We start from the raw sequence: 144179 nt of genomic DNA on the forward strand, positions 1-144179 counted from the left end.
TTCATTTGCAGAGATGGAAAGAAAAAATAAACATGAGTTACTTGTAACTTGATCTAAAGGACCAGGAACACTGAGCCCCACCAAGCCATCTTTGTAGTTTTCCCCTCTGGAGTAGAACTGGATTTTGGAAGCTAATCTATCCCTGCTCCCTTTTTCTCATCAGAAACCATAATCCTTCATTTATGATTTCAGTCGCTACTATAGTAACCAATTGTGGAGACTCTGAGAATTATAACTTCAGGTATAAGGGAAAGAAAATGGGCTTATTCAAAACACTCTGATCCTGTTTGTATTAGGGATGAATGAACAAGTGCAGATAAAATAAATATCCTTCTCAAACCTCAAGCCAGATCCCATCATCTTCAGACGTGCATTGTCTACTGAAGATCATTGTAGCAGCCAGAGTGACCATGGCATGACTACCAGACATTGGGTAGTGAATTTCCCAGATATAGCTCATTCCTGCAAATTCACAAGTCTCTGGGATGAGCCCATAAGTGGCACCAGGTACAGTAAGGGCATCCACCCCTTCACAACTCAGCATGTTTCAATATGGTTTACTGGTGTATTTTTATCCATCCTAACAACATGACCAAAGAGCAAGCAATAGCACTATTTATTGCAATGAACGACTGAAGGAAGGCCAGATCTCTGTGAGATTGTGACATTTTGCACAAAGTCAAACCACCTTTTGCACACAGTATGACAGAGACACAGCATATGGAATACCTCTAGCCACTAAAAGGGTCCAGGTTTCTAACCCCTATAACAGGGGTAGGGAACCTTTTTTGGGTTGGGGGCCACTGGGCCACAAAAAAATCAGTTGGGGCCCGCATACCACACACATGGGAAGAAAAAAACACCTCACTGATGTGGCCCCCGACTGAGAAGGAGAAAAACACTTTCCTCCCACACCAGAGCTTAGGGGAGTGGACCAGGCTCGTAGATTTTGTGTGCTTCAGCACCATGGAACACTAGCACAGACGCCCCACCCCTCCCTTATAACAATGCAGATAGTACATAGGTTTTCTAGCTCCTGGACTTTGCCTCAGGGCAAAGACATTTTTAATTCCATAAGCAAGACATAGGCTTCATGCAGGAAGCAGTCACACTTATTCATCAAAGAATGTCTAGTTTACTGCAAACGTCTTGCAGCCTAGGCAGTTGAACTCATTGTATAGTGGTGAAAGCATCAATTCTACCTACACCAAGGGTTCAGGTGGCCCAAATCAGAGGTTTTGGACCTTGGGCTTGTGGTAGGAGAAGAATTTTATCAGAAAAGTATGAATGATAATTGGGAATCACTTAGTAGACACCCAAAAAGTGACAATACCACAACTGAAGAATAATGCTGTGTTGGGTAAATAAAGCTACCTGGGGAAGGAAGAAAAGGGGAGTAAAAGAGAAGTTGAAAGTAATGAATATAAAACAGACATAGTATAAAATTGATAAGGGAAGCAAAGGGACACAAAGAAAATCTATACCCATTGTAGATATGGATTTAAAAGGGAGTTTTTAAAATACAAGAGGAATAAAAATAATCCTGACAATTGGTACATTACTAGATTGCAATGGTAGAGTTATCAATAATAATGCAGAAAGGCAAAAGTAGTCAATAATACTTCTGTATTTGGTAAAAAAAGAGGATATACTGTGTATACATTTACAATAAGCCATATTAAAACACATATTGTTTGCTTGTGTCCAGTTTACCAAGCAACCCAAATTAAACTTGATTGAAGTAGTACTATTGTCTCTTTGCAAGTTGTGGTAAATTGTTTGTGAACTGTTTAATGGATACATTATTCTTTGCTAATTGCCATGATGGTTGGGAGACAGAAGGTTACTAAAAAGCTTGATGTTCTCCAAGGCTAAGAGGATGCTGGAAATTAAATATGAAGGCCCTTTGCACATGATCCTTTTTCATCTCATATCTGTTTGGATGCTTATGAGGAAAGCTGCAAGCCTGAAAGAATGAGATCCCAGAATACACTGATGTCACTATAATCAACATTGACTTAATAACTTTGGACTGATGCTGAAAGATCCAGCTGCAGATATAAAGCTCACAGCTCTATGAATTTGATTGCAAAATGTTATTTATGTCCGTATGTATTTGATTCTTACAGCCAATTTCAACTCACACCTTTCCTTTTTTTAAAATAAATAAACCTTTATATTTTAAATACGAAAGTATTGGCAACAGTATGATTTTGGGGTAAGATCTGAAATATATATTGGTCTTGGGATCAGAAAAATACATTATTTTGATGAGACTGGTTGCAGGGATCTCTCATCTCTGAAACCAATGTTTTGGATGGTGTTATAAGACTGGAATGCCTCACCGTCTGCTTTTAATGACTTCTTGTTGGCCAGTGTGTTAAGACAGAAGTTAATTCATGGCTGGTTTTGTGGATGGGTATTTACCACCAGCATTCTGGGATAGATTTGCCCTGTTTCTCAGCAGTGTGACCTGAATTTGGCCTTCTCAGTTATGATCCACAAAGGCATGTGTACAGTATGTACCAAGAATAATTTGGTTGAAGCTCTATTACGCAAGAGGTCAGACTAAATTATTGCAACAGCCTTGGAATCTAGAGACATTCAGACCCATCAGGCAGGCAGTACTATCATAGTCTTGGTAGGTGAACACTTCTTGACTGTCCTAGATTCTGACACATAGTGGCAGAACCTAGTATCCAGTTGATAACTTCACAGATGAGGGTTGGGGTGAGAATGCACACCAGAGATTGTGTGGAAATGCAGCAAAAGCCAAGAACCAACATTCACTGTTGCACCAGTACCGGTGTGTAGAACACACACTAGATTTAGCAGAATGTCTGGAATGGCATCTCCTTTCAGTGCAAGCCGAAGCGCTGACCTGTTGACTGAATCAAAAACCTCTTTGATGTTGATACGACACCACATGGAGTGATCATTCTTGGTGCAGCTCAGCCAGAAGCAAGGGGGCATGGGGCAGTTTCCATTGCTGGCTGCCCAAAAAGTGAAACCTGATGGATAATGTCTGTTAAGGAATGGCTGCGCCCTACCAAACGGGATGTGAGCAATAGCATGTAGTAGCAGCACAAGCGGCTCAGGTTCAGGGTGCAGCTGTCCCTGCCCACACAAGCCTCAGGTTCAACTGGTCCCAATCAGTAGCGGCTACAGAGGCCTGTGGGGCCCTGGACCAGAACAAATGGGGGCCTCTCCACAGCCCTTTCACCTGCAGTCTTCCCCTCACTCCCTGGCATTCCTGCCAGGGAGTGGGGTTAGGGCACATGGGGGCTTCCCCTGCTCCCAGCAGGAACTCTGGGCTAGTGGAGGAGTGGGTTGGGGCACAGGGATACCCATTTTTCCAGGGGCCCTGGGCACAGGCATCATTGGTCCAATGGCTAATCGGCCACTGAGTGGCTGATAAGGGCCCCGGTTCAGAGAAACAAACATGTATGGCACTTATACAACCTCTAGCACAGACAGAGAATCAAGTCTTATTCCTAGGGAAATTTGCATGAAAATTAATAAGAAATAACAGGGGAGAGGAATATAGACAGTACATCTCATATGGGCCTGATCCAAAGCCCACTGAGGTCAATGGAAAGACTCCCATTCATTTGAATAGGCTTTGGATCAGGCAAACCAGGATTCTAAATTAACTATACCTGCTCAGGAAAGGAGCCAGGGCTCCACTGGACACAGCTCAGCAATCATTTCTGCTCAACCTGCAGCAGCGGTCAAAAAACAAACAAGAGGTGAGTCTGAATAAAAAGCAGGATGGAGAAAATATTGTAATGCCATTATATAAAGCAACAGAATGGCCTCACCCAGAATACCATGTGCAGTATTAACCATCCCCATTGACCATCCCCATCCCAGAGGGATATTTCAGTTAGCTAGATGGGATATTTCAGTTAGCTAGGTGATGGGAATCATTAAGGGCATAAAAAACTCTCATATGAAAAGACTGACTGGTTAGGTGAGAAAGGAAGTGAATAAGAGGGAACATGAGAAAAGTATAAAATATAATGAATGGCAGAGAGAAGGCAGATTATGAGATTCTGTTCACCCTTTCTCACAAGAACAAACGGAATAGTCAATGAAATTGAAAGGTGGCAGATTCAAACCAAATAGAAGGAAATACTTTTTCACACAATATGTACGTAGCCTACAGAATGTTTTGTCTCATGATGACATAGAGGTCCAAAATTTTGCAAGATTCAAAGAGGGATTAGACATTTAAATGTCTATCCAAAATATCCGTAATTGTTATTGTTAATGCAGACAAAAAGAGCATTTGAAAAGAGATAAAAATCTTATTGTTTCTTGGTTTAAGCAAATCTCCAATTATTAGGGATTAGAATGAGATTTTCATGCATGGCAGATTACAGCTGTTTTTTTCTTGGATTCTCACATCTGTCTCTGAACATCCAAGACTGGTCGCTGTCAGAGACAGGATATTGGATTAGAATAACTATGGATCTGATCCAGTATGACTTCCTATGTTCCAAAAATATCTCTTAATAAAATGAATGCTTTATAATTTCCCATGAAATGTCAGTGTCTTTTAAATGGAGCCAATATTTGAGCAAATCAGTATATTATTTTAAAAACATGTTTGGATATGTTGGGTTGTTTGTGGTTAGGTTACTTATTTAACTCCTGATTTAACAGGGTTTAGCGTTATTCCCATATGCATTTCTATGTGACATACAGAAAACAATTCTATTCTTTTAACAGATTATTAATGCTAGTAATCGTCTTCGTCATCACAGGCGGTGTTCCACTTGAGAAAAGAGTGCTGTGTTATTAGTAGGATTTTTATCCTCCAAATGAAAGGCACTGTGTAAATGCAAGAAACCTTTATATGGCTGTTCTCTAAATGATAATAATATGCTTTTCATTCCAATTATAACATGCTTAATGTTTGGTGTTTAAACCCAACTTTGTTTTTAAAGGGAACAGGTTTTATCAGGCTCACCTTTTCCGGAACCAGCATATTTCATCAAGGAGAAAGCTCCTGACTAGCAAATACTTTTCAAAAATGGACAAAGATAATAAGACCTTACTCAAAGAGGACTCTAATTGAATGGGGTTTGTTTTTCTTAAGGCAACTATTAAGTTGGTTGCCTCATCTCAAAAAAGATATATTGGCATTGGAAAAGGTTCAGAAAAGGGCAACAAAAATGATTGGGGTTTGGAATGGGTGCCGTATGAAAAGAGATTAAAAAGACTAGGACTTTTCAGCTCAGAAAAGAGGAGACTAAGGGGGGATGTGATAGAGGTCTAATAAAATCATGACTAGTATAGAAAAAGTGAATAAGGAAAAGTTATTTACTTATTCCCACACTATAAGAACTAGGAGTCACCAAATGAAATTAATAGGGAACAAGTTTTAAACAAACCAAATAAAGTTTTTCTTCATTCAGTGCACAGTCAACCTGTGGAACTCCTAGTCAGAGGATGCAATAAAGGCTAGAACTTTAATAGGGTTCAAAAAAGAGCTAGATAGATTCTTGGAGGTTAGGTCCATCCATGACTATTAGCCAGGATAGGTAAGAATGGTATCCCTAGCCTCTGTTTCTCTGGAAGTGGCTAACAGGAGAGGGAGCACGTGAAGATTACCTGTAGTGAGCCCTCCCGCTAGGCCATCTGGTATTGGCCATAGTCAGCGAACAGGACACTGGGCTATATAGACCTTTGGTCTGACCCAGTATGGCCATTCTTACATTCTTATTCCCCTTTCTTGGGACTCATTCTTTAGAGGGAGCCTTCTTATTGGAAAATAGCCCTGCTTACATCCATGCAGATCAAGTAGGAGGTGATATTTGTCTTTCCTTCCTGTCCCAACCCATTGAGCAGGACTACTAGGGATGGCTTTAACTCTTACTACAATTCTGCAATGAGCAAAGAGATTCCTGAATATGTCTGAATCCATACACTTGCTTCTTTTGTGCAATCTGCACTACTTCATAAGCCCCCTCCTGTTAGAGGAGGTCACATGTGCACTGCCATAAGAGGGGGAGAGAAGAGAGGCACTCTGGGTAGAGCCCTGCAAATCCACAGATTTCCGCTTTATATCTGTGAGCATCTGCATCCATGGGTGTGGATATCTGTGACTCATTTTTGCAGATACAGATGCGGATACAAATTTTGCATCCATGTAGGGCTCTAACTATGGGCAACAAGCCAGCCATGCCTCAGTCTACTCTGAGTTGAGTTTGGCTGACCACAGCCTGCAAGTGGTATCTCCTAATATGCCAGGGCACTGTAACCCTGCCCCCTTTTCTCTGGGAGCACCAGTGAACAGGAAGGGAGAGGGGAGAAGGGCTTACTGGCACTCAGGGATTCCCCCACCCTGGGGAAGTCTCAGTTGGCCAGATCAGCCAATTTCCTGCTGCTTTGCATTGCGGGAGCAGTATAAAGTAGGTGGAAGGAGGCCAAGGATCTATCCCTGTGTCTACATAAGGCTAGCAGCATTATTTATTTTGTATGTTTGCCACCGCTAGCAATGTTAAACTGGCTGGACCTAGCCCGCTGTTTGCTCATTAGTTATCACTGGCAGCTTTAGGAGTGCCTAGCCTTTGAAATCCATTTAAAATGAATTAGACTATAACTTTCCTAAGACATTCTAGCAGAAAATATAATCTAGCCTGGTTTGTAGAGCTAATATTTGTAATACACATCAGCTATAAGTCACTTCTCTCATCTGCTAGTTGTCACAGGAAAGTCCTCTTTGCTTCCTCACTTGTAGATTGTGTTAATAACAGACTTGAGCTTGTTTTTTGCTAGAAAAGTATCCAAATTCTACTCTGTTAGTGAACTTAGTGCTCAGGAATGCAAGAGTGGGTGAAGCTAGATATTGTGTAGATCTTTGTATATGGTGTGGCGGGATGGAACAATGCCTGTCTCCGTGAAATGTACTAGGTTTCATTTTGCTAACTGATTTTACATTGAAGGCATACAGATACGATGGTGACAGGCAGCAGCATAAAAAACCTAGATGAATCACCCTATTGGCAGTAAAAAGCCACAACCTCAGCCTCTGTCTTAATGATAGGAGAGAGATGTGGCTATTCGCCTTATAGTTCACAATCTTATGTTAAAACTTCTGGGCTAGGTACTCAGCTGGTATAAATCAAAGTAGGAGTCTTGACCGCATTGGCGGTGCGGTGCAACTATGGCAGTGCTTTAAACTGAAAGTTGGGTCACAGCACAAGCACTGGGAGACAGCTCTCTCCACGAGTGTGTGTAAACTACCTCCATGAGGGGAGTAGCTAACAATGCTCAGAGCTATGCTCCCAGCGCTGCAGCCTGGTTCACACTGGCTCTTTACAGGCTGTAACTTGCTGCATTTGGCCGAGGAGAGGGAGGAAGTGGAAATAGAGAGATATTTTCACACCCGAGCCAGAAAATTACAGCACTGCAAAGTGCCAGTGCAGACTTAGCTTCACTCTCTTCATTGTGGTTGCCAGTGTTGTGCCTCTGTCTGTGAGTTTGTAATGTTGTTCTGTAGTAGAAAGCTTATTGCAGTAAATTATAATCCTGGAGAAGAGCTAAAGAAAAGGCAAGCCAAGAACTCTAGGGACAGATTGTGTCGGTGACCTTGAAAAGTTGATAAGGAAGCTAATACCATTTGCATTTTAGTAAATATCTCAGTGGAGCCTAATGGGAACTTGGTGAGTTTAATCTTTCAGGGGCTTCAAAGAACAAAAGAGGAGAGCTCAAAACTCTAATTCAGTAGTCTGCACTACTCAGAGAGCATAGACCATTCTTCATTACAGATTGAATCAGATCTGTTTGGACTGTAACAAAAATGATACAAGAGAATTAATTTTGCTCAAGACATAAATTCTGTTTCCCCACATTGTACTCCTACATGTTTGCTGAGGACTTTGGTATTGTATCTTTGTTTAAAGTGGTCATTCTTTTGTCAAAAGTTTTTCATTTAAAAATTCTAACACACAATACCCTCATCAGCAAGGTTCCCTCTAAACTGCACAGCCCCACAGCTGTGAGTCCTGGGGCCCAACCAACCAGGACCACCCATGGAGCTGCCTGGCTAGAGCACTTCTCCCTCAGCAACAACAGCAACTCCCTGCTGAGCACAGGGCAATGAGTCTCTCCCAGCCAGTAGGAGGAACATGTCCCTTCCCTACACAGTTGAAATAGCCCCTCCTCAGTGGCCAGAAGGTGTGGACCTACTGCCTTCTCCTGCCCTGACTACGTCCCTGAAGCCTTAGTAACTCTCAGACCCCTGTATCAGGCCTGCAGCCAGGGCATTAGGTCAAGCTCAAGCTGTGCCTGCTTTTCTGTAGCACTGCTCTGTCTCAGGGACTCTTTGTAGCTTCCCAAACAGCCAGGTCCCTCCTGCTCCACAGCTGGAACAAGAGTGAAGTCCTATCAGCCCTTGCAGCTTTTTATATGGGCCAGCCTAGCCCTGATTGGCTGACTTCTCCCCACCCTAATTGGCTAGGATTACACAAGCCTTCTATGGCTTATCTGTGACCCCCAAAACAAACCATTTCAAATCTTGATTTATCTTCAGGAGGGTTTTTTCTCCTCCCTTCCACAAAGCTTCGTTTTTGGTGGCCAGGGAAGGGGGGAGAGGAAGCTATTCAGGGGCAGAAGAAAAAAGTGTGAGAATGCAAACCAAACAAGCCTTTAAAAAAAACCCTTTGGAAAAGTTCATATAGGATCATTTCTTTTGAAAATCTCCTGGAAAATATTTTGCAGTTTTCTTTCTTTATTTAGTGAAAAATAATCATGACATTCTGACCAGCTCTAATGTTTGTGCATGCAGCCCTAAATTATAACCATTAGGCTACGTCTACACTGGCGTGTTCTCACGCAAAAACTCTTTTGCAGAAGAATTCTACAAAAACTCTTCCAGAAGAGAGTGTCTACACTGGCATGTGCTTTTGCACAAGAGCATCCATGCCAGTGTAGACGCTCTCTTGCGCAAGGAAGTTCTGATGGCCATTTTAATCATAGCCATAGGGCTTTCTTGTGCAAGAAATTCATGTGTCCTGTCTACACTGGCCTCTTCTGGAAGAGCTCTTGCGCAAAAGGGCTTCTTCCTGAGCGGGAGCATCAGAGTTCTCGTGCAAGAAGCCCTGATTTTATACATTAGAATGTCAGTTTACTTGTGCAAGAACACGCAGCTAGTGTAGACAGGCAGCAAGTTTTTGCGCAAGAGCGGCCACTTTTGCGTGAGATCGTGCCGGTGTAGACACAGCCTTAGGGTTGCCAGGTGTATTGGCGGAGGCGGGGGAGAGAAGGGGAAGGGAGAGAGGAGCGTGGAGCACTGGGATTTAAAGGCACAGTGACCCTTTTCTTGTGGGGTGGTTGTTATTTTTTCTCAACCAATTTTTTCCCGCCATGTTCAGTATTTTTTGGGAATGTATCTGGCAACCCTATATGGCTGCTATGGAGGTCCCCAGCTGTCACATGCAGGAGGCCACACTTCAAAGCTAGGGGACTGATACAACTAATTAAAATAGGCAAGAAAGTCTGTCCTACAGTTCACCCGTTTCTCTGGGCTTCTGAGGGGAAAGTTGGTGGGTAAGCATCTGGGTGTGCTAGGGCAGCTACAGATGATTAGGACTTTAAAGAGAGGCTAAAGCCTCTCCTAAAATAACAGCTAGGAGTTGACATCATTTGATAGAAACAAGAGAACTTTGTGGTTCATTTAAAATAATGATTGAAGATTTCTTAATTAAGCCAGTAACTAATGTTCTTCACAAGAGCGTCATCCTAAATTAATATATACAGTGCCATTAATGTAATCAAGAACATGTCATTATGCCTGTTCAGTCAATCATGCCAGACCCAGCTCATTATAATCTCATCACCACTTCCAGCCAAATCGCCTGAAGTCTCTGCAAATGCAGCCTTCAAACCTTGGGGCTGCAGCTTAAAAAATCATTAGCAGATGCAAAAAAAATCCCTTTCTCTTTTTGGTTTTTAACTTTACATACTGCTATTTGACTGGTAAGATTCAAGATAAACTACTACTAAGTCTCAGAATTCTCCAAAGTTAAGGTATTTCTGATAATGTGAACTCAGCTACTTCATTCAGCTACCGAATTCTCAGGTGCCCTTTTTATTTATAAAATGAAAACTTCAGCACATGAGGGATATGCCCAGAGTAAAGACTCCCTAAAGTACACATGAATTACATTTACACCTGTGCCAGAATGTTGTAAAGGGACTATTCTGTGAATAAGAATCAGGATCATATGTTATAACTATAACATAAAATGCACCAGATGTGGAATACAGCCAAAATTATGTTTCCAGAATAATTTTAATTTTTTAAATTTCCGGTCTCCTTAGTGGCTAATTTGCAAACTGAATTTTTCATTAATGCTATTTTTTGTTTAATATATTAGTGTTCTAACAGGTGGGAGGGAGGGAAAAGAAAGATAATTTTAAAAGGAAAATTTCACAGAGAGTTTAAATTCCTCAGCCGGCTCTTAGGCAGTTAACACATTCAGCTGCATTTTACCTACTACCCAGCTCCACACTAGTTCATTATTACTATGAGTTTTTATTTAGTATTTTCATGTCTGCATTGTAATAAATATCCACGCTCAAGTGGTTTATTCAACTGAACAGACTATTGGATGGAAATATATTCTTGAAGCTAAGGGCCTAATACAGCCACTACTGAAGTCCATGGGAATCCACCAGTAGATCTCAGTGGGACTTGATCAGGTGCTCAGGAGAGGAATATATGATATGATAAACACAGAGAAAGGTGATGGAAAGGTAGTTCACAAGCGTACAGCAAGGAGAAACTAAGGGTATGACTACACAGCAGCATTATTTCAGAATAACTGGTGTTATTCCAATGAGGAATAAGGAAAGTTGAAGGAAGAGTGTTCTTCCCTCGACTTCCTACTGTGTAGACAGCACCAATAGGTGAATTAAGCTATTTTGACTTCAGCTACGCAATTGACATAGCTGAAGTTGCATAGCTTAATTCGACTTTAGCCCTGCTCTGTAGACGTGCCCTAACACGCTTCTGCAGTTCAACTTTAATGTTCCATACAAAGATTAACTAACAAGTTAAGCAAAATAATCTTTAGAATGAATATTAGAGGTGAAAATCTTAACAGTGAGGTATATAAGACTATGAAATGCACCCACACACCCACACACACACACACACCCACACACACCAAGTAAAGCAGCAGAAGCTTGAGTCATTTGAACAATGGACTGCAAAAAGTATTGGAAAATAGACTGGAGAGAATTAGTATTAGCAGAGGAATGGCCCAGATGGCCTAATAGGCAATTTTCATCCATAATTTCTATTGTATGACTTTTAGCCAGCAGAATGTTGTAGGAAATTTAGGGTGTGTCCACTTCTATGTTGTGTATAATACATTGGAGTTTTGTGGGCTCATAGTGACATATGGTGTAAGTCAGGCATGTGCACTACATCTTTTTGATAACTTTCATTCTAAAATTGTTTACAGTATTTGAACACAGTGGGGACACTCTGGCTGCCTTCCCCAGACTGGAGGAATCATAGAGTCATAGAACTGGAAGAGACCTCAGGAGGTCATCAAGTCCTGCCCAAGACAGGACCAATCCCCAAAATCATCCCAGCTAGGGCTTTGTCAAGCCGAGACTTAAAAACCTCTAGGGATGGTGATTCCACCACATCCCTAGGTAACCCATTCCAGTGCTTCACCACCCTCCTAGTGAAATAATTTTTCCTAATATCCACCTCATGAATTTTGGAAGTGGTCATGGGCCATCCCTGGAGGGGCGGGGCCTTGGGTGGAAGAGTTGGGGCCTCGGGCAAAATGAGACTGTTCCCTCAAGATGCAGTCCGCCCCTAGTGGGGGGAAGAGACTTCAAGTGCTCCCCTACCCCCAGGTCCTGGGTTACATAGCACCAGAAGGAACCTCCAGCTGTTCAAAACAGCTAGTGGTTTCTTCTAGGTGCCGCATGCCCCGAGAAGGAGGAGGAGACTTTGCTTGTACCCCCCACTCCCAGGCCTCAATTGGCCGGGGGTGAGGGAGAGGCAGGGCAGCCGTGGGCCGGATCAAATGGCTTGGTGGGCTGGATCTAGCCTGTGGCGCCTATCTTGCCCACCCCTGGTGTAAGTGAATGATAAGTCTTATTTTGGAGCATATAAGTGCCCACTGTGCCTCCCATAGCTCATAGATTTTGGCTTTGAGTTATACACACACCTCACATCCCCCACACATCCTCACTGTATTTAGAGGGTGAGGGAGCAGGGCTGGAATATTTGAGCTTTTGTTGGTTAGTTTTAAAGTTCTATTCAGAGCCAGGGCACCAGTTTTGGAGCTTCTCTGTTTTGATTGTCTGTCCGAATAAGTGGCTTCATCTGGACTCCAGCTGATGTTGTGACTGAGGTACAGTGCCTGCAAGGTGGTTGTGATTAAGCAGAGGAATTAGAAATGATGTAACTTAAACCCGTAGAAACTACATAATCTAAATCTCTCTCTCCACCAGCTGCCAATACTCATGGAAGCCAAAAAGCTGTGATAGTCTTCAAAAAACAACCAAGCAAAACTACCAATGAACCATATACCTTCCACTGAGCCTTCATAACCAGACAGTCGCATGAACTGCAGCGCTTTTAGAACCAGCACTACATCTTTTCGATAACTTTCATTCTAAAATTGTTTACAGTATTTGAACACAGTGGGGACACTCTGGCTGCCTTCCCCAGACTGGAGGAATCATAGAGTCATAGAACTGGAAGAGACCTCAGGAGGTCATCAAGTCCTGCCCAAGACAGGACCAATCCCCAAAATCATCCCAGCTAGGGCTTTGTCAAGCTGAGACTTAAAAACCTCTAGGGATGGTGATTCCACCACCTCCCTAGGTAACCACCCTCCTAGTGAAATAATTTTTCCTAATATCCAATTTAGACCTCCCCCACTGTAACTTGGGACCATTGCTCCTTGTTCTGCCATCTGTTTCTACTGTGAACAGCCTCTCTCCATTCTCTTTGGAACCTCCCTTCAGGAAGTTGAAGGCTGCTATCAAATCCCCCCTCACTCTTCTCTTCTGCACACTAAACTAATCCAGATCCCTCAGCCGCTCCTCATAGGTCATGTGCTCCAGTCCCTAATCATTTTGGTTACCCTCCGCTGGACTCTCTCCAATACGTCCACATCGGACTAATGCGCTAAGTGACGCAAGATGGGATGAAGATGGACAGCCCTTGGTGGGAAAGAACAGGTTAGGAACTATTTAGAAAAGCTAAACATACACAAATCCATGGGTCCGGACTTAATGCATCCGGGGGTACTGAGGGAGTTGGCAAATTATCTTTGAAAAATCGTGGAGATTGGGAAAGATCCTGGATGACTGGAAAAAGGAAAATGTAGTGCCCATCTTCAAAAAAGGGAAGAAGGACATTCCAGGGAACTATAGGCCGGTCAGTCTTACCTCGGTTCCTGGAAAAATCATGGAAGAGATCCTTAAAGAATCTATTTTGAGTCACTTGGAAGAGAGGAAAGTGATTAGGAATAGTCAGCATGGATCCACATTCCCTTAACTTGATGGCAAGAATATTGTGGCAGACCGTATCAAAAGCCTTGCTAAAGTCAAGGTATATCACATCCACTGACTTTCCCATACCCACAGAGCAAGTTATCTCATCACAGAAGGCAATCAGGTTGGTCAGGCATGATTTGCCCTTTGTAAATCCATGTTGACTATTTCTGATCACTTTCCCCTCTTCCAAGTGCTTCAAAATTGATTCCTTGAGGATCCCATCCATTACTTTTCTGGGGACTGAGGTAAGGCTGACTGGTCTGTGGTTCCCTGGATTTTCCTTCTTCCCCTTTTTAAAGATGGGCACTACATTTGCCTTTTTCCTATCTTCTAGGATGAGTTCACTGTAGCTCAAAAGCTTGTTTTTCCTCACTCGCTAAAGTTGGTCTTGTAAAAAAGTACTACCTCGTTTCTCCCTACTTTTAAAAGGAAGCTAAGCCCATGCACTTCTTCCCTGCAGAATGGAACTGATTTCCATTGAAACTCTCAGTGGCGGGTGACCTAACCCAAATGACGCAGCTCCTCCCTATGAGCGATGCCAGCAAGAGGCAGCGGTTGTTGATGTCCAAAATAATTAACATGGTTTGTGACTAGAAATTGGATGTTTCCCCTCACCTTTCGTCCTTTTAAAATAATCTCACACACACACATCGTTTCCAATCTCTCAGGTGAAAAAAAAAAATCCATCAACTAAAACCCATTGCATTGAAGGGATGTTGAATCAGAGCAGAAAATCAAGGCTGCTGGGTCTCTGTTCTTTTGGTATCACAAAGGGAGCTACCAGTCTTCCAAGAGGGCAATTGTAAGTTTGGAAATATTAATTTTAATTAAAAAGTTGTGGACATTCTTTCACATACAATGAACCTGATTGCTGCAATATGTATGTCAATGCTGGCCTACTGGAAGTAGGATTGGTCCCACAGCAGTCCTGGTCAGGTATGCTAACAGTTGCTCTCCTGAGAAAAATAAGTATCTTCCTCTTAAAGATAAACTGCAAAGCTGAAATCAAAGCAGAGTTAAAGTCCTGAAATGCTAGCCGCGTTGCAGAAATCCCCTTCCGTGTCTAAATAACTTTAATTTACTTTATAAAAAATACTCTCCTCCATTGTAAAATCCGATGGAATGTCCTGGGTACTAAAGAAACCCCAGAAAGCATCCATCATTGACGTCATTCAGAGCAGGAATCTCATACATGATAATAGAGAAGACTGCAAATGATTAATTCATTCTTAGAAATCGTGGTCCTAGTACCTGTCTCCTGCACCAAACGTCACAAAAAGTGAAACTAGGCATCTCCCTCTATTCTTTATTTTCAGCTCTTCAGTCTTGAATTCTGACCCACTTCTCTTTCTTCTTTTAGACCAGGGCTGGGGATCCTTTTTTGGGTCGAGGGCCACTGACCCACAGAAAAATCAGTCGGGGGCTGCACACAAGTGAGAAGCAAAAAAGAAAAAACAAATGCTCACTGACATTGCCCCAACTGAGAAGCAGAAAGATGCTCTCCACATTCCCTTTGCACACTAGAGCCTGGGGGTCCCAGGCTAGTAGATTTTGTATGCTCCAGCCCTGTGGTGCGGGGGGGGGGGAGGTTGGAGCACCAGTGTGGGTTCCTCATTACTGTGGGGGAGCTCTGAGCCTCAGGGGCTAGAACCAAGCAAGCCAGGGACTGCATCTGGCCCCCAGGCCTTAGGTTCCCCAGCCCTGCTTTAGAGAAACAAGAGAACTAGTGCTTCCCCTCCCACCATCTTCATGTCAGACACACTTGACATACCACACTTTTAATAGATGCCAGTTTTCATGAGTAAATCCAAGGGCTTAAGAAGACATCAGCTAATCCCATCAAGGAGGTTGTTTCTCAACTTCTGCTCTCACATGAGAGTTTCTCATTTGTCCACATATCTTAGATGAACCATAAACTTCAAGAATGTAGCTATATCCAGACCATTTACAATAAAGATTGGGTAATTAAGAGCTACAGATATATACCACACCTCCTTGTATCAAGCCATTATGAAGATGTTGCCGAAACCCTATAAAACCACTTGAGCATCAAGCCCAAACATGTCAGATGGCAACTTTTTCTTCTCTGGGGCAGAAATATCCATCTTTTCACTTCCAAACTTAACAGTTAATTCTGTTTAGTTCCCATTAAAACCATTTTCCAAACTAAAGAAAGAATTGTAGGAAAGCTCCCTACAGTCACAGACAGTTTCACAAAAGGTTGAGTCAAACTTTAAGTAATTTAATTGAGACATGTTCTTGAGGTTGTTCACTTTCCATGAACATTTAAGGCCAAAATGTTAATGGAAAATGAATTTTTTAAAGCCATATGTAGAAGTATTGCTGCAAATCAAATTATAAAGGGACAGCAGAAGTACTTGCACAGTCATTGAATGAAAGAACGGGAAAAATACCATGAGATTTATCTGATCAGTCAAACCTAGGCAGTATGGCCCAAATTTGGATTATCACCGAATCAAAAGTAAAAAGTTCAAAAAGATCAAATAATTCCAATAAATGCAAGTATAATACTGTTTGCAGGTATTCCACAGGCTGGAAAAGGAAGATAAGATCAAATTGTTTGTTCCAATTTATTAAGCGCTACACATGTGCTTAATATTCTAGTTTTTGCAAGATGTTGAATATAAGTTGGGATTTTTTGCAAATATTGCAGGGCTTTTTGTGCTGTACATCGAAGCTCCCTCCCACCCCTGGAATAAATAAATGATCTTACACAATCAGATAAGTTATGTTTATGTTATTGTAACCCAAAGGCACAGAGATCACCAACAACAAGGTAAAGGAAAGTCTGCTGCACAGCCTTAGCAGAGACTCAGATGGCTTTTTGCTCGTGGGGTAAATCGCAGGTTTAATTCCTCCTGCTCTACACGATTATAAAAGGGAAATTAAAGAAGTCATGAGTGGGATAAACTATAAGCACTAGGTTGGAATTTGTGAAAACCCTGCCAGTTCCTCACTGGGAAAACATTCTCCTGGACACAACAAACACAGAAGTGGCAAAATGGCAGCATAGGACTTAAGATCAATAATAAAAAGTAAAGAGCCCTATGCATAATAGAAAAGATCCAGTGGACAAAATATCAAAATTGATTGCTTCAATAGTTGACGATGCAGAAGATTAAACATTACACCTTTGGGAATCATTTCAAAGCAGGGCCTCAAAGCACTGTAATACTGAACATAAATTGCCAGATCCCTATCCGTCATAAAGCTGTGTCATTCCACTTATTATAAATTCTCAGGACCAGTTCAACTGATGAAATAGGCTTTCCCACTTCACTACCATTGGACAGGTATCAACCTTAAGGCCACTGGATCAGCTCTTCAGTTGGAGTACATTGGTGTTAATACACCAAATCAGCACCAGATTGATGGCAATAAGTAGTAGTGAATTTCTCTTTGCCCTAAGTAGATACAGCACAGAGACCTGCATAAGCTAAGCTCTGCCCTTCACTGCCAATGTACGAGCAGCCACATTTTAGATAGACCCCTCTACCGGGATGAAACTTTGCTGCAGCTGATATGCACCTTCCAAACAACTTAGTGGTCCTGTACAAGCTACATGGCTCTTCCTCCTCAGTTCTCAGGGCAAAAGGAGTAATTTTCTGCCAATCCAAGGTAGAGTTTGCAGGACACAAACAAGAGTCAGTGCTGAGAGCTCACATTCCAAAAAAATCGCAAAACAAAATTCAAGAGACTCGATGGACAGAACACTTTGCTATGTAGCACAATTCAAGCAGTAATACTGGCTGTCTAGTTTCCCTTCCTAACATCATGGTCTTGTCTATCCAAAGCCCCACATTCCCTTGCTCTCCCTACTTCTCTGCCCTCTAAAATTCCTGTCCTCATCTCCTTGCCATTCACATTTCTGCTTCATCTGTTCCTGCACACACACACACACACCCATTCTCCTGCATCTAGTCTCTCTACTCCTTAACACTTCCTGTGCCTCCTGCCTGCATCACACATGGCAAGTAGAGAAAGCCGTCTTCATTAGATTCCATCCCATTAGAAACTATGGTGGATGGTACTGCTATTTAGTAGGGGCAGTCTCCTCTCCACCTGTGAATGCAGTCACGAGATGGCAGTTGTGTCAGCTGAGAGGAGACTGGCTTCAAGTTCACTACAAAATGACAGTTACGTAATGGTGTTCTTCATGATGCATGACTCATGTCCATTCAATGTAGGTGTGTGCACTCGCCCCATGCACCAATACCAGAAGATTTTCCCTTCTCCAGCACCACTTGGCTACGTCTACACTGGCACCCTTTTCCGGAAATGCTTAAAACGGAACAGTTTTCCGTTATAAGTATTTCTGGAAAAAGCGCGTCTACATTGTCAGGGTGCTTTTCCGGAAAAGCCAATCCGTGGCCAATCTAGACGCACTTTTCCGCAAAAAAGCCCCGATCGTCATTTTCGCAATCAGCGCTTTTTTGCGGAAAACACTACTATGCTGTCTACACTGGCCCTTTTCCGGAACAGTTTTGCAGAAAAAGGACTTTTGCCCAAACGGGAGCAGCATAGTATTTCTGGAAAAGCGGCTGATTTCTTACAGTAGATCGTCAGTGCTTTTCCGGAAATTCAAGGGGCCAATGTAGACAGCTGGCAAGTTATTCCAGAAAAGCGGCTGATTTTCCGGAATAAGTGGCCAGTGTAGACACAGCCCTTGAGTTTGAGTCTGAGGTTATGGAGCACCAGGCAAGAAGGCTAGGGTACATGCAGAAGAAAAAAAGGGGGTGGACGGATGTGGGGAACAAAGGTATGTGTTGTCCTTGAGCGCACTCAAAAGAGCATTTGGTTGTGGGCTTAGATCAAGTAGCACCTGCCTGAAAAGGAGACTGGGGCTACTTACTCGATCTCTGCTGAATTTTCCCATGATTGAGTCCTGATGGGAATGGGAAACCTAGGACTGGGACAGCTATTGTTTAATTTTTTTATTTGTGCAGGCCCAGAAACACATAAACCCAAAGTTTATATGCAACTTGGTGTCCATTTGTTGGGCAAACAGGTGTTCATGTGAAAGGGGAGGTCCTGGATTGCCTGCTGACCCTTTGTGGAGTGACCCAAGAGGAGCAACTAAAACACCCTCTGCATGGCGTCTGCCATCGCCATAGTATGGGTGACTGAATCCATTGCATTAGAAGCAATCTGCAGCACTAACCCAGTTGCTATGGCCCTTTCCTCTGCTAGAGCCCAGAACTCTTTCCTGCAGGGAGAGGGACACATTTTCCCATAACCTGCCTGTCTATAGTCCCTGGGGTGGGGGTGGCAGCCAGGGTGCTCTAGCTACATTCCCAAAGAACCCCCTGCCGCTCTGTGCTGCTGCCTCTCTATCAGAGGCAGCAGTGCAGGGTTGTAGCAATCCCTGTCCAGGGTGCAGTCTGAGCTCCCAGACCTGGCACAAGCCAGAACTGAGCCATGCTGCTTGCCCGCCCGGCTCCTAATACACGTTAAATGCAGAACAGCAGCAGGGGTAGGTCCCAAACCCGGTAAAAGCTGGGACTGAGCCACACTTCTGGCCAGCCTGCTAAAAAATTTTACTGACAGGGGGAAAGGAGGGGGGGGGGGAAAATGCATATAGTGTATAGCATTAACCTATAAGCTTTTGCTGATTGGTTAATCAGTTAATTGACTATACTATTAAATCCCTAGCCAAGACTGAACATTGGTTGCGTGCCAGAGCCAAGGCGGACTCCATCAAGAGAGCCCTCAAATGAATGTCCATCTCCTTTAGTGCGTGGTTGAAAGGACTTGCAAGGGGGGCACTTATTCACATGTGCCTGTCTTTTGCTCCCTAAATAGTCATTGTGCCAGTCACAAACTGCCATAGGCCTGTGGCAGCTAAGACAACTTAAAGCTGTGAAATTAGAATTATATTGTAAGAGAAAGATGAATAATACTGGAATAATTGAATACTGTTTGTCTCTGAACAGGAAAGAGATGATTATGTTTGTAGGTATGCAGCTCAGAATGAAGCCAGGTGTGCCTGGGATAACAGGAAAAGGAACATTAGGTGTTAGGCAGAAAGTAATTCAGGTAACCAGAGAGATATGGACAGGAGATTGATGTATGCTTGATGTGGAAAGGAAGATACTTGACTAGTCTCATACTAATCATGTGAAGTTTTGCCACCTTTTAATCTTAAATTAGATTTATACAGTCAAAAGAAAGCCAAGGGGTTTGAGCCTTGTATGGTACTCACATTTTCTGGGTGTATTAGCAGAGCCGTCTGACAAATCTGTGAGTCCTGTGTGTCTGACTTTGACAAAGCTTAGGGACCAGGGCATGTCCCAGCCCGAGGCAACATCCCTAAGGGACCTACACTAATCTAATAACACAGCTAACTAGAGGGAACAATTTACAGGGGGGGAAAAAAACTCCTCTGATCAACTAGGAAGACATATGTGCGCCACTCCAGGGGGTGCCGGAGTTGGTCCCCTACAGATAATGCTGAGGGATAATTTTCCAGCATTGGTGCATGTGGCGAGCACACACATGTACGTTGAATGGACATGAGCAAACACTCAAAAGAACTAAAGATGATAGATGCCTTTCCTAAGAAATGACCAGTTACAAGCAAGTCCCAGGTTTTCCTGAACATCTTTAAATAACCCTCAACTGGTCTTATTTATGACTTATTGTATTTAAAACACTGACTGAAAATTCAGAGGCAGACGTTAAATTCTCTGACAACTGTTAGTGCTCTAGTGAAGCACCAGTCTTTTTAAAGAATGATATACATTCCTAAATTAACTTCTCAAATTAAAATTTAAAGTTTAATATTGAAAGAGGAAAAGAAAGGGGGAAAAAAATGGAACTTCTACAATGCCAGACTCCTCTGTGCCCACTGTACCACCTTACTCTGCCAGACAGAATGCTTGTCTACTGCTAACAGAATCAAGCTTAACCATTTGCATTGCATAGGCCACTGCTGTCAGATACCATCACTTGATTACCAGAGACGTGGGCTGTATTCTGACATTACCTATGGCTAAAAGACTCAATTACCAGCCCTCTAAAACAACTTCCTCTTATATAGTAAGATACTAAAAATGCCAATAGTGTCCTATGGAAAATGCCAGTAATGTCCTATAGACTTAAGTTTTAAAGGAAGTCTAAACTCTACAAATCAAAATAAGTTGATACGTCAGAGCTTCTCAGACGAGCCCTGCAGGATCAAGTTATAATGCACAACACAAACGTATTTTAAAACATTTTTATTTAAATATTAAATAACACATCAATCATTTTGGTGTACATTTCTCATTTTAACATAAGAAATAAAATGATCTGTTGAGTCATGGTAAAAAATAAACTATACATCTTAATTAAACCAATCACATATAGTGTCTTTAAATAGCCTATTGCATTGCAGTCTGCAGAACAGCACTGTCAAGATATCTACAAAAACCAAAAAACATTAAAAGTGACCTCTTTCTGCTCCAGGAATAATTCCGAAGAGATTCTACAGCAACTGGAAAAAGGAAAAAAACAAACAAAAAACCCTATGAAAGTAAAGTGCTTGTCATTGCTTAGAATAGGAAACCAAAAAAGACTCTCTCTGTGGCCTTTGATCTATGGCATTAAAACAAATATTGAAAAGAAATAATGCTGTGTATTAAGTATGTGTGCTATCTCGTGGCAATGAAGGCAAAGTTGCTGCTTTATGATGAGCTGACTTCTTCTCTCCAGCCTCCCTCTGCCCCCCCCTTAAAAAAAAAGAACATTGCAAATGAGCACAAGACTTTGGTGTTTTCTCTGCTGCAAGGAACCAGTCAAAGATTCAATCAAAATAATTTTCCGGCACCTTGAAGCTTCCAGATCACATAGCAGCAGCAGCAGCAAGCTCGAGATATATCAATACAGACATGCAGATACGGTACACAGATAAACAGGTAATTCATGAAAAGCCACAGACATTGAGCCACATAACACCTTTACCCCTTTTTCTCAAACCAATTAACCTGGTTGATCTTTGGCTTTATAAAAGAAGTAGATTTGTTTTTAAAATGTGTAATACTGCAGGTTGCAAGAAGCCACGGTGACTCGAAGGCACCCTGTGTCACACTAGCTGGGTCCTTTAAGCATTTAGATAGTTTCGGTCTATTTTTCTGACAGTTGGATGCTAACTTTTGGCTAAGCTGGCTCACCTGCTACCAAAGCTGAACCACCCCCCACCCCACTAATTCATGTAGGAGACTGATCTATGCTCCCTTTTATGCCCATGAACTTCCACTGACATCAACATAAGTTACACTCTGTCAGAGAAACACAATAAAAGTATATTACAAAGTATAAAAATAAGTAGTGTATATACTGTTTTCTGCTTCCTATTATACACATTATACAGTAATAAAAACCATACATAAAAACACCTAATCAAAAAACCTCATTGATAATATGCCAAAAAAAGCCAAACCAAAAAAAAAAAAAAAACCCAAAACAAAACACCCAAAGATTGTGCTGTTTCACTCAGTTTTAATTGTTTTGTTCAGAAATAGCTGTACTCCTTTAGAGTAGAACTCTGTTTTAGCCTACTCCTTTTGTCTGTACAATTATAACCTTGATATTGCACGCTTCCCCAAGAATCAGTTCTTGCTGGACCCTGATAATGAAATGTGTAAAAACGTAATTAGCAGCAGAAATAAAATGTGCAGCACTAAGAAATATCCCTCAGGCAACATTAAAGGCAACATCTGGGAGGGAAGGGATTCTTTGAAACAAACAGTTCCACACCACAGCCTAATATTCCTATTTTCAATCCCAGTGCCTCTCCAGGAATACAGGGAAAACAATTTAACGTTCATTAAAAGATTCCTAGAGATGTACAACAAAAACAAAACAAAACAAGACATGACAATTTGGATCATGATATCAGGAGACAGAATTCCAAGAGGGATTAAAATTGCTTCTGTGCTAACAAGTAGAACCTTGTTTTTAACCTGTTCTAGATGATATATCAAGCAAGAAGTTCACAGTTTTCATTTAAAGCATAAGTGTTTTTAGGGAGGAGGTGTTGGTTCAACTAAACAAAAACAAATGGCAATGCTTCCATTTTTTTTTCCTTTCACCAATACATAATGTTACATGCCACTGGTTTTTTAAAGAGGTAATCAGCTTCACAAGCTCAAATGACTATTGTGAAAAAGGGAGGCTCTGGTCCCTTCTTTGAAAAGCCTCTCCCTGTTGTGTCACCACTACTGACAGCTGTTAGTCTTGCATAATAGCAGAGCTGTATTGGTCTGACTTTGAGTACAGTACCAAAGTGTTCTACCAGCCTTTCCTCGTCCCATCCCTACTCACCCCTCATTCACCCCTTCATTATTTTTCTTCAAAAAACATTTCAGTTTCTATTCATATTTGTTCAGTGCAAGAATAATAGAAGCCAAAAGACACATATTGCTTTGTTTCAGTCCTACAAGGTTAGCTTTCTGAACCAGGCAGCCTCTTCACATACTTCAAAATTTATTGCTTCTAAGAGTCACTCATCTACACACCACCAGCCATCCATATAACTAATGCTGTGGTACGATGGTGGAAGTCCTTTACAAAAATAAAAGAGGTGTATGAGCTACAACAGCAGGAGCTCTCATTTCACCAGAACAAATTTCCCCAGCTGGCTGGATGTGAGGTCCTCCATTTCACAATCCCCATTCTGCAAATTGGCAGCATCATAGCTTGGAGACTGCACAGAGAAATCCTGTTGCTGAGAGAAGCTGGTGGGTGTGATCGGAGAGATGTTGCTGCTGATGTACAGATGGGTATCTAGAAGATGAGCAGCTGAAGACACTGGTGAGACGCTGACTCCAAAGAGGTGAGGCTGGAGCAGCTGGGTGTTGCCACTAAATGCCAGCTCAAATGAGTTCTCCCTTTGTAGCTCTGACAGCAGAAGAGAGTTAGATGTTTTGTAAGTACCTGTACTGTCACGAGAGAGGATGCAGTGTGTTGCTGGCACCTGAGGGGGCTGGTGACACGTTGGCTGGATCAACTGGTGATGCTGTAACTGGAGCATTCTGAATAAGATTCAAGAGTGAAGGAAATTAATACTTCTTGATCACATTGTCCTAGATTCTTCCCTGTAGCACTTCCCCAATCACTGCTGATATTTCTGGTGCATTTAAAGCATTTTGAGCAACGGTTTAGTAAAATTAGATACAAATGATGATGTTCTTTGGAAGTTACAATAGCAGAATTAGGTCACAATTTGGCCTACTATGAATATACACATTTAAGTGACTAAGGACTGTGCTACATTTGTGAACTGTAACTCTACCAAACTACAAGCCCCTATCTCTATGCCACAGGAAAGTTGCAGTTGCAGGAAGGGGAAAGAATCTTTTCCCCAAATAAAACAAAAAGCTCTGACAGGCAGAAGTAGGATGTTTTGCCCTTCCCATATGTGTGGTTTTTTATGTGACGATCTTAAAGCCTCAGGCTGCGTCTAGATTGGCATGATTTTCCGGAAATGCTTTTAACGGAAAAGTTTTCTGTTAAAATCATTTTCGGAAAAGAGCGTCTAGATTGGCACGGACACTTTTCCGCAAAAGCACTTTTTGCGGAAAAGCATCCGTGCCAATCTAGACGCGCTTTTCCACAAAAAAGCCCTGATTGCCATTTTCACGATCGGGACTTTTTTGAGGAAAACAAATCTGAGCTGTCTACACTGGCCCTTTTGCACAAAAGATCTGCGCAAAAGGAACTTTTGCCTGAATGGGAGCAGAATAGTATTTCCGCAAGAAGCACTGATTTCTTACAGTAGGAAGTCAGTGCTTTTGCAGAAATTCAAGCAGCCAGTGTAGACAGCTGGCAAGTTTTTCCAGAAAAACTGGCCTGATTTTCCGGAAAAACTGGCCTGATTTTCCGGAAAAACTGGCCAGTCTAGACACAGCCTCAGTGTTCCTGTGAAATATGTAGGTCGCTATTGTACTCATTTCACAAATGCATAAGCAGAGTTACAGAGAAGTAAAGTAGCTTGTCTGCTCTCACAGGGCACGAGTCAAGAAGTCCAAACCCTCAACCTCTTTCTCAAACCAAAAATGAGGTACTACAAACAGAGACTCTCTCTCTGAAGAGTGTAATGGGTCGGAGTGGCTGCCCACTGACCCGGAGGGGGGAGGAGCCCCTCCCTGAACGTTGGTGGGCAGCACCTGGCCCTAGCAACCCGGAAGCCTCTGCTGCACTCCCAAGAGAGGAGCTGAACCTGGAGAAGCTGAGGACTGGCCTGAGCTGCTGGGCCCATTACTAGAGGACTGCCCAGAAAGTTTGTTTACCTGGCTGGAGGACTCCAAACCATGGTACCCAGATGACCTGCTCTGGACACAAGTACAGCCCAAGGGAAGTAATGGAAGCAGCCCGGGAATACCTGGCCCGTTTACCAGAAAGTCAGTGCGTTGCAGTACGGATCCCCGCTGACCCAGCAGCCGACTGCTCTGCTGCTGCTAGGGCCCTGGGTTGGGACACAGTGGAGTGAGAGGGCCTGCGTTCCCCCGCCACCCCACTTGTGGGTGGCAGTCTCCCCTCTTGGCTGTTCTCGTGCAGCGGCCTGAGCCCCACTTGAGCAAGGGGACCCAGCTGGGGTTGCTGCAAACGGGCCTTGAACTACTGATGTCTGTTTGCCTGCTGCCCCGCCCTGAACCAGGACTCGGACTTATAAACTGCCTCTTTGCAGTCCGTCCGTCCCCTCCTCCCCAACCAGGGCCCAGGTTTATAAACTGCCTCTCTGCAGCCCTGCCCTGATCCAGGGCTTGGGCATACAAACTGTTTTTCCTGCCACCCACATGGTACTAGGGCCTTGTACAAACTGTTTAGTTGCTGGCTGCCCCTCCCTGAAGTAGGGTTGGGCCTGAAAACAGACCTTGGGGTATATTGTCGCCCTGCCCAGAACAAGGGCTGGCCTGTAAGGACTTTTTATTATAGACGGTGTGTCAGGGGAGTGGGTTGGAGTGGCCACCCACTGACCCCGAGGGGGAGGAGCACCTCCCTGAGCCCCACTGGGCTACACAGAGGAGGCTCCCTGCAGATTATAACATCCTTACTAACAGAGAGCATGTTACTGCCTGATTCTCGTCTCTATGCTGAGCATGTTCTCTCACCTCTGCTGTTGCAGCACCTCCTCTAGCAGGCTGCGGCCCTCTCTGCTGCCTCCTCCATTGCTGTACATGCACGTGTTCTGCTGAGAATGCTGGAAAGGGCTCATACCACTGCGTGCTGCTCTAGCGGATGATGACTGGCACACCTGGCGAGCAAAGCCCTTGATTTTGTTCAGGCCAAGGAAACCTTTGGCTCTAGCATTCTTTCGTAACTGTTGTCTAAATGCCTTCAAGCCTGGAAGTGAGAAAAATATATATATTTTTATTGACCATTAGCATTTTGCCTGGATGCCCATCTGGCTCCTTTCCTTCGTCAGAGATCAGCAATTCCTGAACTCTCTGGGTAACCATACTAGTTTGAGACTCCAGGTGAAACAGACACTTCATATACAACTGCACACCCTGTTGTCAGAAATAAAGCTTATGCACTTGCAAGACTGTAGACTGGGGCACATACAACTAAACTGGAGGTGAGTAATAGCAGTATAAAGCATTTGGGAATGGCTAGTCTAGCTGACTTATATGAAGTCACGTTCTAAGGTGGTATCATGATGGACACTAAAGAAAGACCTCAGATCAATAAGACAGAGTAAGCTTCCCAAAATATTACCCTGTGACACTAATTCAACAAGTGTACAAATGACTGTACAGCAAGAAAGGAAATACCTTGAGTTAATGAGGTATCAGATGCACGTCTTCCTTCCTGGAAGCTGACAGGCAGCAGAGAAGCACCTCCCATGCAGCCCTGGGCTTGCAGCCCTGGAGTGTCAGATTGGGAAATCAGAAATGGTGATGTCATCCTGGCTGTGGCTGGGTTACCAGTCATTACTTGATCTGTCAAACAGCTGGTTAGAGCCACTGAGTTGTTGTTTGAAGATGAAGTGAGACAGCTGTCTGAACTAGTTCCTTCTGTGGGGCTTGTTGAAGAGGAAATGACTATGCCTACAGATGAAGGGGAGAAGGGGAAGAGAGAACATTTCCAAAATGAGTACAGGAAGAAACAAAGTTGCCATCAGATCAGTCTGACCACCTACAATGCAATCATACAGAACCTGCGATCGTCAGAAGTCTCAGACAACAAAAGAACAGCAACTCATGTTGTACTAAGACATGATTCCATCAAGGGTTGCTGAGGTCATAAATAACCTGAGTTCAGTGCTCATTTGCTGTCTAGGGTGTACCCTCAATGTAGAATTCGGTTCCTTGAAATCTGCCCTTATATTATGTGCTATTTGGCTCTAGAGCCCTAACATGGATTTCTGATTTTTTAATTGCACAACAAGGCTCTCTCCTGGTCCAGCTAAGTCAATGGCAACATTTCTATTGCTTTCAATAGAGGAAGGATCCTACTTGCTTTATTAGGTTGTACTGAGGTGGAGGGGTGTTTTTTTCTTTAGATCATATCCTCCATTTCTCTTTAAATATGTAACCAATTTTAAAAAAAAAACTAGTAATAGCTGGGGTCACTCCCAAGTAATACAACTGGGCAATAAAATGTAATTTCTAGGCTAGTTTTCAGAATCCATGTTATTTAAATAAAAAAAATACCCAATGAGTGAACATTGCAGACCATTTGCTACTGATGTTCTCTACCCTAAGTCAGAATGGTGGTGAAAATTGCAATAACTGATATTGCTGTATGCCATCTTCTATGGGAGCAATCATCCTACTCCACCCCTCACAGCCCATATCTCAGAGATTTTCCTCTCTTCAGGACTTACATGGAGGAGTACACTGATAGAAATGAGTAGTGACTTCAGCCAGCGTGTGCCTTCTGCTGGTGTTGCCAGGAAGGTGAAGAGGGTTGTAGGCCTTGATTTCCTCCTCCAAGTCTCTCTCTTGCCGCACTTCCTCATTAATGGTGGTTTCTAGTAAACTGTTGGGAGAGATGGAGCGATTCCTGAAGAGACCACTGAAGTTGGGATCCACAGGAAAGAATACTGGCTACAAAAACATAAGAATACAGGAAATAAGTGAAAAGCAACGTATTTGTTTTTGCAAAAAAAATCTCATTTTTAAGGGCTTTGAAAAGCCTCTCACAGTGCCTTTATTAAGCATATTGTGATAAAAGGGCCTTAACATTGTATTTCTTAAATATTTAAATATGGAGGGGCAGAAGCAATAAATATACTTTTAGCCTTTGACACTTCAAATTGATAGAAGAAAAGCAAGTGGGTGATATTTAGCTGAGAGCACCAACCTGTAATGGATTGTTCATGTCACATTCCATGTCCGCCTGCAAGGATGACTGAATCAGGTTCTGAGGTTGATGGTAAAGCAGAGACGATCTCAGGGATTCACTCGCAAGGCTGTCTTGAGGCATCTGAAGGCAAAAAGATTTAGAGAAGGCATCTTATGAACTGCAATTCATAACCTCAAACTTTGTTTGCATATGGAGTTTCTAAAGCATCTTCCTCCCAAGCTACTCAAAGCACTTGACAAATATTAAATTTACCCTCACATCACACATGTACACAGGAACCCATGAAATTCCCCTTCACAGGAAAAGGAAAAAATGAAATAGAGAGATTAAGAAAACTGCCTGACGTGACATAAGTCTGTAGCAAGCACAGAATAGAACCCAGATCTTCTGTCGTCAGTTCTGAATCTTAATCACCTCACAGTAGATTCCCCCTTTTTTTGGGTAAAAAAAAAAAAAAGGGAAGAAAAAATAAAATCTGAAGGAAGTGGCAGTGGCAAGGAATCGGAGGCAGTTTAATTGCTGTACTTCTAAAAAGAGTGTATTTCAGTGAGAAGCCTGATCACTTGGCAAACTATTAAGAGTGGAAACAAACTGTTCTTTGGAACATAAACTAGTGCCAATTATTAGGAAATGGGCCATTAGTATTCAATCAAGCACCAAAGGCCTCCTCCTGAAAAATGGAATATTGTACCCTCTAGCCTGAGGACAAAGATTAAGTTTGACTCAGAGGACCCCTATCGCTTTCCCATAACATTATGAGCAGCAGAGTCTGCTAAATAAAGTAAACGGTACAGCAAGGCACAGAAGAATAAAAGCAGATATGACTTGATATTAGATAATTCACCTTCTTACCTCAGCATTACTGAGCTCAGAGCTCCTTGGTCTTTGCTGACGGCTGGTCACTGGACGATTGGACAATTGGTTGTTACGGTACTCCTTGAGGCGCTCCAGGAGAAGGTAATAAATTGCAGCAAAATGGTTGTAGCTGCTGTTCTGTAGAGACTGGAGGATATTAAAGGATTCTTGAGATACAGATAAATCAACTTAAAGAACTCAAAAAACCAACATGAAATCAGAACTTAATGGCATTTGTGTCCAGTAATTTATAAATCAGTAAAAATGTATTCATGGAGTTATACTGAATCCAAGTTAATCTTTGATCAGGTATGCATTTTATATTTATTATACAAAATCTTTTAAAACTAGAAAAAAAAGCAGCTAACGTCTTCCTAAGAAATTGATTTTCATGCAAAGTGTTATCTAATCATTGGTACTTGATTAGTCACTGAGCAAGTGTCTAAGAGATAAGCACCTCTCACACTAGCAGGACAAAGCAGGGCTCACCTCAATTGTTCTCCGCCTATCGATCCCAAGAGTCTGCATGATCCCGAGAACTTGCTCATTGTAATCACCCAGGTTAGAGTTGTAGTTATGCATGGAAAAGGACAAAGACTGCTGCTTCTGGAGAGAAGGGTCTGCTTGCATCCATTTGTGCTGCTTTATCTGGGCAATCGTTATTCGTTTAGTTGGATCCACAACTAGCATCCGTCGGATTAGTATTTCACAGTCTGGACCAAACAGAAAATGCCTTTAACAAGTGATAAAAATATAAGCCAGCCACACCTAAGAGGCTATTAATTATTTTACTGCTGCACTCAAGCACTAAAATGTCTCTTCAGCAGCATTATGTCAGACCAGTTTTGAGTGCAATTCTATGGATGTTGCATCTACTTACAGTAAGTTTGAATGTGGAGCATAGTCTGTCACCTAAACACCATAGTGTTTCGATATTAGCCCTTACTTGTATGTAATCAGCTTTGATCATTTTGTTAGAATTGGATCAGGTAAAGGATGCTTTTAAGGCCTAGTCCTTAACACTAGGGAGGAAAAAAAAAAAATACAAAAATCTAGTTGACCTATTTTTAAATCCAAATGATCACAGTACTACCAATACCCTTTAATTTCTCTTTTCACAAGATGGTTCAAGAAACAGCTTATTGTTTTACTGTCCTTGATCACATATTCTGAATTTTAAAATATACCACTTGTGTATAATTAAAATATTTTGAGAACTACACTGACCTAGGATTACAGCCCAATATCATAATGTTATTTAAAAAACAAAAACAAAAACCCTCATTTTCCCAAGAAGGGTGTGAATTAACCATTTTTTTAAAATCTATACTGATAATCTAAGAAATAAAAAGTGTTGAATCCTTTAGATATATTCAAATGTGTAAGGGTACTGGACTTGATGACCTCTCGAGGTTCCTTCCAGTTCTTGTGTTCTATGATTCTACACAGCAGGGCTAAAGTCGAATTAAGCTACACAACTTCAGCTATGTCAATTGCGTAGCTTAAGTCAAAACTGCTTAATTCAGCTTTTGGCTCTGTCTACATAGCAGGAAGTCGAAGGAAGAACACTTTTCCTTCAACTTCCCTTAATCCTCGTCAAATGAGGATTACCAGGAGTAGAAGTCCTCCAACTCGACATTACTTTGAAATAAAGGCTTGTACTGTAGATGTGCACTATGTTATTTTGGAATAACATCAGTTATTCTGAAATAATGCTGCTGTGTAGACATACCCTAACAGATCCCAGGAAAGAAAGTGCTACCGTATGCTGCGAGTACACCACTAATGAAACGCTGCTGAGAGCCTAAGAAAGTGAAAGTGCAATGAGTGGTCGCAAAATATTCCCATCTGTATCTTTTCAGGGGATTGACAAAGGCAGAATCTAACAGATGGAGAAGAAGAAAACTGATTCCTTCACAAAAAACCCAAATTACCAATCAGCCCCTGTCTGTAGCCCCTTTTCTGTAGTTAAGGTTCCAGGAAATGCACCTTGGGACATGAAGTAGGGGATGCGGAATCGTCCCTCCAGCACTCTTTGTCTCAGAGTTGGTAAATTGGGTCCATCAAAAGGGAGAGAGCCACAAACGAGGACATAAAGCACCACGCCAAGGCTCTGTCAACAGAAGACAGCACAGATGAAAGAAACTGGAGTAGAGTGAGCAATCATGAAAGCCCAGAGACTTTAATGATCAATAAAATGTGAACACTGTAGACACAAAACTTACCCATATATCAAGATGAGGTCCTTCATATTCCTTGCCTTCAAAAACCTCAGGGGCTGCATAAGGGGGGCTTCCACACCAAGTGGAGAGGGGTTCTCCTGATTTGTAGAAATTTCCAAATCCAAAGTCTGAAGTAAAGATAGAGTCTGAGTGAGACTTAATTAAATTCCAGGTTAACATTTCAAAACCAGAGAAGAGGAAGGAAAGCAGAATTAGTTGTCTACATGATAGAGTAATGCACAGTATAGTTCCCTAGTGCATTTAGGGGAATTTTATCATGCACCAGCAGGGTTTACATGAACCAATTAGTGTGCCACATGTTAGTGCACTTAAATCATATCCCTGTAGCGTGCTTTATCCCACCATGTACACAAGCCCTTGACTCATGAAAGTTCAACTTAACCTAGGTTTTTGCAATAAGAGGATATATTCAGAAGAAAGTATCATCAGTATATGCTTCTATACAGCAGTTTCTAAAAGTTATTTTATCACACATTTACAGAAGCATCTTGTTTTAAGATTACAGCAATTGGATTTTATTTCCTGCTTTATATTTTAGCAAGGGTAACAACATAAATGTTCTCACCAGCTAATTTGATATTCATGCTAGCGTCTAACAAAAGATTCTCAGTTTTGAGATCCCTGTGCACTATGTGATGGCTGTGACAATATTCCACTGCAGAAAGGATCTGCCAAAACTTCTTTCGAGCCTCACTCTCACTCAAGTGTCCGCTGGAAGTCAAATGATCTGTAATACACAAACACACACCAAAAAAAATATATGAACAAGAAGTAACACTGGAAGAAGCTGCATTTACTACTTGATATTCTGACACATAACTCTAGACTTCTGGGAAACCTTTAATGCTATGTCAAAAACATATCTTATTACCCAATTTGAGTGCCAAGTAGGGTTTTCTAAATCTAAGTAAGCATTAATTATTTCAGTGAGAACTTACCAAACATTTCTCCATTTTTTGCAAACTCAGTAACAATGTACAGCATATCCTTTGTCTCCATCACCTGTCAAGACAAAAGTTGAGATGATACAATTTCAGAGATCTACTTTTATTTTTTTCATAAAAAAGCATATGTCCTAAATCTAGAACCTCTCGGTGCAATTATTTACAGCAACTGTAGATAAAGGCCTTTATGCCTGCTTTGCGGTATTCCTTTTGCATACAGAGCTATTCAGAAAGATAATGAATTAATGCTTGCATATCTAACACACACAATCATTTGCTTCCTACATACTTTTTTCTCCCTCAAACGTCTATGAAATGATTTATGAAATATTTCACAAGCTTTAATTAACAAGTTATTGTAATTTAAGCAAAACAGAATTATTCGGTAATCAATTTTGATCACTCAAGGAGATTTTATATTAAAAAACAGATTGCCAGAATTCAAGGACTTTCTGTTAAAAAGGCTAGCAGGTACTAAGATCATTAGAACAGATATTTACAGTAAGAAAACAGTGAACGTGTTATATCAAATACCTCAATCCCACTTGGTATCAGAAACAAATTAGCTTGCAGTGTGACAGCTCTGCAAAGCAAAGCTTGCTGTTTGAGAAAACTGTGTTGCTTGATGCCCATTAACAGCAAGCGCCAGTCCTAGCTAAAAGTTCATTTACTGAGCTAGTACTGATTTACTTTTAAATATTTGTTACTGGCTTTTATAAAATAGATTATAAACTAGCCAAAATGATTATTTTTTGGAAGAACACAAGCATACAACCCCCATAAAGTATTCAACACATTTGTTTTTAAGTCACTGGGACATTTTTCCTTTGTGTTTCAAATTTTAACATGACCTATTTACCAAGAATGGTTCTTCAATGAGAACTGTATTTTCAGCTGTTTTTTGAAAAGGATATATGTCAAAGAGAGGGAAGGGAGCTCTCATCTCCCCCTGCCTCTCTCTGACACATCATGCACAAATGAAAACAAAAAGGGAGCAAAGGAAGAGAGGTTTACAATTTTCAAAAACTGAAGGGAAGAAGTTTAAGTGTTCTGGGAAAGGTGCCATGTGGATGAAAGTTAGATGTTGGCATTGAAACACACAAAAACCCCAATATCAAACACTAGTATGTCATCTAATTCCACCCCTACTTCTAAAATACTGACAAATAGGTACAATATAAGTTACAACAACGAAGAGGAAAAAAAATCAGTTGGGAAGTTAAACTTTGTGTCATTTGTCCAGTTAAATAATTTGATTCAACAAGGTGGAATTTAAGCTATTTTTTAGAGCTTTGAAATAGAGGTGAAAATTGTATCATTTAACTCGAGAAAAATCAACAAAGATTATTGTTAACAGTTATGTATCTTAAATAATCCTACAAACAAAGAGTGATGTCAGACATGAATACCAATTAATTTTGTAATGGTTACTCATATAAATATTGAATATTCCATGGATGTTAAGGTAATTAAAAAACAATGGTTTTCACTTGAGCATTTACCTTACTGGCCCTTCTACTTTAGGTATTAAATGACCTCTACAATAACAAAAACTAGGTAAAGATCCAAAGTGATAATAGTGTTTTCACATTGCCATTTTAGATCTGCTGCTGTATTTCTTAATCCATCTTTTACCTTATCTCCCTGACCTGAAATTGTGATACTACATCTTCTTAAATCCACATGGTACCATTTAAGACGATTAGGAGGAACTTACACCCAAATGCCAATTAGATCAAACATTTAGCATCAGCAGTGATCCCATTTTCTGTACAGCACACTCGTCTGTTCTTACACTTAATATTTATTGGAACAAGAACTCAAGTAAAACTTAGACAATTACACAAAATAAAGTGTAGAAGATGGTGGAAGTTCTGTTTTATCTTACAAGAGCTTAACTGTATAAGTTAACTATAAGTTTGCAAGTAAGAGTATTTCTATGGCTTCTAAAAACTGAAAACGCATTGGAATCACAGAGAAAAATCAGTTCCTTAGAAATACAAAACAGTCAGTTCCATCAATTTCAAGATCAATTCCATTCAAGCCAAAACTAACAGTCAATTATGACTCTTTCCACTACAATTACTTAAAATTAAAAAAACAAAACCACAACCCAATACACTACTCAGTCTAATCATACAATAAACCAAAGAGAACAAAGAAAAAGACCTTAAATACAATGCTTATTGTATTTGTTTAAATACTTCAAAAAGTACAATGTGAATTCTCTCCTTGCACTTGTGATTTAGAACCATGTGCAAGATAAGATCATTAGCAACCAAAGCCCTGGTATGTAAGTACAGTTAACATGAATGCAGACATCAGAACTGATCTCTTACCTGATACAGCTTGATAATGTGGGGATGGTTCAAAAGCTTCATTATCTGAACCTCTCTATAAATTTTCTCCAGGTTACTTGGATCTAATCTTGTTTTGTCTATAATCTTTATTGCAACCTATAAATTAAAACAAATCCAGACATTTATAAAATATGTACTGATGCTGCTGACTTTAAAAAGAATAAACTTAAACATCACATAGTCTGGTAGCACTTTAAAGACTAACAAAACTCTCCATGTTTTGTTAGTCTTTAAAGTGCTACCAGACTATTTGTTTTTTAAGTTTATCCTATACAGACTAACTCGGCTACCCCTCTGAAGCTTTCAAAAGAATGTGACTTCTGCCATACTCAATATATTTTAATTTATCTAGTTCACAAAAAAAGGTTACAAATAAAGTAATGAATCGAACTATAGTTCTGATTTCTGCAAAGTATCTATTAAGTCACCTAGTCGATACCCATTAGTGCAGGATCACCCCCCTCCCCAGAATTTTATCACATATTACAAGTTTAGTTTGTAAACCAATCAATAAGAAAACTCTTACTCATATCGATTTAAAAAGGCAAAATTCTTAGTATTTTTAAAAATAAAGATTGTATGCTTTCTTCCTACACAAACTGCTTTAAATTTGCCTAACTGTAGCTTCTCTAAAAAAATCCACATAAGGGTTATATAATTACATTGAAGTGTTAATACAGTTTGCCAATATTTTTTTCATAAATTGACTTGTTTTTATTTTACATCAACTGTATTATTACACCACCAAGGAACAAAAAAACCTCTCACCTATAGTTCTAGCAATTATCGCTATTACACTTAGATCAACAAGCTTGATTATAGCTTGTATAGTAGACAACTAGACCACTGTCTTACTGTATGTCAGTTTATTTCACCACATTTGTGAAGACAAAAAGAAAAAACCTTACTCAGAAAGTTTCATGCCCTTTAAAATTTGGTTTCCTATATGAAACTACAGAGTAGATTCCACACCCACCTGCGTTTTGGTTACTCTGTGCCTGGCCAGCTTTACTACTGCAAAATTGCCTTTTCCCAAGGTCCTCTCAATATCATAAAATCCAACCCGGAGAGGCCTTCGCTGGGTTTGATTTGGAGTGGGGACAGAGGTATAATCTGACATGATCACCATGGCTTAGATTTTGGTAGGCAACAATCAGTATTTAGAAGGTATGCATAAGCGCTCTTCTTTCAGCCTTGCACCTGTGTGAAGACAGGATAGACACTGATCAATCAAAGGGACCTTTTGCTTTTCCTTTCAAGAGGAAAGAAAGACAATAACCCTGATCAGATCTTAAAGGTTTCAGGGCAACAAAGGATCTTTAAATGATGCAGGGTGGAAAGCGCCGAAAGAGCCAGGCAGACGGCATGCAACCCAACTTCTTGAAGACATTCACCAACTTTCCCCAGCGCCTCGCTCAGAAGCGGAGGTAGGTTAAGAAATGTCCCGAGAGACTTTTCCCTAGCAAATGCCGGGTATTAGCGACTCAGGGCAAAGAGCAATTCATAAAGCAATGCACAGCCACGCGCTTTCCCGGCCCCTGGGACCCCAGCCCTCCTCCACCCGCTTTGACTCGGCGGGGCGCCCCAGTCCTTGCAAGCAGGGCAGGGGCCCGCCAGGTGTCCTGGCTTACCGGGAACGCTCCCAGCACGCGGAGCGGGGCCCGCCCCTGCTTTTCCCGCACTTGCTCTCCGCTCCCCGAGCCGCCGCCAGCCGAGCCCCCGGCCGCGCAGAGCAGCAGCAGCGACCCCCCAGCAGCGGGGAACGGAGGCTGCGGAGAGGAGCGCGCGGCGCCAGGCTCTGCCCGCCGCAGCCTCGCGCGGCTCTGCCCGGGCGCCCCTTCTCGCGCCGCGCCGGCTACCTGCGCGCGGGACTTCCCCACTCCCCGGCTCGCGCCGTGCTCCTGCTCCAGCGGCTCTCTGCGCGCGCTCTGGGCTTGCTGCTGGGGGCAGAGGAGCACGCGGCATCCTCCCTCCCCTTCTCCCGCCTACTTCCCTCCCTCCTCCTCCCCCCCCCCCGCCCCTCCCGAAAACCGAGACAGACCCATTGACGTCACTTTGACGCCAGAGAGACGCGCGCCCAAGCGCGAGGCTGAATGAGAGCGAGACATCGGGCCGTTGCCAAGAGACGAGCTGTTCTGACGCGCGGGCCGATGGAGCCGTCGCCCCGGAGACCGAGGGGCGGTGACGTCAGGGCAAAAGAAGGGAGGGGGGGAGCGAAAGCCAACCGGGCACCTGTCCCGGGCGTCACGTGAGCCGGGTGTTATCGTGGCGGGGTCGCCCCCTGCCGGAGCCGCCGCGGCCCGGATTAACCCGTCGCGCGCCGCAGCCGCAATGAACTAAGGGAGCCGCCGCAGCCCAAACTAGTCCCTGAATGCGGGGACCACCCAGGAGTCTTTAACCCCTGCGGCGCCGGGGCCCCAGCCACTAGCCCCCTGGGCAGCCCGGCTGCTGCAGGGGAGGGGCACGGCGCGAGGGACCCTGCCTGCCGGGGCTGTGAGCGCGCGCGAGGAGGAGGAGGGGGCTGCCACGCTCCCCGTGCGCCGCGGGGCGAATTAACCCTTGCGGTGCCGGGGGGCGCAGGCGGAATTAACCCCTGCAAGGCGGGAGCGGAGCCGGGTCCCACTGCTAGGCTGCGTGCGGTGCCGCGGCTGGTGTTTTCCTTGCAGCCCAGGCTCCTCCTCGGGCCATTGTACCACAGGAGACGCGCCACTTGCATGTGCAAGCGGAGCAAGCGCCTCGCTTCCCTGGGCGCAGAGGGGAACCAGCCTCAACATGGACCCGCAGCTCAAAAGCTCAGCACACACATAAGAACCGAAATAGCATTTTTGGAAGTCCTGGGCTTTAAGCACCACGGTGCGCTGGCGTCCGACTCATTGGTTTTGAAGAGTTGGAGATGGTGAGGCGACGCTGTAGCCCTGCGCATGCCAGAGGTAACGCACAAGAACCCCCTACACATTGGGGGGAAAGGCGTGTCGTTTGGGGTAAGCCCCAGCATGTGGAAAATATTCACAAGATTGTTCGTAGGGCATATTTTCAGAGAGACATTGAAAGATGCACTGGGGCACGTATATATATTCAGCTTTAACACAGTATGTGCACCAATAATCCCATCTAGTATGGAAATCTGAAAATCTGATTTAACCTTGAAAGTTTGTCTGGGTCACCCTGCCATGCCATGTCTGCTATTTAAATTGATCTGCTGCTGCCAGGATCATGCACAGACTTTGCTCAGATGAATAGCTGACACTTTGGCCACATGCCAGGAACCCAAAGGCTTAACCCAATTTGCATAAAATGGAACAATGCAGCAACCCTCATCTTTAATACAGAGCTTATTAGAAGACAGGTCCTAGCATGCAATGTTCAGCCTGACTGTTTGGATTAAGATGATCCCTTGGATGCAAGAGTTGTACCCTTTGAGGTTTACTCTGTATAACTCAGTCTGTTACATGGTTCATGAGCTGCATGCCATCTACATAATTCTATGCCATATCTACCTCTTTGTTCCATTGGGATGTTCAATAAATTGAATGGGATTTTTCTTATGTCTGGCTATAGTGAAGCATTCTTTTAATTATAAAATACATTACTGGTATCAGAGGTGAGACATATATAATACAGAAGAACTTTCAAGACATATGTCTTTTCTTCTGTTTAAATAACTTTGACACTGTTCCATTAAAAGAACACTTACATTTCAGATTGGTTTTGCTCATTAATAGCAGGTCATGATTTTCCCAGTATGATCACTGAGAGCTGGCCTACACACAATTTTTATATGACCATAACATTTTACAGGCTAATCTTATAGATTTACAGAAAGTCAGTATTCATCCCTTCAGACCTAAAATGGGATCGTTTTAGGGACCTCAAGCATCGTTTTGCTTTATCAATGCATGTGGTTCAGGCATGCATATCACACTGGCCATTCCATTCAGATAGTGTGAGCAGGCATGGTACAGATAGATATATGAGGATGAAATGTAGGTGAAAGACCATAAATAATCTTGAAGAGATGGGGATTGGGAGTCTGGAGTTAGATTCAATACCAAGGGTCTAACACTCACTTGCTTGTATGACCCTGACCTCTGTACCATTCTGTAGGATGGGGATAATAATGTTCACAGTTGTGTGTAAGAATCAATTACTCGTTGCAAAGTGCTCTGAGAGCCTCACATGACAAACATTCTATTTTTATTATTATTATTTCTTATTAAGCTAATTCTCTAGTCTCAGTGGAGCTCATGAAAACGAGATGAAGCATGAATAAAAGGAGCTGTATGGGAACAGTGCCCCAGGTGTTATAAAGAAAACATTACCTTAATAGTTCCTTTGTTATACTGGATCTTTCCCTTCTTTAGCTATGTATTTATTATAATTGCTGTTTTCTTTCAGTATTGTTTCCAAACAGCAGACATAACTGATATTTCCATGGAACACTTTAGATTGACAAGCCCAAATTTTAACATACCACAAAAATAACTTTTTAAAAAAATACTTGTGATGTATGGCTTCCAAACAGGAGCAGAGAGCTGGACTTTACAAGAATTTGGTGCAAGGGTCTGATTATCTTTTCCCTTTACATCTTATGCAAGTGAGTGTAAAATGCTGCACAGAGTGCAAGGCAAGGCAGAGTCAGGACCTACGTGTCAGGAAACTGCGTAGGCTGGAAGAGGCAAGGAGAAAGAGAGTGGGGGAGCAGAGCACAAATGCATCTGCAATCCCTAGTATAGCCAAGTAGGCATGCCAAGTTCTGGCCATGAAGGGTTGGGGTTTGTAAGGGTCAGAGTGTTATTTTTCATTGTATGGTAGGTTAAAATAAATGGTTCCATACTGTGCCTGTCAATTGCAGTGTCCCTTTGAAAATTCTGTTTTCTTTGCCAACTGGTGGGGTTATGATTGCTCTCATGGCCACTTAGAGCTGGCTTACATGCAGTGTTTGTACCACCATTACATTTTATCCCCTGAGTGACGAGGAAACACACGAAGGCCTGCCAACATGGGAGGAAAAAGGGGGTAACTGCCTGGGAGCCTGGAGTCAAAGCCCCAGGTCCTTTAAATGAATGTAAGAACCCCACACAGCACGCTTCAGATGGCTCTGAGAGCACGGGGTGGGGGAGAGGCAGTGCAGAGCACTTTGGGCAGCAGTGAGGGCTGGCTGCCCCCACTCCTGCTCCTTCAACTCTGTTGGCTCCCCTGTACCACACTTTCCTCCTTGGATTGAGGGATTTGGGAAATGTAAATTGAGTAGTCTTCCTCCCAAGGCTCACCCTGTGGGTATTTCCACTGGAATGGAAAATCCAGTCCCTAATCTTTATTTCCAAGACCATTTCAATGAGTCTAACCATTCCCACACAGAAAAAGGGAAAACTGAAATCTATTTCCTTATTGTCATTTTGCCCTCTCTGTTTGGAGGCAGCCTAGTTTGTTATTGTAGGATTACTCAGTCACAGTTGGTATTCATAACTGCATTCCTTAAAAAAAAAACACACACACACAAGATGCATCAGTGTGTTTGTTTTGGAAATAAATAAGTTTGTTGGACCACTTTCAGAGGCGGTGCAGGCGGGTGCAATCTTGTTTAAGTCAACAAAGTTGTGCTTGCTAACATCAAGTCTGAAACTGGCTTGGCAGTGTATAAATGATAGGGATTTTTTCCCTACATACATAGAAGACTTAGTCAAGTTTAAAGTAAAGTACAAGTTAAAATATCAGTTTTAATGACAAAGATCTATGTTTGATTAGATCGCTGAATAAGTATTAGTAATACAACTCAAAGATATTGTTAACGTAACAGTGTAAAAATTGGAGTTACTACCCCAATTTTTACAAAAGATTCCTGATATCAAAAGGGGATCATCTGCATACTGGTGCACCATACAGGTGTACTGACAAATATGTCAGACTAGTGGAATATCATTCAGTCACAATGTTGCATCAAGGCTGCATAATTGTCATCACAACAAAGATCTTTTGTTCTTTTTGCCTACTGAGGTTTCATCAAGAGGTGATGTCATTTGATTGAGAGGTGATGGTACAATGAAATTAATTGTCCTGCAGTATAAACTGTTAAAATAGGCAATCCTGCAGTGGGATCCTCTTCAGCATTATAAAATAGATTCTTTTTAAATTGACACTACATGGTAGGTTACAGTTCAAATTCCGGTTGCCCACAACTCAACTGTGTGACACAGTATTTTGCAAACCTAACTATGTAGCACTACGCTAGAGCATGAAAATCTGACTATAAACAAATTAGATTACTATTTTAAAAAGAGGAACTAACTAGCGTGTTTTCATTGCCCAAACTAAGTGAAAGGCGGAAAGTAAATTGTCAGCACAAACAGTGATTATTAAATGACTTTTAAAATTCTCTTTTCATAGTGGAAGGTGGCATTAGTGACACAAGTTAATATAGATAATACAGATGTAAAAGGTTAACTGGGTACCCAATAAGCATGAGATTTACTGGCATGCTTGCCTGGTAACTGGTTAACTGGAGGGCCAGGCCCAGCGGAAGCAGCCCCACTTCTGTGGTGCAGCGGGCCTGGCTGGCTGGAGCAGCCCCCCAGCCATGGAGAAGTAGATGAGCCAGGCACAACAAGCCACCCAGAGCAGCCCCACCCTCAGAGGATTGGGCTGGAGGAGCCCCCTGCCTGTGGAACCCCAGCCGCTCTGCACCAGCCCTCTGAGACTAACATTATTTTGTTTAACCAATTAACTTTTAAAATAGGTATTTACATTCTTAATGCATACTTAGATATATGATCTGACAGCATCCTTTTAAATCAAACTTCAAACCTGTTTTAACACATACAACGCCTGATTTTCAAAGAATTTAAAAAACAACGAATAGTCTTGTACCAAGTAGCCTCAATTCTATCTGAAGGTGATGGAAGTTGCACCACCTCGATGCTTCAAAAAATCAGGCCTTTAAGTATCCTGAAAGGAAAAGGGCCTACAGTATTCTCCTAAGGTACGTCTACACAGCAACACTATTTCAAAATAACGAGCTCTACTTTGAAATAACTTAGTCCGTGTCTACACAACAGGCAGTTATTTCGAAATACAGGCAGTCCCCGAGTTACGCGGATCCGACTTATGTCGGATCCGCACTTACGAACGGGGCTTTTCTCGCCCTGGAACTCGCGGGCGGCGGGACAACCCAGACACGCAGTGGTCCCGCCACCGCGTCCTCTGGGGCGAGAAAAGCTGCTCCGGGTGTCCCTGGTCTGCTCGGGGTGTCCCTGGTCTGCTGGGAGGGGTCCCCAGCAGACCAGGGACACCCCGAGCAAAACCTTGGAGGCGCGGGACCCCGCTGCCTCTGCGGCTTTGCTCCAGGTGTCCCTGGTCTGCTGGGGACCCCCCCCAGCGGACCAGGGACACCCAGAGCAAAGCCGCAGAGGCGCTGGACCCCGCTGCCTCCGCGGCTTTGCTCCGGGTCTCCCTGGTCTGCTGGGGGGGGGGAGGCGCAGCTAGTGCGCCCTCTCCCCCCCGAGCAGACCAGGCTTTTGTTGTGGACACCTGGGGTAGAGCAGCTGGGGTGCTGCCGGGTTGGTCCTGGGGAGACCTACCGGGCAGCGCCCCAGCTGTTCTGTCCCAGGCTCCAGATTCAGCCGCTGTTGAAACTGATCAGTGGCTGATTCCAGGAAGCTGGGGGCAGAGCAACTCTGCCTCGGGCTTCCTGTAGTCAGCCACTGGTCAGTTTCAGCAGCAGTGGCTGAATCTGGAGCCAGTTCCGACTTACGTACAAATTCAACTTAAGAACAAACCTACAGTCCCTATCTTGTACCTAACCCGGGGACTGCCTGTAGTGTCAAAATACTGTCAAGCTGGAGGACTTCTTACTCTGACTCCTGTAACCCTCCTTGTATGAGGAGTAAGGGAAGTCAGAGGAAGAGTGCTCTATTTCAAAATAAGTGCTGTGTAGATGCTCCCTATTTCAAAATAGGCTATACAATTGACGTAGCTCAGTTTGCATAGCTTTTTTCGAGTTAAACCCTGCTGTGTAGATGCACCCCTAGGGTATGTCTACACTACCCTCCTAGTTCGAACTAGGAGGGTAATGTAGGTATACCGCACTTGCAAATGAAGCCCGGGATTTGAATTTCCCAGGCTTCATTTGCATAAGCGGGGAGCCGCCATTTTTAAAACCCCGCTGGTTCGAACCCCGTACAGCGCGGCTACACGGGGCACGAACTAGGTAGTTCGAAGTAGGCTTCCTAGTTCGAACTACCTAGTTCGTGCCCCGTGTAGCTGCGCTGCACGGGGTTCGAACCAGCGGGGTTTTAAAAATGGCGGCTCCCCGCTTATGCAAATGAAGCCCGGGAAATTCAAATCCCGGGCTTCATTTGCAAGTGCGGTATGCCTACATTACCTCGCTAGTTCAAACTAGCGGGGTAGTTTAGACATACCCCCAGAGAGTTTGCTAGAATAAGGATTCAGGACACTCTTGGGCTGAGTGCCTACGGATGTGGTGTTTATAAGTATTATCTGCATTGTCCCAACTGAGATTAAGGCCTCAGTGTGCTAAGTGATGCATAAACACATTGTAGGAAACAGCCATTGCCCCCAAAGAACTGAAGATCTAAATAGACAAGGCAGACAAAGAATGGATAGAACCCAGTATTGCTATCCCCATTGTAAAGTATTGAGAACTGAGGCACAAAGGGATTAAGTGACCTGCCCAAGATCACCCAGGAAGTTTGTGATAGAGCTGGTCAATGAACCCAGATATGCGCCTTAGCCCCAAGTAAACTCTCCAAACTTGTGTTTATTATAATTTGTATGTAGTAAAACACTAATAAATATGTTTGAATCTTATGAGAGGAAGCTGTTTTATACAATTTTCATTATCAGTCAGTAGAATAGTAAGATTGTTGCTCATGCCAGGGTGTGAAGTTAGTCTTCCAACTAGAACAGGGAGAAAGAGGCAGCTCATACTTTATCAGCCACCCTTTTTTGACTCTCCAAAACATTTAGAATAGTGGTAGAAATGTAGCCGTGTTAGTCTGGTGCAGCTGAAACAAAAAACAGGACTGTGTAGCACTTTAAAGACTAGCAAGATGGTTTATTAGGTGATGAGCTTTCGTGGGCCAGACCCACTTCCTCAGATCAAATAGTGGAAGAAAATTGTCACAACCATATATACCATATATATCAATGAACACATATGAAAAGGACAAATCAAATTTCAGAACAGAAGGGGGATAGAAGGGAGGGAAAGGGGGGAGAGGTAAATGTCTGTGAGCTAATGATATTAGAGGTTATAATTGGGGAAGCTATCTTTGTAATGGGTAAGATAATTAGCGTCTTTAAACATAATCTAAAAACATTTAGATTTGTTTGATGGGAGTTTCCCATACACGTTCAGGTTTTGTCTTATTTTCTCTGAAAGAAGCTCACCCGTTCCTATCATCAGTGGCAACCAACCTGAGTTTTCTTTTATGCTGTGTACAACAGAAAAGTTTAAGAGTACTTAGGGCCTTAAAATCTAATGAAAAAATTAGAAGTGAACTAGAATTTGTAGCCAGTTAAAGAACACCTGGGGTCACCCTTGCAAACCCATTTGATTGAGGGCTTCCCTCCTGTGAAATAATCCCCTCCGCTCCACACACCCTTCCTGCCTACTATTCAAACTCACTGTTCTATGTCTGAGTTACAGCTGAGAAATTCTATCAGTTCTCCCATTATTCCCAAGGGTAGAAGTGTTCAACACTAGGCAGGCTTGGTGGAGGGAGGCTGAAATGAGATAGGAAGATTTCAGTTCTGGGGAGGTGAAGGGAATACAGGGCCCAGAAATAGAAGCCAGCATAAGGAAGTAGGGAAATAGTGGTGGTGGAGGAAGCCTCCTCTTCCCGCCCCCCACAGCCTGAAATTGCTAGGGAAGGAAATCCTTTGATTTCTGAGTGGGGGCAGGGGTTGAGGATGGTTCTGCTTGGTAGCATTTGCAGTTCCTAGGAAGGTGGGAGCAGAGGTGGCAGCCACAATAGAGAGAGAGAGGAAAGCCCTGCTGAGAGCAGATATTGGGAAAGGGGAGTCAGGCGTGAATCAGGACAGGGGACACTGTCTTCCTACCCCCCTCTCAGATGGGGAGACTCTCCAAACACTAGGCACAAACCTTGTGTGAGGGCCCCGGTCTGTGTATTCAGGTGTACTGAACTGCTATGCAAGCCCTGCCCCTCAGTACCATCTTGTGCTGGCCCTCTTCTATGTGTGATAGAATCATAGGGTTGGAAGAGACCTCAAGAGGTCATCGAGTCCAATCCCCTGCTAAAAGCAGGACCAACCCTACCTAAATCAACCCAACCAGGGCTTTGTCAAGCCAGGACTTAAAAATTTCTGCAGCTGGTGAGAACAAACCCTGTGAGGAAGGTTAGGAATCCAGTCAACATTCAACACATTTCAGCAGCAATATTCAACACATCAGGAGAAAATCAGTTGGGAAACCTCCATGGGGCAGGTCAGAGGATGGAAGAAAATCTGAGTTGCCCACTGCAATATTTTGTTTAGTAATGCTTACCGTTCTTATCTGATTTTCATGCCCATGAGAGGCTCTATTCTGGCCATCCTGGAGACTGCAGTCCTCCATTTTATCCCCAGCTGGGACAGTACCAGAACCCATTTTCCCCACTCCCAGCCATATATGCCTCAATCCTGAGATGGAGGGACAATCTCTGGGCATGGGAGAATAATTGTGCTATGTGCTCATTCAGACATTAGCCTTCTGCTGGAACTACCACTTACAACATGACATGAGCCTGAAAAGCCACCAATTGATTTCAGCAGGAGTTGGATTAAGCACTATGTGCCATTGTGATGGAGTTCTTAGCGATGTGGTGCATGGATGGCAAATGAAAGCTAACTAGTTAATGGCTCATATTTACAGTCTTTACATGGTAACAACTTGGGGTCTCTTATGGCCTGTATCTGAATTAGTGATCTTCTGGTAACAGGTTTTGTGTCCCGCTATCTGAGCCATCTCCCTTTCTACAATTATTGTAGGTCATTTTTCATCTCTCCCTAGCAAAAATGAACGTGAACCCTTCCTTTTATAATGTGTTTGGTTTTGAGATTTCTTTTGCCTTCCTATTGCTTGAAATTCAATGGTTATTATTTTCTTGGTGTCCCAACTAATCACTTAATCTTCTTGTGCCTGTCTGTACCTCTGCCTGGCAGGTTGCTATGTACAGCTTGTTTTGAACAGGGTATTAACAGCACTATTGTATACCGTACACTTGCTAGTGTGGAAAAAAACAAAACAAAATAGAAGTCACAAGTGCAGCTAGATGCCTGTAGCACTGGTAACCCATGGGGGAAAAAAAGATATATCCACTTATTGTGTGAGGCGCTAATAAGAGAATTTAGCGAGTGAACAAACAACAAAACAGGTATCCTTCCTTAGAGATGAATAGGCTATTTGCATCTGATATTTCCTGTGGCATAGCACAAATTGTTTTGCTGATGGACAAGTGAAAAATATGGCATTTTTACAGAAAGGGGAAGTACTATTACAGCATGCCTTATTGTCCTTCTCTGGCAGAACATATTAAATTCATTTTCCATCGATGCCTGTAAATAATTTTCCTATAACTGCTACTATTTCAGATACACTGTAATCTCTCTCCTCCTACGTCAACTGCATTGTTGTAATCCCCCTCCTCTTATGTCAGGAAAACTATAATCCTCCTCTTACGTTAGATATGAGCTGCATCTCTGACATTTTCAATTGCATTCACCCCAAGTCAAAGAGAGACAAAGACAGATACAGAGAGTGAACACTAATTTTAAGACCGGGATTGTAGGGAATTAGTTGAAGGGTTGTTTGTTTCATTTTGTATTTTGAAGGTAACTAATGAAGAAAGGTCAGATGTACTTTACCCTCACAGCAGTCAGCTCTCTTCATTCACGGATTGGTTGAGGATATGCCACATCTGCAGAACATGAGGAGCTCAGCATAATTTCCTCATGGCATTGAATCATGCATCATGCATTATTACACACATTTTCAGCACATAGCCTGCAATCTCAGGAGGAGAAAATAACTTTTTAAAAAATAAGTCTCTACAGTCTCGCTCACCCGGGACCCAATCCTGCAATCCTATTTGTGTTAATGGCACTACTCATATAAGTAAGGCAGTGCAAGATCAGGCCCATCATTTGTGACTGCAGGACTTTAAAAATAAGTATTGATTTTTTAATATGTATATGTGTAGTAGGGCATTACAATCCAAAGGCTTGATCGTGCCCACAGTTGCACAGTTGAGTAAAAATATTAGCATGATCAAGCCCCAGCTTTCAGAAGAAGCAAAGCATGGAGTCATTGTGGTATTTTAATGGGGTATGTACGTATGTATGGTGTGTATGAGGTCACATTGTGTGGAGGAGGCTGTTTTGTAGAGTGAAATGGTGTCTTCTATGCATCATGACCTTTCACATGCCATCTAGGCAGAGTCACTCTGGGCAAAGCAAAATGGCATCCTCTCCACACCACAGATGGCTGCAACCCCATGTGCTGATGGCATGGATTTGTGATCCATTGTTTGGGAACTCCTGCATGAGGCACATCTATTGACTGCAGACTTGAGCCACAAGGCACTCCCAACCCAGAGACTTGAGTGCAATGGGTTATAGTGAGGTAATGCGCTGACCATTAGGCAACCCTCCTTCCCCAGCACAAGCAACTAAATAAAGTAATACATGAATGTCCGATCCAAGAAATATAAAGCTTCTTGCTCTGGTGATTTAGTAACATATCTGAGATTGCTGTACTGCTACACATTGAAAAGGATATTTTAAAACAGGCAATGTTGGTTTTTTAAACAGGTGTTACTCTGGGTGAGGTGGAGGAAGTATGTACTGTTGTAGCTGTATTGTAGCAGAATATTAGAGAGAAAAGATAGTTGAGATAATAGCTTGTATTGAGCCAGCTTCTAAGTCTCAGAGGGGTAGCCCTTTTAGTCTGTAACTGAAAAAGCTTAAAAAACAACAAATGGTCTGTTAGAGAAAAAACTGCCCCCCACAGTAAAAAGTTTGGCCAGGCCGCTTTTGCTATAGTGGGCTGCAGTACTCATCGGGAGAAATGGGCTGCACCCTTCCTACATACCATTGCCTTTAGAAAAAGGGAAGGTGTGAAAAGGGGAAAATAGCCTCAGACTCTCCCACCCATCACCTTGGCGTGAGAACTGCGGGGCTTACCTGGTCGCAAGAAACCTGCACAGTTTCAGCCCAACCCCTGGGACACAGACACCCCCGCCCCACTTGGTGATTGTTGGGCCATATATGGTAATATGCAAGCGCAGGAAAGCGATGTGCAGATTTGGGGATAAATACCCATCGCACAGTCCGCTCGAGGAGGTCTTCACAACACACGTACCACCGTGCGTGTGCCTTCTTGTATACTTCAAAGTGCTGCCGGCCTGATCAACCGACCAGCCAACTCCCCCGACTCTCGGGCGTAACCAAGGCCTTCGCAACCAAACCGATATCTTTGAAATGTTTCGTGTGCTGTGTAAGTTGGTATGTATGATTTGATTTTCTTAGTTGTATAAGCTTAGTGTTGTAGTTGTTTTGGGTAGTACATAGAGTTTGTAGTTATCACTGTTATTTAATTAGTGTAGCTGGATATTTTTAGAATAGAGACTATTCCCCTTGCCATTCCCATCCTTATATCTCTGAGACGTTTAACTAGAAATCATAGAATAAATATAATAAATACTGTACATTCATTATTAACACAGTCTATTAAAATCTTAGAATAAATACTATAAATTCATCACTGTTATAAATAAATATTTTTTATTTGCTAAAATGGTCCACCTGGTTCTGTTCTTTACCCCTTGGGTATGCATCATCGGACCTGTGATTCTCGCGACATGGTCCTGAAGCACCTTAGGGTATGTCTACATTACCACCCTAGTTTGAACTAGGGTGGTAATGTAGGCATACCGCACTTGCAAATGAAGCCCGGGATTTGAATTTCCCGGGCTTCATTTGCATAAGCCGGCCGGCGCCATTTTTAAATGCCGGCTTGTTCGAACCCCGTGCCGCGCGGCTACACGCGGCACGGGCTAGATAGTTCAAACTAGCAAGCCATTCCGAACTATCTGTACGCCTCGTGGAACAAGGTGTACAGATAGTTCGGAATGGCTTGCTAGTTCGAACTATCTAGCCCGTGCCGCGTGTAGCCGCGCGGCACGGGGTTCGAACAAGCCGGCATTTAAAAATGGCGCCGGCCGGCTTATGCAAATGAAGCCCGGGAAATTCAAATCCCGGGCTTCATTTGCAAGTGCGGTATGCCTACATTACCCCGCTAGTTCGAACTAGCGGGGTAGTGTAGACATACCCTTAGAGACTAACAAAAAATGTGGATGGTATCATGAAAATTTCATCTGAAGAAGTGGGTTGTGCCCACGAAAGCTCATGATACCATCTACATTTTCTGTTAGTCTCTAAGGTGCTGCAGGACCATTCATTGTTTCTGAACCAGCTTCTGTTGGTGACAAGAGACAAGCTTATGAGATCACACAGAGCCTAAGTGAAAGAAAATAAAAGCATTTTACTACTGAAGTGAGACCAGTTTTTTGTACTCCATTTAGCAATGCCCATCCAGTCCCATTGTTTCACAATGGACATTTCCATACATCATACAGCCTTAGGCAAACATTGGACAGGCCTTGTTTCTTTCATGGGGTCTTCATTTTTTAGGGCATTACAAGTCAGAAGTTGGTATAATTTTCTTTGTTATTGTTGGTAGTCACGGCCTTTTAGATTATTAAAATTATGTTTTTATTTCCCTACTATTTTTGTCCTTTTCTGTTGGACAAACACGGCAACAACCCTTGTAGTCCTTACTTGGGCCCATAAAATTAATAATGGCCTAAATTTTCAAAAGAGATTAGGGATTTTAGATGGCCAATTGTGAGACAACTTTCAGCGGGCAGGTGCCAATGCTTCTGAAAAGCAGACCCCTTTAACAAGTCTCAAATTGAGCCCCTCCAAAATCACTAGTCACTTTTGAAAATGTAAGCTCAGGGCACCAGGATCTGAGCCACAGATTCTTTCCCTGCCTCTCCAATGGTTGAAATGGAATTGAAATTATGAAGCATAGGTTTTATCTAACAAACCCCACTTCCATACTGTCTGGTATCTTATTCTGAGACATCTCAGTTTGTGAGCCCGCCAGTCCAGCATCATTCCCTGAAAAACTGTGTTGGCTGATCTTCAGTACTGCAAATGTGAGCAGGAAGGGGGAGCCCAGATTGTTTGTTGTGGTCCCCACAAAAATAGTGGTGGACCTTGCTTTGTTTTTCAATTCAGCAGCAACAGAGTGAAACATTTAAATAAAAAACTCTCATACACACACAGCAATTTTGTATGTTGAGGGATTTTCCCTCTCAAATTAAGACAATTAAAAAGTTGATCTTTTGTGGTTTGGTTTGTTTGTTTTTTAATGGCCTAAATAGCCTGGTCAGTATCCTTTAAAAGGCTTACATTTCATTCTGAAATATCCTTAGGTTTGTTGCAAAGCAGGTGACCATGGAAGTTATCTACTGCAGTAGCATTTTCACTCTTGGTGTCCTTGATGTTATGAATTTAACCAGGTCAATCCTTTAGCAGGTATTCATTTTAAGGGATTTCTCTGATGCAATATGCACCTTGGGGCAGATTTTCAAAAGAGTCCAGGACACAGCAGCTCTTATTGAGAACAAAGAAGGGAACATTAGGCATTGTTGGCTGCTGAGCTTTTTTTGAAACTCTGGCTCCTTTTTCAGATACCTGCATGGGAGATGAACTCAGGAAAATCCAGCTCGTAGTTTTTTAACAGATGTAATCTCTCTTGTTTAGGGTATTCTAAAATAGATGCTTTAGTTCAAACAGGAATTAATGCAGAGAAGTCCTCTGGCCTGTGTTGTACTGGAGGTAAGACTAGAAAATCACAGAGGTGCTTTCTGGCCTTTAGACTCTGAATCTATTCATTTCAGTGGGCCTCTGAAAGACTTTGTGTTCTGCCTTTCAGAAGGAGAGACGCATAAGAGGAAAAAAGATACTGATTCACTCAGGTCTCCAGCACAGAACCACGTCTAGTGACACTGTGTATGGGCACAGGCATACATTAGCCAGTAACCGCAGATGGCACTCTTAAGTCCCATTGATGGTAATGAACCGAGATTGAAAGAGTTGGTTGTAATACACTATGCAATCTGGAAGGCTTGGCTATATCGTAAATTCCTCCTGCTTCAGTGTTTGCTGATAAAGGACAGCCTGACGGCAAAACGCTCCTATAATCTTATTTTGTTAATGTCTGTGAGATTCCAGATAAGAAAATCAATATGTGTTATGTTGAATTCTTTTACAGCACTAACATTTATGGTTGTTTGTAATGCAAAGTTAAACTTCACCTGGGAATCATGGCATTCTCACTTGAGCAATATTAGTAAATAATTTCTTCAGCCAACCAAGCAATTAATTACCTAAGATAGCAAGCTGACGCCATGAGATATGTGTGCTACATTTCTTTATGCTAATCGATGCTTTCCCTCGTGGGCTCTTTCGCAGGTGTTGGAACATGATGTCATGCAGTGCAGGCTGAGAAATGTGCAACTGAAGACGTATTTGGTAATGTAAATAAGGGTAGGCTCATAAGAGCAGGCTGTATGATAAGATGGTCAACCTGCTATCACTGCAGGTTTTCATACTGTGGAGACCAGACTATAGAATATGTGATAGGCAGCAGAAAATCATCTGAGGGGCCAGTTCACACCTCAGACCTGTCATAGGAAGGGCACTAAAGGGAGAATATTCTTTCAAAGATTCTTTGTTAGGGCAGATTCTACAAACCTGTGTCAGATATTAAATGCTTGACACCAAGTTTGTTTAGCAAATTAAGTGTTCGTTATTTCATCTCATATGCACATTGACACAGATATAGCAATCTCCTGCAATATCTTTGAAAAATCTTATTGAATTTATTGAAGTAGCTTTGGAGTCTATTGCATTAACAATGCAAAGTTTATGGATTAGTGTGGGCCTAGATGTTCAAAGGGCTATTTTAAATTATGCACCAGATAAAATGAACTGATCACTTACTAGAATCTGTGGGCATTTATAATTTCAGAGGACAATGCCAACTATAGACACAGGCCTGTCTGACATGCTGGGGAACTCAGAGTGTGGGTAGGGAACTCTGGAACCTGGAAAAATCCCAGACAGGAGAGAAAGAGACATGAATATCCACCCAAGAGAGGCAATGGCTAAGGAGCCAGGAGCTGAGAGTGGGTATGTCACAGTATCTCTGCTGGATTATGAGAGGGAAATACAGGTGCACTTGCCCTGACCCGTGACGCACACGTGCTACAATGGAGTCCACTGGATAGCTATGTTTTTATTGGCAAGCAGTACCTGGGAACTGAGACAGATGGCAGGAGAGCTTGGGTGATGCTTCTAGCTCATACTTTGAAGAAAGGTCTCCAAAAGTAAAAATAAAAAATGTATGCTGCTTTATTAAACAGGGAGACAAAAAACTGGTGAAATATTCAGTGTAGTCCCAGGTTCAAAAGAAACAAATATTTTGTTTTCCCCTTGCCTTTCTAGTTCTAGCAGCTTCTGGTGTCACCCATTCACTGAAAAATTCTTCAGCTTCTGCTGCTGGAGGTGATTAAGTACTGCTCTTGTCTCTCCCGCAAGGAGTAAAGCCCTGGTGATATCCTTGGTATGTAGAGTGAAAAATCAGTACTGACAAGTTCAGAAGGGCCACCAGCCCCTCCAACATCTCGCACCCCCCTTCCACACACACACACACACACACACACACACACACACACACACACACACACAGAAATTCCTGCATATGGGCCTATGATGTCATTTCTCTTTATCTTGGTTTCCCTGTTTATGCACATTTTACAATCATTCTGACCTTTTTCACGGGGCTATTTGTTTAGCACTGCAAGACCTTGGAACACATGCAAGGCATTCATTCCATAGGGCAGCGCATTCCTCCGCTGTGTAAATGGGCAGGAAGGTACAGTCAGTGGCTGTTCAGATGTGTCAGATGGCAGAAACACTGGCAATTGTGAAAATTGTGTTTTACCATTAGCCTGTAAACCAGCTCTGCTGCTTGACAAGGACAGAAACATGCAGCAGCACAGGCTTCTGCTTTATAGGGACTCGCTTCTGGAAACTTTGACTGAACTCTTTACTGACTGGAATCTCAACATAGCTCCAGCCAAGGGCATGCTCAGTAAGGTCTGCTATTGACAATGCCAGATCTTTCCCCAAGGCAAATCCTGTCTCTTCTTCCTCTGCTGAGAAATCCCTGACAGCTGTGGAATTGGTTGCATGACGTGACTCAGAGACAGAATGCACACTCTGTGCGGATGAAGCTAGCTGTGCCGCAGATCATTCTCTGCTTTGTGGGGAGGTGGGAGGTGGAAGGTAGAAGGGGGTCTGGGAGAAAGACAGGGCAGTTATTGTAGATTCAGAATGACATGGCTCAGTCAGCAATTCTTGCCTCTCTATGAGAGAGAAGCACCACCAAAAGCACAAGCTACATCAGCAGCAGTGGCCAGGCCACAGAGCAGCCTGAGGGACAGGAGTCCCCCACCCCTACCCTTTGTGGTTTCCTTCCTGATCCAGCACATTCTCCTTGAAAGCTCTCACAGCTCGAGGGGTTCAGAAGCTTTGGAGCCAGGATAACTGGTGCACATCAGCTTCAGAAGTAGTTTTGACTAACTTCATTCGATCTGTCTAAGAGTTACCCTGCAGTTTCTAATGGATATACTATTCTTTCTGGCCCAAACAGCTGCCTTGTGGTTATGCACGTCATACAATAGCTGTGTTGCAGTGGTTTCTGTAGCTTGTAATGTGGTTTGGAGGCCTTTGGGATGAAAGGACGTACTGTCAAACCTTGACTAGTCAAAAACGCCCCCACTATGTACTAAATGTGCTGAAAATTCCCTAGTGATCCAGAGTCAATGTGCATCATTACATTTGGATAATCAAGATCTGACTTCAGGGAAGACAGGTTTGCATTTCTTACGTGACTGAGATGCTCATTCTAGCTGTTCCTGCAATCTCCATTTTTAGGGTGTCTGAACACACGTCAAAGACAAAAGAACTACAGCAGAATTACTTGGGAAACAGGGGCGACTGAGGTTCCGTACTCCTAATACTTTAATCTTCATGAGCTTTTGGCTCCTGTGTGTCATGCAGAGAGTTCACCAGAGGTAACTGCAGAAGTTATAAGAAACTGCCTATAGTACTGTATCATAAAGTGTGTTGTTTTGAGCTTCAGCTTCAAAGGCTGTTCTGTATTTCTGCTTAAGCAACAGCACATAGTCAGTGGGGTCAATGCAGCTGCATTACTGATCCTGAAATAAATATGAAGTGTCTGTAAAATTTGGCAGAGCTTTGCTCAGAGGATCTGGATGAGACCTGGTAGATTTCCTTAGCAATGGATGTAGTGAAGCCGGCAGACTTGAGTGCCCACCCACTACGTTAGATTTTTTTGCTCGGTGATCAGCATGAAGATCTAACTTCATTAATTTCATGCAGAAGTGTATTTGCATCATGGAGATCGTCTCTTAACACTGTCATCCCATAGAGCAGCTGCCTTTCCACTCTCCCAACCTCTGCTGAAAGACCTCTTAAATCAACTAAGCATAAGCCTACAAAACATCTATCTACCAGTTCAGTAAACAACAACGAGCTTAAAAGCTGAAAACATGCTGACTTTCATATTCTTTTAAAATAGAGAATTCAGACAAACAGGTAAAAGAAAAAAAATACAACCTTTCAATCCAGCTCCTACTGTCCCCTCCAATAGTCTGGACCCAGCCAGGGTCAAGACAGAAACACTAATCTTTAAGGAAAGGAAAACCCATTCTGCTCCTATGAATCTGAGAATATGCAATCCAAGCTTTTTCTGAAACACAGTCTTTGAAGTGCGAACAAGTCTCTAAACTTTGCACTCAGCTGGATGAGAATTCTGCAAAGAGCACACTGGTTCTCAGAGTACATGTGGATCACTGATAATCACTTAGGACCTGATCCAAAACCTACTGGAGTAAATGGAAAGATTCCTCTGAATTTCAATGGGGCTTTAGATAAGATCCATAATATATAAAAGAAAAGAAACCATGAAACCAGTTGTTGTAATCATGACATCATCAGGAATGGAAAAGGAAGTGGTTTGTGCACTAGCTGAGCTACCAGATTACCTGAAGCTGACCCCAGTTTCAGAGCTATGCTCAAATTTGAATTTTAATGTCCTTTGCTTCCCTTCAAAGTTTTCCTGCATGCCCCACATCATTCTGATTTTATTACCCGCATTCCTAGAGGTGATGGTACTGTTGGATGCACTGCTTGCTCCATTAGTCACAGATTTAGTTCCTTCCAGCTTCTATTTTACTCAGTAGTAAAAGCGCAGTATTCTGCTTTCATGAAGCATCCTCCAGAGATTGTTTCCTTTCTATTACATAGTAGCTGTAACGTTCATTTCTGATAATTCAGTAAAAAAAAATCCAGTTCATTGAATGCACCTAGAGATGCTGGACACATTCAGACAGATATGTGTTCGGTAACCTTCAAATGCTAGTGGGCAAAACAAAATACAGCCAGATGGGATGTGACAGGTTCAGACACAGAGATCCCCTTGAGATGTCACTGAATGGGCTGATCATACAACTGAGCCCATATACCTGCCTTCTGTGGCACTCCGCCATCCTGTCCTGCTGTGCCAGAACTTCTGGTCTCCCCCAGAGAAGGCACAGAGCTGGGGTCACAGTCCACAGTACAGAAACACAGAATCTGAGAGTAGCTCAACTCTGGGAAGGCTCAGTCACAGGGACTTGACATAGCACTTACATGCACAGCCCTAGTGGGACCAGACCCCCAGAGAAATCCATCTCATTCTGCATACATTTTATACAGTAAGCTCATAAGTTGTTCGCCCCCTTCATCAGTGAAAGAGAGAGAGGCACAGCTGCTGTACACACTCCCCGGTAAAAATTATTTAACCTAGGTTTGATAATAAACAAACGTGGTTTTATTTGGTAGAAAAAGTAGGATATAAGTGGCTGCAAGTAAAAACAGACAGATCAAAGTAAGTTGCTAAGCAAAATAAAATACACCAGCTAAGTTTTGTACTCTAAAAAACTTGTTACATGCAATGTCTTACTCTAACAGTAGTTCTAATCAATCACCTTTTCTCACACGCGAGGCTTCACCCAGCTTGGGCTCAGTCCTTTCCCCTGTTCAGTCTTAGATGATTCCAACAGTCATCTGGGTTGTAGGTAAGGAGTGTCTTGGTGTTTGGCAACTGCCTCTATTGTTTGGTTCCTTGCCTTTAAATATATTTTGCCCAAGGTGGGAATTCTTTGTGTTCAGTTTCAACACTTTCACACACACACCCACCTCACCCCGTGAAAAAGTATCACATCCAAAATGGCTTCTAGCATCAGGCTTATAGGAAGAAGAAGACTATTCACAGATCATTGTCATGAATACTGGAACATTAAGTTCCCTGAATACTGCTAATGACCTTCACTAGCACATTTAGATATATACATGGGTTTACACTTCATATTTCTAACTTTATATAGAGGAATGATATATGCACACAAATAGAATATACACGTTCATGGGATAACAAGCTTTTCAATGATAGATTGCATGCCCCATTTTGTGTTAGGCATATTCATGTTCAAAAGCATATTTCCATAAAGACTATGGGGCTCTAATGTCACCCAGGGCATAATGCAACAACCCAGAAAACCTGTAAGAAAGGCTATCTGGAAGAGAGAAGCAGTAGATAAGGTATACCTAGACTTCAGTAAAACATTTGATATGGTCCCGCATGACCTTCTTATCAATAAACTAGGGAAACACAGCCTAGATGGGGCTACTGTAAGATGGGTGCATAACTGGCTGGACAACCATTCTCAGAGAGTATTTATCAGTTCACAGTCATGCTGGAAGGGCATAACACAGGAGGTTCCACAGGGGTCTGTTTTGGGACCAGTTCTGTTCAATATCTTCATCAACGATTTAGCTATTGGCATAGAGAGTACGCTTATCAAGTTTGCAGATGATACCAAGCTGGGAGGGAGTGCAAGTGCTTTAGAGGATAGGGTCATAATTCAAAATAGTTTCTCACTTACAGAATGGGAAGCGAATGTCTAGGAAGGAGTACGACAGAAAAGGATCTAGGGGTTATAGTGGACCACAAGCTAAATATGAGTCAACAGTGTGACACTGTTGCAAAAAAAGAAAACATGATTCTGGGATGCATTAACAGGTATGTTGTGAGCAAGACACGAGAAGTCATTCTCCTGCTCTATTCTCCACTGATTAGACCTCAGCTGGAGTATTGTGTCCAGTTCTGGGCACCATATTTCAAGAAAGATGTGGAGAAACTGGAGAAGGTCCAGAGAACAGCAACAAAAATCATTAAAGGTCTAGAAACTTGACCTTTGAGGGAAGACTGAAAAATCTGGCCTTGTTTAGTTTGGAAAAGAGAAGACTGAGAGGGGACATAATAGCAGTTTTCAAGTACCGTAAAATCTCAAGTATAATGTGCACCAATGCATAATGAGCACCCTGACTTTTGAATCTTAGCATAATGAAAAAAACTGAACTCCTATATATAATGCGCACCCTGTTGTACATCAAGCTTACCTCAGACATTTTTCTTTAAAAAGGCCAGGAGCTGACCCGCCAGAACCAAGCCCAGCCTTGCCCACTTCCCGGAGGCGGCCCCGGGCTGCAGGAAAGCGGGAGGGAGGGATGCGCTGCTCCCACCTGCAGGCTTGCCCGGGAAATGTGTGCACAGCTCAGGGAGCCAGCGGCAGAGTTTGAAACCTGCCCCCCGCTCCCTAGACAGCTGCCCACGTGCTGCACCAAGCGCATGCCTGCCGCGGGAAGCCGCAGGTGCAGCCTGAAGGAGCATCGGGCAGGCAGCAAGCCAGGGCGCTGCAGCCTGGCGGCACCACTGGCTCCTCGCCTTGTCCGGGAGCCTGGTGGGGCAGTGGCCCCCGCTCTGCGCTGCAGCAGGAAAGTTTCTGTGTGGAGGGGAGGGGGGAGTTCCCTGGCCCAGGGCTACTTACAGGTTTGTCAGCTTCTGCCAAAATAAAACTTTAAAATATAGCTCCTATGTATAATGCGCACCCCAACTTTGACGCTAAATAACCCGAAAAAAAAGTGTGCATTATACTCGAGATTTTACGGTATGTAAAAGGGTGTTAAAAGGAGGAGGGGGGGAAATTGTTCTTCTTGGCCTCTGAGAACAGGACAAGAAGCAATGGGCTTAAATTGCAGCAAGGGAGGTTTAGGTTGGCCATTACGAAAAACTTTCTAACTGTCAGGGTGGTTAAGCATTGGAATAAATTGCCTAGGGAGGTTGTGGAATCTCCATCACTGGAGGGCTGTGTCTAGACTGGCAAATTTTTCCACAAAAGCAGCTGCTTTTGCGGAAAAACTTGCCAGCTGTCTACACTGGCCACTTGAATTTCCGCAAGAACACTGACTTCCTACTGTCTGAAATCAGTGCTTCTTGTGGAAATACTACGCTGCTCCCGTTCAGGCAAAAGTCCCTTTTGCGCAAAGCTTTTGCACAAAAGGGCCAGTGTAGACAGCTGAGATTTGTTTTGCGCAAAAAAGCCCCGATCGCAAAAATGGCGATTGGGGCTTTTTTGGCGGAAAAGTGCGTCTAGATTGGCATGGACGCTTTTCCGCAAAAAGTGCTTTTGCAGAAAAGCGTCCGTGCCAATCTAGATGCTCTTTTCTCCAAATGCTTTTAACGGAAAACTTTTCCGTTAAAAGCATTTGCAGAAAATCATGCCAGTCTGGACGTAGCTGAGATGTTTAAGAGCAGGTTAGAGAGCCATCTATCAGGATTGATCTATTTCTAGATGGTACTGGGTCCTGCTGTGAGGGCAGGGGACTGGACTCGAGGACCTCTCACTTTTAGTATTCTATGATTCTGTGATTAACCTGATAGGCTGGTAGTCAAGATTGCACATGCTTTCAGGAATGACTAGTCGTAGGTCCCCCTCAGTACTTTCCATCTCATACTGGCATACCAGGGACTGAATGTGCCATGTTTTTTGGTGTTAGAGCACAATTTCTGTGGCAGGTGCCATGTCTTTTAGGTACAAAGCCAAGCATATTGTTGGTGCATAATAAAGAATGCCATTTAGCCAATTGGCAAGTTTAATGTCCAAAGCACCAAAGGCTTGAGTGAGAAAGTGAAATGCACCAGATGTGAGGAAGAAGTGATGTCAGATGTGGAATTATAGTAGGAATAAACCCCAGAAGTGGAAGAAGTAGCTCTAAGACTCAATGAAAGGCTTTCCCTGACTGCTGACTTGCCATATCTCCACCAGCCCTTTGTTGTTGATTACTGAGAGAATCCAGAACCCCAAAAAGTAGATTATGCTCTTATTCCCTTTAATTCAAGCATTTAATCAAAGTAGATGGTTCCAGCTGGGAGAAGATATTTAATATTGTGTCTGGTATTTTTGATGCAATTTTCTTTATTTTCAAAATAAAGTATATTAAGCTCCATTTCCCCAACCACAGAAGAACCAACCAGCAGACAGTGTCCTTGCTCACAGCACTGAAACTCATTCAGCCAGCATGCTCCAAAAGTTATCTTCCCACGTACCCTTTTCCAGTGGTTCTCAAAGTGTGGTCTGAGAACCACTAGTGGTCTGTGACCATCTTGAAGGTGGGTCACAAGCTTGGGACTCACCCTGCCTCTCCCTGCAGTGGGGAGCAGCCCCCCCCCCCCAATGTTAGTGTGCCAGGACTGTCTCCCAGATGCAGGAAGGGAGGGAACCCTGAGCCTTGTGGGCCAGATCCAGCTTGCAGGGGGAGGAAGTAACTCAGCACACTGCTGCTCCCCCTCACCCCTGCTGAGGGAACAGCAGTGCAGGAGACAGCTCACCTGGAGCAGCAGGTGACAGTGCCTGGGGACTCAGAGCCAGGGAACCGCCCCTAATCACACTCATGCCCAGACTCTGTACCCCATCACCTTCACTCACACCCTCTCCTACCGAGACCCCACACCCCCATCCTGCTCCTGCACTCTCCCTCCCATCCAGACCTTGCACCTTCACCCTCTCCTGCAAACATTTTGTTAGCATGAGTGGTTGGCCGGTGGTGTATAAAAAGATTTCCATTGAGTAACTAGTGCCCTTGTCCAAAGTCAATAACTGTGAGGCCCTATGCCTACACGGTCAACATTTCTAGGTGAGCTCATATACCCTCTTTATCTCAGGGTGGGCTACTTAGACGTTTCTTACAGTTATCTCTTAAATGAGGGGTTGGAGGTCACAACAATTTAGATGTGGTTTGCCCAACACACATTCGGAGATTGGCCTGCTTTGGTTGATGGCAAAGAGTCGCTCCAACTGAAAGGGGGTGTCAGAGCTCTTTAGGCACACAGGACACCCATTGCTCTAGCTAGGTGAAAGTTCTCAGCCAAAGCTTGGCTTTTCTGGGGGAGGGGGTTTTCCTTTGGTTTTCTGGGCCAAAAAAATGCACATTTGGATTCAACAAACATTTTGTGATCTGAAACTCCTGAACTAGGTAGATCTTTTAGACTAGATCACAAGGAGATTCAAACAGAAAATGGAGGTTGCACCCTCCTCCCCTATGCCCAGTGGTTAGCATACTGATATAGGGTGTGGGGAACATCTTCACATCCCCACTCTAGAACCAGGGCTTGAAGTCAGGTTACGCCTTTTGTCCCTCACAGTGTTACCTATCATATCTGTTTGCTTGCTGAACCAGGGCATAGAATCCAGCCTGTCTGACTCATGAAAGACCTTCCCCACCCCCAGTCTCTTTTGAACCAAAGCCAATCAATAGGAAGACTTACAAAAAGCAATGAAAAGACAGGGGAAGGCTCACCTAAACCCCTCCAGACAAGGGCAACGGGGTTAAGGGAAAAGGTGAGAGCTCTCTCTCTTTCTCGGTATAGCCTCGTGACCTGCCTTATTCAAATGAGTTATGATTTGTTAGCCTTAATGCTTATAATCAGATTTAAATTAGATTTAATATTGTAACTGTTTTCTTTGTTTGGCTCCTCTTGTGTGGTTACTACCTAGAAATAAATAACTTTCACCGTTAAGCTGGCTGCTTCTCTGTTTCTCTCGCTCTCCCTCCCCTCACTCCCCGAGGCTGTTGTTTTTGGCTTCCCTATTCGCTCTGCAACTGTGCTCCTTAAACCTAAGTTAAAGATCCCTGTAGCACCCAAAAATCCTGTAGGGGCCCATCAAGCAGATTCCTAGCAGAACTGTTGTGGTATGAAAGTGGGGATAAGGACATACTGAACCTGGGAGTGTATGAGGGAGGCAACTTTAAAGTGCTGTTTAACCCAGCCACTGAGTCCAAGGACACATGAAGGTCACAGCATGTGCAACCCAGCCTGCTGAGTCCAGGGACGTATAAGGGGGAAGCTTGTGGGTGCTAATTAACCAATCCTCTCAGACATCCTCTGTTAGTGGGTGTGTCTATATGTTCCTCTGATTCTAGGATGAGAAGAACCCAGCCTTGGGAGTCCTAAATCCTACAGGAAGCTCCATTGAGAGAGAATTGGCAGAAGGGGGAAGCAGAGAATGGTGAGTGCACAAGTAACACAAGCAGCACACTGATAGAATTATCAACCTCCCCTCTCCCCAAAGAGTAATAGGAGAGACACTTTAACAAAATGTATGACTGATTCCTGAGGTTTGACACTTACTGTGTACAAGTGGGTACTTTTACATGAATGAATTGTAACATTATAGCAATCTCTATTATTAACGTGAGAGTGGGTGGGGGGGAAAGGACAATCAAGAGTACCTTGAAGGGAATTTAAAGAGAAGAAAAAAAGGAAAGGAAAAGTAATATGTGAACCAAGCACAAGAATTTTCACACGAATCAGCATTTGGCTATTTTCTGTTTTCCTTTGGGGAAACTTTTGCCCAGCAAATAAACAGACTCATTAGGACTACTCACAAGGAAGTCTGATCATTAGTTTTGTCAGGCAGGGGGTTATTTTTGTCTTGTTTGGGCAAGAGAGGGGAACAGATAGCACTGGAGTAGAGGTCACTGATGAAAAACAAGTTGAACAAAAGTGAGTTTCAAGGAGACATTGGGAAAACGCTAGGGTTGTTTGGTATACAGAAGCAAAAGCTCTTCTAGTCATAGGGAGCAGCATGAAATAAGTGTCCTGGAGGCATGAGTGGGAGAATGTGATGGAGAGAACGTAAGGAGAGAGGAACGTGCAGAGGATTGAATGAGAGAGGATGAGTAGGAGGAAAGTCAGAGATGAGATGTACACAGGAGCATGAAAAGTTTGACCAGCTGTGGAAGGAAACATAGTAGGGTGCCAGTGGGGGATGGGATTGACTGGAGCAGCAAGAGGAAAACATGACTTCAGCTGGAGCAGTTTTGATAACCTGAAGATCATAGGCCAGAAAGGATACAGTTACAAGTCTAGATGATGACTCACAATTTTAGCAGATAGGACAGAAATAGTGGCATGACTTATGGAAAAGTTATGGAAGCAATATGATTTGGCAAGAGTCTGGCTGTAGAAGGGAGACAGATAGAAGAATCAAAGATGATCCCACAATTATAAGCCTAAGTGATCGGGTAGAGGAAGCAGTTTTCACTGCGGGGGTGGGGCGGGTTAGTTTTTGACATGTGTAGCTTGAGAAACCTCTAGGACATCCAAGAAGAGAGATTGGAGGGGCAGCAGAACTATGAATGTTTGGGCACAGCTCAGGAGTAGATTAGTGGACTTCTGAATCACCAGCATACTATGCACTGGTAGCAGAACCTGTGGTTATGGATGAGGTTACTGAGGATACGTCTACACTGCAGCACTATTTCAGCACACCCTGAAATAGCTATCCTGCCGCTTCACAGCAAGCCCATTATTTCAGACTCGCTATTCTGACGTCCCTGTAAACCTCATTCTATGAGGAGTGACCATTTTGGAATAGCACTTTATTTTGAAATATGGTGCTGTGTAGCTCATATTGCATGTGTAGATGCACCCCTACGGATTATGCACAGAGGAAGAAAGAACAACACTGAAGAGCAATAAGCAAGAGTGGGAGGAATGCGAGAAGTCAAAGAAACACAGGGAGAAGACCACGAGGGAGGTAGTAGTGTTCAAGGAGACAGGGAGCAAGGACAATACATATAGAAAGAGTATGCTTTTTTTGGTCTGGACTGGAGATAGTGGTATCTGCGCGAGGAAGGTGGAACACAGACCAAAGTCCCATGAGGAGAATGCTGGATGGGGCACTATAATGATGGAAATAAACAACTCACTCAAGGAACTTGGTAGCAACCAGGAGGGAGATGAGGCAGTAATTTGTCCCAACCAGCCTTTCCAGAGACAATTTTTTTCAGGAAGAGAAAGACAAAAGCATGCTTGAAGGCTGAGAGAAAAGAGCCAAAGGACAAGCAGAGGATAAGAAAGAAAGCAGTTGAGGACAATAGGTAGGCAGGAAGCGTGGGTAAGGGAATAAGAAGAAGATCTCTTACCCAGGGAGATCTCCATCTCAGAAAAAGCTATGGAAAGGAAAGGTGAGAGGAGGAAGGGGCAGGGATGAAGATTCTTGCCAAAATAATCTTAACTTTAATAGGCAGGATCCAGGGCAGAGTAAGGGAAGAGAATTTGGGAGAGGGGAAAGAGGGAGAATTTCCAGGGCTAGCAGTACATACAGGAAGGATTAGGATTAATAAACAAAGAACAGATTGGAACTGAAAGGTAAGAAGGCATATTTATAATGTGTGAAATTGCCATAAGCACAGGTCTTCCTTTAGATCTGCTTAGACAAGAAACAGGAGCAGAGACAGCAAACCTAGGTTGGGCATTGGAAGGGCAGAGAGGCAGTGAAAGAGTGTAAGAGTCAAGGGAACGGGGCAGAGGTAATGGCTGGGATCATGGTTTTGACTGAGGGAGGGGTTATAAGGGAGAAGTAAGGGGCTGAGCAGCAGAGAAGTCATACAGGCGGATAGTCTGGAGTCTGGAGAGCTGTGACTGACAGGGTTGACACCATGTGAGCACCAACAAGCGAGCCGTGTGGAAATAGCTAAGTTGGCTCTGGAAGAATGGGAACTCAGAAGAATCAGAAAACACGCCACTGAAGAATATAGGCAGAGGCAGACGCAACCATAATGCCACTCCATGGCACTTTTTGTTGTTCTTTTCCACTACTTAGGTTCTGCCTCCCACCGGGGTCCCTTCTGCTATTTACGACCTCTCACTTTTTTGGCAACACGGGGCATTTCTCCAGTTTGCTCTTGTCAAGTGATGATCATATGGCAAGAGCAAATGGGCAAATGCCCAGTGTCGCCAAAAAAGTCAGGATGGCCAGGACAGCGCTTAAAAAATGGGGACGGGATGTATGGTCACCCTTCCAGAGCCATATACCCACCATTGTACTTCCCTGACATCTTTAATAGCACTAGCATTGCTGTGCGTGCCAGACTTGCTTCAGCCTAACCATAAGGGCCTTGCTTATGCCTGATTTCTTGGCATGGGGATGGGAAATGTCACCCTGTATCCCTACCTCCTCCATCTGCAGGCTTGCTCTTCATGAGCATAGTTCAATGCTCCTTGTGGTCACTATCAAAAAGTGAAGGTGTTTCTGGTTATGTCTCTGAGACACAAGTGTTGGTGGAATTCAGGGGTTTCCAGAGGGTGTTAGCCAAAAGTGAGTCTCAAGCCAGTCTACACTAGGGGGCAATATCAAACTAAGGTATGCTACTCCAGGTATGTGAATAGTGTAGCTGAAGTCGACCTTAATTCAAGTTACCCCAGCATCTCCACTGTGGGGGGAAGTCAACAGAAGAAGTTCAGTGGAGTACCAGAGTCAACGGGAGTGTGATCAGCAGTTGATTTAGCAGGCCTTTACTAGACCCTCTAAATCAACCATCAGGAGTTCAATCCCCCACAGCACTGACCTTCCCAGTAAGTAAGGTTCAAGTCTCTGCTCCTTTAATGCTGTCAGTCAACTCTTCTGCATGTTAGATCAGAGTGTGAGGAAAAATGAGAAGTCGCTGTCTAAGAGCTGATAATAAAGCCTATTTCTCCCCCATAACCATGCTGAATTCCGCCCACACTTAATGTTTCAGAGAACTCATTACATAACCAGAAACCCCCTTCACATTTTGATAGTTTCCCAGCAACTCCCCTTCCAGTCTTCCTGAAGGTTTCCACAGAGCTCCAGGTAGCTGCCATTTGAAACTGGTGACTCAACACATAAGGAAACTCATTGTCTCTGGCAAGCAACAAAGCATTGCTCACTAGTTGGACACGACTTCTGCTTTTATCCAGTCCATCACTGCAGGGCAGGAAGTACTTGGGATAGGAGCAGCAGCCACAAAAAAAGTCAAGTGTACAAAAGCAGTGGCTTGAGAAATAAGACGCAGGACAATATAAACAAACACCAGCCAAGACAATGTCAGGCCTGCCTGCACACCTGAACCCTGGCCCGCCTAAAACAAGGTACCATTTGGTAGCAGCTGTGTAATTAGCACAGTTTATGGGCACAGTTAATACCTTACCTATGCTACATAAAGGGGCCTTGCTTTCATCTTCTAGGGCAGAAGTGTCATAGCTAGCTCTCTTTGATCTTGTCTACACTAGACTTGTTTTCGGAAAGTTTCCAATTGTTCCTACCATCAGTGCATCTCCTCTACCAGTGGTAGCAATGGAAAGGCAGCAAGTTAAGATAAGATGCTGCTGGCTGCAGCTCCTAAACCTCTCTGTGTGATCTAGGCTTGTTCAGGGCAAGGTAAGAAAACATACAAATTACAACGATGTCGGGAGCCACATGGATCCTCATCTACACTCTTGCTCTCTCCACTGCAATCAAACCTGGATCTGAAGCAAATGGTAACAGTGAGGAAGTGTTAGGAAAACAATCCTTGTGTAAGAAACTAGGAGTGAAATCCTGGGCCCACCTTGTCAGTGACAAAACTTCTATCAACCTCAGTTGGGTCAGGATTTCTCCTTAGATAGTCTTTAAAAATATATGCACTAGTGAGGCAAGATGCACATACAAACAACTCAGTTAAAAGAAAAACAGCATTTGTCTTATTTGTTATAAACGGACTGTGATTAACGTGGAAATAATTCTAGTTATAATAAAATCAACGCACCAGATTTTCAAGGGGGTAAATCATTCCTTTGACTTCAATAGAGCTCTTCCCATTTATACCAGATGAGGTTCTAACTCATAATTGATTTAATTGATAGATAGGATCAGACATTTTTGTCCATGAGAAGACATTGAATTAGGATGAGTATTCTAATAATTTCATCAGCAAAGTTATTGTATTTGATAAACACAGGCTTGATCCTACAGTGACTCTCATGCAAGCTGTAGTGGGAGAGTACTGATAAAGATTCAGAGCAGATCACAGTTTAGCAGCTTTAAATGACTCTCTCTCATTCTTTCAAGATTCTTACATTTTAACACTGGGAAATGCAGACATGTGACATTTAGTCAAAACAAGTCAAAATACTCATGAACAAACAGCTATTAAGGAAACACACAAAAATGCTCACTTTTAGTTAAAAAAATGAACACAGTGTGCATATTAAGTACTCATGGGTGGTTATTAAGTTGCATTAAAATCAGAGTCTGGGGGGACTGGAGGCAGGGAGGGAGCTACATTTGGCAGCAAAAAGCCCATTTCCTTTAAAGAAAGAGTGCTGTTATGTGTTTCATTTTCCTGGAAAAAATTATTCTAGTTAGAGTATTCAGAACATTAGCACAAGAGTATTTTCAAAACACTCTACAGCTTTGTCAGTTGTTCACTGTAAATATTGATGTTGATTTTTTTGGAGGAAAGATTAGAAAGTTGGGGCCCAATCCTGCTGTAATGAATATCCATGGGAGATTTGCTAATAGTTTTATTTAGTTGCAAATGGAGAATTTTAAATATTGAAAGCTTCATAAATTCCATGGTCTAAAGAAAGCTGTACTAGTTTTAAGGCTGTTATCTTAAAGGGAATAAACGAGGAATGCCTAAAAAAAAGGCTGCCCCACTGGTTCCCAAGTGTTATGAGTTAGATCCTCAGCTGCTCCTGAAGTCAGTGTGTGTAATGAGAGGAAAAAGTGACTTTAAGCCACTTTTTGTTCTCCTACCACCTCCACTGGCCCGTGGTGGAATTTAGAACAGACTGAAAGGTGGCTCTTAACTTTGCTGATGGAGCTAGGAGGGATGGCAGGAGATTTCTACACTGGAGGATTCTTGAGAGTAGAAATGTTTCTTGGCTTCTATGCTGCCGTGGCAATGCAACATGGCCAGAACAAAGAGCAAGATCTGGCTCTACATAGCTCAAAAGCATTTGTCAAAAAGACCCTAAGAAATTGTTCCTATCTAAAAGACAGAGGAATAGCAACCGCCATGACAAGGTAAAACACATATAGCATTTTTTAAAACATAACAGCCATACTGGGTCAGATCAAAGGTCCATCTAGCCCAGTAAGTATCCTGTCCGCCGACAATAGCCAATGCCAGATGCCCCAGAGTGAGTGAACACAACAGCTAATCATCATTTGACCCCTGTCCTGTCATCCATTTCCAGACAAACAGAGGCTAAGAACACCATTCCTACCCATACTGGCTAATAGCCATTGATGGACCTAACCTTCGTGAATCTCTCTAGCTCTTTTCTGATCCCTGTTAAAATCCTAGTCTTCACAACATCCTCTGGCAAGGAGTTCCACATGTTGACTGTGCACAACGTGAAGAAAAACTTCCTTTTGTTTATTTTAAACCTGCTAGTTATTAATTTCATTTGGTGCCATGTATTAATTCCAGGAGTGAACAGTTCACAAACAAACCTACGTCAAATGTAATAAATTCAGGTTTAATCCATCCATCAGAGCAGTCTAACTATTTCCGGTGGTGAGTCATTAGGCATGCGGCCTAATGATTTATTAATCTGGCCTCTTGAAATCCCAACAAAATGAGCATTTACATTCACATTGAGACTGACAAGGTGTAAGCACAGCACAAGTCAACCAGACGGACATTGCACAAATAAAATGAAGCAAGCTAGCAGCTCACTTGTAGGCTGAGGCCCTTGTCAAGGGGAATAAATAATAGATTTTGTCTTGACTGCTGGAAACTATAAAACAAGCCTTATCAGACTTTGCTGACCTTATCACAGACATAAGAATCAGTAGAGTCCACTAACAAATTAAAAGCCCCACTGCATTTCATAGACTGGCACATCTACAGTGATCAGCAATAGATAGAGCCTGAGGCAAAAGACAACTTCATTATTGTCCTTTGCATCTGTTTCTCCTGGTCTGAGATCAAGAAAGTAGCACATAAACAATAACGATAAATGAGCCCGTCCCTCTGGTTCCCAGTCACTCCCTGTATCCCCACCCCAACCTGCTCAAAGCTTTGTGGTTTGCGAGGAGCGGAGTGTGAGGAGCTTAGGGATGAGAATGCCACACTCTCCCCCCAGGGAGTAGGGATGTCGTGCAGCCCCTCTTTCTGCCATACCTTCTCCCATTCTAGCCTCTGGACTGGAACAGGGACGGTGGACCCTCCATCATCCCTCTGTGGGGCAGAGCTGACACCGATTTTTGACTGAAATTTTTCCTGCCACTCTATATCAGTCAAAAAATTTTTGGTGTGAGTTTTCTGCAGGTCAGAAATGTCATTTCCAAAATAGCTCTAACCAGGGTGTTAGGCCCTCCTATTCACATCTGCAGTTCTTTTCCTGGCTGCTTACCACTCACTGCTATTGTGGCCCTCTGTCTGTTGATGTTTGCTGGAGGGCTCATTAATAAGATCTACAGTTCAACCTTTATATTTAAGGTTGGATCAAGATGTACTCTGTGAACAATATTTGTGAATAAAAATTCTGCAAATTTTGTCAAAACACTATACAATCATGCCAGTTGCATCTATTGTGGCAATTTATTTCAAAATATCTGTCAGCAAGTATGTCTGAAACAGAGCACCGCACAAAAACTTCCTCAGCAGTAGAGAGTTAAAGAAACTCCTAGGGAAACCCAGTTCCTGTTTCTCTGCCCCCTTCCCATCTCTAGAGCCCAGTTGGGGAACCAGATACCCACAACCTAGGATTGCCAACTTTCTATTTCCAGAAACCTAAACCCACTTTGCCCTGCCCACTGCCTGCCCTGTTCCTGAGGCCCTACCTCTGTTCACCCCCTTCCCAAAACCCTGCCCTCAGCTCATTCCATTCCCCCTCCCTCCACCACTTACTCTCCTCCACCCTCTTTCAGGTGCTCATTTTTACTGTGTGGCCCAAATAGGCGTATTTACTGTTTTGAGAGATGTATTAAGCTAAGTTTGGGTTTCATTCATTACAGGCCACTAGAGCTGGCAGCAAAATAATCAAACGGGGTAATATTTTTTAAATGAAATTTCAGAAAGGTTTTCATTATTCTTTCCCTCACCTCTTGCCATTTTTCATAACCAGCTCCATAGCTTTTGTTCACTACAGTTATTATAATTGTATGTTATCACAGCTGCAAGAGTTTCATTAAAGGCCCACTCCTGAAGCGCAAATACAAATCCACAGAGGAACAACCACAGAAATGCACACCTGTCCAGATACCTATATAAAGAGATCTGTAGAAACTGACTCCCACACCTAAGGTATGTCTAGACTACATGGCTCTGTCAACGGAGCCATGTAGATGAAGTTACTAGACATAGGGAAATGAAGCGGCGATTTAAATAATCGCTGCTTCATTCATATCAAAATGGCTGCTGTGCTGTGCCAGTCAGCTGTTTGGCGCGGTAGTCTGGACACTCCCCGGTTGACAAGGGAAGCCCTTATCAACCGCCCCATTATGCCTCATGGAATGAGGTTTACTGGAGCGGTCGACAAGGGTGTCAAGGGGCTTCCCTTGTCGACCACGGAGCGTCCAGACTACCGCGCTGTGCTGCCAAACAGCTGATCGGCACAGCACAGCAGCCATTTTGATGTAAATGAAGTGGCGATTATTTAAATCACCGCTTCATTTCCCTTTTTCGAGTACACTAATGTACATGGCTCCGTTGACTGAGCCATGTAGTCTAGACCTACCCCCACATGCATGTTTTGTACACATCTAGCATGCACTAACACATATAATTCCAAATTATTTACTATTACAATTGTTGTTTAGTGCCTAGAGACCCTAACTAAGATCAGGGTAGTAGATACTGGACATACACATAAAAAAAGAAAGACTGCCACAAAGATTTTATAATATAGCTAGACAAAGGTAGGGAGAAATGCATGATACATTGGCTCTTCTGCAATTATTAGTCAATAACATTCACTCTTTAAGAAATAATATATTTCATTTAGAGTTCCCTTCCCCTTTAAAAACTTGTTAACAACTGAAAACACATATCTTTTATGACATAATTTTTGTGTGTGCGTGCAAGCCAGCAAAAGGAATAAAAGTCAAAGCATTAGCCTGCAAGTTTTATTTGCACAGGTCTCCACACATGCAACAAAACACACACCGCCCTATACAAAGATATAGTCTCTTTCATACATACAATGCATGCACACACTTGCCTACACAGAGACACTTTTTCATATACTTTTCCAGGGGCTGCTTAAATCACCCAGCTGAGAAGGGAGGAATGTGGGCTGGAGGGGAAAAGATGGGGGGCAGAGAGAGGATGGGGAGGGAAAGAGGCCAAAGCCAAGAGCAGGGTGGAATGAGAAGGGGCAGTGGAGGCTGAAGGGTACAGGTGCATCAGGGTGTGAAGGACCCAGGGCTGTATAAGGACATAGTGAGAATGCAGCAGTGTATGGAGGCGGATGGGGTGCAGGGCTGTGGAAGGTGAGGGACATGAGGGTGACAGCTCTGGGAAGTGGAGAGGGTGGGTAGGAGAGCACTTTAAGGAGTACAGTATTTGAGTGGGTTGGTGTGGGAGGCAGTACAGGATAGGACAGAGGGTAAAGTGAAGGGCAAGGGAGTGGGAGGGACGCAATAGTGGGGGATAGGAGCAAGGGGGTTAAGAGGAAGGGTTGCAGTGAGGAAGATAGGGGTGTAACCCTATTCCCAGCATTCAAAGACAGGGATACACATACTAGGGATGTTAAAAAGTGAGGGGGGGAGGGTTGTAAATGTGTAACCACTAAAATGTTCAGCAGTTACACATTTACATGCAGGTGGGGGCTCTGCAGGAGTCAGTGCTCGTGGGAAGCCTTCTGCCCTGGGGCGGCCCATGACTATAGGTGGACTCGGCCGCCATCTAGGGCACCGCTGCCTGGGGTACCTGATGATGATGTCAGCCCATTGATGGCCTTGCAGGCGGAGGTGCTGATCGTGCATTCTGCCTGGGGCACCAGCTGCTGCACCTGGCCTCGGGCCACTCCTGCTTCTGCCCCATCCAACCCCATGCTGCTGCCTCTATATGAGAGGCAGCAGAGAGGGAGAGATAGGTGAGCGCCAGATCCTGCCTTCCCCCTCCCTCACTTCTAATACAGAGGCAGCAGTGCAGGGAGCAGGGGGGCTTGCATGCAACTGTTTAAATGTGTATACTAATACATCCCTTACACATCCCTAGTCCTCCTGGGTGTTGCAATGGGGCAACAGACAGACCATGGTTTGTTGCAAGGCACATGCTGCAGCTCAAGCCCAGCCAAATGAGGAGAGCAGGGAGAACCGAGTCGGGCAGCAGCAGGAGAGGTGTGTGCACCACACGACCCCTTAACAGCCACCACCCACTGAGCACTTGCAAGTTGTGCTCGTTTCTCTCCTGCCCTGACACACCCAAAGGCAGCTGTGCTTGCTGGTGGAGAGTGGGGCAGCACATGGACCCCTTTGGCCATTTCTAAGGCTAGGAACTGGACATGCTGGATGTTTCCGGACCTAGGAGCCACATGATGTGGCAGCTAGCAGGGAGCCTGCCAGCCCTGCTGTACAGCACAGTGGTGCCGCCAACCAGACACACAACAGTCACTGACCAGAGCTGCCAGGATCCCTTTTTGACTGGGTTTTCCAGTCCAAAACCAGACACCTGATCACCCTCCTGCCCTGAGTCCAGTTGTAGGGCCCACCCTACACCCATCCCTCTGCCCACTTCCAGAACCCAGGGATCCAGCAGGAGAAATGGCCCAATGCTTGGTCCCAGGCTTGCACTGTTTCCTCTGTGTTGCCCTCTCTTTCCCTCAGGGCATGCTGGGACCCTCTTGTTCCCTCTCTGCCCCTAACAGTGTTTTCTATGTGCAAGTTGGGCTTTGCTGAGCCCAGTGTCCCCTAGGGGTGGCCAGCTACTCTGCTACCCATTTCTGGGGGAAGGAGGAGGAGACATTCCCTATACACAGTGTTAATTTCTGAAAAATTCTGTATTGCCCAGAGACACAGAATTCCCCCAGAAATCAAGAGGAACACAAGTGGGTGGAAGAATGCCCTTCCCAGTTCCCTGAACTGTTTTTCAGGTCCCCCATAATATACTTGGGTTGGCTCAGCTGGCTTTCTTTTCCTCAAGAATATCCTAGCTTCTGAGGAAGTTTCAGGTAGGTAAGGAGTGGAGGACCAAGCCCTCGCAGAATTCTGCTAAGTTTTCAGTCCTCTAAGAAATATTTCCCCCATGCCATGGCCTTTCACATTCCATATTTGAAAAAAAATGCTTTGTTTGTGGTGCTCACATTCAGCTTCAGTTCCCAGCATAAGCACAAACACCAGCATAAGCACAAATGGCATATGTACCCTGGAGGTGCGGGATGATCACAGTAGAATCTTTAGGGCTAGCCAAGTCCTCTGTTGCCCAAGGTTGGGGCAATCAATAGGCTTGCTCTGTTCCCTCAAGGAACAGGTCCAACGTTATATACTCCCTGTTACCAACCCAGCATCAGACTCCTACATGGTATTTTGGCACCACCTGCTGTGTCCAATTCAAGTGTTGGTGCTCGGAGCCTGCTCCAGTGACTCCGTCAGCCTATCTTGATATGACAAACTGGGTGAAGCACCAGGTAGATTCATGAATCAGAGCAGGACTCAAACTAAGTAGGGAGTTGATCTTGTGCTAGAATAACTGTCCAAACCAGGTAGCTCGTGTACACCACACCATCCTCACAGTTAAATGCAAATCAACCTGTTTTCCAAAGCTATTAACATTGGGGAAAAGTCACATGAAGCCGAAGTCTAGTAAAATGAATGCCCTGATGTTACTGGCAGTTATATACTGGCAGCAATTTTTACTCGGGTAGATACTGTCATAGCTATGCTTGCCTCTCTTTGACGCCCAGAGTTCCTGGTATTTTAATCTCCGCCTTTGCCTGGTAATATTTGTAAATGCAACGGCTTCCAGTATTGCACCTGTGTCCTCAGGCTGATCCCTGTCCCTGCTGACGTCTGACAACAGGCTTGTCTGATACCCTCTGGGATTGGCATGAGGTTTACCAGGTGCTCCCTCAGAGTAGGGAACTGGCCTCAATGACTTTGAGATCCCTCCCAGCCCTACATTTCTATCATTCTATAGGGCAGGAGAGAAACAGAAAATTCATGTGCTGCTTGGTCTCTTGATTGCCATTGTCACTGGAAGTAGGGAGAGAAGGCAGCAGTCCCAACTTTTACAGAAAGCAGCAGTGACTACCTGAGAAGAGAAACAACAGGGAAACAGCAATGCGTTTGTTTTTACTGAAACAACATATGCCACCTGCTGATTGTACCCTGCCACTTCTGCTTTCCAATCCTTTCTCATTCCCTCCTCTGCAGTTCCTCTTTCCCTACAGATGCCAGTTTCTCCCCAGTTCCTCTTTATAGGAGCTTTTATTTCTTTTCTCAACTATTTTCTTTTACCTGGCCACTGGCCTTGGTCTCTTGTTATATGGAATAGCCTTTTCAGAAAGCCATTGTCCTTGTTTTCTAATGATGTCATGTCCTGTCCCCCATGTGAGAGTTTTTCATCTGGCTCATACAAGTTAATTGAAGAGCTCAGTGCCCAATTTCAGTCCCATATGTAATGCCCTCTCATCTGACAACTTAACTGAATTGCATTAAACTTTATTGAATTAGGTCTAATACCTTTGAGGAATGGGTCCACTGAATTAAAATTTAATTGTGTATGTCTAATGCTATTGTGGAATTGCACGCATGTAAGTCTTACAGAGGAGCTTTTTGTAGCTTGAACCTTCCACCAACAGAAGTTGTCCCAATAAAAGACATTCACCCACTTTATGAAACTTCTATAGAAACCTAACTAAGGCAATCCCTGGAAAGTGTTAGGAACTTCAAAGGGCTTTTCGGAACAATACATGCAAAGTACCTGGGAGTAACATCCATTCAAGTGACCTACTTCACATCCACCTTTTTGAAGTTACCCCCTGGAAAGGAAATCCCATCATCTACTAATTACCTCAAACCATACCCCTGAATTGTAATAAAAGGGGATCAAACACATCATGGCTGCGTCTAGACTGGCATGATTTTGCGGAAATACTTTTAACAGAATTTTTTTTCCGTTAAAAGTATTTCTGCAAAAGCCTGTCTAGATTGGCAAGTGCCTTTGCGCAAAAGCATCCGTGGTCAGTCTAGACGCGATTTTGCGCAAGAAAGCCCCGATCACCATTTTAGCCATGGGGCTTTTTTGTGCAAAACAGTTCTTCCCTGTCTACACTGGCCCTCTTGCGCAAGTATTCTTGCGCAAGAGGACTTTTTCCCGAGCAGGAGTGTGAAAGTATTTGCGCAAGAATCACTGATTTTGTACATTACAAAGTCAGTGATCTTGCGCAAATTCAAGGGGCCAGTGTAGAAAGCTGGCAAGTTTTTGCGCAAAAGTGGCCGCTTTTGTGCAAAATCTTGCCAGTCTAGACACACCCATGAGAGTGCTTATTTTGAGCTGAAGTTGTGATGAATTTGTGACCTCAAACAAAACCCATTGGGTGGGGTTTGAAAGGACTGCTCCAGCTGGAGCCAATATTAGAGTTGGAGTGATGTCTGATAAGCTTAATAGTGTGCATGTAGGCCGTTTTGTTTTTAATAGGTTTTGTGTGCAGTGCTTTCATTTTAAGAATAAAACAGGCTTTCATAAAAATGTGTGTTAACAATAATTGTGGGCAGGCAGTCACACTGTTAACCATCTCTGAAGATGGAAACAAACAGGCCTGCTTAGGAGGCCTGTCTCTGCTAGGAACAACAGCAAAAGTAGAGAACTCCAATGTGGAAAGTATCAGAGGGGTAGCCGTGTTAGTCTGAATCTGCAAAAGCGACGAGGAGTCCTGTGGCACCTTATAGACTAACTGAAGTGTAGGAGCATAAGCTTTCGTGGGCAAAGACCCACTTCGTCAGATGCATGTAGTGAAAATTTCCAGAGGCAGGTATAAATATGCAGGCCAGAACACTTCAATCTTCCTGGACACACAATTGCAGATCTAAAAGTAGCCATCCTGCAGCAAAAAAACTTCAGGACCAGACTTCAAAGAGAAACTGCTGAGCTACAGTTCATCTTCAAGTTTGACACAATCAACTCTGGATTAAACAAAGACTGTGAACAGCTTGCTAACTACAAAAGCAGCTTCTCCTCTCTTGGAATTCACACCTCCAGATCAGCTACTAGAAGTGGGCTTCATCCTCCTTGATTGGATCCACCTCGTCATCTCCAGCCTGATCCTGGCATGCACATTTATACCTGCCTCTGGAAATTTCCACTACATGCATTTGATGAAGTGGGTCTTTGCCCACGAAAGCTTATGCTCCTACACTTCAGTTAGTCTATAAGATGCCACAGGACTCCTCGCCGCTTTTCCAATGTGGAAGTATCCCAGGCTGAAGGGAGCAAGATGTGGGTTTCCACCTAGGAAAGGTAAGAGCTGGGGAGCTGGAAGGCTAAGAAGGAGTGTCCTTGTTGGAACATGGAGGAGAAATAAATACACGTGTAGTTGTCCTTAACTATTACTCCACTTTAATGCCAACACCAGTGCCAAACCCTGAATCTACCAGAAAGTGCATGTGTGTGCACCTGTTTGAAAAACTTCCATTTTGCTCAAGAACATCCCTGTGGTGAGCTTCTGTTTCCCAGAGCCAGGAAGCAAGCTCCATTGGCTGCTCTGATGCCAGAGTATCCTGCAATATCTCACAGTGTACAACACCCTGGCCTAAACAGGAGCTTTGAAATACCTTGATTGCCTGGAACCAAAAGTGCAAGTCCTGCCAATTGCTGACAATATTCCCCTTCATTCCTCCCCTTGTAAATAAAGCAAATCCCATACAGTAGAGTTGGGCAGAAAGATTTTTAAAACTTGGGCTTTTCTTGCTAAGCCGGGAGCCTACTCTTTCCAGTGTTCCGATTTTCTTGGCCATCATTTCAGACACCCTCTGCCACCATGTGAATGGCAGCTGCCTGCATTGCAGGGGTTCTGTATACACACATGATGTAAAGCACCTGCAGCTCAAATGGAGCCTTGTAAATATAGAGAACATCACAATACCACATAGCGCACAACACGACAGAGCCGTGCAGACACTTCCCCCGCCCCATATACGTGTTGCATGTGGGACAGAGCTAGATGGTTCCTTCAGAATGGAGCGCCATTCTCACCCACTTTTCAGTGACATTTACATCTTGCATCAGGTACAGTGTCTCAACAGGTCTCAAATGGACACCCCATTATTAATAGTAAAACACACCTCTTGCAAGGTTGCTTTATCCTGGGTTGCTTTATCCAAGCTGTTTTTACATCTTTGAATTGACATCTGAACATAGCCCTCCCCACCAAGCCATCAGCTCCGTGATTTTAATTGATGCCAGCTGCTTCAGGCTTTCACAGAAAGCCTCCACTTCACAAGGCAGCTTTTTCTAACATGCAGCTGCACCTTTCTCAAGTCTCTAAGGCAATTCAAACCATCTGTGGACTTTGAAGCAGCCCCCGGAAGTCCCAAAAGGGTCTTAGGTACAGCCTACACAAAGGGATAATGCAAATGGACCACATCCAACATGTTTGAGCTGAAGCAGTGATGAATTTGTGACCACAGAAGAAACGGCTTGGATGGGTGGGGTTGGGAAGCTGCTTCAGCCACAGCCAAAGTTAGATTCAGAGGTGGGGGAGGAGCTCAACTACACAGAGCAGTTCATGGGAAAGAGAGCTCATTCAAGTGAGTCACTGTGCACCACAATTCTGAACCACTCTATTCCTCTCCGCCCTGTAACAGCAGCATACCCCTTCTGAGAGCAGAGAAACAGCTGCAACCTCAGTTTTCTTCTCTTCCAACTGAGGTATCATGGGTTCCTTTTTTGGGAAAGAGATGCTGGAGGTTTAATGCTCTAGAAGAGTCCACCCACTTCCACACATCAGCTTTTCCCAAGCATGCTAGGCTTTCCACTTTGTAAACACAGGGTTCTTCCCTTTAGCTACCCCCTTCCAAGTCCTTGCCCCAGGCTCAGATTCAGTCAGTTCTTTTCCCCCTTGGCATGACAAGGTGTCACTTCCTGGGGGCACAGCTACAATGTAGGAAAGCCCTCTCCCTCCCTCCACTCCAGAGTCTAGCTCAGAGACTCAAAACTAGGCAGTAGCACATCTCCTTCATTTAACCCAGCCTTTTTAATGGTTTCCTGGAGCATTTACCCTGCAGACTGTCTCCTCAGGAGAACCCCCTCGCCCCTCTTTCCCAATTCTCCCTCTGCATGAAAGTCCTGATTCCCTGGAAGCTCCCCCAACTCCTAGCTCATGCTCTTGTTACTAAAGAACTTCCTCACACTTCCTGTTTTCTGAAGGTCTCGTCTCATACTGAGCACAGGTGGCCCTGTTAACTCCCTGCAGGCCTGCTTAGTAGCCTGCTCAGGGGAAGTAAACGGGAATCAGATGAGACTGATCCCAAAAGCTTTTCAAGAGACCAGCTCAGCCTATCACACACTTCAATGGCCACACACCCTGTAGGTCAGTGGTTCCCAAACTTTTTGGATCATGTCCCCCCTCCTTTTGATTTTTGGAAATCCCTCATGCCCCCTCCCCAATTAGCAGCAAAACTTGTTGGGTCACCTCATGCCACCCCCCCGGAATTTCTTTATGCCCCCCCCAGGGGGGAATGCCCCCCAGTTTGGGAATCCATGCTGTAGGTGTTACTGAACCCTAGGCCTGGACTGTAACCCCTTGTTGAAGGGACAAGAAAGAGACTGTCCCATTAAAAAAAAAATCCTAGAAACAAAGTAAGTTATTCTTCAGCTGGTGAATGGGATGCCACCCCAATTACTGGAGAGGTGTTATTTATTGCCATTGGTGGGAGAACCCCACCCTTAGTACTGTTTATGAAGTGGCCATTCCCAATCAGTCTAGAAAGTTATTTCCTCTTTCTCTGATTGCCACTGTATGGGGGAGGGGGGGAAGGGGTGATCTTTGTTCTGATGGGATTTCCTAGCCCCATTGCTTTAGGGGAGAGTCTGCAACTGCCTCTGGGAAAGAGGCATAATTATGTGATGCCACTATTGGCATTATAAAGATATTGCCAGAGAGGAAGCATCATTTAGGAACCAGCTGAAGTCTCTGTAACTCCATGACTTAGGACGCTCATCAAGTCTCCTGAAAACTGAGACTAAATTAGAACCTTGGGTTTCCATTCCATTTGGATAAGGCATTGGATAAAATGGTGTCCCTGGCCTCTGTTTGTCAGAGGCTGGAGAGGGATGGCAGGAGACAAATCGCTTGATCATTGTCCTCGGTCCACCCTCTCTGGGGCACCTGGTGCTGGCCACTGTTGGCAGACAGGCTACAGGGCTGGATGGACCTTTGGTCTGACCCAGTACGGCCGTTCTTATGTTCAGAAGCCAGATTCCCTAATGCAGCATTTTTCAAATATGGCTGCCAGTGGATTTTTCTTGCAGCTGCAGCAGCCTCCAAAGCATCAGTGGAGAGGGGGGGAAGGACATGGGGAGCAATGCCCCCCAAACTGTACATGTTGATAGTAGGGAGCACAATTTAAAGGTTTCCCCCCAAACAGCTCAAATCATCACCCCCAACCTTACCCTCAGTCCACCCTTCCACAAAGCAGTGTCCCTCCCTGCAGCACCCAGGTATTGTTCCTGAATAGCTGCCACGAAAGACAGAGAGATGCACTGCCATGGTGTTTGCACTAATGCCCTCATCAGAGATCAGTGCCCTACACTGCACAGCCTTCTGGGGGACTCCAGGCAGAGCCTCTGGAGACACATGGAGCCAGCATGTGTCGCACTCAAGTAGCACACCAGTGAAGACAGCAGTGATGTTCAGTTGCCGAGGTGCTGCAGCTCCCCTGTTCCCATCTGGTGGGGGCATAGGGAACCTAGGACTCTGCAGGTGGCCAGTGAGTCCCCAACCCACCTTCCCCAGGACAGGCTTTTGCTGAAGGGCCATGAGAAACAAGAATAGAGACAAGTTGGTGCTTAGTATCTACATGCATATTTATTTGTTTTTCAGAGAATTAACTAAGTATTTTAGAAAAAATTGTGGAATGACTACCAGCAAGAGTTGGTGACCACCTGCAATTTTGTTGTGAAAACCCCTGATCCAATGCCACATGAAAATGAAAACCAGTCCTGTTGGTATGCGGTGTTGGGCAACGGAGTAATAATGTACTTTAAGAGTTATGGAGAAGGATGGCTGTAGAATGTGGCAAATGGAATTCGACACAGGATACTGAGATAAATACTTGGAAAACTTGGAGCGAAGCCAATTCACTCTCTGAGTAGTCTGACACTGCCTGCACCTTCCATTTCAAGGGAAATCAAACAATAATAAACAACAATCAAAAATAATTGCATCTACATTCAGAGCATTAACTGAATACAAGGATTAAACATATCGGAGTGTGACAATTTTGAAGATGGGACCATCCATACCCATGGAATGTTAAGAATGCTCCACATTGTCTGTTAGCCTAGGGGCTGTGTACTAGAGAAAGGACACTGGGAAGTGGAAACAGCCAGGTCAGCATTAGGGACTGCTGTATTAACACTGAAGGCTTAGCATTTCATTTTGGTAAACAGAAAAATTTCTTTCCCAAGTGTGAAACCACTGCTTGTCACATCTCAGCCACTTCCCAGCAGTTTCGTCATGTCAGTGGACCAGATAATTCACGCATTTGGGGAGGATCCCTAAAATGAAGATCTGAAAGAGAGCACTGCCAATGCCTAAAATGAACAGCTCAGGCTTTGGATCCAGCCAGAAGGATCCAATTCTGCTGTAATTGAAGTGAATAGGGTTTTGCTGTTGATCTAAAAAACAATAGTAATAGACCCAAAGGGCAGATTTGTTTGCAGATTCAGTATTGGTCTAGCTTCCCCAGCCTCGTGCTCAAAAATGGCATCTGCAAAGCAGCCAGGGGGATCAGGACTAGAAGTCTGCTCAGCACTGCTGGCTGAAATGGGAATGGACGTGTTTAACTGGGAGGAATGACAGAAAGAACCCTTTATAAAGATACAGGTTCAACTTGCTTCACCTTTGGATTTTATAGTCCCAAAAGATTACTCCCAACCTCTCCCAAAAAAGGTGTGTGGGCATTCTGGGAGGCATTTTATTGTGTCACTGTAGACCTGGAGCACTCAAATGCTAAAGGAAATAGCAAGGGAAAACAAAAAGCAGAAACCCATTAACTTTTTGCCTGCTTAACAGTGTACCTCATAAAATGGCGAAACAAGCATTTTTAAGGGTGCGTGAAAGTTCCTGTTCTGCATTGGTATTCCACCCAGCCAAACAAGCCTATTTATAAACTTAAAAAACAACAAATAGTCTGGTAGCACTTTAAAGACTAACAAAACACGTAGATGGTATCATGAGCTTTCGTGGGCACAACCCACTTCTTCAGACGAGCGGAATGTTGGATGTCCAGAACCAAAATAAATAAGGGAGAAGGAAAGCACAGGGAGGAAAAAATGGGAGGGGAGAGGACAAAAGAAGGCAGTGGGTATATAAATATCAAAGGGAAAACCAAACTGGTATGAAATAGGCAAACTGATAGTCTATATAAGCACCTAAAAACTGGATAGTTAAAAGGAGCAAATAAGGACCTATCTATGGGAGTCATAAGGAAAACACACCTTTAACTCAGTCTCATGCTATGGTTTAACAGGCTCAGCCTAGTCCGGAATGGACTTTTTTCAGGTTGATATAATTAGGTATGATTGGCAGTTTTTGCTCAAGAAAATGATAATCATGAAATAGGTACTGTAGGTCAGGACTGGAGTGCATTATAAGCCTTTGCAAAGAGGCTCTCAAACAAAGAGACTTTCATATAAACATATGAGGAAATGCCATTTCTCCACATCAATCAGAAAGGGAAAACTGGGCAGGATTAGGAAATATACTAGGTAGGAGAAAGAAGAATATAACCAGCAGCAGCCCGTAGCAAAATTGACACTTTAGGACTGCAACTACTTGGTGTTCCTAAATTTAAAGGGGAAGTCTCAAAAAGACATAAAGAGGAGGAGAGTGGTACATTCTATAAGGCTATGTCTACACTGAAGTCTTTTGCCAGCAGACAGCATGCAAATGAAGCACTCGTTAGCATTTGTCGCACTGTCATTTGCATATCTCTGCTGATGCTTATTGCGCAAGAGGTTTTTGCGCATAAACAAGCAGTGTAGATGGGTCTGTTTTGCACAAAAACCCCTTTTTGCACAAGATCCTGTATACCTCCTTTTTTGAGGCATAAGGGATCTCGCACAAAAGGGTTTTTTGCGCAAAACGGACCTGTTTAAACTGCTTGTTTTTACGCAAAAACCTCTTGCACAAAAAGCATTGGCAGAGATATGCAAATGCCATCACAACAAATGCTAATGAGCGGTTCATTAGCATACTCTCTGCTGGCAAAAGACTGCAGTTTAGACGTAAGAGGGCAATTTTGCACTCAGGAAAGTTAGTAGGGTCCAGGAAGTCACCAAGTAAGATGTTCTTGGAGAAAAGGATGCTTTGGTATTGTGCCCATGGTTTTCTTATACAGGCAGTCCCCGGGTTACGTACAAGATAGGGACTGTAGGTTTGTTCTTAAGTTGAATCTGTATGTAAGTCGGAACTGGCGTCCAGATTCAGCCGCTGCTGAAACTGATCAGTTTCAACAGTGGCTGAATCTGGACGCCAGTTCTGACTTACATACAGATTCAACTTAAGAACCCCAGGCATCCCCAAGTCAGCTGCTGCTGAAACTGATCAGCGGCTGATTCCAGGAAGCCCGGGGCAGGGGCTTCCTGTAGTCAGCCACTGGTCATTTTCAGCAGCTGCTGACTAGGGGACACCTGGGGCAGAGCAGCTGGGGTGCTGCTGGGTTGGTCCAGTGGCGCCCAGAGCGGCGCTACGGGACCAACCAGCAGCGCCCCAGCTGCTGTACCACAGGCGTCCGGAGCAAAGCCGCGGAGCACGGGGGCAGCGGGACAGCCCAGATGCGCCGTGGCTATCCTGCTGCCCTCGGGCTCCGCGGCTTTGCTCTGCTCTGCTCCCCGTCCCCCAGGTCTGCAGACCAGGGGGAAGGGGAGCAGAGTAGAGCAGAGCGGCGGAACGCGCGGCCAGCTGACAGCCCAGACGCGTCTGGGCTGTCAGCTGGCCGCGTGCTCCGCTCTGCTCCCCCTCCCCCTGGTCTGCAGACCAGGGGGAGGGGGAGCAGAGCGGAGCGGAGCGGAGCGGAGCGGAGCAGAGCAGAGCAGAGCAGAGCAGAGCGGCAGAACGCGCGGCCAGCTGACAGCCCAGACACGTCTGGGCTGTCAGCTGGCTGCGCGTTCTGCCGCTCTGCTCTGCTCCGCTCTGCTCCCCCTCCCCCTGGTCTGCAGAGGGGGGGGGGAGCAGAGCGGAGCGCGCGGCCAGCTGACAGCCCAGACGCGTCTGGGCTGTCAGCTGGCCGCGCGTTCCGCCGCCGCTTTGCTTCCTCTCCCTGGTCTGCTCGAGACCAGGGAGAGGAAGTGCCCCGTTCGTAACTGCGGATCCGACGTAAGTCGGATCCGCGTAACTCGGGGACTGCCTGTACACTATATGTGAGTCAAGCCAGTGTATTAGTCTACTACTTTCACTAACATTCTTTGTGTAAAGTTTCATTTGTACAGCCTTTATGAAGCTTTTCAATGCACAAATAAGATCAAGTCAGAGATTCCTACCCATTTTACAACATCCAGAATAGAGCTGGGTTATTAGAACCTTAGCTGGAGTCCCTCATCATACCAGGTTTGGTTTGCAAGGGCTGTAGGTTCCCAACCCCCTCTACCTTTTGTTTTGAGTCTCAAGATCAAATATTCCTTATATTTCAAAGTAAATCTCTGCAGTAACTTTTATGTTTCACCCAGTTTTGTGTTGAAACTATGTCCCAAGTAGAAAACTCTAGTGTCTGTAATGAAAAACTAAAAGCAGGTCCATATTTAGTCAACAGTTGAGTTTCTAATGAGACAAGGAATGAGACGTACTTGTCATGTTTAAAATAAAGATGAATCTGACTCAAAACTTCCCAGAAGTTCAATATTAAGATTCATTATTCTTGTACAGAATCTAGTTTCTGGGCTTTCTGAACACATTTCACTTGGCTGAATTCTAAACTCATTCACTGTTATAGAGTGCATTCATAAATTTTTTTTTAAAAAACCACCACGAAGTAAACAGTAGGTCAGATAAGAACTGCTACATGCTATTCTCAAAACAACAGTGAAAGCAAGCCTTAAAATCTAAATGCCTCCCCCCCCTTTTTTTTTTGTAATGCCATATGAGTGAGGTCAATGCTCTTTTTCAATACATGTGTGTTTGAGTATTCACTGGCCCTGAGGGAGAGCTCTGAAAAGCTTTAGGCAATTTATTGAATTTTTTGTAAGGTGAATATTTGCACATAGTGGAACATTTAAAAAAAAAGTCAACAGTAAAGAGCGTGACTTCTTACTAAAACCATCACAGGGTTTATGTGAGTCTGACAGAATCAATAGATTCCAGTAAAGCCTTTGATGTGGAGATGTGTTAGTGAAGAGAACTTGCTTCTGTCTGTTTTTAATGCTTCCAGCATGAGCATACTTATTGGTGAAGAGTGGGAGTTAAATGCAAGAGAGGCAGGTAAATCAAAAAACAAATAACACATTTTAGATGGCACCTTATCCCAACCAGAAGCGGAGGAGCACTTAGATCTCCCAGTTCATGTATGAATTGGCTTCTGTCAACAGTTTAGATTTACTGTGGCTAAAGTGGCATTTATCTTTGGGGCTAAGATAACAATCAGATTCCTTTCTAATTCTGTCCCTTACGTGTCCTTTGCTGTTTGCACCACATGTGGTTAAATGGAATCTTTGTTGCTCCTGAACAGGTTACTCAAAGGTCAAAATTACAGCACTATATGCCCTTTCTTTTCCTAAGCCTAAGTACTGTACATTTAATCCCTAAAGGATATAGCACATATAGATGAAAATGCACCTATGAGGATATTGTTTCTCCTGTCAGCATGCAAGGTTATTTGATGTACCCACATTGACTTACCACCTTAGGAGGATACAGTTCTTTTAATTCTATTTTGTTGTCCTTGGTATTAATTTGAATTCTTTGATGCAAAATTCATGGCAGAAATTGGACAGAAATGTATTAGGCTTACATCTAAAGCAGGGCTGAAGTAGTTATTTTTTGTGCTGACCTTCACCTAAACCTCACTGAGACCAATGGGAGAGGCAGAAGCTCACAATATATAAGGCACTGGACTGGAATTCAAGAGACTGAGCTCTACCCCAACTCTGCCCTTGGCTTGCTGAGCAAACCATGTCACTGGTTTGTGCCTCAGTTTCCCCACCTTTAAAAATAGACTGGTGCAGACAGGGCCATCCCTAGGGAGGTGTGGGGCTTAGGACAAATCTGTCCTTGCTGGCTTAGGGGATGGGGAAAATCAGCTCTGTATCGGTGGCTGTGCCAGCGGGATGGATTCAGCCTGGTCCCAGACCATTGCTGGTGGTGGCAGTTGCCAATGCCTATCGCAGGTCTATTGCTGGCCATAGCATCACAGCGGTGCAGGGCATCGCTGCATCAAAACGCAGGCGGCAAAGCCAGGTGCTATCTCCACTGACTGTCAACAAGATGTCAGCCCTGCAGAAGTGATGGATTGGTCTTCCAGGACCAAACATGCTGGCCAATTGCACCAGCGCACAGGGCCCCCCCCCCAAAGCAGGGGCCTGGAGCCTCACCCCGATTCACCCTGCTTAAGGAACAGCTCTGGGCACTGACCTTCTGGGTAAAATATCTTGAGCTCCACAGGTGAAAAGAGCTACATGGGCCTAATCCAAAGTCCACCACAGCCCATGAATGTCTTGCTACTGACTGCAATGAACTTTGGATCAGCTCACTTTTATTATGAGAGCATTCAGCAGTGCCCAGGATCAGGCCCATAGGAGAAAGATGAAGGTCATGGTGAGTAAAAGCTCAGCCCTAGTCAATTAACAATTGTGTCCCCTCTCCTGCCCACCAGCCTTGATGCCTATCTCTTTTCCAGTGAAACGACACATTCTATATTGGGATGCCTTCATGGTGCCCTCAGTAGAGCCAGCATTTGCTACAAGACAGAGGTTCCCTGAAGATGAGACTCTGGCTGTTATTGAAAATTGCAGCTCTAACAAAAGGAGCATCATTTGCCTATTGATATGGTGATACGATGGGGAAGAAGCAACCGCACCCCCTATAACAGGTGTGGAGTTGGAATATTTTCAGTCTTCCACTTCCTTATGCAGTTAGTCCTCTGCCACCATGAGTAGGGAAAAGGAAAGAGAATCACATCTGCAAATGCTAGTCACATTGCCTTGTGCACATCTGGAAGGTGCTCAGAGGCTATGGTAATGAAGACAATGTAAGAACCTGCGTAGACTACATTAGACTAGAACAACAGAACTGAATAGACATTCCAGACACACTGACCTAGTCCCAGGAGATTTTTCCTTTGCAGAGAGAAGCAGAGAATCTCATCATTAATATCTGGTTTACGGCCTCTTCATTTAACATACCTGTATAGTTGCTTCCGTCTCAAGTCCACCCCCCATCTCAGCAGAGCAATGTACTGTCACATTGGTTATAAGCCTACGTTTTTGTGCAGAAAGTGAATCCAAGAGTGTCTAGCTCAGGAGAGGAAGTGATACCAATATTTGTAGGTAACACTGACAAGACATACCAGCGAAAAGGCAAATTAAGAAAAACTAAAGAACTGAAGCTAATATATAAACAATGACACACATTGAGGATGTGTCTATACAGCAGGGCTTAACTCGAAATAAGCTATGCAAATTTAGCTACATCAATTGCATAGCTTATTTCGAAATAGGGAGAGTCTACACAGCTTTTATTTCAAAATAAAGCACTCTTCCTCCGACTTCCCTTATTCCTCGTACAATGAGGGTTATAGGAGTCAGAGTAACAAAAAACAGGACTATGTAGCACTTTAAAGACTAACAAGAGGGTTTATTAGGTGATGAGCTTTCGTGGTCCAGACCCACTTCCTCAGATCAAATAGCGGAAGAAAATTGTCACAACCATATATACCAAAGGATACAATTAAAAAAATGAACACATATGAAAAGGACAAATCAAATTTCAGAACAGAAGGGGGATGGGGGGGGCTTTCTATCAGGAGTCAGAGTAAGAAGTCCTCCAGCTTGACAGGATGTTGACACTATTTTGAAATAACCGCCTGCTGTGTAGACATGGACTAAGTTATTTCGGAAGAACGCTACTTATTTTGAAATAGTGTTGCAGTGTAGACATATCCTGAGTGTCCTGTGGTTGAAAGCTTGAATGTTCCACAGATCTCAACAAAATATCTTCATCTCCCAATATGAAAACTTGATTGAAAAATCACTCCTGATCCCTAAGGCTGTAGGAGAGATGGTAAACTAGGAAACTCTATTAATGCACTTGACTAGAAGCAGTCAACAGTTATGGTTTGAATCTCATGAATTTCAGTAGGAGTTAGAAACAGGTTTCTTTGCTGTTTATGGCACATGAACAGCTGTTAGAGAAGAGAAGCTAGGGTGGATTTGCCTGCCATAAAAGACATCCCTAGCTTTTCCGGAATTTATGACATTTAACTCCCTTTCCTTCTGAAGCTCTCTGAGTGAGACATCCCTTCTTTCACGTACACCCTTCCACTTAGATCACATGTCTGAAACACCTCTAATAGGGAAGCATACCAGTGGAATGCAATTGACTTCAATGGAGCAACTCCTAATTTACACTGGTGCATGTGACAGAAAGAAATCAAGCTCACATATTTCATTTACTTACATGTTACTATTTTTTTATATAATTATAGAAGATTAATGTGTACAACCAAATAAGGTATTGGTCAGCAGGTGCTTAGGTATGATGATGAACATAGTATCATGTAAGGGAGATTTAATGTCATGTAAAAATATACAGTCAAATTCCCATCTCTGTTACCATAGTATAAATCCAGAGTCATTCCACTGGCCTAACAGATATTCTAGATTTACACTGATAGAAGTAGGAGCAGAATTTGGCCTGCAATGGAAACCAAATGCCAATACTGGGTCTAACATCCACTTTCTGCACCTGTTTACAGAGGATAAAAATTTCCCACCCACTCCATCCTTTGGCGTGGGCTCTAAATTCTTGGAGCCATTCAAATCTGGTAAGCTGTCCCAGAAGTAATAGTGGGCGAAAGGACACTGTATAAATACTTTTATAATCATTTAATCTAATTGTCACTCACACATGTTCACAGAAAGAACAGCACCTTTTTGACACAAGTAAACAAGCTAAGTAAGTTTTCTTTTCTCGTCCCAATGTGATGTTTGTGTTCATGTGTGGGTGTGTGATCTTGCCTTTTTTCAGAATGAGCCATGTCTTTGCTGAAAATGTAGTCCCTTAGGAAGTGGTTTTTCCTGACCAGGGTAAACATTTAAAGGCTATGAGAACGTCCCTCCCTACTCATGTTTCTGTTAAGAATTTAGAAGTTAAAAAACCACTCCACAATACACCCATAGACATTCTTGACTCACTAATGCTGCTCATTATAGCCAGTCTCAGGAAGCCTCCCCCATGTTGCATGCAGGCAGTTACATTTGGTGTACCATCTTCCTGTAAAGCAAAGGCAGTGTTTTATTGTAAAGCCACATGTCAGATGTGCAAGTTCTTCCCAGGTACTAGTAGACTGCCTCTTACTATTGATCTAAAAAGCCTGCATGAAGGATAGTAATTGTTCTCAATAAACCACATGGGAGAGGAAGAGTGATTGCCCACCAGCTGTGAGAATACCCAGGACACCAGATACTGATCAGTGAAGAGTTAAAAACAGCTCTCTGGAAACGTTGGCTGGATGACTTCCTGACAAAGTTTATACAAGTACAGTTTTGCAAACGTGTGTGCGCAAGGACGTATGTGCCTACGTGCCACATATCCCGAAGCAGCTGGAGCGGGGGGGGGAGGTAAATCTCACACAGACCAGCCTGAAAGAGCAGCTGATGAATGTGCAGGGTCATCACATCACTCTCATTGCAAACCCACTGAATAAATCACAATGATGCCTCCCCCACCCTCCCGCCTCCAAAGTGCTCATGTTACTGAGAGAGGAAGAGGACCATGAGCTCAGGGAACATACAGCTCTTCTAACTGGGGGCATATTATTCAGGCTAACATCCTGTGTGCAATGGCTGATGAGCCCTTGCCTTCAGAAGTGCTTGCTGTAACCATGAGTTGTTAAAGATCAGAGCAGCACGGTGGATCTGAGATCACATAGGTTCATTGTTACTGTGCTTTCTGCACCGGAGGGAATTATTCTTCCTTACTATACAAGGGTATGTCTACACTGCCCCGCTAGTTCGAACTAGCGGGGTAATGTAGGCATACTGCACTTGCAAATGAAGCCCGGGATTTGAATTTCCCAGGCTTCATTTGCATAAGCCGGGCGCCGCCATTTTAAAATCCCGGCTGGTTCGAACCCTGTGCCGCGTGGCTACACGCGGCACGAACTAGGTAGTTCGAACTAGGCTTCCTAGTTCGAACTACCGTTACTCCTCCTACCATGAGGAGTAACAGTAGTTCGAACTAGGAAGCCTAGTTCGAACTACCTAGTTCGTGCCGCGTGTAGCCGCGCGGCACAGGGTTCGAACCAGCCGGGATTTAAAAATGGCGGCACCCAGCTTATGCAAATGAACCCGGGAAATTCAAATCCCGGGCTTCATTTGCAAGTGCGGTATGCCTACATTACCCTCCTACTTCGAAATAGGAGGGTAGTGTAGACATACCCTTAGAGATTTAAAGAAGACAACTTTGACATAAGGTTTAGAAAACCTGACCTATGAGGAAAAGTTAAAAATAAACCTGAGTCTTGAGAAAAGAAGACTGTGGGGGAACCTGAAAAATCTTCAATATGGGATCAATTGTTCTTTGTTTCCACTGAAGGTAGAACAAGAAGTAATTAAGAATGTAAGAACGACCACACTGGGTCAGGCCAAAGGTCCAACTAGCCCAATATACTGTCTTTCAACAGTGGCCAATGCCAGGTGCTTAAACTTTCTAACTCTGAAGAGAGTTAAGATCTGGAATAGTCTTCCAAGGGACAGGATTATGTAGCTACACCAGACTAACACAGCTACATTTCTATCACGCTTCCAAGGGAGGCTGTGTAATACCCATCATCAAAAGTTTTTAGGAAAAGGCTAGACAAACATCTGTCAGGGATGGTCTAGGCTTTTTGTGGTCTTGCCTTAATGTTGGGGGGAGAGATTAGTTGACTTGTTGTAGTCCCTTTCAACTTTATGTTTCTATGATTCTATGCATGGTACTTATGAAAGGATTAAACAGAAAGTCCCCGTGGGAATAGTCAGGGAGCCAATGTTTCTATATTTCAGAACTTACCTATATCGTTACTTGGGTTTTATGGGTATAAAGATGTGAAAGCTCAGAAATCCCAATATATTCTGTGGTAAAAATAAACAAAGGCAGTGTGTGGCTCCATGTGAATGACTCGTAGCAAATTTAATCCGTGTACAAGTAAAAAGGCATTTTTCCTAATTGCTACCAATGTAAACTCGACCGGGACACTGAGAGTCAAGCTTGTTTTTTTGTGATTCACACATAACCGCCAACACTAAAGATGCCGCAGTCAGCATTTAGATACCACAAGCTGGAGACAAAATGCAGCTCACTCTCCAGTTGCTATTCTGGGTAACTAGAGGGGAAAAAGAGAAATCACTCATTTTTATTAGCAAGCTAAGCAAAGGTAATTCTGTATAAGGCCAAAAGGCATCACTAGATCATCTGGTCTAACTTCCTATATGGCACAGGCCATGACATTTCATACATTTACCTCTGTATTGAGCCCAATAGCTTGTGTTTGGCCAAAACAAACATAGATTCTGAATTCTTAGAAAACAGCTATGGAAGGCGACATTGCCATTTGTAGACACTAGTCCTTTTTCTGGTCATTACCTCCCAATAAACTCTTATTAAAGTAGTTTGTTATTTTTCAGTTTGCCACTGGACTCAATTATTATAACTCCAGAAATGAAGAGGACCATGTGTGCATCATTCTAAACTACAAGGCAAGTATAGGAAGAGATATTTTGTCAATGATATTGTTCAGGGTGGAACTGGAATGAGAGAGAAATCAGACCTGAATTGCCCTTTGCAAGAACCAATTTGGCTGCTTCCATTTTTTTCTGTAGTTTTTTTGTGAATGCTACATAGTGTGTGTGGCTACGTCTACATTGGCCCCCTATTATGGAATAGGGATGCAAATGTAGCACTTGGGAAGAGGCAAGTAGGAATAAGAGATCCTCCGGAATAGGGCTTTATTCCAGAGGATCGCGCCAGTCTGGACGCTTTTCTCCGGCTTATCTCCAAGCCGGAAAAAAGCGGCGGCCATGAAAATGCAAATGCCGCGGGGGATATTTAAATCCCCCGCGCATTTGCCTCTTCCCAAGTGCTACATTTGCATCCCTATTCCGTAATAGGGGGCCAATGTAGACATAGCCACACACACTATGTCGCATTCACAAAAAAACTACAGAAAAAAATGGAAGCAGCCAAATTGGTTCTTGCAAAGGGCAATTCAGGTCTGATTTCTCTCTCATTCCAGTTCCACCCTGAACAATATCATTGACAAAATATCTCTTCCTATACTTTTCCTCGCACCTACAGAGGTAGATAGATAAATGCTTTTCATTTTGTTGAGGGGATTTAGAAGTTCCAAACCAGGAGGACAGGCATTGGGATTGGGGAGAAAGGAGGAAGGAAGATGATTTCAGCCTAAAACAAACAATTCATATGGGATTGTTTTCTACATCCTTCATTTGAACTGACGTGTTACAGAACAGGGCTGTTCACCTGGATTACATTAACTGATTTTAATTCAGTACACAGCCTTCATCTCTATCCAACCAACAGCTGCCCATAGCTGGACCACAGCCTGAAAGAAACATGCCATATATGCTCAAATTCCCAGCTTGGATGATCGCCTTTTTATTCTAGAAATAAGCTGAGAGAGTAGAATGCTTTTGTACATAGGTGGGGATGGAGGGATCAAAAGTTGGGCAGATTCGTACTAAATTCCTTCATTAACTAAGAATCAAATCACTTTGTCCTAAGAATATAAACTGTCTTTTCAAAATCTATTTCTTTAATACCAAGAATTTTTGTACTAAGATTTCTTGAGTGCTAGAGAATGAAGCAAAGTGAAAGCTGGTTGTGATATGTGCGGTAGATTGGGATTCTTTCAGTTTTGATGGAGCAATCCAGTGTCCTGAAAGAAATTTCAGAGAACTTTCAGACCCTGCACAACATCACACGTTACAACATTGCATTGAAACATAATGACATGTCGATGCTACATTGGTACATTGCATCACAACCTGCAATGCCCCAACGTACAAAATGTCACCAAATGACTTGCATAAGTTTGTCCCTTTGGAAAGTTGAGCTTTTGTGCTGGAAGAGATGTGAGCACCTGACAGTGAGGTGCCTGTTCTGAGACATGCCAGCTGCTTTGGGCACATAGGGTCAGAGGTGAAAGTAAGCGGGTCTTCCCCAGTGCACCGCTCTGGCAAGAATTGGCTAAGCTGCGGCAAAAGCCAGCAGGGAGCTATTTAAAGAGCTGGCGGGGACCCGGGCAAAAAATAGGACAGTACAGGTATGTCTACACTGCAACACTATTTCGGAAACCCGGAGTACCCTGAAATAGCTATCCCATGTCTTCACAGCATGCCCATAATTTCAGACTCACTATTCCAACGTCCCTGTAATCCTCATTCTATGAGGAGTAAGGGATGTTTCAGAATAGCGCTTTATTTCAAAATTTGGTGCTGTGTAGACAGCGCCAAATGATGAAATAAGCTATTTCAAAATAGCATAGAAATAAGATATGCAATTTGTGTAGCTCAAATTGTGTATCTTATTTTGAGTTATGGTGCAGTGTAGACACACCCTACCTGTAAGAAATTTAAGTTCCTTTTACCCCTGAATAGGATTTTCTTAAGCTATTATATTAATAAATGGTATGTGAATCTGTGTGTTCCTGGCTCACTGGTTGGGCTTCGTGTGGAATATGGAATCACTAGAGGGTAATTAATGTACAGATCTGGACAAGTAAAAAGGCTCAACCCACTAGGGAAAATCCATGTGCTTGTTTTGACCGGGTTCAAGGGTCCTAGCTAAAAAAGAACTAAAAAATGTGAATCAAAAGTCAACATGATCTGACTCAATGTTAATGTCCTTCTGGAATGAAAAACTTCACAGACCTACTAGGAACTTATGTACCTGACAGGTGACACCTGCTAAGCTTAGCATGCACGTGGAATGTTTTGTTATGTTATGTTTTCTCTGGGTATGTCTACACGGCAGAGTTTTTCCAGAAAAATGGCTGTTTCTCCAGATAAACTACACTTACATCTACACTGCAATTGCATTCTTTCTACAGAAAGTCAAAAGAATGCAGAGGTTTTCCCAACAGCAGTAAACCCCTTTCTATGAGAAAGAAGCCTTTTTCCGAAAGAGCTCTTTCGAGAAAAGGCGTGTGTGGATGGGAAAGAGGGTTTTTTTCAAAAGAAGAGGCCTCCAGGAAAAAGCACAGGTGCCCTGGTGGCCATTCCATCCATAGTAATCACAACTTAAATGCAAGATAGCGTCCAATCAATGTGGACGCTATCTTTTGAAAAAGCAGTTCACTTTTTTAATGTGCTTTTGCTGTGTAGACATTCTCTTTCTAAATAAGTTTTTCCGGAAGATCTCTTCTGGAAAAGCTTCTTCTGAAAGAAGCCTGCAGTCTAGACGTAGCTTCTGTGCTGCTTTTGACCTGTGCTATGCTTTGAGAAAGCAGGACTTCAAGTTAGAATTGCTATGATGATTACAGTGATGAATAGCCCCAGTATGGAGCAAAAGGAACATGTTTTCCCACCCTGACCAACGTGAGGGCTATAGGCCTGACACCTGAGTTATTTCAAAATAGTGTTGCAATGTAGATATACCCTCAGGCTGTGTCTAGACTGGCAAGTTTTCCCGCAAAATCAGCTGTGTTTGTGGAAAAACTTGCCAGCTGTCTACACTGGCCGCTTGAATTTCCGCAAGAACATTTACTTCCTACTGTAAGAAATCAGTGCTTCTTGTGGAAATACTATGTTGCTCCCGTTCGGGCAAAAGCCCTCTTGCGCAAATCATTTGGGCCAGTGTAGACAGCACAGTACTGTTTTGCACAAAAAAGCCCCGATGGCTAAAATGGCGATCGGGGCTTTTTTGCGCAAAAGCGTGTCTAGATTGGCACGGACGCTTTTCCGCAAAAAGTGCTTTTGCGGAAAAGCGTCCATGCCAATCTAGACGCTCTTTTCCGCAAATGCTTTTAACAGAAAGCTTTTCCGTTAAAAGCATTTGCGGAAAATCATGCCAGTCTAGACGTAGCCTCAGAGTCACAGGACTCATGCTAGGGAGCTAAAACTAGCAGTATAGACACTTTTGCTAGGGCTAGGGCTCAGACTCTGCAACCCAGCAATCTGGGGCTGGCCACAGAGTTAGGGCTCCAACCCACGAAGGAATGACTATGCTGCTATTTTCAGCCCTGTCACATAAGCCCTGCAAACCCAACTCAGTTGTCACGGGTTCTGTGACTTGCCACTGTTTTGTTGTTTTGCAATGTAGTCAGACCCAAGGAGGCCACAAAGAGGTCACAGTCAGAGGAGCATTTAACCCCAGAACCGAGAGCATTGTTTTGGAAAATGCCTTTCAGAGAGCGGCTGTGTTCTTTCTGCCTTCTGTCAGGGCATATCATATGACTGTGGGCAGATGTGAGGCAAGTCCAACATAGAAGCACCTGGGAACGCACAGTGATGGAACAAGGGGAGTAAGCAAAATAATGACATCTGAAAGAAGAGATGATGCAGTTCCCATCTTCTCATTTTTTAGAAAGACAAAGGGAACTGAAGAGCACACTCAGCCTGGGGAGCTAGAGGAAACTCATCATGCACAGTGTATTTCACAAACATTAGTTCTGCATGGGCTGAACAAGCAGCAACCAGCTGCCCAAACACAAATTTTAGTTCCACTCTCTCAGGCATTACAGACGTCATATTAGTCTCTCTGCTGACGTCTGTGAGCTAGCTGGATGATAATTGAGAATCACATCTGATCTCTTTTTTTACAGGATTGAGGAAGGTTTTTTTTCCCCCTCACACTTACTTAGTAGCTTCAGGCCTACCACAGGTGAAAGCCAGACCTGCTACTACTGGTGGAAATAGTTGGATGTCAAGTTATGCCCCAGTGTATTGAGTTGGCCCCGTTTATGTCTTTGTCCCCAGGATAAAGATGTGATGTGCACAAATGAAAGCATTGTAAGACAATGACATACAGTGCCATGTCAAAGTAACATGACATCACATCAGTTCAAAATTAATTTCCTTCTTTTAAAGCTCTTGTAAGGTAATGTGATGCTTTATGAAATGTAGCCGAACGACAGCCTAGCGACCAACACCTTCCTTGTAGCTATAGAACAATAAAATCATAGAATCATAGAGCTGGAAGAGACCTCAGAAGGCCATCAAGTCCAGCCCCCTGCTTTAGGCAGGATCAAACCCAATTAAATAGAAGAAGACTTCCCACCATTGCTCTGCCCATGAATCCCAACCTGGTGTGGAGGGACCACCTGCAGGAGTGAGAGAGAAGGTTATTCTCAGTTCCCTACAGCCTCTGGGACCTTCTACTGAGATTTTGTACATGGATGTTAAGAGTGCCAGGTGGGCCAGTGGTCTTTCACCTTCCACTGAGAATGTAACTGAGGCCACCAATTCATTTAATGAAGGTGATCTCAGATGGCAATAGTTTTTCATAACTGCTGATATGGACTGGATTCCCCTGAAGATACTCTGCTTGCAGGACATAGGCCAGTCTTATCAAAATCTGAAAACTGAAGTGGAATCAAAGCAGGTAGGTCAGGAACTGCATTTTATTTCCTGTGAAAAAATTCAAAGAACCCACTTGTCTTTTTACTGAAAAATTTCATTTAATTTTTTTGGTTTATGTCATAAAACTGAGAGCCAAAACCATTTCATCAAATGAAAGCAGAAATTTTCTTGAAAAATTTCTTTCATTTTGAAAAGACATTTTTCATCAAAAAAATAAAATTAAATTAAAATCAATGAACAATGTTCAGCCAACTGTAGGTGGAACACAAGTTGGCTCAGCTTTTGAGAAATGCTGAGCACACAACACACTAACCAAAATTAATGGGAGCAACATGTACTTAGCTCAAAACTCAGCCCTGTGCAACTCAGCAATTCACCTTATCCCTAGTCTTTTTATGTCCCTGCCTTCCTCTCTTTCTGTTTATCCTAGGCACTCATATGGCCCCCAGCACCATTGTACTGGAGTACATCCAAATCTCTTAATGTATGTATCTTCACAGTACTCCTCTGAGGTAAGGCAGTGCTTTTGTTCCCAGATGGGAACTGCGACATGGAGAGACTAAGTGCCTTGCCTGAGGTCACATATGGAGTCTATGGCAGAGCAGGGTATTGAGACTTTATTCTATTTTGTATAGATGTGTATACCATGCTCATCACCTTGGTATCTGAATGTCTTTCCACTGTGGATTAAGCAACATTACAAATATTTGCCACATCCTGCTTCTTGCATCCTTTCACCAGGGGAGAACTATGAGAAACAGGATATTTGGGGCTTGTTTGGTTTGGTTTATAAGGCAGGATTAATGAAACATACCTTGTATTTAGGGCAAAAAGCAGAGAGATTTGTGATCTTGCTTCATCCCTGTGGGAGTATTCCACAGCCTTGGATTGACTCCCAAGAAAGCTCTGTCTCTTTCACAGACAAACTTTATCCTTATGGTAGAAAGTTCAGTTTTGCTTGAGAAGTAGAATTGTCAATAATAGTCTTGATCCCAAAGCTTCAGTCAATCTTAAATATCCTGGGCCCTGGCCATACAATACCTTGAAGATAAGGACCAGAATCTTAACCGCAATTTATATTCTGGGTTATTTTAAAAAGGGTATCATAAGTTCTAATTAGTGACTGGTCACTATATCCTTCAAGATTTTAGAACTAGTAGATTTCATCTTCTCACACTTATTTTTTATTCATGGACTGAAAAAGGAAAACAACTTTTTTTTAAAACTTTGAATGAACTAGTTTGAACAAACTAAAATGAAGAAAATATTCTCTCAGGGTACATCTACCCAGCAGCATTATTTCAGGATAACTAATATTATTACTGAAACAAAAAACGACTATGTAGCACTTTAAAGACTAACAAGATGGTTTATTAGGTGATGAGTTTTCGTGGGCCAGACCCACTTCCTCAGATCAAATAGTGGAGGCCTGTTTTTTGTTTCAGCTACACCAGACTAACACGGCTACATTTCTATTAATATTATTACTAACATTATTCCGAAACAATGTAGTCCATGTCTACACACAAGCAGTTATTTCAACATAATGTCGAAATAATGTCCAGCTGGACGACTTCTTACTCCACCTCCTGCAACCCTCATTTTACAAAGAGAAAGGGAAGTCAAAGAAAGAGTGTTCTTCTTTGACTTCCTGCTGTGTAGATAGTGCCAAAAGACGACTGAAGCTATTTCGACTTAAGCTTTAAACCAGTGTTTCTCAAACTGTGCTCCGCGGAGCTCCAGGGCTCCGCGAGACATCTCCAGGGGCTCCCGAGGTTGACTAACTGGAAACATCGATAGGTACAACACATACAATCAATGGACCGCTGGGGCTTCGCATAATTTTTTACGCATATAAAGGGCTCCAGAGCCCAAAAAATTTGAGAACCGCTGAGCTAGACCATTGACGTAGCTCAAGCTAATTCGACTTTTGCCCTGATATGTAGATGTACACTCAGTCTCTGCAGAAGAGGCTGCTGCTATCAAAAGCTGGTTTAGCACTTCAGCAAACTCTTGTCCCAGATGCTTAGCCAATTCAAACTACTGAACTGGTGGAATTTTCTTAAAAATTTGGCAGCAAACACATATTGCTTTATTTTTTTATTGAATGTAAATAATTTTAATAACTTACAACAAGGTTAGGTTATAACATAGGTTGACAATTTTAAATTTAATTTTAAATAGGTCAATTTTATAAAAATAACCCTGCTATGTGAGCGCTTAGCATCAGAGTGGAATCCCAGAGTACTCCTAATCTATGGACTGACTTGATCAGTTGTGAGATAGTCTTCTACTAATGACAATTGGATCAGGGCCGCAAGATTGTCAAAACACTTTCCTCTGTCCACCAGCATCATTTTTGTCTTGCTGGGGTTCAGGGTCAACCAGTTCTTCTTCATCCATGAACTGATTTCCTCGAAGCACTGGGCCAGCTTGGTGGCAGTGGGGTTGTATATGATAAAGGATCGGTACCATTGTGTGGCATCTACATATTGCTGACACTTGATCTCTTGCCATCTGACCAATTCACCTAGAGCTGCATACAGGCATTGAAAAGTTTGGAGAATTGATCTTCATGGGACTCCACAAATGAGGGGCTGTGATTGTGCAGGTCCAGTTTCTCATTTCTACTCAGTAGCATACTGGGCACTTTACAGAACACACACATGCCCCCGGGGGATTCCCTCATCCCAACAGAATCCTCTGCTGCTTCATTGTGGTAGCTTTTATGCCCTTTTTGTGCTGTCAGAGCAGGACAAAGAGGCTATACTGAGTCAGGATCTGCTTCTCTATTCATTACCGTACGTTAGGAAATTTAGAGTGTGTGAGTTCCTCCCAAATGCTGGTGTCTTCCTTGCTGTGGTGTCATTTTTTACATTAAAAAAACAAACAAAACCTGGTCAAGTAAGTACAGATTCCCCACATTTATTTCTTACGTTGAGAAACCGTATAAATACATATTGTTAAAAGCACAAGGGCAGCAAGAAGGTGAAGGAAGGCTCCTTTTGCTCTGAAAAATCAATTACTTTTCAAAGGTGATGAGTAACAGCAGTACCCATTGACTTCAATTTGCTTTGTTGATGCTGTTTAACATCTTTGACATTCAGGACATTATTTGTGTAGTGGCTGGCAGTAGTGTGGGCCAGTGGTTAGGCCCCCAGCCTAGATAACCTGGATTCTAGTCCCAGTTCTGCTAATACCATTGTGTTACCTTCAACTAGTCACTTCACCACTCTGCCTCAGTTTCCCTACCTATATTTTAAAAGAAATGAGGGCTGATAATGATCTTTGACCTCCTGTGTAATGCACTTTGGTCTATCAAGGGAAAGACCTCAATTAGGCTACATCTACACTGAACTGTAGTTGGAAATAAGATATGCAATTTGAGCTATGCAAATTATGTATCTTATTTCAATCTTATTTCGATATAGCTTATTTCATAAATTGGTGCTGTCTACACAGCACCAAATTTTGAAATAACCCTCTATTCCAAAACATCCCTTACTCCTTGTGGAATGAGGTTTACAGGAACATTGGAATAGCAAGCCCGAAATAACGGGCTTGCTGTGAAGACGCAGGATAGCTATTTCAGGATACTCCGGTATCCCGAAATAGCATTGCAATGTAGATGTGGCCTTATACACTGTTTATCTTGATTTTCCATTGCTATGACCAGTGCTATTCATTGCCTATTAACAGTAACCCTGTTCTTTATTGAAATTAGCTATTGCAGTGTGAAAAAGAATGCTTTCAAAGGCTTAGATGGGGTGTGACTGATTGTCTGAACTATCATATAATGCTTTGTTTCCTACCATTTATCTAAAACTAAATGCCAACTGTGTCTGATAACCAAGGATACAGCAAAGCAGGAATACAAATGCAAATTGTTCTCATATAAAGTATACCCATATTTTCTAAAGTATCTTTTTCTTCACACCATGTTTTCATAATTTCCTTTCCCAAGGTGCCTTAAACAAGGTTTCTCACAGCTTTCAGCTTATCTTCCTCAAGCCTTCTGTCAGTCTCCCTAGTCGATCATGTGAAGCATTACGGGCCCCGCTGACACAGTTGGAATGACTTGTGTTATTTTAAACAAAATGGAGCAGGCAGGTGATGTAAGATGCAGATGGTCTCTTTGTCATGTGGGAAGCTGCTGCCACTTGCTGGCGTCAAGTCATGTTTGAGTGGAAAGGTTTTCCTACCATATTCTTTCCAAGGAAGGTTTCAAGGATGAAACATCATGAGATATGTTGATGCCAAGCCCAGACTGGAGGAATTTTTATTTGCAATCCAGGAGCTTCTTTACAGCTGCTTTAGAGTCCTGAGGAGCCCTCAGGGAGTAAAGTGATAGTGATTTCTATCACTTTACTCCCTGTTCCATTCCACCACCACAGGGCTGCTGAATCCTAGTTCTCAGACCCCAGGAGAGACCTGAAGGCTGTGTCTAGACTGGCATGATTTTCCGGAAATGCTTTTAACGGAAAAGTTTTCAGTTAAAAGCATTTGCGGAAAAGAGCGTCTAGATTGGCAAGGACGCTTTTCCGCAAAAACACTATTTGCGCAAAAGCGTCCGTGCCAATCCTGACGCGCTTTTCTGCAAAAAAGCCCCCATCGCCATTTTCGCGATCGGGGCTTTTTTGCGGAAAACAAATCTGAGCTGACTACACTGGAACTTTTGCGCAAAAGGACTTTTGCCTGAATGGGAGCAGCATAGTATTTCCGCAAGAACACTGACAATCTTACATGAGATCGTCAGTGCTTTTGCGGAAATTCAAGCGGCCAGTGTAGACAGCTGGCAAGTTTTTCCGGAAAAGCGGCCGATTTTCCGGAAAACTGGCCAGTCTAGACACAGCCGAAGAGTTTAAGCATTTCCTCCACTGGCAATATGAAAGCAGGCAGTGATTCTCACTTCAAAGACCAAGCTAACTAGATCCTATAATCAGTCCATCATCTGATCTAGGTCTGTGAATGGAACCTAACATTCAAATGCACAATCAATTGTGTACACTGCTGAGTTTGTGTAAGGGGGAGGGGAGGGGGGATGGAATTACCTGCCAGCTCCTTACCCCAAAACTACAGGTGGACTGGGTATGGTGTTTGATATATAGTTTTAACAGGAGACCTAAATAGAAAGGAGAAAGATGCTGAATTTTACTAAAGTACTTTTTGAATGCAATGTAAGTGGCGCTTAAAATCTGCTGACATAAAACAATCCACGGGGAGGAGTGAAAGGGGAAATGGAAAGAGGGCCAAAATAATCTTATGTCCAACAGCGAGTTACAACTGCTGACAGGGAATGGACCTAGAGGGGCGTCTTACCTCCCAATGTAACTTAAATATCTTTCCTGCATGATCAGTCAAGGTTTATTAACCAGGTCTTTGAAGCACAGTCAATAGGAAATTCTAACTGGCTTGTTTTTCAGGGTGGAGAAGAGTGTAGTTAGAACTGCCATGGCATTGGTTCTGTACTCAGACAGACAGGTTTGTTTTCTTTTTTGCTGAGATCTGTACTTGTGGCTACTAATCCTTGCCACCTGCAGAAGGTATTTCTAATTACAGCCCAAGCACATCTTGTGCCAGTCAGCAGGTCCTCAAAAGAACCAGGGAAAAGAGCCGAAATAGTTTTGCAATGAAAGCAGGATTGAAGAGAGAATGTTGCCCAACTGATCTCTTCTCCATTCTGGCATCAGTGCTGGGAAACAGAACCACAATGTAGAGAACAGGGGTATTAATCCTGACTAAATAACAGACAGCGTTTCCTACTCCAGACTGTTTTGGGGAGCTAATTACACAGACTCCCAAATCAAAGAATTATAAAACAATCTGCAAATTATTGCAATGTTGATTTATTGGCAACCCAAACCGTGACATATGGTCCTTCAGTATGGTATGCCATTCAACAGGGGTGCTAGTGTAGCTCATTACGCAAAGTATTGACGTTAGTAATGGTAAGAAACTGCTTATAGAAATTTTATTTTAGGTCGTTTCCCCGTTTAGTCACACAAGAAGAAACTCAGTGATTCAAAAGGATGCTGCTTATTAGGCTCTTAAATGTAGTTTTGTTAGACAAAGGAGGTGAATCACATACACACAAACACACACACACACACACACACACACACACACACACACACACACACACGAGTGTTAAAATAACAGTACTGATGCTTAAGTTTATAGCCTAATAATGGAGAGGGTTCTGTGTGTCATTTCTTACACAGCTGAAAAAGCCAACTGAAAAAAAACCATACAGAAATTCCATTACATGGCATCATACTGTCACCCACATCAATCCTCAGCAGGGTTGGAATCTTTAGATCCACCTCCCAGATCTCTGTCATCTGAGCTAATGGAGTAACTGACAGCAGTAGTAGGTTGGCATCCTCTCTGTGGGCAGGCTGCAGAGGAGGGGTAGACTACTGTAGACGAAATCCATCCTTTGGATGAATCAGGGAGGCCACCCCAGGCCCTGTGCTTTTGGGTGCCCAGCAGCAGCCACCCCATCCAACCTATGGACAGGAGGGACCCAGGATATTACAGAGGGCTGGTGCAATGGCAGAAGGGGTCGCCTCCCCACAACCTCAACTCACCACACGGGTGGCAGGAGCCGGAACAGCCCGGTAGCCCGCTCTGTGCACCACACTGCCCTCCTGGCCCACTGAACCTCGCTTCTCAGCGGCGGTGAGAACTGAAGTGCCCTGGGATGGGACGTTCTGCTTCCCACCACCGATGAGAAGCTAGGCTCTGTGGGCTGGGAGGGCAGTGTGGTGGGACAGAGCAGGCTGCCGGGCCACTCAGGCTCCCGCCACCACAAGGTAAGTGGGACAAGGTGAATCCTGTGGCTGCGGCGCCAGGCTCCTTGTATTCCCCCGACCTGCATTGCTTGGGAGAGGGGGGTAAGAGAGTGGGGGTAGATCAGGAAGATGCACACCCTTTTCTATGAAGTTTCACAAATATTTGATGACAGCAGAATAATAGTGAGACTCTGGGGCACAGTATTCTCTAGTGGCCATAGACTTCTCTGTCCATTTCTTTGCCTTGCCTGCACTCCAGCTTACTTCTGTGCTGGATAATAGAGCCCTGCAAATCCACAGATATCCACTTTATATCCGCAGGTATCCATATCCGCAGATGTGGACACCCGCAGCTCATTTTTGCAGATATTGATGTGGATGCAGATACAAATTTTGTATCACCCTGCAGGTTGGAGGATAACCTCTTTATATCAATGAGTATCCACATCCGCAGATGTCAATGTGGATACCCGCAACTCTTTTTTTTGCGGCTACAGATGCAGATGCAAATTTTGTAATGTGCAGGGTTCTAAGTATAGACCACAGTTCAGTCCTTCCACAACCTGTATGTCATAGATAATTTTTTTTAAAGGTAAATCTCTGAGAGAATGAAAGTGACAATCTCTAAAGGAAAAAACTTTTAGTAAATCTATGTCTATACACACAAACACACATCTGTCAATTCCTAAGAGTATACTTGTAACTCATATACCAGTTATGAATATTGTCAATAATACTTTTAATAATAATACTTTCAAGCAGTTTCCCCAAGTTTTAATACCTGTTAATATCATTCAAATGTAAAATATAATTATGCACCTACACATCCATACATGCATTCCCCTAGGGCACTTCTCTGAAAGGATTTACTCTTTGCAGTCTCAGAAGAATTGCATCCAACCCTGCATTGGTCATGCCAGCTCCTTCAAGTTGGCAAACAAGTAATAATCCCACAGCCTCCTTCAAGACGCCCTTCAAATTTTGTCATGCCAGGCTCAGCACGGCAAGGGAGCCTGCAGCCTAATGCAGCAAAATTAGCCAAATCCCTGGAATACAGTTCTTATAACAGGTCCAGTTACCAGGTTCACACTATTTATGTCGTTGAGTCATTACTGACTTTGAGTTCCCATTGGATCCACTCTCAGGGTATGTCTACACTAGCCCCCTATTTCAAATTAGGGAGGCTAATGTAGGCATTCGAAGCTGCAAATCAAGCCTAGGATTTAAATATCCCATGCTTGATTTGTATTTTCCCAGCCAGTTGCCTTTTTTTTTTTTTTTTGAAATGTACAAGTCCAGACTAACTGCCCGCGTCTACATGTGGCAGGGACCCAGTATTTTAAATTAAAGCCCTAAATCAAACTACCTGTTATTCCTCCTGCAAGGTTAGCAAAAGTTGTACCACTCCCTCCAGTTTGGGGCCACACACTAACCTCTAATGCACCCATCCCTCCCCCTGAGCCAGTCCCCCCAATGCCCCCCCATCCCAATGCACTCACCCCTGCCTCAGAGCCAGACCTCGTAGCTAGCGCCTCCCCCCCCCCCCATCCCAATGCACTCACACCTCCCCCTAAGCCAGGCATCCCCACCGCCAGGAGCGCCCTACCCTACCAAATCCCACCCCCTCGCAGAGCCATGCACCGGAGGAACAGGACGGCTGAGTAAGTTAATCTTACTTTTAAAGTGCCTGCTCCTGCTGCCCGGCCGCCTCAGCTTGCAGTGTGTAGAGGGAGGCATCACGTGGCCAGCTCCTGGGTCTCTGCTGATCATGTGGGCCAGAGCAGCATGCGCTCCGCTCCCACCCCAGCCTGGTGCTCCCCTAGCATGGCGCCTGGCAACTGCCTCCTCCTGCCCCCTCTGCACTACACCTCTGCCGTGCTCCTCGCTCCCCCACCCCTGCCAGACACAGCAGGGGAAAATTGTTGCCGACGGGCTTCTGTCTGAGGGAAACAGGAAATACCAGACTTTTCACATGTCTGGTATTTCCTGTTGGATTTTTTACCGGACCAAGCCCACAAATACCGGACTGTCCGGATGAATACCGGACACCTGGCAACCCTAGTAGTATAGTTCACAGTACAGTGGTGACCAAAGAGATCCCTATAAACCCATCTATCCACCCAGCAGGGACTGTTTGGTGAGATCCATGCAAACTGCTGGGCCCTTCTTTCAGGAAGGGCTCTACCAGAAAGAGGCTCCCTCAGACCCAGGCCTGTCACATCCCTGTTACAGCTACTCATATCCCAGCACCCCTGTGTAGCAGGACTGCAACAGTTCCTTATCCTCCACCTTCCCTTGTTTGTTGCTTCTGCCTTTTGTAAACTGTAAGCTCTTCAGGGGCAGGGTCTGTACTTTCACATGTTTGTACAATGCATAACACAAGAGGAGGCTGATCCTAGTTTAAGTCTCAAGGTATTTCCTCAAGAAAAATAATAGGGGCTGGCTAAAAAATTTCCAATTAAATTGTTTTGACCAAAAAAAATGGATTTAGAGGCTTGAGAAAATTATGAACTGTATTAAAAAAAACCCAAAAATAAAGTATGGAAAATGAGATATTGGGTTTGGTTTATGGGCAAAATATATCAGTATTTTAATTTCTGCTTCCACCCCTAAAAAAGACAAACTAGTCCATGTGAGCAGGAGGAAACATAATCACTTTTGACCACCCTCCTTCTAATAAACAGTTTCACAGCAGTGTGGCTTTGCTCTAGTCTCCAGGACTTCACCCTGAAGGGAGTGTGGTATGAAAGGCCACTCCAGCATTGCATAGGTCTGCACTGATAGTACAAGCAGCCATCCAGGAGAAAAACACACACCTCTATAGGACAAAGGTGGCTGAGTGCATGGTCTCTAAGGGTATGTCTACACTACCCCCCTAGTTTGAACTAGGGGGGGTAATGTAGTCATACAGAGTTGCAAATGAAGCCCGGGATTTGAATTTCCCTGGGCTTCATTTGCATAAAGCCGGCCGGCGCCATTTTTAAATGCCGGCTAGGTCGGATCCCGTGCCGCGCGGCTACACGCGGCACGGACTAGCTAGTTCGGATTAGGCTTCCTAATCCAAACTAGCTGTACACAAGGCGTACAGCTAGTTCGAATAGGAAGCCTAATCCGAACTAGCTAGTCCGTGCCGCGTGTAGCCGTGCGGCACGGGGTCCAACCTAGCCAGCATTTAAAAATGGCGCCAGCCGGCTTCATGCAAATGAAGCCCAGGAAATTCAAATCCCGGGCTTCATTTGCAACTCCGTATGACTACATTACCCCCCCCTAGTTCAAACTAGGGGGGTAGTGTAGACATACCCTAAGGGTGTGCCTACACTGCACTGTAACTCAAAATAAGATATGCAATTTGAGCTACACAAATTGTGTATCTTATTTCAAAGTAGCTGATTTCATCGTTTGTCGCTGTCTACACAGCACCAAATTTTGAAATAAAGCGCTATTCTGAAACGTTCCTTACTCCTCATGGAATGAGGTTTACAGGGATGTTGGAATAGCGGGCCCAAAATAACAAGCTTGCTGTGAAGACACAGGATAGCTATTTCGGGATACTCCAATATCCTGAAATAGTGTTGCAGTGTAGATGTAGCCTAAGAAAGGCTTCTATCTCCTCCATGTACAGTCTGAGAAGTCATAGTGTGGAAACTGGTGTTGAGTTTCAAGTGAGCTGTTTGTCTAACCATCCTGTTGTAGATGAGTAGTAGGAAAAGGGGGGGGGGGGAGAAACCATATAAACAAGCTGCCATTGTGTAAAGAAGTAAGCAGATGGAGGTCGTGATCAGCTGCAGCTCTTACGTTGCCACTGAGTTAACATGACATTTCTGACATGTTGTTTGCCAGCAGTGACTTAGGAAACGGGTTGCATAACACGGACAAGAGAGAGGGGGACACTGTAGATCATTACATTTTCCCACATAAGGCCTGGCTGACACTCAGTGCCACAGAAAGGTGCAGCTACATGCCAGCAGCAGCGGAGAAATGGGGCAGAAGCATTCACTCATTAAAGGCCCAAATCTGACGAGCGCAGAAGGGGAAGGGATAAAGGGGGCAAGTGCTCTGGGGCCTAGTGATTCAAAAGGGCCTAGGGCTAGGATTGCCGGATGGTTTAACCAAAAATACCGAAACCCTCCCCCCTACAAAAAAAAAATGGGGAAAAAATTCTGTTGAGAAAAAAAAAGGGAGACCAAAGTTGTTGAGCAAAAAAAAAAAAAAAATGACCTCTTTAAGAAAAGTCTTTACGCTTTTTTTTTTTTGCCAGCGGCCATCTTGTTTTCTTGATCGGAGCCAGAAGGCAGCTTCCCTGTGATACCAGGTAAGTGGGGGGTGCAGGTGCCCGGGGTCAGGGCGGAAGGTGGGGACTGGGCCTGGTTGCTGAGTGTGCATAGGGTTGCCAGGTCTTCGGTATTTACGCCTCCTGGCAGGGAAATAATATCAGAAAATACTGGGCATTTTAGGTGTCTGGTATTTTCTGAATTTTTTTACCGGACAGGAGGCGAAAATCCAGGGCTATCCAGGTGAATACCGAACATCTGGAAACCCTACCTGCGGCTCCCGACTACCACTGATGCTACTGTAGCAGCAGCACTGGCTGGAGCCCAGGCCCTTTAAATCACAGCATGGCGCGCTTCGGGAGGCTCTGAGAGCTGCCGCTGGGGACGGGGGATGCGGCCTGGTTATAGAAGCTAGGGTTGCCAGGTGTCCAGTATTGACCTGAAGAGTCTGGTATTTTTACCTCCTGTCCAGTAAAAAAAACATCAGAAAATACCAGACACCTAAAATGTTCGGTATTTTCTGGATTTTTTTCCCCTGCCAGGAAGCAAAAATACCAGGCACCAGGCAACCCTACCACACTCACCAACAGGGCTCAGCCCCCGTTTTCCCCACAGCCTCCAGGCTCTTCCTGGACTCCCTCCCCAACCCCCCCGCCTCCCCCGGGCCCCTTTCTCCTCTGCTTACCTGGTTCTGTAGGGAAGCTATCTTCTGGCATGGAGAAAGAAAACAAGATGGCCACCAGCAAAAAAAGCCCCAAAGGTTTTAAAGGGGCCATGCTGGGTTTTTTGTATTTTGAATTTTTTTTTTTTTTTTTTTTTTTGCTTAACAATTGTTGGGATCCTTTTTTTTTTTTTTTTTTTTTGTCATTAACTTTGGTCTCCCCCTTTTTTTTCTCAGTGTTTTTTTTTGGGGGGGGGGAATTCAGTATTTTTGGTTAAACCATTTGGCAACCCTACTAGCAGCTGGCTCTAGCCCTACCCCTTCTGCTTGAGACCCCACTCTTTCCAGGAGCATGGAGTTGCTACCCCCCTCTCCCCCGCCTTGGCCAGAGGCCCAGCAAATCTGTCAGCCACCCTGTGACACAAAGATGAGTATTGCTAGTAGCAAAGTAGCCCTTAGGGGCACCTGTTAAAATCAGGGGCCTGCTGTATGCACAGGCTATGTCTACACTGCTCCCATTTTGTGCAAAAAATATGCGTGGAATATTGCTATGCCTCATTTGCATAATTAATTAGGCATTTTTTCAGGAAGAACAGCTCTTGCTCAAAAGCCTCTTGCACAAAAATGGAGCCTCAGTAGTTATGCAAATGAGGCACGGTGATATTCCACACTTCGCCTCATTAGAATATTGTTTGCACAAAACGGGGGCAGTGTAGACATAGCCACACAGAATAGAAAGACAGTCCTGTCCTGGGCAGCTTACAGTTTAAGAGCCTGGCTCAAAGCCCACTGTAGTTAATGGGAATCAGGCCATAATAAGCCCGGGCAAACAAACTTCAGAAGAAAGACAGCAAGGTGGCTGACGGCACAGGCAGATGAAGTGATTCACAAAGGTTACTTCAGAAGCCGCTGACAGAGCTAGGAAATGTACGCCACTTTTCTGAATGCCAGCCTGTTGCCCTGAGACCAGCCTCTTTCTCAGTTACGTGTATGAAGCAGTGTCTTTATTTTGCTGGGTTAGTGATCTGGAGGCACAGAATGAGGTGACTGGTCCATCTCTATACCTTTGTGCGGTTATTGTTCTGAGCCCATCTCATAACCTGATGATTATTTCTCAGTGTGTGGTCAGAGTGTTCCCACAGGGTCTGGTTGCCAATACACAGGAATGTAAAAGGAAGGGCAGAGAGAGTACAAGGGGTCCCACTCCTTCCATGCCACGGGCCCAACATGGACATAGTAGTCAGGTCTACAGTAGGGGGCAAAGTCAAACTAAGATACGCAAGTCCAGCTATGTGAATAGCGTAGCTCGACTCGACCTACCTTACTTCAAGTTACCACGGCATCTGCACTGTGGGGGACTGATAGGAGCAACTCTCCCATCAACTCCCCTTACTCTCCTTACTCCGGTGGAGTACCCGAGTTGATGGAAGCACAATCAGTGTCTGATTTAGCGGGTCTTTACTAGACCCACTAAATTCAGCCTGAGAAGAACGATCTCTAAAGTGCCAATCTCCCAACAAATACGGACAAAGCCTCCCCCTCCCCAGAGCACTGGGCCAGCTTCCAGGCAGTGCTGCTGTGACTGCTATAGTCTCTGGGAGGGTGTGCCTAGGTAGGTGGCAAGATCATGCTGTACTTTCTTCCAGGCTGGTGGATGTTCTGCCCCACTTCTCCAGGAGGCATTATGCACAGCTATAAAGCTCCACCCTCAGTGATACCATGGTGTAGCCTGTAGCCTTAGCCATGGGTGGTTTCTGGATCCACCTGCTTCTACTGGCAGAGCCTCCAGAGAGGAAACTGCTCCTGGGAACAGAGTACAGCAGCATAGATTGCCTGTTGCAACACCTTTGGTGCCAGGTGGAGCCCACAAATTGGAAAGAGGTAGCAAGGGAGGATCAAGTTCAGGGCACATGGGATAGGTATTGATTCATCCATCTCCTGGAGAACCTCCTCTTGAGCTGCAGACAGAGCTTAAAGCTGTCCTCTACTTGGGTGGATTCCTTGCATAGATGCAGCTTGTCTATGTGCAAAAGGGGCCAGAGTGCAAATCCTGCATCCACAGGAGTAAAGCAAGCCCCAGTAGTAATAAAAGAGAGCTTATTTGCAAGTAACAATTGAGAAAAAGAAAAGCTCATTCAAGGTTGGTTTGGACACATTTTTGTTTACATCTTTTAACACCCATAAACTGGAGGAGCTGCTATCCTCCTACATAAAAATCTGCCTTTCCAGAGATAAAAGGCTAGCTGATGACAAATGTATCCCTCACTAATGAATTATACTGTGAAAGAATTAACTGAGGAAGCACATACATGCCCCCTGCAGCTGATCAGAATTGCCTCTCTTGTTTTGTCTGATATTTGCTCTCCCCCTCAGGGTATTCTTGTTCTTGGAGGAGATTTTAATGTTGTCCCTAATCCCTGTTTGGACATACTTCCAGCCAGCCTGAAACCTTTTAAGGCTTAAAATGTATAGCACATCAGATATGAGCTTTTTATAGGCAGCACATTGGGCAGACATTAAGGGTACATCTAGACTACGTTCTTTTGTCAAAAGGAGATATGCAAATTTGACTCTAATTTGCATATTTTCTTCCAATCGCTTTTTTCAAAAGCGTTTTTTTTTTTTCGAAAAAGAAGGCAGTTTAGACGCAGTTCTTTCAGAAAAAAAAAACCCTTTTTTGAAAGAACCCTTCTACCTCAAAAAATGAGGTGTGCAGGGTTCTTTCAAAAAAGGGGGCTTTTTTTTCCAAAAGAACCGCATCTAAACTGCCTTCTTTTTCAAAAAATCCACTTTTGAAAAAGCAGTCAGAAGAAGATATGCAAATTAGTGCCGAATTTGCATATCTCCTTTCGAAAAAAGAACATTGTCTAGATGTACTCTTAGGGATATCTTTCTCTTCTGAGAAAGGGCCTGATCCTCTGAAATCACCAAGGGACAGATTTTCAATAGACCTCAGCACCCAACATCCCCTCCGGTTTTCAAGGTGAACTGCTGGGTGCTGAGCACTCTTGAAAACCTGGCCCTCGATGATAAAATCAGCCCCAAAAACTATATTGTCACATGCACAAATATTACAGAGATTGCTTTGGCTGTTAGAGGATGACAAAAGCAGAGAAAATGCAAGTCTAAATGGCTAGAAAATGAATTTTTAGAAGGAAGTCAAATCTCTAATCACAGTCTGTGCTAGAACCTCAACTGGTGTGAAATGGCATATTTATTAGGAGAGTTCTTTGAGCTGTGACATTTACAATAGTAAGGAGCTAGTGCCCTAGCTATAAAATATACACCAATCCCCATTTTTAATGATGTCATAAATCCTCACTAAAATGTAAAAATATTGAAGATTTTACTTATTGTCCCATTTCTGTATTAAATGTGGACATCAGGATTAAGGCCAACATATTTCCTAATAGCTTTTCTCCTATTTAACCTTTTCTTGCTCATCTAGATTATCTGTTTTCATTCATCATATTGCAGCTGCCAATAACATTTTAAAAATCTATTAAATTAAATATCTATTATGTTCACTGAAGTCAGTGAGGCCCCTCTTCTCAGCCTTGGCTCTGAGAAGGCTTTGACAGAGAATGTTGGAAGTATGGACCAGATTCTCAGCTGGTGGAAATTGACATAGCTTCCCTGAAATAAACTAGATCAGTTTACACCAACTGAGCTTCTGGCCCCTAACATATTTAAAGGCTTAAAGCCTTTAATGCTGGGCCCAAGTTTAGACCCAGAACTGCTCTTTTCATACAATTAACCCAAAGCCTGTGTTACTCTGAAGTCATGTCTACATGGGAAACTTAACCTAGTGGAATACTGCTGCATATCCTTCTACTCCCTGATCATAGACACTCTGAGTCAATTAATGTCACATTCTCTGATTACTTAAAAGGAAAAAGCAGAATGGGACAGGAATGCCCAATTTCCCAATTTATAGGATTATTTATTAAACCTTTAATTATTGCCCTTAGATCCCACTCAGATATCTTGAGGATTAGTACTGGCCCTTCTACATATAAAGTATCTGTATTTGCAGATAATCTACTCATTTCGAAACATCTTTGAAAATTACATTTTCTTCTTCTTAGCTTTTCAACAATATGGTGTATTTTACGGTATGAAAACTAACTTACAAAAAAATAAAAATAACTCTACTGGAAATTATGACACATTGTTTCTTACTCCAAGATTTTCTAACCGGTTAGTTGCAGCTAGGTTTCTGGCTGAAATCAACTTCATCTTTAGAGATCTCATTAAACATATCCTCCTTAATAAAAAATGTGTTTCTGCAGCAGCCAAGGAGGAAGACTTTGCCCTTGATATCTCTTCACATAAAAGTTTAATCTTTTTATGAAAACGGAATATGCTACTCATCTTATTTAGTCCTTTTCTGGTTTTCCCAGTGTCTTTTCCCTTAAAATTAAATATTAGAGAACTATGTATGGAGAGGGGGGAAAAACACAAGAATAAGCCTAGCCAAAATGCAATCATCTAAACCAGATGGATTGTCTGATTTTAAAAAGTAGCAATATCCCTTTATGTTTTATTGGAATGGCTCCATTATAATCCATCTGCAAACCCTTACTCACTTCAGCATTAAATTGCCCATCCCCTTACACTGATAACACCTAAATATGTGGGTTAAATGTGAATGTGCCTCTAATGCTAAACAAATCCCATCATAATGTAGCCCAAGGTCCAGTGTGTTTCAGCAGCAGCCCTGGGAACTACAAGTTGTGGACTACAAACTGCAGCATGTCGGGAGAACTTCCTGCTTCCTGCCAGGATGTGCCCTCTGCACCCAGCAGGGTCTCAGCAAGGACTGTGCCATCTTGTTAGTCCTTAAAGTGCTGCATAGTCCTGTCTTTTGTTTCAGCAAGACCAGACTAACACAGCTACATCCCAATTACTGTGCTAGAAGCAGCACACAGGCTGCATGCTGAGAGGAGGGGCTGCTGAACTGTTTTCCTGTTCTATGTTTTTTACAGGTAGGACCAAAAAGGGCTATAGAGCACCCTGAGGGTACGTCTAGACTACATGCCTCTGGCGACAGAGGTATGTAGATTAGGCTACCCAGCATAGGAAAATGAAGCAGCGATTTAAATAATCACCGCTTCATTTAAATTTAAATGGCTGCCATGCTGAGCCGATCAGCTGTTTGTCGGCTCAGCGCGGTAGTCTGGACACTCTGCGGTCGACATCAAAGGCATTTGTCGACCTCCCAGGTAAACCTCATCCCAGGAGGCATACCTGGGAGGTCGACAAATGCCTTTGATGTTGACCGCGGAGCATCCAGACTACCACGCGGAGCTGACAAACACCTGATCGGCACAGCGCGGCAGCCATTTAAATTTAAATGAAGCGGCGATTATTTAAATCGCCACTTCATTTTCCTATGCCAGGTAGCCTAATCTACATGCCTCTGTCGCCAGAGGCATGTAGTCTAGACGTACCCTGAGAGGAGTTTAAGTGACACAAAGGGAGAACCTGGACTTGGTTATGTGGGGTTTAGTTACTGTGGGAGTTGGAACATGTTGTAAGGGGGCTGTGTTGTGTGCTGTGCCCTCTGCCCCCAGCAGGGTCTCAGCAGGGACTGTGCTAGAAGCAGCACACAGCCTGCATGCTGAGAGAAGGGGCTGCTGAACTGTTTTCCTGTTCTATGTTTTTTACAGAATAAAGCCTGTTCCAAGTGATTTGTCGGAGTGGGTCTGGTCTGAGGTGCACTCACACATACACAACGCAGAGCACACCAAGCAGCCTCAGGCCTAGCCTCCCATAGTGGTGTAAGAAGTCACAAGGCTTCCCCTATGCTGAATAACCTCACACTGGGCTAGCCAACAGAAGGGGTTACAATAACAATCATCATCCAGACCTGGCATCACTACAGTTTTGACTGCGGAGATAGCACAATCTCCACTGCGCCTAGAAAAACTCTCCTGTACAGAGTGGGCAAACAAGGGGCTGTTTGAGTTCTTTCAGACACACTGGGGAAACCAGATACTTACGCAAAGTCTTAGCTGATTCTGTGCTATCACAAAATCAACCAGAGAACCAGATGGTGGACATAACAAGAGTGAAGACGGGCAAGACACCATCCGAAGGCGGTGTACTGAACTGTGCTAATTCCCAGACTGACCATCAGGAGACATTATGGTGGTGTGTCTGCCCTGCGACATTAGTCTATCCCAGGGGCTGGTAACCTTTTCAAAACAAAGACCCAAACTACATCAGAATTCAGAACAAGTGGTCAACAAAGAGCCATATAACAATGCTCATTTGCATGACTTAAAAAATACAATTTAATATTATTGATAAAATACTCACAGACTTTATTTAATGGGACTTCTGCATCTTTTTGCACATTTCTTTGAAGTTTACATCATAACTGGTCAAATGTAGGTTCATGCATGTGTAAGCAGGGGCTGAACTGCTGCTTGCTGTCAGCCAGCTGAAAGGAGGGGTGGGTGTGCCCACTACAGTTGTTTAGCTCTACAAGGTAATTAACTGTTAACTGTTGACATGTAAACACTGCTCAGGAGAGAATCCAAGGTGTGGCTATGTAAATCCCATTCAGCCAGGGTTCAAACTCCTCTTCCCCAGGGAATAATCTTAACTTACAATAGGAGCTTGCCATAGCATGGGATAGCACACATTTCTCCAAGATTTGCCCCAGGGCTTTTGCCCAATCATCTGCTGAGGTTGCTGCCTCTGAGCTAGAGGCTTCTGGGCCAGGGCCCAACAAACCTGACAGACAAGCCATGATACAAACAGTAATGCCCTCAAATACAAATCACAATTATTTCCCACAACAGCAACTCACTCAACATGTGCTTGCGAGGGGTACTGACCCAGTAAAAGTCGTTACCCCATCCACAAGTTGGAGTTCCTGGCCTTGAAGTGGGCCATCACTGAGAAATTTCGGGACTATTTGTACGGTGCTAATTTCCAGGTATGGACAGACAACAACCCACTGACTTATGTACTGACAAGTGCTAAGCTGGATGCTACTGGACAACGATGGGTGGCCACCCTGGCCAGCTATGAGTTCAGCATACAGTACCGATCAGGGAGAAACAATGTAGATGCAGATGCGTTGTCTCGGCGTCCACAGCCAACAGAAATTGGTGAGATTCCTGTAGACGGAGTGAGAGCTATCTGCAACGGTAGTTATCAGAAATCCAAGGCACATGAGAGTCCTCATGGGTGTGTTGCAGAAACACTGGGCCTACCCCCTGAGAGTGTACCCTCTGTCTCCGTGAACTACATTATGTTGGACCAGTCCCCCTTGCCCAGGCTCAATGCTTCTGACTGGCAGAGAGCACAGCTGCAAGATGTCGACATCCGTAACACACTACTTGCAAAAAGAGAAGGGAAAAGCCCTAGTGCAGTTGCCACATCCACCCCTGAGGGTAAGCTACTGTTGCGGGAGTGGTGCAAACTGGAACTAATACAGGGGGTGCTGCACCGGATCACCGTAGATCCTTTGCAAAATCGACGAACGCAACTAGTGCTACCAAAAGAGTACAGAGCCTTGGCCATGAGAGCCCTGCATGATGATTTTGGGCATTTGGGAATGGAGAAAACCCTGGAACTTATCCGTAGTAGGTTTTACTGGCCCCGAATGGCTGAAGATGTACGAAAAAAATGTGAGACCTGCGCCCGATGTGTTCATAGGAAAACTCTGCCTATCAGAGCTGCTTATCTGGAGAATATCACCACCAGCAGGCCTTTGGAGCTGGTGTGTATTGATTTCTTGTCTTTAGAAGTGGACAGGAAAAATATGGGGAACATTTTAGTAGTGACTGACCATTATACCCGATATGCACAGGCATATCCCACACGTGACCAGCGAGCCACTACTGTGGCACGAGTTTTGTGGGAAAGATATTTTTCAGTGTATGGTCTCCCAACTCGGATACATTCTGACCAGGGGAGGGACTTTGAGAGTCACCTCTTGAAGGAGGTGCTACGATTGTCCGGAGTTAAGAAGTCCAGAACAACACCTTACCACCCCCAAGGTGACCCTCAGCCTGAGCGGTTCAATCGGACTCTACTAAATATGCTGGGGACTTTACGCCCAGACCAGAAAGCATCCTGGAGCCAGCATGTCGCATTTTTGGTGCATGCCTACAATGCTACAAGAAATGATGCTATAGGGGTCACCCCATTCTTCATGATGTTTGGAAGAGAACCGATGCTGCCTATAGACATATGCTTTGGAGTATCAGGAGATGGCGAGAGTTATGAGACACACTTGCAATATGTCTCCCGATTACGAGAAAAACTGCAGAATGCCTATCGCTTGGCTACTGCAGCTGCCCGGAAAAATGCAGACCGTAATAAACACCGATATGATGCGCGAGTGCGCCCACAAGAGCTCCAACCTGGGGACAGAGTTCTGCTACGAAATATGGGTATTGCTGGCAAACACAAGATTGCCGACAGATGGAAGGCAATGCCTTACCGGGTGGTGGAAAAACTTAGAGATCTACCGGTCTACAAGATTAAACCAGAAACTGGGCCAGGGCAAGTAAAAACAGTACATCGGAACCTTCTGCTGCCTGTGGGAGAATTGGTAGGCGCTCCTTACGAAATGGACCATGACATGGGGCCTCAGCGAAAAAGAAGTGTCCGGCCAAGTCAACCACCCATCATGTGTGGTGAGTCCTGTGAAGCTAATCTCCCTCTACCCAGCACCTTTGAGAGTGAATCTGAAGAGGAAGATGATCCCATTGAGTATACTGGGATGCAGACCAGATTCCGGACTCCATCAATGAGACATGGAGAGAGCTCCACTTCTTTGGCTCTGAATCCTATGGCTGAGGCATTTAGGCCTGTGGAAGGAGGTTCGGTGTCCTCACCTAGACAAACCTCGGAGGATGAGTTTGTCCCATCTACATCTTCAGAACTTCTGGGAGAGGAACAGGCTTGTGATGACACACCTGTGTCAGTGGACAGAGAGTATGTTCCAGGGGAAGGTGTCCCCAGTGCCCTGGACATCCCAGCATCTCAACAAGAGGTGCAACGGCATGTATCTGAAGAGAGGGTACCTACACATAACCCCTTGTCAGCCCTACCCCCAGAAGAAGTCCCCACAGTTCCTGCTGTGCCTGTGCTCGATAGGCGTGATAGGGTTATAAAACCAGTGAACAGGCTAACTTACAATGCACCAGGAGTGGTTAGTGAGGATGTGATACACCTGGCACACAGGCTGGTAGAGGCCATAGTGGGGTTCCTTAGACCCTTTGAAGAGAACTCACGTTGCTGGTATAATCAGGAACATATTTTGCCGGGACGGCAAATTTTTGACTGGGGGGAGGATGTAAGCAGGGGCTGAACTGCTGCTTGCTGTCAGCCAGCTGAAAGGAGGGGTGGGTGTGCCCACTACAGTTGTTTAGCTCTACAAGGTAATTAACTGTTAACTGTTGACATGTAAACACTGCTCAGGAGAGAATCCAAGGTGTGGCTATGTAAATCCCATTCAGCCAGGGCTGATGGAGGGTCAGTGTTGGAATGGAATGTGGAGAATTGTATATAATTTGGGACTGTTGTGGGGGTCACTAATCATGCTACCCCTAAATGTGGGAACTGTCAAACATGCCACCAGTGCTTGCAGGAGAGACACCACCATCATGGAAAGAGGTCTCGGAAGAACAAGCCTCCCCCCTTCCAGAGTTGAGTAGACAGAGCTGGGGGAAAGGGTTAAAGGACTTGAGTCAGCCTGCTTCACACCTACCAGGTGTGAGCTATAAGACTGGCCCAGCCTGCACCTTTCCCCCTTTGTTTTAAGGACAGACCTAAAGCAGACTCCCTGAGGAGTCTTTTTGTTTGCTAGTCCAGTGAAAGCTGGATTCATTTGAGAGCTGAAATCACTGGTTTGGCTGAGAGTTGAAATCACTAAGCTGAAATCACTGGTTTGGCTGAGAGCCAGACCTTCTGCAGCCAGTAGAGTGGCAGCAGGCGAGGAGCGGCGACTAGCGGTGTGGCGTGGTGCGGCGGCAGGCGAAGAGCGGCCATTAGCGGCGTGGCGTGGAGCGGCGGCAGGCGAGGAGCGGCCATTAGCGGCGTGGCATGGAGCGGCGGCAGGCGAGGAGCGGCGACCAGTGGCGTGGAGCGGCAGCAGGCGAGAAGCGGCGACAGGTGCCCAGCAGAGCGTCCAGAGGTGTGGGACGAGACAGCTGGTGAAGCGTAGCGGAGTTTTGTATAAGGTGCCCCCTATCTATCTCCCCACCCCCATTTCTACCCAGGTTGGGAGGTGAAACCCTGCGGGTGAACTTTGGGACTCTGGGTGGCACAGAGACTTTTGGGGAGTCGGTGGACTTCGGGCGAATCTTGGCCGGGGTGGGGGCTCATGTTTGGGTTATGAACTCTGTTTGTGGTGTTTTCTCCAAGCTAATGCCGTATGAATTCTTCCTCTGTTTCATTAAATGTTCTTTCCCTACACTCAGACTCAGTGCTTGCGAGTGGGGAAGCATTGCCTCTCAGAGGCGCCCAGGGGTGCGTGAATTTCCCAGATCACTGGGTGGGGGCTCGAGCCGGTTCTTTGTGAGATTGACCCCAAGATATTGAACCCAGCCCTGGTTCCTGCCAGGCCTACCCGGCAGAAGGGCTACACATGCATTCAAGCTACATGAGTAATCATGCTTTTGTAAAACTTTGAATTTTTCATTTTAATATAAAAAGTTGCATGTATTTTGGGAATAACAAAAGAGCCAGATTTGGTTCCATACTGAGGTTGCAGATCCCTAGTCTATCAGCTTCTTCCTGTAAGAATCAAACTAAGAAGCAAATTCTCCACCCTCTTATAGAGATGTGGAGAATCCCCAATCAGAATATCTGGTACAATTGCATTGCTCAGGTGGGGTTTGGACGGGCAGACATAGATGTTTGTCCTCTGTCTGGTTGTGCTAAGAAGGCCAGAGGGGGGTCCCAGTGGAGGCGTAGGGAGAGAGAATGCTCTGTGAAAGCTGATCCTACCATCTCTCTCTTCCTTCCATAGCAGAAGGGTGACACTGGAGTTCCAGGCTTCTTACCATTGCAGGCTATTCAAGCTAGGAAGTGAGCTAAGGATTTGAGCCTCCCTGCTTAAGATCTTAGTTTTTGATCCCAAGTATATTTCTGAATACATTTGCAGGTGAAATGTGTGATTTGTGGTCCTTTCGTGTGGCTGGTTATACAGTGCAGAGCAAGCAAAGAAGATGAGCTTTAAAAGCTTTCAAGTCACTAACACTGTCTTTCCTCAAGGAAATTTAGTCTTAATTTATGGATTGCTGACACTAAACAAACTCAGAAGATATGCAAACAAAAACTGGTTGCTTATCATGAGTTAAAGACCCAGATGTGCAGTCTGATAAATGCCATGCAGATAGGTTGCTTTATGGTACATCCCCACAGCCAGACTGACAGAAACCTGCAAATGTTATCAATGTCAAGATGTGTGTGGTGTTGTGACATTAAGAAGAGCTCTGTGTAGCTCAAAAGCTTGTTTCTCTTACCAACGCAAGTTGCTCCGATAACAAACATTACCTCAACCACCTTGTCTCTTCCATTTCAGGAACCATATTTATTCTCGTTAAGGATCAGACTCAGCCTTGGGGTGCACATGTCTGTGAAGAGATGACTTCACGCCTTCCCCCCATCACACTATTGGATTTTAATAGAAAAATGCAGCTCATTGTTGCACCTACTGTTGTGTGTTTGCACCAAATTCTGTGCAAAAAAGGCCAAGTAAGATGTCTAATGAAAGCTTATGCTTAACTCATTTTATTTATGCTACTCATATACATATATGATTTTTGTATGTGAAGTTATGAATATGGGCTCTGTACTTGTATTTTAAATGTTTTCTGTCTGGAAGGCAATAGTACACATGGACCACCTATTGTGAGGGGCAGTTGCTCAGTGCTGTAGACAATAGCTCATAAGTGTTGCCAATTGACACCTGAGGAGCACACAATGGCCCCTTGCCAAAGGAAAACATAGCTGGGTACCCTGTGGCTTCTTGCCTAAAAAAGACATGGTGATCATGTGATCAGCTCCATTTTGGGAGCTACCATCACTCAGGAGAACAGTGGATTTCCCGCCGCATGGGCGAAATTATAAAAGATCCTGAGGTTCCTCCATCTTTGTCTTCACTCCTGCCCTTCTCTTCAGAAGCACCTTTGCTAAGGGCAGAGAGCCGGGAAGGATTTGCTGACCCATCCTAACATAGGATGTATGCCAGAGACTTCTAAGCCAGCAGTTTGTTACATCTCTGCTAAGAGTCTGCATCAAGAACTTGGTGATTGATGTATGTAATGTGCTTTCTTTTACAATCCTACTCTCGACCTTTTCTTCCTTTTCATTAATAAACCTTTAAATTTTAGATTCTACAGGATTGGCTTAGTGTGCTCTTTTGGGTTAAATCAAAGATGTAAATTGACCTGGGACTGTGGCTGGTCCTTTGGGGCTGGGAAAACGTGTTCAGCATCAGTGAGATTGGTTTTAAGCAATTTGCCCTGATTTGACCCTCTCAGTGGTGCCCCCAGACACCCTGTTATATTACACCCCCTCCAAGGCTTCAGTTTCTGAAAGATGCCGCACATAATAAGCCATCTGCATCATCTTTCATGAGTTGTGTCACCAGAACTTGGTCTGTCCCTAGCAAAGCAGGAGACTGAGTCTCCTTTCACAGTTACAAAATAGAAGTGCCACCACTGAAATTAGTAATCAATCAAACCAATGGAGATGTAAAACTGGCATAAGTAAGAGGAAGAGTAGAATGTACAACCATGGCTGGTGGGTATAACAGGCAGGGGAAGGCATTGCCCAAACTGCCAAGAGTGGCCCCACCCACAAGGCTCAGGGGAAGGCTGGAGACCTGCCCCTGTGGTGATGCACTTGGCTCCTGGGGGCGGGGGTCAGGTGGAAAAGGTGGGGCTGAGGGGTTGCCTTCCCCAGACATAGATTCCCCCACCGTCCATGCCTATAACCCTTTCCTGACTTTATTCCCCTCTTGCAATGCAATCATGTGGGTACTTTTCTACATAATAATGACTTCAGCAGAGTTATCCCACTTACAACTGCTGCAACTGAGTGGAGAAGCAGGCTCCTGGTTTTAATTAGAACAAGGGGGTTTTAGATAGTTTCACTGAAACTTTCCAGATGCTCACGCTCAAACTGCAGCTCAAGACATTTCACAGCAGCCCACAAAGCACATAGTAGTAGTCACGATGGTGCCTCTTGTAATTACCACCTCTCATCAGATGGAGGCTGAGAATAACAGCAAGAAAAGCCTGCTGCAGGCAAGGCTAAAAGGATGAAGGGACTAATAATCAACTAATTAAAATTCTCACAGGAGGAACAGGCTTTGATTGATAGAAACTACAAATGAATGACTTCTCTAAAGAAGAGCAAACGTCTGTCTTCTTGCTGACTCAACAGAGAGAGCTTTCACAATAGGCAGAAAGTTAAAAACAAGGCCGCTCTCAGAATAGAATGTCAAGTTACATTTTGCACCTCTCCTGCTTTAGCTATCCCATAGTTGTATAGTCACTGACTGTGGGCCTGATCCTGTACAGGCTAACTCCCACTGCTTGCAACTGAAGCGTTGGTGTAAGAAATCTGGAAACGTGTTCTGTATAGGCAAATTTGGCTGCCCTTATAGGCTCAGCAGTAACTCACGAGCAGCATTGGGCATGCAGCAGAGGCAGCTCACATTCAGCCATTTGTTTGAAGTATATGCACCCTAACATTGCAGAGGGAGGGTACAAAATCCAGTCAACATCCTGTTGTTGCTGGGTAAAACTGCACCTTTCTGGGAAATTCCCCCTGGGGAGAGGACCAGGAGTAATTTCCACTGTCACATTCCCATGGGTTCTGTTGAGGGAAGGCAGATTTAATTTGCAACCAAGACTGCCCACTCTTTGCAGGAAGTGAAGAATTACCTGCCAACACATGTCTAACACAGAACTGCAATGAGATATACCAAAAATCAAGGATGAAGGGGAAGGCTTCAGCATAAGAAACAAGGTGGAGGGCGAGACAGTTGAGTCCCTGACTTGATATAAATTTCAAAGAAGCCCCAGACTTGATAGCATGTCAAAGGTCAGAGAAAACTGCCCACAAAAGCAGCCACATATTGTCTGAAGTTCTACAGCCACACACCTTAGTTTAGAATTTGGATCTAGGCAGTGTATATGCTGCAATAGCACCACTGGGGCTGGAGATATACATCTGATTGTAAGCACTGCAATCTCATGCACTTATAAACCAAAATCCAAATCAAAAGGGACCAAAAAAGTCCCATGGTTTCTTGCTTGCTTTCTAATTGTTTGTTTGCCTTCAGCAGGGAGGCACCTATTTGCACTTTGTGTGCAGTTATCTCAGGGTCAGAATTCACAGAAATGTGGCCTCCCCCTTTCACTGGTGAAGGAGAACTCGACTTGCCTTCTGTCCCTCAGGGTGAGGGTAGCTGCCATTCTATTCCTTTTTATTCCCCTCCTGAACTAGACAGCTAGGCAGCTGCATCATTAACATTTTCTCTACCTCCTCCTGCACAATCCCCTGTCCCTCAATTGTCCATTCCTTCCTTCACTGGCCTGCCAGCTGTCCGTAACATTCTACTACCCATTTTATTGCCTCTTTGTATGTCATACGTTTTACATTATAACTCCGCCTCCACCACCACCACTCTCCTGCACTGTCTACACTATTCTCAGCTAGCCTGCTGCTCCCTCCATATCTTCCAATGCATAGTTTCTTGTCTCATGTTCAAACATATTCCTTTTTCCTGATGCCTCATCTAATTCTTGGCACTTTTACTGGCTCCTGTCCCTGGCCTTTACACATTGTCACTCAAGGGTCACCATCTTGCAATGATCTTGTCTGGGGACAAAGTAACTTTCACTGACAAAGGTTAGAAGAAGAGCTCTGTGGAGTCCTCTGAGAGAACAATTTTGTAAAATATCAATTCTCCAAACACAAAACATTCTGTACTGTCTCAGGCACTCATTCTCCTGTTGGTGAAACTTCCCCAGCCAGACTACTTCTGTAATGCTGCACTGAAGTTCCCATGATGCACCATGGTAGCTCAGCTACAGGGAAGACCGTGATGCATCATGGGAGATGTAGTCTAGCCAGGGAGCCCAGCCTAAATACAAATGTTAAATTTTCAGCTGCAAGCTGACAGTTGTTGATTTTAATATCCATTTTCTGACCAACTCTACCTGTTAGTAGCTGCTACCAGCACCAGAGGAGCATCAGGGGAAGCCAGCTGCTGGAGAACCAGCGAATCCAAGGACCACATGGGACGTGGCCCCTCCAATGCCGGTAGGAAGTGACCCAGGAAGGGTGTCAGTGGTATCTCCCACCCAGGTGAGCTCAGTGTGTTTTGGTCGGCGTCCCCGCTAAGTGAGTGGTAGAATGTTCTGCCACTCACAGGACCCAGGGTTGGGACCCGGTAGAGAGGGTGGGCCCAGGTCCCCCTACTGAGGTGGTTGCCCCTCCCCCAACTTATTGATTCTGCCCTGAGTTAAAGGACCACCCCATATAGACTCTGGCTGCTAGGCCGTGCTGCCCTGCATTAAAGGGCCACCCCGTATTGACTTTGGCCACTAGGCCATGCTACCCTGAGTTAAAGGGCCATACCTTATTGACTGTAGGACAGAGACTAGTTTGTATAGACTAAGAGACGTGGCCAGCAACCTGACAGATGACCAGGCAGTGGCCATACCCTTGGGTACTTGAATCCCAAGGACGGTGTGTGTATACCCCATGACAAAAGAGAAAAAATAAACATATTTTTTCACTAATCACTTGCACATACAGTTATCTTAAGGGTTATTAAGAACAGCAGCAGGTACAATAAGTGTTCAGATAGAAACATGATTTTCCACTTGATGACTTAATATCAGTTCAAATATCTGAACTACTCGATATGTCATTGTTCCTGGCTTTTCTTTACAACTATGAGAGCTTAAAACAGGGAAGTTTGTTCTTAGATGAAAGCTCATGTTACCCTTTTAAGCTCGGAGCAGAAGCTTTGGAAAAAAATCACCTAATGACACTAGACTCACAATAAAATTACAACAGTTGGCAACATTTTCGTTTACATGTTCATTTTTCTAACATAACTGACACCACTGCAATTCACATCAAGTCAGTGGCAGCCCAAGGAGCATATACCACCTTCCAATACATGATGCAGAGAGCAACTATGTGAAAAGTTAGTGTCCACATGTGCCTCCAGACACTCCCGAGTTCCTTGGCTCCTGGTGGGGAGGAGCAATGAGAGAGAAGAGCCCCTCGCTATGGCACACTCTTTTCAGCCAGACTGAGCACATGGACACAGCTCTCTTTGGGTGTGGCATGCAGAGCTGGTCTTTCTGTGAATGCTCTTGGCCGGCATGAGTCTCTCAGATTTTGTCAGGGATAGAACTCCCTGTGCCTTCCATCAGTGCTGTGGGAAGCAAAACCACAGATAGCTAGGCAGAGTGCAAGAGAAACCGGCAGGAGAGGCCAGCAGTACCATATTTAAACAAAAAATCCAGCAATAATAGTCAAGCTGAGTCTTAGAATCTTTATTCCTATCCCTGCTGCCAGTCTTGGTGCTGATCTTTAAACTCAAACTTCTCATCGGGTTCTCAGCTACTGTACACAGCTCACAATGCAGCTGCAGCAGCTTCACAAAGTGGCACAAAAGGAAGAAGGAAATCAGTTCAAGCCAGGGGATCTGGTCTCACTGCAAATCTCTGGAATTCTCTTTGGACTTCTTTGATATATTTTGACAATTTGTAATGTTAGTGTAGTAATGATTTGAGGATTGAGGGCCATGGCCTATGTGCCTTAAGCCCACAAAACTTCCAGGACTGCAGGATCATGCCCCAAAAGGCTTAAATGACAAAAATAATGTCTATTTTTTAAGAGTTCCTTTGTCAGATTAATTCCATTTGTACTGAGTTTGTATTTTCAAAACCAGTTCACCCTTACTCAGACAAGGCATAAAGAACAACAACAATTTGCATTTGTTTCTAGACACTGGCTGATTAATTAATAACAAACAGCCAAACTTTTTCCCAAGGGAACTCAACCAATTCCGTTTCCACTGAGTCACTCCTTCTTCAGTGAAGTATACTAGAGCATGTGTTTGCACTTTCTAAACATTCTGTAGGGCTTGATTCTCCTATTTTACAGCAGCAAAGATTAGCAACAATTTCAGGGAAGGCAATGCAGTTCACTGATTTAAAACTGCTTCTGAGATAAGACTAAAGCCCTGTGACTTTTCAAATCTTATTATACACAGCTTTTATGGTAATATGGTGCCTGAATAGGATATAAATAATGGGATTTCTTTTGCTAAGAACCAACAGACATGAATCCATCGACACTGGCAAAACAACTATGACAAAACAGCTAAAGTGACTATAACTAAGTGCTGTTAAGTGCATAAAAGTCCGTCTAAAATTCACTGACTTTAAAATCCACTGAACCTCCCCCTCCCCCCAAAAAAGTATTGTTTCTAACTGGAGTAGGTAGAAAAATGAAGTAGAAGTGTGACTTAAATTGATGACGTCCCTTATATACAATTGCAAGGCAATTCTGTAGCAGTTTAAAGTGTTACCTTCTGTGCACAAAGGAGTGTTCAGACTTAAGGAACTACTGACACTTCTTTTAAGAAAGCTCTCTCACCCCAAATTCTACCCTTATTTCACGTTGCAATATCCCAGAAGATTGGCCGCTACTTGTACTTATCCATGTGTCTTTCATTTTAAATCATAACTAGAGTATGGATATGATTTGTTCTGCTGCACAATTTGTACAGATTAAATTCTATGCTGATTAGCAACAGTGAGAAGTACATACAGTATCTTCAGTCAGGCTCACCCTTAAACATGACAAGACACATACCCTGATGTAACTATCTATCTCAGTGGGGTTTGCACCAGGATGAATCTGGTCCAGCCTGTTTAAACAGAGACAGAAAGGACTATTTTACTATGTTGTTCTGAGCAAAAGTAGATATAAAGATCATGGCTGTAGCTTTTCTTCATCAGAACAATCTTACTGATGTAAGAGTCAAGACACATGCCAAGGGAAAATTTTATAATCACTTGGAAAAATAATTAACCTTGAACTACATCTACTTTCTAATAGCATATTGTGTAAGCAACAAAACACCAGCACATGATTTGGGGACCAGGGATGTTCCCCTTCCAATTGTTTTCATTTTGGAGGCCACCAGGGTGCTTACGTGCACTTTCGACCGCCGTTGTGAAATATGTGTTCCCTGTTTGTTCTTGTACTGCCTCTGCAGGAAATCAGAGCCTTTGACTTCCTGTGAGCTGCAGATGCATTATTCTTTGTATTCCCCAAATAGGAAGTCCTGGGGTCATTCTGCCAAATAAATGGAAACTTCATTTCATTTCAGCACAGGATTAATAGCTAGGAAGTGTCAGGATATTGATGGACTGATAACAAGACAGTCAAACCAGAAACCTTTTATGGGCAGCAGGGCTAAAGTGTTTGGCTACAGACATGAAACAATCTCAATATGGGAATGTTACCTGATGAGAGGTGAAACAGGCATTTCTGTTACTGCTTTGTTTATCCCTTTGTAAATTTTGCAGCTTTATATACTAGGAGAAAAAGAAATAGATTGCTTCTGATGACTAACCCCTATTTTTGATGACTAAGCCCTCTGATTTCATTCTCCAAATCTTGGCATTCTATAGTAAATGGGCCTGACTCTTCTCTTGCACATCATTATTACAAGAGTGTATCTTCATCAGCTTCCAAGCGTATTCTTTGAAGTCCCCAATCTTCCCCTGAATATACTTTGAGGCAGCAGACTTCTCTAGAGACTGGAAAATCACATGGAAAATCATTGTAAAAGTAACATTTAAGCCCACTAAATTCTGTGAAGTTACATCAGGCATGGATTTGGGCCATTAGATTTTAAGCACTATCCAAAGACAAACTAATCATTCCCTCACTTGTGGGAGGCTGGCATTATTATTATTCCCATTTTGCAGATTTGGGAAAGGGAGGGTATGTTTACACTGCATTCCTTTTTCGAGAGAGGGTATTTCAAAATAGTGGCCGGATGTGATTATGCAAACGAAGCGTGGGAAATTCAAATCCGCGTTTCAGCTGCAATTTTGCTCGGTTGCATTTGCATTCCTCTCTCAAAAGAGGACTGCAGTGTAGACATACCTTCAGGTAGATAGGTAAAAGGGCTTGCCTGTGGCCATAGTGAATCAAGTCAGTACTAGAGTGTAGAGCTCAGAAGTGCCTGGTTATCCGTTCTTTGCTCATCTCATTATACCCTTCTTCTTTCCCTTCTGAGATCCAGTTTCAGGGACAATGAAGCACATCCTTTACCATAATAATGAGCTAAACACATGTTTGATGTAACTCCGCTGATATCCACAGAATTCCACCAGGGATTAACTTGGCCTGTGGCAGAAAAAGAATGAAAAAAAATAGGGCAGGGGGGTTATGTGCACCAATTTAAAAAAAATCTTTGCACTAAGATTCCAGGATTTAGGGTAAGAGATCTTCTTGAATGACAGGGTTCTATATTCTCTCTGTTTGTCTATCAACACCACTATTCCCTACAATATTTTCTTCAGGCAGCTGCTGAAATGGAGGGAAGACCCTCTTTTCACAGAGAAACACAATACGTAAGCTCTGGGTTTGCAGGAATAGATCTTTGAGGAGTATATAAATAGAATCCTCCTTTTGCCTCTTCTAAAAATATACATGCTAATGCAGTAAGTGTTACTATGTATTTAATGTACATGCTTTTGAAGCTGTGGATATTTCATTTTAAATCTCATGTAGAAAAGAAGTCAAATAAGCTTTGTGTGCCTCCCCCCAAGTCATCGTGCCTGTTCATGAGACCCAGTGGTGACACTGGAGTAATTCTGAATGGGATTCTGAAATAAGCTCTAGACAACCCAGCCACGAGTGTCCTGGTCAGGACTGACCCTTCCAGAGAAGGATGCAATTTTAAATAAAGACTTGTGGAACCTGGAAAGGACACCATATATCTCTCTCAATTGATGCTCATCCTGGAGGATGAACACTAGTGCAATGAACAAGAAAAGAAAGCAACACTGCATCATGGAGGTGAATCACTATTAAAGAGAGTAGGCTTTAGGATTTCAACAGCATTGATACTTTGGCCACAGTTTAGCAAAGTGCTTAAGCACAAACTTAACTCCATTAAGCATGTGCTTAAATTCCATTACAAGTCATGAAATGTTGCAATGTAAGCACAACTTTAAATATTAGTTGTGAAGGTCGAAAAACTCAGTGTTATGTATTACGTGCTTTGCTGAATATGAATGGTTTGCTGAATTAAAGCTTTCATAAGGAGTGGAGCGCATTTAGTGGTGATGATTTTCTTTACTTTACCTGGGCTGGTTTTGAATGCTGAAGGTCAGTTCCCATTTTGCTTATTACAAAGGACATTGAAACTAGAAAAATGGGGGAAAGAGCAATCTGGCACATGACAATCAAAGTAGCACACAGGGAAACAATTACTCTGAAAACATTTGATGGGTTGTGGTAGATAATCATCTGAACATCTGCAGTGATGCTGTGGCCAAATGGGCTAATACAATCCTTGGGTGCATAAACAGGGGAATCTCAATGGCTATGTCTAGACTACATGGCTCCATCTACAGAGCCATGTAAAATACTTTACTCGGCATAGTCAAAGAAGCGAGGATTTAAATAATCTCCGCTTCATTAAAATAAAAATGGCTGCCACGCTGTGCTGACGATCAGCTGATCCGGCACAGCACGGCAGTCTAGACGCGGCGTGGTCAACAAAGGAAGCCTTTGTCGACCGCTCCGGTATGCCTTGTGAAATAGCTTCTTTGACTATGCCGAGTAAACTATTTTACATGGCTCCGTCGACGGACCCATGTAGTCTAGACGTAGCCAAAGTAACTCTTGACTTGATGCCCTGCCAGAATCAGTTCCGGCTGGCTTTAAAAGCGATTCAGCGTCCAATCAGTGTGGATGCACTATTTTGAAATAGCATAACGCTATTTCGAAATGCATTTTGTATGTAGACGCGTTATTTCGAAATATCTTATTTTGAATTAACTATTTTGAAATAAGGTATTTCGAAATAACGCTGTAGTGTAGACATACCCTCAGAGATAATTATGGAGGGGCCACTGGTAGGAAATTCTCTGATGGGAACTTCCCCATTTCCTGTCACTAGTACACAAATAAACCTACAATGAGAAGGACCTAGGTCAGTCAGACTCATTAAAAGGTGCCCAAGCAGTCTAACTGGTCAAAGAAATTGTAGGGCACTGAGAAGTCTCTCATGTGGTCATTTTAAAAACTAAATCTTCTAGAATTACAAAGAGACTCCCAAAGGGAAAGAAAAGGCCTTTCCCACCCCTCTCCCCTCAGAAAAGCTGAAGAACTGCAAAAGATAGGAAAAAGAATAGGGAGTGGGGAGGGAAAACTTACCTGACCCTGGACTAGATCACTCTCAAAATCTAGAGTTACCAGGTAGCTTCAGAAAAAATACCGGACACACTTGATGGAGAGGGGGGGAAAGGGACCGGACGGAAGGGGAGCAGGGCTGTCCGGGAGGAGGGAGGGAGTGGGAAGTGGGGCTGGCGGGGGGAGAGGCGGCAGGCGGGGGCAGTGGGGCTGGCGGGGTGGAGAGGGGGAGTGTGGGGGCAGCGGGGCTGGCCAGGGGAGATCGGGAGGAGGAGAACCGGCCGGCAGGAAGCAGGGCTGGCTGGGGGGGGAGGAGCGAATTGGCCAGAGGGGAGTGGGACTGACCCAGGCACATGCAGATCCCAGGCCGCTGCCTGTCTTGCGCCTCGTCCCAGCAAAGCACGAGCATGTCCGGCTATGGCTCCACAACGCGCTTGAACAGTGCTCAGGAGCATGGAGAGGTCTTCTCCTCCTCCCCAAGGCATCACTCCTCTGTCAGACACAACCGGAGGCTCCCAGCGCCGATTGCGCCCCGCCTCCCAACCACTTCCCCCGCCCCCACCAGGCTTCCGTCGGGCACCCAACTGGAAAACCAGAAAATACCGGACATTACACATGTCCAGTATTTTCTGAATTTTTTTTACCAGACAGAGGGCCCAAAAACAGGACTGTCCAGTTGAATGCCAGACACCTGGCAACCCTATCAAGACCCCCTAGGTTCCCTCCAGTCCTACAATTTTATGACCCCTCTAAGGTTCAACAGGGCTCCCTGGAAGTTGTGCTATCACAGACAAGTCAGAGTGGGAGAAGTGCTTCCTGGTCACCCACAGCTTCATAATCACAATGTCTAAAAACCAGAGAAGAGGGAGGGGAGCAGATGAGTATTTCTGTTCTGAAGAGATTGTTTACTCTTGCTCATTGGGGCATTTACGTCCTACCCTGACTATTCACCTTTCCCCTACACATCCCAACCTCTTCACCCACCATCTTTGTTAGCGCTTTCAGGCCCTCCTCCAGACACAGGGAACCCTGTAAATGCAAAATTGTTAGCAGGCCAACACATATGGGGAAGATAGCACTAGGGAGTGCCCCTTCTCCCTTGGTTCCCCAGGCTGCCTCTTTTTTATGTTTCCATAATGCCATCTTTGCCTGTCCTTGGATTATTCCCTTGGCAAAATAGCATAGAAACATTCTCTGCTATGGTCGTGAACATGCATCCTGGAGCAATTTACTGGGGCTTGCACCGCCTGCCTTGAAATTCTTCTCTCACAGTCCTTGGCTTGTGGAACTGTAAAATCTTTCCATTCCATGATAAATTCTTCAAAAGCAAGGTACTTTCTCTGTACACCTCACTATTCTCTCAGCAGCATAGTTCATGCCCTAAGCCTCTTTTGATCATGTTATTGTTCTACTTAGTGCCTGCAAAATATACCACCGCTTCCCAAGGATTATGGACAGCTAAAGAAAGCTACAAAGCTGCCCCCATCCTGCAAAGTCATGAAACACGCACACTATGTTTTCCCAGTGAATTTCTATTGGCCTCTGTAGCTCTTCTCCTATACAGAAAGGTCGCATACAACTTCAGAGTCTATACTTTGTAAAGGAGCTCTTTCCTGTCCAATAATGCTTTGGCACTAGGCCAAAGTGTGGTATTCAAGTAGGACAAAGCATTGGCACAGTGTCACTTCTTAACTGTCAAAAGCAAGGCATGTGGGAAAGCTCTCAAATGACAGTGGCAATTTGGAGAATGAAAGGTGCTACATAAATAAGACAAGTCAGGCTAACTTCTTCATTAACACTTACTGCTCCAGATAGATGAACTCAAAAATGGTAAGCATAGAGACACACACACACACACACACACACACACACACACACACACACACACACACACACACACACACACACACACACACACACACAAAAGTATAGCCACAGGGTAACATTTTCAAAGTGCCTAAGTGGTTTAAGAACCTAAGTCCCAATAACTTTCAATGGCACTGAGGGCCAGAATTTTAAAGATACTCGGTGCCGAAAGAAGCAGATAGCTGCCCAGTTGTGTTTTCAAAAGCATCAGGACACTGAACTCCTATAGGGCCCTAAATACCTTTGAAAATCTGATCCTTAGGACCTTACGTCATAATTGAAAATGGGCCTTAGGACACATTGTGTTCTCTTGCACAATAACATATGCAACGAGGCACAGCAATATCGCCGCGCCTCCTTTGCATACTTTATGAGCCGCCATTTTGCACAAAAACCCCCTCTTGTGCAAGAGCCGTTCTGCCGCTTATTTTCAGGCAGAACGGCTCTGGCGCAAGAGGGGGTTTTTGCGCAAGAAGGAGCAGTGTAGACCCCTTGCACAAAAATGGCAGCTCGTTAAGGCACCTCATTTGCATATATTCTCGCTCAAGAGAGTGCACTGTAGATGTAGCCTATAGGTACGTCTACACTGCAAGGCTTAACTTGAAATAAGCCATGCAAACTGAACTACAACAATTGTGTATCTTATTTCGAAATAGCTTATTTGGAGTTTATTACAAAACAGGGAGTGTCCACACAGCACTTATTTCGAAATAGCGCACTCTTCTTCTGACTTCCCTTATTCCTCATACAATAGGAGTCGGAGTAAGAAGTCCTCCAGCTTGATGGTATTTCAACACTATTTTGAAATAACTGCCTGCTGTGTAGATGCAGACTAAGGCTATGTCTAGACTATAAAAATGAATTGGAAAAAGAAATGCAATTTGCAGTACGGAAATGGCATATCTTTTTCCGATTTACTTCCAAAAGAGGATTTTCCAAAATTTGTCCTGTTTACACGGGGCCAAATTTTGGAAAAAAAACCCTCTTTTGGAACATCCCTTCTTCCTCATAAAACAAGGTTTACAGGGATGCTGACAAAACACATCCACTTTTCTGCAATTTCTTTTGGAAAAGCGGATGCGTTCCTTGGACTCAGCAGAGGTTTTCCGGGGTACCTCCAGTATCCCGGAAAAGCTCTGCAGTCTACATGTACCCTACGTAATTTCGGAATAGTGCTAGTTATATCAAAATAGTGTTGCAGTGTAGACATACTCTCAGTCATTTTGGGCACTGCTGGAAATGTGACTGTTGCTCAAATATTAATGACACATTTTATTCCTTGGTATTACTGACCTTCATTTTCTCTTTTTGCATCTTTCTCTTTAGCTATTTCAGGAGCAAGGAGTTGATGGTGCTTCTCTGAATAGCTCAGATTGATTTTGTTTATAGTTCTTAGGGGATTTTCTGCAAATAGCTAAAATTCTAAGGCCTTTACTAAGTTCACACACTTTAGTAAAAAAAACAACCACCCAGTAACATGCACTTTTTATTGTGTTAACTTTCTCATCTCTCCTTCCTGCTCTGCTGCCCACCCTTCTCCTACGGATAGCATCATCAATACTCCCCCTCACCTACACTCATAACCATGACATCACTACCACTGATTCATCCCTCCTTCTCCCCCTCATCGGTCCCCTGTTGCTTGTTTCTCTATAAGAGTTTTAAAATCCACTTTGTTTCTTCCCTCCCTGGGCTTTGGTCCTTTCTCTGCTCAACGGCTTCTGCCTTTTCTTCTCTCAACTTCCTGCAGTTCGCATCTCCCCACTGCTAACTATCCAAACTGTCACTTCCCCCACCTGCCTTTTCCTAGTCTTTCATTACACTGACCCTCTCCTCAGGTGCCTTCCTCGGCTTTTTATCTTTCTCCACATGAATTGCAACCCCCTTATCCACTCCCCTTTAGAGTCAATGCAGTGGCATTTGGGATGAAGTTGGTGATATCTAGTTTTTATGATTTATTGAGTAATAGATTTCTATGTTTTGCTTTGTTTTTAGCATCTTACTGAGGCAGAGCCAAGTTCCAATGTCCTTCTAACAAACAACAGGAGACATTTCAGAAGAAAACACCTTCTTCTAGAAAAGAGGCCTGGCTATTTAGCTAAAGACAGCCAACACAAAGTAAAGTCTTACCACATTGCACTCAACTCTTCAGCCTACTTATTCCAAAGTTGGTTGACAAGAAAAAGACCACCAAATCAAACAGAGGGAGATTCTGTCTCCATACAGCAGTATTCCTTCCTAGCAGGACTTCTAAAAACTGTGTTGGATTTGTGGATAGTTCCAAAAATTCTCTCCAGCAAGAGTTGAGGTGGAGTGGGAAATTGTTGCCCCTTAGATTAAAGTGAACAATAGAGCCAAAAGCCAAAGCCACAGAATCACCTTTGGTCACTTTTCAATCTGTGTGACTTTAATCTGATATGGCTATGATAGAACTCTGTAAAGTCTCTACTGGTGTGGAGAAAGTAGCCTTATTTACTCCTTCTCATAATACAAAGAACTAGGGGTCACCAAATGAAATTAACAGGCAGGGTGGAAGTCATAGGTACCTACATCCCCTTTAACTGCCAGTTTACTCACCTACGTCTAACATTTAGGCACTTCTGGCATTCACTAAGCCCCTGTTCAGCTGCCATGTAAACCTGTTGTTGCCTAACACCTACAGTTCCACTGCTTAAGTTCCCAAAGTGCCTAAATTCTGGTAGGTAGGCATGTGCACAGCCAAGGAGTCATGACACCGCCCAGCAGCTCAGAGACTAACTCACACACAAGTAGGCATTTCCACACCTATTGCCTTCTGGGCCTAGTCTGGTAGACATGCATAGGTGTGTCTAACCCCATGCAAAATGGCCAGAGTAGAAGGAACCTGCCCCATTCATAGCTTTTAGTCCCGTATGATAGAGGCAGGGGCTAGGCCAAACCTGAATGGCATTATGACCCCATCCACCGGGTTGCTGTTCCCAGAGTGGGGAGCCGGAGCCAGGCCCAGCCCTGTAGGATAGGAGCAGCCACTCTGGGGTGAGTGCAGGGCCAGCAGGTCTTGCTGCTGGAACAATTTTTATTGTGTGGGTAATTAAAGCCACTGAACAAAACTGTACATCCAGTCTATGACAGAAGCCAGACATTTAATTACTCCCATTACTTCACACCAGCGGGAGCTGTTGCACCCCTAGTTCCAGCAGCCCAGGCAGGCTCGCTCTTCAACCCCCTTCCCTTCCTTCCGGGCTCCCATCGGTGGCAATTTTTCTGGAAGGGCGGGGAGCCTTTATTTCAGATTTTGCCCTAGGCCCCCCAAAAACTTCTGTGCTGCTCTCATTAAAGGCTCTCATTGACTAGAAGCTCGATCTACTTATCTTGTCAGATAGAATCACTGTATAAGAACCTTCACAAGGAGAAGGTATTGACTAGCAGAGAGTCCTTTAATAAAGCAGACAAAGACATAACAAGATCAGTGGCTGGAAGCTGAAGCTAGACAAATTCAAATTAGAAATGTCACTTTTTTTTTAACGGCAAGGGTAATGAACCGCTTCAACATCTTACCAAGGGATATGCTGAAAGTCTTAAGATGAAGAAAGACTGTCTTTCTTCAAAGTATGTTCTAGCTCAGCCACAAGCAGTTGGTCTTGCGGGCAAGAATTAAAAGGTGCAAATCTACGGCCTGTGTAAGGCAGGAGATCAGTAAAGATAACATAACAATCCCCTCTAGGCTTAAAAATCTATACATCTATGAACTGCAGCTGTTAACAGATTTAAAAACTTTTCTGGGCATATTCAAAAAGAATTACGGGGAAAAAACCTGTACTATGGCTGAATTCCAACAATGGAAAATTAAAAGAAGGTCTGAACATCTGTCTATCTGTACCAGGATTTTCTATGACATCCATTACTATAATGCAGATGTGCACCCTAATTATATGTGGACAGCACAGGTTTATCCCCAAAACTGTTTATGCTACAACATATATAGGGGGCCCCCATTAAAAATTATTGCCCGCCCCTGATATATTATGTTTTAAAATTTTGTGAGCTGCATTGAATATTTTAAATAGAGTAAAAAAGTGTGTGTGTGTGTGTGAACATGCACTATATACATAGCTGCTGTAGAAAAAAATGTCACACTATTGAAAGGAAAGTCTTGGTTATACATTCTTATATGATCTGCAGTCATACTTTCTGCTTGGGTTTCTTTCTACTCTATGTAGGCTACTGAAAAAGCCTCTCCATAAAGATAATTCATTTAAATTTGCTTCTCTTTTAGGCTACTGAAAAAGCCCCTCCATAAAGAGAATTCGTTTAAATTTGCTTCTCTCTTAGGCACTGTATTCTGAGTATACATGTTCATTTCTGCCATCTGGCCTTTTGCTAATGATGTAGTCATTTGCCAGCAATTATTTGCAATAGAATAGACAACATGCTTGTTATCTGGAAATATTTCTGATCAATTGTGTTCTTTCACTGTCACCTTGTGCCAAAATCATAGAGTATCTATGATCAGTAAATTCCTATTCAACTGCTGTGAGAGATATCCCTGGAATGTTTGGTAAGATGCCTGAAACAGAGCATGCCCAAAAAATACCACTTTACTGAGTAGTATTTAGTTCCATTATATGGTGCTGAGATAGGTCCAAGGACTGAATTATCTCTTTAACTTATACAAACTCTAAGGCAAATAAGTTTTCAGCTTGGTACTTTCACCTTATTTTGACATCTTACAAAAACTTGATATGAAAGTTCTTTCATAGACAATGTACTTGGCTGCATGATTGATACTGTTTTTACTAAGCTTAGGATACAACATGATATTAAACTTTTCCTGGTATCTATCTATCTATCTATCTATCTATCCGTTTTACTGTTGAGTGAGACAGAGGGGGTAAAAAGGGAGAGTCCACATTTAAACCAAAGCTGGTTTTATTTAAAAATAGTGGGACCTGGTCTTGGTTTCAGTAAGTTAGGGGTAGTTACTGGTGGTCTGTCACAGGAGATGAATTCTGACCAAAGAGCAGAGGAAGAACTAGTGAATCAAGAGTGAATTAAGTACAGTGACAACATGACTGTGATTTGCTCCCAAAACTGTGTTGTGAGGAGATTGCTGAAGGCTGGTGTGCGTACAGGGAGAGAGAAAGCTTCTGGGTCTGGTTACAAATCCAAATGCAGCACTTGGGCTGTGTCCAGACTCAGGATTTTTTTTGAAAAAACTTCACCTGCGTCTAGACTGCAGTCGCGTCCTTTCGAAATTAAATCGAAAGAATGCGGCTTTTCTTTCGACGGCGGTAAACCTAATTCCACGAGGAAGAACGCCTTTTTTCGAAAGTGCTCTTTCGAAAAAAGGCGTTCTTGAAAGCAAACAGGGCTTTTTAGAAAGAGAGCATCCAGACTCACTTGCTGCTTTCTTTCGAAAAAGCGGCTTGCTTTTTCGAAAGTTCCGCGTGCAGTCTAGACTCTCTCTTTCGAAAGAGGCTTTTTCGAAAGTATCTTTCGAAAAAGCCTCTTTCGAAAGAGGCTTGCAGTCTAGACATAGCCTTGGTGTAAAGAAAATCTTGCCCTATTCTTGACCTAACTGATGAGCTGCAAGCTGCCAGGGTAGGACTTTGTCTACCATATGTTCAGTATAAAGCTGATCAAACTTATCAGTGAACTTATCTAATTCACCTACCTTCTTTCTAGGATGCAATGCAGCATGTATTAGTGATGGCTTGGTTTTGCAATCTATTAAAAACTAAGGATGTTAAATAGCGAGTAAATGACTAATCGTGAACTTGATACAATTTGTATTGAGTACACAATTAGTCGATAAGAGGCTACTGTAACTCTGCAGTTTAAATGTAGTAGGAGTCAGGCATGCAGGCTCAAAATGCAAGCAGGGGCCAGAAGAGGGGTTTATGTCACTGAAATAGTGAAAAGATATTTGACAAATCAGCGTAGCAATGGCATTCTGTCTCTAAGCTGACCCCCACAAGAAAGCTGATGCAGCTTTTGCAGCTGCTTTCAGCTCTACTGCACAAAGTCTATTGTAACAGTCATGCAATAAGCTGAGCATAAGCATGTAGTCTGAAGGAGAATTTTAAAGGCAGGAAGAAGCATTTATATCGCAAAAAAAAATCTAATAATAAGCAGCCCTTGCCCCATCATGCATAGAAATACCAAGGGCAAACGATGACTTTCTCTATTCTGAAGTGATTCATTTCCCCTCAAAGTTGGAGAGAGAGTGGAAGATCTAGATTTTTCAGAGTGACTCACTCAGAATGGCCACCAGGTTAACGGCTGAGTTGAACTACTAAGCTAAGGGATGAAAGCTTAATAAAAGGGCCAAGGGACTTGGAATGTACCAGATATTTGCAGGATAGCTATGGCAGACATTAACACTCAGTTGTCACTAGTAAATCTTAAATTGCTTTGACAGGTGGCAGATTGGGAGATGTGAATGTCTGTGTCTTTCAGGGAAGAGTTTCATTTCTTGGCAAGTGGGACAGAGTCTAGGGAATGGGTCATATTTTATTTATTTATTTTTTTAAATCAAGCATGCTTTTTATGGATGAGCTAACTGATTTTGAACTCTTGAGCTAGTGAGTTAGCCCAATTCAGCAGCATGGTTTAAGTGTTTCGTTACTTCTGTCTCATTGTCAGGATTCTGCCTCCAAACCAAGAAAAGAAGTTCCAGATAGTTATCCACACACTTTTTTAAATACAGGAGAACTTGATAGCTCAAGATGTGTGCGATGGAATGTGGAATCTCCCCTTTCTCAGCTCAAACTGCTCCCAGGACAATTTGTAACCAAATGTTGACGCATAAACTGGCTATTCAATGACCCCTGTAAACTGAGTTGTTAGCTTCAGCATACTTCCCAGAAGACAGGTGTCCACATCACAGCTGGCACCAAATGGCATTCTCAGCAGAAAGCACAACGATTTGGGTGCAAATGGTACCTGATCTCGCTTTAGAAGTAGTCAACCCCTCAAACACAGACCTTGGGAGATTGAAAGGAACCTTTCATTTCCAGAGTCTGTGCTGAGTCTGGAAGGTGAGGATGGCAGTAGCAAGAACAAAACTCTGGTCATCTGAAGAAGTGGGCTGTGGCCACGAAAGCTCATGATACCATCTACATGTTTTGTTAGTCTATAAAGTGCTACCAGACCATTTGTTGTTTTTTAAGTTTATCCTGTTACAGACTAGCTCGGCTACCCCCTGAAGCTTAGTAGCAAGAAGCCTAGCCATGCAACAACAGTACAGTTATGGATCGTTTAAAAGATACCTTCCTCTCCCCATTATGTAAATACTGGCAATCATGCCAGAAATTAATATGCAGGAGGGTTTTGGAAGAGAACAGTCTAGCTTATGGATAACATTTCAGTCTCCCATAAAAATTGTTTTAAAGCAGTTTGGTTGAGGAAGATGCATAGACAAGCTCCATTTTCCTAGCTCTATTTCCAAATCCTAATTACTTAAATCTTCATTCAGGACGGGGATGTCAGCTACTCACCAGGAAGAGCTTGTCTTCGAGAGGTACCTACTCCCCAGCTTCCATAAAGGGCACACTTAGGGCACATCTACACAGCAGGGCTAAAGCCAAAATAAGCTACGTCAATTGTGTAGCTTAAGTCAAAATAGCTTATTTCGGCTTGTGGCGCTATCTACACAGCAGGAAGTCCGAGTTAGAGCTCTCTTCCTCCAATTTCCCTTACTCCTCATAAAACCAGGGTTACGGGACTCAGAGTAAGAAGTCCTCCAGCTCGACATTATTTGCTGTGTAGACACAGACTATATTATTTCAGCATAACACTGCAGTGTAGATGTACCCCAAGAGTCATAGTTCACAACAGTGTGAATACTAGCAATGCAACATATAATTTTTAAAACCAGCATAAAAAGCAACCCTTTAATAACATGTAATTTATTGCACATTAAGGCTCAGATCCTTCAATCTATTGCATGCAGATTGACCGCTCCTGGAAAACTCGTTTTACGAGGCATAAGGGATCAGTCAACAAAGGCTTCCTTTGTCGACTGATCCGCGTCTAGATTGCCGTGCTGTGCCGGATCAGCTGATTATCGGCACAGTGCGGTGGCCATTTTTATTTTAATGAAGCGGACATTATTTAAATCCCCGCTTCATTGACTATGTTGGGTAAACTATTTTACATGGCTCCGTCGACAGAGCCTTTTAGTCTAGACATACCCTCTGATTGCTAGAATAGAGATAATAATTCCTACCTGGCTGCTAGCAGGGGATGAATTATGTGCAGCAGATATTTTGTTCTATTTGCAAACTATTCACCATAAATATGTAGACTGTTATAAATTTATTCATTATCAATAATTATGTGGACATGTTTCGTCCTATGGATTGCTGGCAAACTATTCCCACTGAAAGTTGTTTGAAGCATTTATAGGATGCAATTAGTCAATTAAGTCACATGATAATGTTTCTGATCCCTGACTGAATGTCTAAGGCAACAAAGAACTTTCAAGATCAACACAGCTGACACAATTACATAGTTGCACAAATGTTCACAATACTTTCTTTTTGCAAACAAACTTATAAGCACAATTTTGCTCACACAAATGTTTGTGAAAAACAACCATTGTGACTGACTACAACAAAGGTGCAGTGTTTATCTAAATAATAGTGATGAATATTTTTACATTATTCACACCCCAAGGGTTGGTCTGGTGGTAAAGACACATCTTTTTTCTGAGCCCTTAGACAAGTCATTTACCTTTTTGTGCCTTGATTTCCCATCTGTATAATGAGAATAATACTGACCTACCTCACAGGAGTATTGAGAGGATCCATACATTAACGACTTTGGATGGCTCAGATCCTACACTGACAGAAACCAAGTATCTAGACAAGGTAGGATTAGAAGCTTTAATGCATCTGTTTTTAAAACAACTTGGCATGCTCTGTAATGTAATGCAGAGCTACAATTTCTCTGCTGAAACAGTAATAGCTGGTACTCAAAGGGCAATTTTTATCCATAACATGCATTTTATCTTACTTTATTTTAAAAATAATTAAAAATACTTTTTAATTATTGCATAACAACAGGCTGTGGTTCTCCAAAACAGGAACTACTAAGGACATGTATACAAAATGGCAAAAATATATATCTACTATATATTTGAGATAGTTTCAGTCTGTGTGTAGGTGCATGAGTCTGTCTGTCTGTTCAAGAATTGCTCCAAAACCATAAGAGCTAGGACCATCACATTTATTATACATCTTCCTCTTATCACAACTTAAAGCAAGGTCAGGGTTTGGTTGTGGTAGGAAAATGGGATGTGCCCAGAATGGGATTGTTTTTCATAAAACTGTACAGAAAAGAGACAGAATCACTAGGCAGGTGAAAGGGCTGGCTGGGGGCTTAGGGTCCCTTTCTGGGACTGCACCCGCCCCAAGCCTCCCACCACCCAGGCACCATTTAGGGAAGGTGAGGGGGCAGAAACTGGTCCCTCCCCATTCATACGGGGACATAGCTGGCTGTTCCCTTTTGTCAAGGAGTCAGAGGAAAGTGCACAGTAAGGATGTTAAATTGTGTTTAACTTACTAGTCGATTAGTCGATGGGATTTCCATCGACTACTCAACTAGTGGATAGGCACTTCCTCATTCCTCCTTTGAAGTGGAGGAGTGCAGAACTCCATGTGCGGCCCAGGGCCAGTGGGAAAGTCCCGCTGACTCCGGGCTCCACACAGCATGCCAGCTTGGAAATGTACAAGAGTCCCCAGCAGGGGGTCTTGTGCATTTCAAAGTGGCAGCATAGCATGGAGCCTGGGGTCAGCGGGTGATTCCTCGGGCTCCATGCTGCACTGCTGATTTGAAATGGCACGCAGAGCAAGGTAGCATTCAAAGGAGCAATGCAGCACAGCCCTTTGAAGTACCCCATCTCCCCCTCCCTCCCCCCGCTTTGCTTCCTCTAGCTGCTAGAGGCAGCGGGGGGGATGGGGGAGGGAATCAACTAGTCGACTGATTATCCAATAAGCATTTGCTTATCCAATAGTTGACTAGTTTTTAACATCCTTAGTGCACAGTTTGCTGCATTCCTCACTCTGGCTTGGGAGCCTAGGGGGCAGATGAACCTGAACCTATCCCAGCCAGGGCACCCCTCCCCCAGCTGTGCCCACTGGAGCTGCAGTGGCCATGGAGAGGTGCTTCTCACCTGGCCCCAAGCTGCTGCAGTGAGCAAGGGCTGGGGTTGTCCTTTCTCCCTGGGGCAGCCTATACTGAACCCCCCAGCCCCATCCCCATCTCAGAGCAATGATTTCAATGAAGTAAAACTAAAACCGAAGCAACACCCGGTAAATTGTCTAGTTAAAATATAGGTGAAATAAAAACTGAAGACAAAATGTCTAAAACTGGCATGGTCGGGCTCTTTCAACTGTATTTGAGAAATTTCATTTATTCCTCACAATAAACAGTTTTCCTTCTAAACATCCCTTTGTGGGAATGATTAGCAGTACAAGTGGAGCATATTTCTGATGTGTAGAAGTTACTTATTTTAGAATAACGGACGTCACACATTGGCCCCACATAAAGTGCTTCTTGGAAAAGGACCCTTTATCCACTTAACATGAGAGTGCAGTCATGAAGCCCATTGAAACTGAAGTCTCTTTACAGGACAAACACTGCAGGAGTTTCTAATTTGTGTAAAGCTGGACAATTGCTCCATTCACATGCAAGTGCAAAATGTTTACATTGTAGGCTATGCATGAGGAAAAGTTCATTAATTATACTATAGAGCAGTGGTTCTCAAACTTTTTGGTCCATGGCCCACCTGGCTCAATGCAAACCTTTCCATAGACCACCAATTGCTAATGGAAACTTGCTGTTAATTACATAATTACGCCTGAGCCATTTTGCTAGTGTTGCAGCTAGGGAGAACAGTTTAATTTAACCAGTAAGAAAGGAAATATTAAATTATTAAACAGATTAAACACATTAACTTTCACATGTGAGTTTATCAAACTTCATTTTAAATAAAATAAAATATTAATTTATGTCCAGGCAAAAGGTTTCCATGTTTTATTTATTTATGGCAGGGGTGAGGAACCTTTTTGGATTGGGAGCCACTGACCCACAGAAAAATCAGTTGGGGACCACACAAGTGAGAAGCAAAAAAACTCTCCGAAAACCCCCAATTTTCACTGATGTGGCCCTCAAATGAGACACCTCACTCCTCTGCTGTTCCAACCCCAGGAGGTGAGGGGGAGGGACAGGAAGGACTGAGGTTCAAGGTTCCCATGGGCTGGATTTACTCTTCTGGGATTCCGGGGTTAGTGAATTTTGTGAACCCCTCCAGACTCAGTGAAAGTGAAGGGTTCAGTGTACAGGACAAGGTTGCAGTGAGTGGGATAGGGATGGGAGTGCATGAGGGGGTAAGGTGCGAGGTCCGGCCAGGAGGTAGGGTGCAGGAGCAGGCTGGGGGTAGGGTGTCTAGCCAGAAGGGGGGATGCAGGAGCAAGGGAGGGTGCAGAAGACAGTTGGGGGTACGAGGTCTTGGCAGGGGGGGGTGAGTAAGGAGGATTGGGGTACATGGTCCGGGCATGATGGGTGGCACTTATCTGGCTTTGCGCCCCAGTTGCTCCCAGGAATGGCCTCCCGCTGCTCTCGTTGGCCACAATTCTGGCCAATAGGAGCAGTGGGGAAAGCCTCCAGACCACGCATCACTGTGCTGCCTTTCTTGCAGCGGGGAGGTAGGGAGGGAACGGCAGTGTGTGGAGCCACTTGCTCTGTCCCTTTCTGCAAGCTGGGTCTTGTGAGGAAGGTTGGGGGTTTCTTCAAACATACACTCCCCACACACCCACAGAGTGGGAAGCCAGAGCTGGTGCTTCAGTATTGCAGTGGCCACAAGGTTGGAGCGCCAGCGCGGGCTCTCCACTGCGGGGAAACCACTGCTATAGAGCATTAATATAGCTCAAGAAGAATTCCTGGTGCTGGGGAGAAGTTCAGTGTTTTTATGAAATAAAGTAGTCTGAGTGACTGAATTACCTGCAGATCCCTGGAGATACACATTAGGAGTTTAGATACAAGTACAGGGCATATTTTTCTCTTTAGAAAAGAAGAGCTTTAATAACAAATTTAGACACATTAGGTGTACTATTAGGAAGAGGCTATGATTTGGTCAAACCAACCCAGGCTTGCTTGATTGGTTTAAGGTATTTATTCCCACATTTCAGCCTTTGCACTGTAATCCTTCCATTCTTCCGTAAGAAAACACAGTGTTTAGGCCTCAAATTCATACATGGGGAGTCAAATGCTTCCTCCAAATATTTCTTCAATATATTGACAAAGAAGCAATTGTGCCCAAGTTCAGTACTGACTTGTATTTGCTAGGACAGAGGTGGGCAATAAAAAGGCTAGTGATAGCCCCAAATGAGCCACTGCCACTATATTTACCTGTGACTCCACAGATATGAGCACCTGCAGTTCCCACCCAATGGGAGCTGCAGGAAGTAGTGTGGATCAGGAAGCCACTGGGAATCCACAGCCAACGGGATTTGCAATTGCCCATACCTGCAGAGGCACAAGTAAATATAGTGGTAGTGGCTTGCCAGGGGCTATTCATGGGGAATTGGATCTGGCCCGTGGGCTGGCATTTGCCCAACCCTTGAGCTAGGAGCTAGTTCTTCAGATGATGTAAATGAGAGAAGTTCAGTTGAAGTCAAGAGTGCTATGCTGATTTACATCCGCTGAGGATCTGGCCCTAAGATTTAATGGACATCATTTCACTTCTGAAACCCACCTTGATATAAACATTTCTCAATCAAGCTTACTGAACCCTTTCGTAATTTGGAAAACTTTTAGGTCACCTTGAAATCTCTTGTCAGTGAAAAAATGGCCAAGGACACGCCCTTAATCTATCCTCATCATTTATTTACATTCTTTAGACTGTTACTCACTTTGCTATTGCTGCTCTGAAAGCAGCATGTACTTCTGCGAGATCTCCCTCATCTGAGGAGCTGAGAACGCTTTGCAACTATATGCTCAATCTCGCTACAACCCCCTAGGAAGTTCCATTCTAAAGCATGTATTTTAGGGTTCCTTTCAATCATCATAGCCAAAGGCTGGATTTGTGGTAACAGCACTAGCTGGCGAGTCCTGAGGTCTGGATTTGATTTTCAGTTCTGTCACAGACTGTGCCGTGTTGGGCATGTCTGCTATCTTCTCTGTGCCTTGATTCTCCATCTGTGAAATCTGACATACCACCACTTGCTGTCTTCCACACTTTGTCTTATCTCTTTAGGTGGTGAACCCTTCAGGACAGGGTCTAGTCTTCACTGTACAGAAAGCACCTAACACAAAGGCACCCCAACTGAGATTATGGACGGGAACAGCTACATGACACCTGCACCTTTCCACCTCCTCTGGTGCAGAAACCACAGAGCACAAGCCAACCTTCCTCTGACCTCCACGACATTCTGTTGTGCTTATGATCATGAACTATGTTTGCTATGGTGACCAGTAACCAGCTCCACTCTTCCCTTCAGTCAAGCCTGCCTCCTGATTTCCCTTGGGGCTTCCAGTGCTCACTGTTTGTGTGGAGGGCTGTCGGCAGCTGCAGGTGAGTGAGTGGGGAGGGTTTAGGGGCGCAGGGGCTTGTGCTCAATAGCTGCTTGTCTTCTGCTTCCTATAGCATCATCCTCCACTGCTTTGCCCCTTCTCAAGTCATTCCTGATATTCCAAGTGATGGCAAAATGCTACCACTGGTGTGAGTGCAGGAGTCTGAGTCGATGGCATTTTATATGTACTACAGGCAGTCCCCGGGTTACGTACAAGATAGGGACTGTAGGTTTGTTCTTCAGTTGAATTTGTATGTAAGTCGGAACTGGTACATATTGTAGGGGAAACTCTAGCCAAACATTTCTCCAGAGCTCAGTTTTATTCTCCCACACCTCACTTCCCTCAGTCCTTTATTCTCAAGCTGAGGTGTCTTCTGAGAAAAGCCGCTCCGCGTCTCCCTGGTCTGCTATGGGGGGCGCTAGCTTCGCGTCTCCCTGGTCTGCTGGGGGGAAGCAGCTAGTGCGGGGTTGCCTCACTCCGTTTGTAAGTAGGGATCTGATGTAAGTCGGCTCCATGTAACCCGGGGACTGCCTGTATTCACAGATATACATGGCTAGCCAAAGAGTAGTGGAGAATCACGCCCCAGATGCACTTCTCTTTTAAGCTTCCACTTGTTGCCACCAATGGCACTCAGTGGAAGGAAGCACAGAGCCCAAGTTTGTTTGCAGATGAGTTTGTTTTATTCAGCATCCTAAGTGGATCATACTAGCAAAAGGCCCAGGCTAGTATCTAGTCTGCCCGCCATAGCAATGCCCTTACTCTCGTTCCCTGGCCCAGAAACTGATCCTGCCCTTGCCGAAGGACAGTGAGAGCTGAAGGAGTTCAAAACCCGTCTGTGAGGCAGTCAACCCTAAGCAGGATCAGGTCCCATGTGCAGCAACAGCTACAACAGTAAATGGATTTGGAATCAATGTGCAGGGCTGTATCTGTAGCTGTGGTCAATCAGGGTGCTCCCCAGACATCCATGGAACTGTGCTGATTTGCGCCAGCTAGGAATCTAAGGTTCTAAGG

At 43.9% G+C, this 144179-nt stretch overlaps 1 protein-coding gene and 1 long non-coding RNA gene across 4 annotated transcripts; one reads left to right on the top strand and one right to left on the bottom strand.

Moving 5' to 3' along the window:
• Positions 1 to 20765: 20765 nt before the first annotated feature.
• SIK1 (salt inducible kinase 1) lies at positions 20766 to 36270 on the bottom strand. Of its 2 annotated transcripts, none has more exons than XM_075912441.2 (14): positions 36117 to 36270; positions 35234 to 35457; positions 34237 to 34353; positions 31892 to 31955; positions 31519 to 31680; positions 30936 to 31060; positions 30700 to 30823; positions 29200 to 29423; positions 28708 to 28857; positions 27853 to 27975; positions 27374 to 27596; positions 26319 to 26594; positions 25656 to 25887; positions 20766 to 23576 (listed from the first exon to the last, which is right to left on the bottom strand). In XM_075912441.2, the coding sequence occupies exons 2-14, from the start codon at positions 35384 to 35386 to the stop codon at positions 23153 to 23155; spliced, it is 2397 nt and encodes a 798-aa protein (XP_075768556.1). In that variant the 5' UTR covers positions 35387 to 35457; positions 36117 to 36270; the 3' UTR covers positions 20766 to 23152. The 2 variants fall into 2 exon arrangements, with proteins under 2 accessions (XP_075768556.1, XP_075768563.1); XM_075912448.2 differs by lacking the exon at positions 36117 to 36270 and adding an exon at positions 35889 to 36087.
• Positions 36271 to 36299: 29 nt separating this feature from the next.
• On the top strand, positions 36300 to 118837 carry LOC112543825 (uncharacterized). Of its 2 annotated transcripts, none has more exons than XR_016348086.1 (3): positions 36300 to 37187; positions 60796 to 60881; positions 117850 to 118837. It is a non-coding gene; the product is annotated as an uncharacterized LOC112543825 (long non-coding RNA). The 2 variants fall into 2 exon arrangements; XR_003087091.3 differs by lacking the exon at positions 117850 to 118837 and adding an exon at positions 78659 to 80746.
• Positions 118838 to 144179: the final 25342 nt, after the last annotated feature.

The sequence above is a fragment of the Pelodiscus sinensis genome, chromosome 1, assembly GCF_052426305.1.
Source record: "Pelodiscus sinensis isolate ZL-2025 chromosome 1, ASM5242630v1, whole genome shotgun sequence".
In the NCBI taxonomy this organism is placed as follows: domain Eukaryota; kingdom Metazoa; phylum Chordata; order Testudines; family Trionychidae; genus Pelodiscus; species Pelodiscus sinensis.

Bases quoted from the DNA above. Each gene is read 5' to 3' on its own strand.
- SIK1 (XM_075912441.2), bottom strand. From the start codon at position 35,386: ATGGTGATCATGTCAGATTATACCTCTGTCCCCACTCCAAATCAAACC. The intron at 34,354-35,233 runs GTGGGTGTGGAA...TTTAATTTATAG, and splicing joins ACAGAGTAACCAAAACGCAG to GTTGCAATAAAGATTATAGA. The intron at 28,858-29,199 runs GTGAGCCCTGCT...AATATCCTCCAG, and splicing joins ATAGGCGGAGAACAATTGAG to TCTCTACAGAACAGCAGCTA.